General features: G+C 33.8%; 20 protein-coding genes across 28 annotated transcripts; 9 read left to right on the top strand and 11 right to left on the bottom strand.

The window, feature by feature from the left end:
- The first annotated feature begins 14,213 nt into the window (after positions 1 to 14,213).
- Positions 14,214 to 19,780, top strand: LOC18048280 (sodium channel and clathrin linker 1). Its single transcript, XM_006439498.2, has 9 exons — positions 14,214 to 14,463; positions 14,846 to 15,046; positions 15,136 to 15,258; positions 15,427 to 15,464; positions 15,573 to 15,681; positions 15,995 to 18,397; positions 18,521 to 18,676; positions 18,941 to 19,071; positions 19,218 to 19,780. The coding sequence occupies exons 1-9, from the start codon at positions 14,386 to 14,388 to the stop codon at positions 19,459 to 19,461; spliced, it is 3,483 nt and encodes a 1,160-aa protein (XP_006439561.1). The 5' UTR covers positions 14,214 to 14,385; the 3' UTR covers positions 19,462 to 19,780.
- A 1,959-nt stretch (positions 19,781 to 21,739) lies between these two features.
- Positions 21,740 to 22,365, bottom strand: LOC18048281 (protein LURP-one-related 4). Its single transcript, XM_006439499.2, has one exon. The coding sequence runs from the start codon at positions 22,334 to 22,336 to the stop codon at positions 21,740 to 21,742; it is 597 nt and encodes a 198-aa protein (XP_006439562.1). The 5' UTR covers positions 22,337 to 22,365.
- A 2,565-nt stretch (positions 22,366 to 24,930) lies between these two features.
- Positions 24,931 to 25,612, bottom strand: LOC18048282 (protein LURP-one-related 4). Its single transcript, XM_006439500.2, has one exon. It carries the CDS (start codon positions 25,574 to 25,576, stop codon positions 25,001 to 25,003), a length of 576 nt encoding a protein of 191 aa, XP_006439563.1. The 5' UTR covers positions 25,577 to 25,612; the 3' UTR covers positions 24,931 to 25,000.
- A 3,371-nt stretch (positions 25,613 to 28,983) lies between these two features.
- Positions 28,984 to 29,815, bottom strand: LOC18048283 (protein LURP-one-related 4). The gene is made up of 3 exons (XM_006439501.2): positions 29,627 to 29,815; positions 29,276 to 29,509; positions 28,984 to 29,149 (listed from the first exon to the last, which is right to left on the bottom strand). Exons 1-3 carry the CDS (start codon positions 29,810 to 29,812, stop codon positions 29,015 to 29,017), a joined length of 555 nt encoding a protein of 184 aa, XP_006439564.1. The 5' UTR covers positions 29,813 to 29,815; the 3' UTR covers positions 28,984 to 29,014.
- A 3,106-nt stretch (positions 29,816 to 32,921) lies between these two features.
- LOC18048284 (heavy metal-associated isoprenylated plant protein 39) lies at positions 32,922 to 33,275 on the top strand. Its single transcript, XM_024189985.1, has 2 exons — positions 32,922 to 33,006; positions 33,103 to 33,275. Exons 1-2 carry the CDS (start codon positions 32,943 to 32,945, stop codon positions 33,273 to 33,275), a joined length of 237 nt encoding a protein of 78 aa, XP_024045753.1. The 5' UTR covers positions 32,922 to 32,942.
- A 51-nt stretch (positions 33,276 to 33,326) lies between these two features.
- Positions 33,327 to 36,059, bottom strand: LOC18045907 (protein XRI1). Its single transcript, XM_006439504.2, has 9 exons — positions 35,870 to 36,059; positions 35,467 to 35,522; positions 35,240 to 35,362; positions 34,996 to 35,135; positions 34,769 to 34,832; positions 34,582 to 34,678; positions 34,461 to 34,501; positions 34,244 to 34,336; positions 33,327 to 34,014 (listed from the first exon to the last, which is right to left on the bottom strand). The coding sequence occupies exons 1-9, from the start codon at positions 35,959 to 35,961 to the stop codon at positions 33,743 to 33,745; spliced, it is 978 nt and encodes a 325-aa protein (XP_006439567.1). The 5' UTR covers positions 35,962 to 36,059; the 3' UTR covers positions 33,327 to 33,742.
- A 6,830-nt stretch (positions 36,060 to 42,889) lies between these two features.
- LOC18045908 (O-glucosyltransferase rumi) lies at positions 42,890 to 46,766 on the top strand. Of its 2 annotated transcripts, none has more exons than XM_024189543.1 (6): positions 42,890 to 43,542; positions 43,643 to 44,223; positions 45,377 to 45,569; positions 45,819 to 45,883; positions 45,972 to 46,182; positions 46,264 to 46,766. In XM_024189543.1, exons 1-6 carry the CDS (start codon positions 43,342 to 43,344, stop codon positions 46,624 to 46,626), a joined length of 1,614 nt encoding a protein of 537 aa, XP_024045311.1. In that variant the 5' UTR covers positions 42,890 to 43,341; the 3' UTR covers positions 46,627 to 46,766. The 2 variants fall into 2 exon arrangements, with proteins under 2 accessions (XP_024045311.1, XP_006439571.1); XM_006439508.2 differs by having other exon boundaries at positions 46,267 to 46,766.
- A 3,842-nt stretch (positions 46,767 to 50,608) lies between these two features.
- Positions 50,609 to 55,346, top strand: LOC18045909 (probable LRR receptor-like serine/threonine-protein kinase At1g63430). Its single transcript, XM_006439510.2, has 13 exons — positions 50,609 to 51,231; positions 51,399 to 51,537; positions 51,672 to 51,743; positions 51,840 to 51,983; positions 52,076 to 52,225; positions 52,699 to 52,815; positions 52,900 to 52,964; positions 53,189 to 53,434; positions 53,538 to 53,743; positions 53,863 to 53,995; positions 54,076 to 54,233; positions 54,429 to 54,644; positions 54,745 to 55,346. The coding sequence occupies exons 1-13, from the start codon at positions 51,147 to 51,149 to the stop codon at positions 54,988 to 54,990; spliced, it is 1,977 nt and encodes a 658-aa protein (XP_006439573.1). The 5' UTR covers positions 50,609 to 51,146; the 3' UTR covers positions 54,991 to 55,346.
- Positions 55,347 to 55,568: 222 nt separating this feature from the next.
- Positions 55,569 to 58,532, bottom strand: LOC18045910 (20S-pre-rRNA D-site endonuclease nob1). Its single transcript, XM_006439512.2, has 5 exons — positions 58,066 to 58,532; positions 56,738 to 57,875; positions 56,442 to 56,610; positions 56,084 to 56,203; positions 55,569 to 55,951 (listed from the first exon to the last, which is right to left on the bottom strand). The coding sequence occupies exons 1-5, from the start codon at positions 58,388 to 58,390 to the stop codon at positions 55,805 to 55,807; spliced, it is 1,899 nt and encodes a 632-aa protein (XP_006439575.1). The 5' UTR covers positions 58,391 to 58,532; the 3' UTR covers positions 55,569 to 55,804.
- A 719-nt stretch (positions 58,533 to 59,251) lies between these two features.
- Positions 59,252 to 60,527, bottom strand: LOC18045911 (actin-depolymerizing factor 1). Of its 2 annotated transcripts, XM_024189179.1 has the most exons (3): positions 60,481 to 60,527; positions 59,774 to 60,039; positions 59,252 to 59,699 (listed from the first exon to the last, which is right to left on the bottom strand). In XM_024189179.1, the coding sequence occupies exons 1-3, from the start codon at positions 60,481 to 60,483 to the stop codon at positions 59,549 to 59,551; spliced, it is 420 nt and encodes a 139-aa protein (XP_024044947.1). In that variant the 5' UTR covers positions 60,484 to 60,527; the 3' UTR covers positions 59,252 to 59,548. The 2 variants fall into 2 exon arrangements, with proteins under 2 accessions (XP_024044947.1, XP_006439576.1); XM_006439513.2 differs by lacking the exon at positions 60,481 to 60,527 and having other exon boundaries at positions 59,774 to 60,045.
- Positions 60,528 to 62,852: 2,325 nt separating this feature from the next.
- On the bottom strand, positions 62,853 to 65,142 carry LOC18045912 (serine racemase). 2 transcript variants are annotated; one of them, XM_006439516.2, is made up of 7 exons: positions 65,094 to 65,142; positions 64,598 to 64,782; positions 64,406 to 64,492; positions 64,091 to 64,321; positions 63,826 to 63,899; positions 63,522 to 63,708; positions 62,853 to 63,293 (listed from the first exon to the last, which is right to left on the bottom strand). In XM_006439516.2, exons 2-7 carry the CDS (start codon positions 64,759 to 64,761, stop codon positions 63,047 to 63,049), a joined length of 990 nt encoding a protein of 329 aa, XP_006439579.1. In that variant the 5' UTR covers positions 64,762 to 64,782; positions 65,094 to 65,142; the 3' UTR covers positions 62,853 to 63,046. The 2 variants fall into 2 exon arrangements, with proteins under 2 accessions (XP_006439579.1, XP_006439577.1); XM_006439514.2 differs by having other exon boundaries at positions 64,598 to 64,772; positions 65,094 to 65,134.
- Positions 65,143 to 74,451: 9,309 nt separating this feature from the next.
- On the top strand, positions 74,452 to 78,974 carry LOC18045913 (probable copper-transporting ATPase HMA5). Its single transcript, XM_024187821.1, has 6 exons — positions 74,452 to 75,003; positions 75,724 to 77,118; positions 77,243 to 77,497; positions 77,590 to 77,712; positions 77,819 to 78,298; positions 78,387 to 78,974. The coding sequence occupies exons 1-6, from the start codon at positions 74,704 to 74,706 to the stop codon at positions 78,801 to 78,803; spliced, it is 2,970 nt and encodes a 989-aa protein (XP_024043589.1). The 5' UTR covers positions 74,452 to 74,703; the 3' UTR covers positions 78,804 to 78,974.
- Positions 78,975 to 82,022: 3,048 nt separating this feature from the next.
- LOC18045914 (probable copper-transporting ATPase HMA5) lies at positions 82,023 to 86,233 on the top strand. Its single transcript, XM_024187822.1, has 6 exons — positions 82,023 to 82,298; positions 83,037 to 84,431; positions 84,542 to 84,796; positions 84,905 to 85,027; positions 85,152 to 85,631; positions 85,714 to 86,233. Exons 1-6 carry the CDS (start codon positions 82,023 to 82,025, stop codon positions 86,128 to 86,130), a joined length of 2,946 nt encoding a protein of 981 aa, XP_024043590.1. The 3' UTR covers positions 86,131 to 86,233.
- Positions 86,234 to 86,374: 141 nt separating this feature from the next.
- LOC18047402 (glutathione S-transferase T1) lies at positions 86,375 to 90,048 on the bottom strand. The gene is made up of 7 exons (XM_006439519.2): positions 89,345 to 90,048; positions 89,176 to 89,249; positions 88,557 to 88,617; positions 88,193 to 88,246; positions 87,636 to 87,715; positions 86,995 to 87,200; positions 86,375 to 86,854 (listed from the first exon to the last, which is right to left on the bottom strand). The coding sequence occupies exons 1-7, from the start codon at positions 89,407 to 89,409 to the stop codon at positions 86,651 to 86,653; spliced, it is 744 nt and encodes a 247-aa protein (XP_006439582.1). The 5' UTR covers positions 89,410 to 90,048; the 3' UTR covers positions 86,375 to 86,650.
- Positions 90,049 to 90,314: 266 nt separating this feature from the next.
- Positions 90,315 to 93,525, bottom strand: LOC18047403 (glutathione S-transferase T1). Its single transcript, XM_006439520.2, has 7 exons — positions 93,331 to 93,525; positions 93,178 to 93,251; positions 92,476 to 92,536; positions 92,129 to 92,182; positions 91,575 to 91,654; positions 90,824 to 91,029; positions 90,315 to 90,670 (listed from the first exon to the last, which is right to left on the bottom strand). Exons 1-7 carry the CDS (start codon positions 93,393 to 93,395, stop codon positions 90,452 to 90,454), a joined length of 759 nt encoding a protein of 252 aa, XP_006439583.1. The 5' UTR covers positions 93,396 to 93,525; the 3' UTR covers positions 90,315 to 90,451.
- A 3,284-nt stretch (positions 93,526 to 96,809) lies between these two features.
- Positions 96,810 to 102,244, top strand: LOC18047404 (FT-interacting protein 1). Of its 3 annotated transcripts, XM_006439521.2 has the most exons (4): positions 96,810 to 97,084; positions 97,227 to 97,299; positions 98,711 to 101,848; positions 102,074 to 102,244. In XM_006439521.2, the coding sequence occupies exon 3, from the start codon at positions 98,789 to 98,791 to the stop codon at positions 101,807 to 101,809; it is 3,021 nt and encodes a 1,006-aa protein (XP_006439584.2). In that variant the 5' UTR covers positions 96,810 to 97,084; positions 97,227 to 97,299; positions 98,711 to 98,788; the 3' UTR covers positions 101,810 to 101,848; positions 102,074 to 102,244. The 3 variants fall into 3 exon arrangements, with proteins under 3 accessions (XP_006439584.2, XP_024044734.1, XP_024044735.1); XM_024188966.1 differs by having other exon boundaries at positions 98,711 to 102,144; XM_024188967.1 differs by lacking the exon at positions 96,810 to 97,084 and having other exon boundaries at positions 97,091 to 97,299; positions 98,711 to 102,144.
- An 815-nt stretch (positions 102,245 to 103,059) lies between these two features.
- Positions 103,060 to 104,721, top strand: LOC112100335 (xyloglucan-specific galacturonosyltransferase 1). Its single transcript, XM_024189525.1, has one exon. It carries the CDS (start codon positions 103,063 to 103,065, stop codon positions 104,719 to 104,721), a length of 1,659 nt encoding a protein of 552 aa, XP_024045293.1. The 5' UTR covers positions 103,060 to 103,062.
- A 1,699-nt stretch (positions 104,722 to 106,420) lies between these two features.
- On the top strand, positions 106,421 to 108,644 carry LOC18047405 (probable phospholipid hydroperoxide glutathione peroxidase). Its single transcript, XM_006439523.2, has 6 exons — positions 106,421 to 106,648; positions 106,786 to 106,862; positions 107,120 to 107,181; positions 107,364 to 107,482; positions 108,092 to 108,259; positions 108,383 to 108,644. Exons 1-6 carry the CDS (start codon positions 106,436 to 106,438, stop codon positions 108,413 to 108,415), a joined length of 672 nt encoding a protein of 223 aa, XP_006439586.1. The 5' UTR covers positions 106,421 to 106,435; the 3' UTR covers positions 108,416 to 108,644.
- Positions 108,645 to 110,521: 1,877 nt separating this feature from the next.
- Positions 110,522 to 115,620, bottom strand: LOC18047406 (AT-hook motif nuclear-localized protein 5). The gene is made up of 5 exons (XM_006439525.2): positions 114,513 to 115,620; positions 113,827 to 113,894; positions 113,193 to 113,324; positions 111,308 to 111,466; positions 110,522 to 111,115 (listed from the first exon to the last, which is right to left on the bottom strand). Exons 1-5 carry the CDS (start codon positions 114,943 to 114,945, stop codon positions 110,888 to 110,890), a joined length of 1,020 nt encoding a protein of 339 aa, XP_006439588.1. The 5' UTR covers positions 114,946 to 115,620; the 3' UTR covers positions 110,522 to 110,887.
- A 3,222-nt stretch (positions 115,621 to 118,842) lies between these two features.
- On the bottom strand, positions 118,843 to 134,902 carry LOC18047407 (lysine-specific demethylase 5A). 4 transcript variants are annotated; one of them, XR_002906485.1, is made up of 34 exons: positions 133,095 to 134,902; positions 132,543 to 132,600; positions 132,077 to 132,199; positions 131,816 to 131,873; positions 131,560 to 131,699; positions 130,597 to 130,755; positions 130,418 to 130,504; positions 129,124 to 129,306; positions 127,959 to 128,111; positions 127,660 to 127,851; positions 127,313 to 127,378; positions 127,089 to 127,184; positions 126,779 to 126,865; positions 126,576 to 126,692; positions 126,265 to 126,472; positions 126,089 to 126,153; positions 125,794 to 125,852; positions 125,552 to 125,683; positions 125,266 to 125,425; positions 124,825 to 125,160; positions 124,319 to 124,501; positions 124,110 to 124,171; positions 123,659 to 123,737; positions 123,356 to 123,505; positions 123,125 to 123,258; positions 122,670 to 122,790; positions 122,513 to 122,586; positions 121,778 to 121,922; positions 121,402 to 121,551; positions 120,299 to 120,394; positions 120,049 to 120,144; positions 119,775 to 119,974; positions 119,300 to 119,596; positions 118,843 to 119,154 (listed from the first exon to the last, which is right to left on the bottom strand). XR_002906485.1 is itself a non-coding variant. In XM_024188672.1 (33 exons), the coding sequence occupies exons 1-33, from the start codon at positions 134,429 to 134,431 to the stop codon at positions 119,350 to 119,352; spliced, it is 5,550 nt and encodes a 1,849-aa protein (XP_024044440.1). In that variant the 5' UTR covers positions 134,432 to 134,902; the 3' UTR covers positions 118,843 to 119,349. The 4 variants fall into 4 exon arrangements, 3 of the variants coding, with proteins under 3 accessions (XP_024044440.1, XP_024044441.1, XP_024044439.1); XM_024188672.1 differs by having other exon boundaries at positions 118,843 to 119,596; positions 131,563 to 131,699; XM_024188673.1 differs by having other exon boundaries at positions 118,843 to 119,596; positions 127,959 to 128,048.
- Positions 134,903 to 139,267: the final 4,365 nt, after the last annotated feature.

Raw genomic sequence — 139,267 nt, forward strand, 5'->3', positions numbered from 1 at the left:
GAAGACTGGTGAATGTGAAAATTTGATTTGAATTGTCAAGAGAATTCTTCATTATGGTTTTTATTATTTCGACCATTAAGCTGGTGCAAATTGATCACAGGACCATTGGTTATCTCTAAAATAAAAATAGGTTTGTGGGTATATAATATTGATCCCATCTTACTGTTTGTTAGTTTGGAAAGTGTATGTTTGCGCAGGCTCAGGAAATTTCCCCTCAGGAAAAGATTTGCCTGAAGCCAACCCAAAAAGGCACCGCCTTAAAGTACCAGGAATTGGGTGCTTTTGTTGTCCAATTTTCCAGTTTAATTAGTGGACTAATTACCATCGAGTTCACATTTCTCCCTTACAGTATGGTTGGGAGCATGAATATGTTGTGGGATTAGATTAGACTCTGAGATAAAACAATTGATTTCATTTTCTGTTATATTTACCTGTCAAGATTAGTAAATTAGTCTAAAATTACTGCAATTATTAATCCTTATTTTCATGTGGGTTTAAGCAAGATTAAACTGATAAGATTAAATGAAATGTTTTTGTCCTCTTTATCACTCTTTTTTTTTCATTTAAGTTAATATTTACTTTCAATTAAATAAAAAAAATTAATTTCATGATTTATTTACTTGGAATTTTATATTATATTCAGTATCAAAATTTTATTCAATAATATATTTTAAATTGTATTTAATTTAAGATTAAAAATCAAAATTTAATAATAATTTAGTTAAACTAGTGTTGAATATTGGACATAAAAGTTATTCAATTATTCGCTTGCAATAAAATTGAATGTTAAATATAATTATTAATAAGAAGCATGACATTCATTATTTGAGTCTTATATAAAATACCAATTTAAATATTATTTAAAGATATTTAAATTTAATTTAATATAATCCAATCTAATATTATAACAAACATGCATAACTCTGCCTAACCCAAGAGAATTTCATCCATGCGCCTTGAATTTTTATAATTTTTAATTTAATAATAGAGTTTTATTTTATTTTTAAATATGTTCTCAAATTATATATATATTTTCAATTAAAGTTAGAGACTTATAAAATAAATAAATTATATATTTATTGAAAAATTGAAATCAATAGGGACTAAAATGTTAGTATTGTTTTCAATTTTTTATATAAATTGAAATAATTTGACACACTATATATTGATGTAAAATAAATCATTTTCAAATGTTTAAAAAAAGCTAATTAAAGCCCTAATCTTTACGTTAGGTTAAAATAATTTTTCACCACTTGAGAGGTGGATAACGCCCAACTGTCACCTCACCTGTACCATCACAATGTGACTTGTCCTTGTTTGTTCTTCAATTTTTCTTTATATTTTGAACTTTTAATTTTTTTCTGGATAATTCGTGAAAGGGGGTGGGCAGAGGTTAGGTGTGGTACGGAATGGAATAGAACCGATTGCTATTGGTTTTTTATGAAAAAATTAAAACCGAAAAAAATAGTAGGTTTGATTTGGTTCGATTATGTTAGTTTTTGGGCCCATTGTGCTTTTTGAATTTCGAAACCCATTTCAACTTCATTTAATTTCTTTTTTCCTAATTTTAAACTTGTCACAGTGTCACCTGCTGAATTAAGATCAGGAAAGCATAGCAAATACATCACAAATACAATAATTAACCCAAAAAAATTTCAAATTCATCACTACCTAGTAGCTACTACCGCTATAACATTATATGAAAAATTAGGGATATAAATCCGAAATTCCCATGTCTCATCTATCTAAATAAATATAATGATGTAAAGAAAATAAGAGTAACACCATAATGCATGAACAAACATCATCAACATTCAACATTTGGACTTTGCCATATGCTCCTCATTCAACTGCCATTTTGCTCCTCAGCTTCTCGTTTTTGTTGAGCTAGCATTAGGCCTCAAAAATTATACAAGTAATTAAAATAATCATATCAAAATCAATGTTGAAAGTGAGCTTACCAAAAATAACACAACAAATAACATTATTACATGCGTCAATTAATTTATAGAATTCAATTTCCTCCTGACTTGGTTGTATTATGTGCTCTCTTACTAGAGTTGAGTAAAGTCAATTTTGAGTGTAAATGAAGGACTCAATTGTTTTATGAGTTAAAGAATTATTAAAGGAATGAAGAATACACTCTTGTGCTAAATGCTGACTCGGAAGCCACGGCAGACATTAGAATCACCAAAACATTTTTGACAATTTGAGATAAAATAGATACATAAACTCATTCAACTTCTACCAAAAGAGAGGAAATTAGGACAAACATGTTTTTATGTACAATTTTTTTTTTAATAGTTCTAGGTTTTCCATTTCCTACACAACAATTAGGATTTTTAATGCCTACTTGTGTGACGGAGGCTATTGAAGATGGCTACTGAAGATAGCAGAGAAGATTGCAACCTTCTTCTACTTCATCAAAAATTCAAGGTATGTTTATACCCCCTATGCATATATATCATAACTAAGAAAAGTTCATGGCTTTCGTTGTATGAAAAATTATTCTTTTTTAGGTTTGATTTCTAACATATGATTCATTGAACTTATGGTGTGTTTACTTCTTTGAATAAGGAAAGAGAATAGAGGAATGAGAATTACAGGTATGTTTACTTAACAAAATTGAATTTGGGAATGTGAATAAATTATGTGGGACCCATATAATTTGGGAATAAAGAATGAGAATCTCATTCCCATGGGGGGTTGGGAATGAAAATGTGGGAATGAGAATGAAACATAATTTTACTTTTCTATCCTTCTAATTTTTTCATATTTCCTAAATTACCCTTGTTCAAACCACAAATAATTTTATTATTTTAAATGTCATTAATAATAATAATTATTATTATTATTAAATTTTATTAACTTTATTATTTTAGTTATTATTAATTATTTTTATTTTTATTAATATTATCATTATTAACAATAAAAATAATGACAAAAATAATTCATTTATCATTATTAACAATATTATCATTATTATTGTTGTTGTTATTATTATTATTATTATTATTATTATATTATTATTATTATTATTAATAAAAATAAAAATAACAATAATTAATAATAACTAAAATAATGAAGTTAATAAAATTTAATAATAATAATGTAATTTTCATTATCTACATACATGTATAAATATTATTATAAAAATGATATTAATTAAAATCATAATAATAATAAAGAAGGTTAATAATGATAATATTAATAGTAATTAATAATAACTAAAATAATAAAGTTAATAAATATTATTATAAAAATGATATTAATTAAAATAATAATAATAATAAATATAATAATGATAATATTATTAGTAATTAATAATAACTAAAATAATAAAGTTAATAAAATATAATACTAATAATAATAACTAAAATAATAAAGTTAATAAAATATAATACTAATAATAATAACTAAAATAATAAAGTTAATAAAATATAATACTAATAATAATAATAAATGTTAATAATGATAATAATAATAATAATAAATTTTAATAATGATAATATTAATAAAAATAATATTAACAATAATTCATAATAACTAAAATAATAAAGTTAATAAAATATAATAATAATAATAATAAAAATAATAATAACAATAGTAAATAAAATAATAAAATAATAAAATAAATAAAATTTAATAATAATAATAATAAATGTTAATAATGATAATATTAATAAAAATAATAATAACAATAATTAATAATAACTAAAATAATAAAGTTAATAAAAATCAATAATAATAATAATAAATGTTAATAATGATAATATTAATAAAAATAATAATAACAATAATTAATAATAACTAAAATAATAAATTTCAATAAAATTTAATAATATTATTATTATTAAATTTTATTAACTTTAATATTTTAGTTATTATTAATTATTGTTAATATTATTTTTATTAATAACAACAACAACAACAACAACAACAATAATGATAATATTGTTAATAATGATAAATTAATTATTAATACTATGGACATTTTGATAAATTGATTCTCATTCTCGTTTATTTTGTCGAGTAAATACATCAATGACATTCCAGCACATTCTCATTCCCATTTATTTTTGCTAAGTAAACATTGAAATCTCATTCCTATTCCTCATTCTCATTCCAGCCCATTCTCATTTCCAGCTCATTCTCATTCCAGCCCATTCTCATTTCCAGCTCATTCTCATTCCACCCCATTCCCATTCACATGAAGTAAACGCACCATTAGATAAACACTTTTTAAATATTTGTATACATCTTAGATTCAGTAATAAAATTTCGGATGAATTTATAACATTGCAACTTGTCTTTTTCATTGTTTTATAATGTTGTCAAATAGTTTATATTGTTGTAAAAGTTATTAACAATATTTTTCAACTTGTCCCAAATTTTAAGTTCAAATATAAATTTTTTTAACATACATACATACATACATACATACATACATACATATGTATGATACATATGTGTGTGTGTGTTATAAATAAATTATTGCTTAAAACCATGTTCCACCATGATGGGTTGGCATTGGCAAGCCAATGTTGCCATGATTTTTTTTTCTAACCCCAATATTGGAATGGCATTTTAACATTAATTAAAGTTTATTGCCTTAATCTGTAACTCTTTTTTTTTTTTTTAACTTTACAAGTCTCCTTTAATATACATACATACATACATACATATATATATATATTCACTTTACTAGTCTCTTTTAATCTTACATTAAATGTTTGAGTATATATATATATATATATATATATATATATATATATATATTCACTTTACTAGTCTCTTTTAATCTTACATTAAATGTTTGACAGTAATAACTTACTAACTCAATATCTTATCCAAAAGTCTAACAATCAAGTAGTATCAAAGTATCTCAAAAAAAAAAAGAAAAAAAAATGAAAGTAGTATCAAAGTAACCGACCATTCAATTTGAGTGTTTGCTTTTGATATCACTCGTTGAGGTCATTGTTCATCATGTGCTCTAATATTAAGGTTAGATTTTAACGTGTTATGTGTCATGCATAATTCATTGAGCTATTATTATGTTTTTAGAAGATTAGGTAAAAAAAAAAGAAGCAATGCTGCTGTGCTTAGTTTATTGAATATTTAATTTGTATTTAACTGATGTGTAATTAATAAAATTTTATCATTTGAATGAAAAATGGTAAGAGTACTCAATAATTAATCATCACGTGAGTCAATCAAGTAATTTCACATCATTTATTATATTGAGATATAAATCGAGACTTAAAAGAACACGCACGATTAGCTATAATTTACACTTGTCTTAATGAAGGCTCGTTTGTCTTTACAAACATGCGTAATCTCTCTCTTGATATCTACGAGAAATTCTATAATACCTCTGATGTATTACAATTAATTAATGTATATATGACATGTGTAGTTGAGTTTAATATAATCACCGCTTATATGATGATTTTTCAAAATAAATACACACATATCTTATTATGTGATAGCAGCTCAAATGTATACTAAAATTTCTCGACATCCACGTACGTTACACAAGAGGCAAAGAGTCAAAAACTTTCCGGAAACCAATTTGTCTCTTGGTATTGATAACCCCATATACCCACAAAACGATTACAGCTTCTTGTTTGAAATAAAACATGGGACCAGCGCCCCTGGTATCCCATTTCTACTTACTCCTGATCATATAAATATATGTGTCATCATTACTAGAACTAGATGCTCAGCAGGCAGCGCTCATATTTTAGGCCAAGAGTAATATTTCGCTTCACTTTTCCATTCACCAAATCTAGCGCTCGCTTAGGTTAGCTGAGATTAGCTTCTCAATTAATTATTGCCACATTTTCTCTTCTCCCCTTGTATATATACGGGCATAGAAACAGTAATGGATGTGTTCATCCCAGAAGAGTATGTTGCACGGCGGAGAACTGAAAAGAAGGCGGCTGCAATGGCCAGAAAAGGGTCAAATACGGTGTCGGAATCAGGTAAGAGATCAATGGAGAAGTCCGGTCCCCCGCCGTTCCGGCGCCTAGACAACAATGAGTTCTTGGTCTCCGGAGGTCTCAGCGAAAATGTTGTATTTAGTTGCTTCTCAGCCTGATCTAAAAGGCTTTGGTATACTAATTTCATCTTAATTAGTAATGTGTTACTACAGTTATAAAAGTTAATATACGTAGAACTTCTGTCTTGAATACATAGTGCCTTTTCCTCATTAGAGGTGTCTACTGAGCTTGTGCGGCGATAAATCCTTTAATTAATTAATTAGCTTCATTTTCCATGTACTAGTTCAATTATATACTCTTCATATTGCCAATTTCGATGAGAATATTATAAATTTGTTTATTTGGTTAAAGTCATGGAAGGCTTGTCACGAAGCCGACATGCAGATGAAGAATGAGAAAAAGAAGTGAGAATGTATACGTATATGCAACATACACCAGCTGCAGCCGCGGGCCGGCGACCAGAGCTATATCTTAGACGTCATTATGAGAAAGAAGAGCAACATTACTCTCATTCACACTAATTTGGACTTGGATCTAAAGTGCTCTTGTTGTAGAAGAGGCTAATAGGTAGGTCCATATCATCGTCGTTGTACGCATATATATGCATTTGGCCTTCTCACGCAACATACACAGGTCTATGTATCTTTACTTCTGTGAATCTTTAAACATGCAATTTATTAATTACATTATCTTATTTTATTTATGGTGAGGTGTTTTGCATTCTAATCGGCATAATTTTCTACTCAAGACACTCCTTCGATAGTTTTTGAAAATAAAAATTTTACTCAACACACCCTCAAAGCATATATCAAAACAATCCTCAATTCTATCTATTTTCCGTTATGGATTTTGATTTTCTTTTTACACCCATAACAATATTTTCTTATTGGACAAGTGATTAATGATTATTAACTTTGCTCATATCAATGAATGATAGATTTGTAAAGATTTGTTTTCCTCATACCTCATTCTGTTATCGGAAGTCATTTTAGCTAACAATTTTTTTTTCTCAAAGAATATTCTACAATCATGAACTTAATGGCTTGTACAGTTGTACCGATTTATATATGATAGTTTTTATTTTTATTTTTTGGAAGTGCATGTACATTTGAGAATTAGTAAGCAAAGAGCATCAATAAAAAAATCTTCACACTCTAATCAAGAAATCATGTTAGATTAATTTAACGTTTATTGAAACCAAGAAAGTGGAATGAGGGAAAAAAAATTATTAGAGCTTGGATGTATCTCTTAGTCAAAAATTAATTGTAATATAAAAATTTAAAATCTAAATTTATAGTATGGATTAATTTCATATCATGAGAGGATTCTAATCCTAGAGAAAAAGGAGTTCACAAAATAACTTTTGAAAGATTTATTTGGTTTATAAATAGGATGTACTCCTCTACTCAATAGAATAATCTTTTAGGTTAGATATCTGAAATTTTTAAGTCTATTCCAACAATAACTGTACATGTTGATAACAAAAATAAATAAATAATTAAATAAAAGGCTTGAAATTAATCTTTAATCCATTAGAGTTAGATGTGGTATGTATCAATATCTTCTCCTCTATCTTCAAATGAATATTACTATATGTTAATTTTGCAAATAAAAATTTGTTGGGATCATCTTGTTTGGGGTTCAAAAGTTCAATGTTCAAAGACTTACTTGATGTGCAATAATTATTAAGTTTTGGACTTGTATGAAATTTACCATTAAAATAGGTTTTGAAAAGCGCATAATATAAGGAATAAAAGGAAGTGGCGGTGACATGAAGAAATAGCAGAAAAAGACGAGAGAGGGAGAAAAAGACAGTGGCGTGAAATTGTTTGGGGGTAAGGTTTCAATTTTTTATTGGACAATCGAATGATAAATTTAAATTTATCTTCTTTTTTTTTAATTTAAAGGATAAGTTTTTCGACATCGCATTCTAAAATTCTACTTGTTTTGATTTTTATTTTATTCTCTCGTTGTTTATTATTTGAAATATCACTTCTCTCGTTGATTATTATTTGAGATATCACTTGTTAGAGAAACATATATTAAACTCTTACTATAAGCCAAAATTGTTAAGATTTTTAATGTTGCTAATCTTTAATTTTTCTTTGAGAAGAATTTATCATGTAATCTCATTATTAATATAGTGAAAGGTTATACCGAACTACAATTCTATGATTTTTTCAATTTGAATTTTTTACTTAAAAATATATGTCTCTTTTGGTTGATTTATTATTTGAATTGTGCTGATTTTTTTTCTACTTATTTATTTATAGTACACATCTTATTTTAATCACAAAAAAAAATTATTTCCGCTTAATTTATAATTACTTGCGTAGCTTCCTTTCCCAACAAAATTTTGTTGCGTCAAATACGAAGAACATTGAGAAACAACTAGATTAAATATTTTTCTTGATATTAAGGCCGTGAAATAGATAAAATTGAGAAGTAACCACGTTGTTTTGAACAGAGATATTTATAATAAAACCGGGAAATAATAGCTAAATGCTTACGGTACTTATAGCTAGCTTCTGTTGCAGACCAGTGTACGTATGTAAGTACATATAATTAAAGGAAGAGAGCTTTGATTCAATAAATTTCTCCTGATCGTGATCCCATTGTACTTTCCATATCATCTAGGGTTAACTTGTCCAGCATCAGCGTTAAAATTATTACCAGACTCAGAAACCAAAGTTAGAAGAAAGTCAAAGATATCAGTAGCGATAACAGCAGATGCGACATCGTCTTTGAGTAGGGTCCTTCTCTTGCCTTGCATGGTCATCGTCCATGACCTTTTCGTTAGCTCTTCGATAAAAAGCTCACATGCTTTTGAGAACACAATCGGTGCCTCCCCAGATATCATCTTCACGTCGTCCCCGGATTTCTTCATTATCTTCTTGATCCTTGCCAACGGCAACGAGTGAGTCCCCGCTCGGCCCGACATTTTAGAGAGCAACCCCGAATATGTCCCCGCTTGCCTCATTTCTCATCAATCCTTAATTCTTAGGGCTGGTAAGTGAATTGAAGTACTTAGGGATATATATAGGTTACAATTGTGAATTTTTTTTTTTTAAAGACATATAAAGAGTAGTGGCCGGCCAGCCTGCCTGCTAACGTTAGGCCGGCTTAAACCTATTTTTTTAATCATTGACTTATTGTTAAACAGTAATGCATTTGCAGAATTGCACTCTGTTTCGAAAAATTGATACTTACTAATTGATTTGTGTTATCATTACGTTTTTTATGTTTTACAATTACATTCGGTTATATTGAAACTATTCTAAGATAGAATACGTTTTCATAATCATATAATTAAAGTTATATATATTTTTTATTATTTATTATTTTACGTGTGTGGTTGTGTATCATTTTACGTGTGTAGTTGTGATTTGTTTTCTACTTTAGAACAACAATTACGTTTACAATTTTGCTTTGTTTTTATAAAGAAAAAGAGATCCCTCGTGATTGTTGGTCAACGTGCTTCATTTTCGTATCGTCATCTTCATTTTCGTACAACAGTGTCCAACAGTCTTTATTGTTCATTGGAAGATCCCCATTAAGAAATAACTTCTTTTTGGCATACGTATTCAAGTAAACAAATGCAAACTAACTTAAATTCTTGTTTAATGGGCTGGTTTTAAATTAAAGGGTTGTTTTCTTTAGCTTCTAATACAGAAATTTAAACGTTCGGTTGAGATTTGGTCCAACCCTACGGCAATATAAATTTTGGCTAGATCAATTACAAATTATATTTTAAAGTCCACACTTGTCGCACAAACACTAACGGTCAACATTTTATGCAATTGGTTAGAAATAATATTCCGTATATTTGATTGGATGCTTTTACAAGCAATCTGATGAGCCGTCTACATTGTTTGTTGCATCAATGAATCAAAGGGAAAACATTGTGGAATCCCCTAAAATTAGAGACAACTTGAGGTGAAAGAAAAATAGTACACTGACTATTTTATTTTAAATTTAGGGGGGAAAAAAAGCATTTGGGGACATATATAAATGCTTTATTTGTCACCTTAAATGAACAATTGAGGAATAGTCAGCAGGTGATTAATAGTTGATGATAATGAGTGATAGAAAAATAAATATTTGACTATCGATTAATAGACATTTCACATGTTGATTGCTTATCTTACTCGAAAGATTACTTAGATCAATTTTTTTTTCAAAATACTTATTTTTGGAAATTGAAGCAATAAAAGTGGAAAGTGATTTTTCAAAAAACAGCAATAACAATAAATGAATTAAAGTTAATTTCAAAAAGATATAAAAAAATGAATTAAAGTTGGAGAATGCGCTGGTTTGATTGGCCCAAAAGATTGTTGGCTTGAGCCCAAGAAATCGGTCTTCTACCCCTTTTTTTCTTTGATCACGTGAGAGCAGTAGGCTTTACGGCTGTCCATGCATGTGAAATCTTGTTTCTTGTCATTTGCAGATACGAACACATCTTTGCATCTAGTTCTATTCTTCTATTCGTGCCTCAACTTTAGTAAGCTAAAGATGATCATGAGCTGCCTGGAAGGAAGAAAACAAGCAAATAAATAAATAAATAAAACAATTGATGGAGGCAAAACAAATCGTGGGGAGTGAAATCATGTGTTTGTAACTTGTGATATCAATGGGGTCGACCGGCTTTCACGTGAGCACCTTCTGTTGTCTCTCGTCTCTCCACATTTCTTCATCATTAAATTCCCCCTATGCTTTCTTCTTTTTTTATTTTTTGCTTTCCTTTCCTTTCCTTTCCTTTATTGAATAATCTGTAAATGCATTTATTTGTACATATATGTATCTTCTCTTATCTTCCCTGCTTTAATCTTTGTGATTTTTCAGCTACTGCTTAATCACACTCTCAACTTTGTTTGTCATGCGGTGTAATCATGTTGAAAAAAAGGTAAAGTTTTGAAAGATACAAGCAACCTATCTTCACGTGAATAAAAGATATATACATATTAAAGGATCGATTGGTCAAGTCTAGCCACCTAAATATCTGCATCCTAACAATATTTGGTCGCTCTTAAAATTTAAATTTGATATTTGTTGTGGTTACCATTTTTTTTTTAAATTTCCATAAATATGTTTTATTGAGCTGAAAAGATATAATGGCTCTTACTTTCCAACGTATGATGACATAATTATAAGCTCTAAAAGGCATTCCACTGTGGTTTGAGTGACATAAACGTACACAAATAAGGAAGTGATCACCCAATAAGAAAAATTTTATGTAAATTTTTGTTTATGGCGTAAAGCTTCACGAGGAATGAAATGATGTGGAAGTGGATTAAGGGTCCCTCTCAAAAGTGAGTACAAGTTGGAAGATCGATGATGCCAGAGAGGACCAATTCTTTGATCATCACCAACTCCTTTAACCTGCACACACCACACACAGTATCCCAAGCATATCAACATCTTTACAGTTCACACTTTTGCTTCTGTGAAGGAGGCTTGTCTCCAACTCTTAATTTCCATGATCGACAAGAATTTTCATGCCAATTACATAGTACATAACCCAATTTTTCATTTCATCATCACATATTGGAGAAAAGAAATCATAGTTTTTGTGCTTTTGATCAACGAATGCCCATTATTTCAGGCTAGACTACGAGACTGTTGATCAATCAAATGCCATTAAAAAAAGAACATCGAAATTAAATATCCTATTATGTTATCTATAATAATAGTAACAGTGATAGGGAATGTGAATGAAGCTGGAAATGGCAGAGTTATGGCCCTCACCATTGAAGGCGTTTATTGGCCCCCCTAAAAACACTCATATTTGTGGGACTTATTATGAGACAGAAACAGACATACACATATATATTAGCTGGTAATTAATGTAGCCGGTTGGACACCAATAGAGGCCCTGAGCACTCACATGATTTTGCTAGTATTTTACAAGCATGCATGTGCCATGGACCATTGTTCAGTCTGCTGTACTAAGGGAAAAATACATGGAAGAGAACAACTGAAGAAGACACAACTCAAAAAGAGAGTGATGTGGGCACGTGGCCACATTTTGCAAAGGATATTTATAGTTAGGTTGGCACGGCAGTTGTGAATTTTATTGTGACTTTGCAAATATGTATTAATTGCTGTGATTTTGAATTTTTGATGGTCCTACTGGCTTTGGCTTGCCAATTAAATACGTACATGAGAATGGTAATACAAAACTTGGTGGAATTGGTGGTGTGGTATGGTGATTGGTGAGTGTGGTCGCTGTGACTTGACTGCAGAAGCACGCCTTGACTATTTTGGACTCTTTATTGAATTGTGGTTAAGGCTCACTCTCACCTCACGCCCAGCATATGACCAGCTTTAAAGCCAAGTAAAGATCGAAGAAATAAAACATAAACACAAAGCAACCCCAGCTCTCTCTCTCTCTTTACTCGTTATTTATTTTCAAACACAATGTAATATTGAGGCTCCATCTCTTGACATGTCCACGTACCGCCCTCTTACCATACCAGCAGTATGCTTCAATCTTTGCCTAAACTTACGGCACCACCCCGCTTTAGTTAAACATCCTCACCAAACCTACATTACCAAACGGTAACGGCAGCTATATTTTTTTGGATAACACAAGTACAGATAAACTATACATTATATAACACGAAATCAAAGGGCAGGAAGCTTCTCATTTTCCTATAATTTTTTGGGAAGTCATGAGTGGGTCCTTTGGATTTAGAAAAAGACATTAATTAGATTATTATCATTAATAATGCTTATACACTATTTGTATAGTATTCTTAATATTTATATAAATAAAGCAAACATATTTTGACAAAAAGTTAGAGGCTAATGCGGAATTTTTATGGGTAAAACGTCATTTTCCGAAGATTATGACGATCAAGAAATTATTAATTAGTCGTAGCTAACCGTTGGCGTTCCCTAATTTGCTTCATCCTTTTTCTTAAGTTGTCGGCGTGAATATACTAATAAATGGTTAATAATTTTGTACCTGGCTAATCTGACCCTTCGTTATATCATATTACATGCCAAACCTGAAACCTATATAATCTGTGCGCAAATTTTATGTCAACTCACCGGATAAATGAAAACAAATAAAAATAGTGCCGAAGGAGAAATTGAAATACTTAGTAAATGCATTAATTGTTTCACCTTATCTTGTTATCGTCTCATTCGACGTGCTTCGGTAATTCAATCTTTTGAATTTCTGTGTGACAATGTACACATCGATTGCAACATTCCTCTTTGCACGAATTTGTTGAGAAGATACTGAATTCTTGTCGTTCACTTATTTTCATTTTGGATCCAATAATGCCAACTCTGGGTGAATGAAAATGCTCACAAAAATACATGTGTTCATGGGTCAATTATTTTTGATAATGACAACACAATGCCATTCTCAAAGAGCCTATTTTCTCAATGTTAAAAAATTATTAATCGCCATTTTCAGCCTTTTTGCTTTCATTATGGATTAAGAAATATCAAATGTGAGTCTGAAAAAAGTGGCAGAATTGGTACATTAACCACCCAATGACAACAATGTAAGCTTATTGCTCACCCATCAACAGCAGCAAGCGTAAGCAAAAATGAAAAAAAAAACAAAACAAAATCGTCGTTTTCTTCATGTAAAAAGGATCTAAAAGATGTTATTACCAATGTGTTTCTTTGAATCTATCTTTTATTGATCGGATTGTCGATTTTTGTTTTAACCTTAGTAAATAGTAATTAGCCGTTTCTCGGTAATGCAGCTTCAACAAAATCTTCATCCAATTTTGCCCTTAAATTAGCGGGACTACATGTGAAATTTGCTCCATGCCTCCATATAGAAATTATTTTTAATACTAAATTTTTAGAGTATAGTTTTTTTCTTAACAAATTATTTTAACTGGAACATGCAAGGGCATGTTTGTAAAATCAAAAGCCTGCATTCACTGTTCCCTTGACCTGAAACACTTTGGTTTTCACCAAATACAATTTCTTTAATTAAATTAATTAATCAGAAAAGAAGCTTCTCTTACAATTTTATATCTTTTTTTTAAAAGTAAAATAAATTTAAAAAATAAAAATAAAAACGTCACCTCCCTCTAAAAGTCTGTGTTACAAAAGAGAAGAGAAACACAAGAGCTTCTCTCTTTAGATCTGCTCGTCCGTTATATTCGCAATACTTAGTACAATTCCTGTCCTAAACTCGGCCTCTCAACTCACTGTGTCAAAAACCAAAAAAAGAAAAAAGATCGATTTTTTTTTTTTTCTCTTTTTCCTAATACATTGTAATTTTGGTATTGTGTGTATACTTGTTGTGTGATTGGTGAGCATTGGATCGAGTGATTCTGTAATGCTGGTTTTCCGGCGGGCGTTGCCGGAGCTCCGGTGAGTGTTCGTGTTTCAAGGTGGAGCTCCGGCGAAGATGTTTAAGTCGGCGAGATGGAGGTCCGACAAGAACAAGATCAAAGCTGTGTTCAAGTTGCAGTTTCATGCAACTCAGGTAGCTTACTTCTGCATGTGTGCGTTTTGATTAATTCGGTCTTGATAAAGAAGTGAATGGTATGTGCTTTTGGTGTTGGTTTTGGAGTTTGCTGAGGATGGGACTTATTTATTATTACTTTTCATATGATAATTGAGATCAGTTGAATAGGCAATTGGTGGTTCTGTTTGGTTTCTGAGACAATGTAGCTAAAGAACAAAATTACGGTGCTTGAAGTTCAGGTTTTTTAATCATTTGGGCATTGAAAAATCATGAAACTTAGCTCAATTGAGGAACCATTTGTCCTTTCTGTTGTTTAATCATTGGTTATCCTGGCAATTTAACAGAATGGTAATGGAGAATGTGAATAAGTGATCAAAAAAATGTGTTTCTGAATTTTCAGGTTGCACAGTTAGGGGAAAATGCATTGATGATATCGGTGGTTCCCCTGGATGTGGGAAAGCCAACAGTGAGATTAGAGAAGACTGCAATTGAAGATGGATGCTGTCGGTGGTTGAATTCAGTCTACGAGACTGTGAAATTTGTTAGAGAGCCAAAATCTGGGAAGATCAGTGAGAGAATATACAATTTCATTGTCTCTACTGTAAGAAACATTGCCAAACTTTTATGTTCCATTTTTCTATTTATTTTCATGTGGTTGTTTATGAGATTTGTGTTTGTTTGTTGATGTAGGGATTGTCAAAGGCTGGTTTTGTTGGTGAAGCTTCGATTGATTTTGCTGACTATGCTGAGGCGTCTAAAACTTCTACTGTTTCTCTCCCCTTAAAGTACTCACGCTCCAAAGCAGTTTTGCATGTTAGTGTTTTCTTGCTCTCTCTTTCCTATTTATATTTGTTAGACGAGATACCTCTTGAAACCTTCAAAAGTTCTCATGAGACCTCTGCCTGCCATTATGATTGAAACTTAAAAACTGCGACATTGAGTGAAGTGAAAAACTGAAATCCAGCTTTTGCTTTATGACAGGTTTCAATACAAAGGGTGCAGGAAAATGTTGATCAGAGGTAAAATGAATGAATTTCACTGTTACATTGCTAACTCATTGTAAGTTTCTGGAGTACTTTTTATAGATTATGACGGCAAATGTTATTCTTGCTTGAGAGTATTTTCAGAGAGAAAGAAGAAATTGAAGATGCGATTATTACAGCTCAAGATAGGAGCCTAAGGACTCAGTTAAGCAACAGTGATGTGGAGGAAAGCTACAAGGGCAATGGTGCTGAAGTAAGGTTTCATTCTGTCTTGCCAAAAAACACGATTTTGATTTCTTCTCTTGTTAGTTATTTTTCCACCAAGATTTTTTATTTATTAATGGAGAATGTCTAGGGCATCAGGTAGCTGTTTTGTTGCTGGGAAATTTTGGTTTTATTCTTAATGTTTTAGTAATTGAGGAAATTGAAGAGCTCTTGGATTTGGAATTTTCAACCCATGGGTAGTTTTGAAAATAGGAATTTGACCCTTCTTTTCTTGTTTGGTACTTTGTTATGCATATGATTGATCAGAGTATGTTTCTTTTATCTTTTTCGTGGTTTTACAGGAGAAACAACCAAGTCCAACTGTCAATGCAGAATTGAATGGTAATTGCAGGGCATCTAGTGGATCTGATACTACATTGTCAAGTTCTGAGAGCAGCTCTGGGCTCAACACTCCGCGAGAGCAGGACCCTAATAGCTTTGTGTCATCCCTGAGCCACACCTCAGTGCCCCATAAAACAACAGAAAATACCCCAACAACAATATATGAAGAGCATCCGAAATCACAATGGGAGTGGTCAGCAGGTTCTGATCAGGGAATAAGTACCGATGACTCAACTAATGGCTTTCAGGACACCTTTACAAGAGAAAGGTCCCAGCAGGCTTCTGATATTGAGATTGAAAAACTCAAGTCTGAGCTTGTTGCTTTGGCTAGGCAGGCGGATTTGTCAGAGTTGGAATTACAGACTCTGAGAAAGCAAATTGTAAAAGAAAGCAAAAGGGCGCAAGATCTCTCGAGAGAAGTCATTAGCTTAAAAGAGGAGAAAGATTTACTTAAGTTAGATTGTGAGAAACTCAAGACCTTTCAGAAGCGCATGGATGAGGCTAAAGTCAGAAACAAGTTGCACTTTCAGGGTGGCGATCCATGGGTTCTTCTTGAGGAGATCAGACAAGAACTGAGTTATGAGAAGGACCTAAATGCCAATCTTCGATTGCAGCTGCAGAAGACCCAGGAATCAAACGCTGAGTTGATTCTTGCTGTGCAAGACCTAGATGAAATGTTGGAGCAGAAGAATAGGGAGATATCCAATCATTCCAACAAATCAGGATCCTATGTCAATGCCAAAGAGTTGAGAAGAAACATTTCAAAAAGCCAAACAGACGATGACGAAGATCAAAAGGCACTGGAAGAGCTGGTTAAGGAGCACAGAGATGTCAAGGAGACATACCTGCTGGAACAAAAGATTATGGATCTCTACAGTGAAATAGAGATCTATAGAAGAGATAAAGATGAGCTAGAGACGCAGATGGAGCAGCTTGCACTTGACTATGAGATATTGAAGCAGGAAAATCATGACATCTCTTATAAATTAGAGCAAAGTCAGCTGCAAGAGCAACTGAAGATGCAGTATGAGTGCTCATCTATTGGTAATGGAAGTGAACCCGAAACCCAGGTTGAGAGTCTGGAGAATGAACTGAAGATTAAGTCAAAGGATCTCTCTGATTCTCTGGCCACCATAAATGAACTTGAAACCCACATTGAGGGGCTGGCGAGTGAACTCAAGAAGCAGTCAAGGGAATTCTCCAATTTTCAGGCCACCATAAAAGAACTTGAATCCCAGATTGAGGTTTTGGGGAATGAACTGAAGGAGCAGTCAAAGGGATACTCTGATTCTTTGGCCACCATAAAGGAACTTGAAGCCTACAGCAAGAATCTGGAGGAAGAGTTGGAGAAGCAGGCCCAGGTATATGAAGCTGATCTGGAAGTTGTAACGCGTGCAAAAGTTGAGCAGGAGCAAAGAGCGATCCAAGCCGAGGAAACCTTGCGAAAGACAAGGTTGAAAAATGCTAATACTGCTGAGAGGCTACAGGAGGAATTTAGACGGCTCTCTGTGCAAATGGCCTCTTCTTTTGATGCAAATGAGAAGGTGGCTATGAAAGCCCTGGCGGAAGCAAGTGAACTGCGTATGCAGAAAAGACATCTAGAAGAGATGATCAACAAAGCTAGTGAAGAAGCCCTGTCGCTTAGAGATGATTATGAGACAAAATTGTGCCAGCTTTCCAATCAATTAAATGTGAAAACAGATCAGATAGAACAGATGCTGAAGGAAATCAACAATCTGTCCAACCAGCTTGAAGAGCAGAAGAAGCATGATGAAGAAGATAGTGGGGCTCTTTCCTTGGAGCTCCAGCAACTGAAAGCTGATACTGAAAAGCTGATGATGGATAATAAATCTCTCTCTGAAGAAGCAGAACAGAAAGAAAGTTTGAGAGTTGAATTGGCACAAATGAAGACTACTGTCAAGGAATATGAGCTGCTGATTCAAAGAGCAAACAGGGAAAGAGATGAACTGGAGAGTACAATTGCTTTAGTGAAGAAGGAAGCAGAGAGCTCAGTGGAGGAAGTACAGAGAATACAGCGTATTGAGGATGAAAAGGAAGCTGCAGTTGAACTGTTAAAATCAGAGCTGGAGCTGCTTAAAGTTCAGTGTCATAACTTGAAACAGGCTTTAGTTGAGGATGAGTCAGAGAAAGAAAAACTCAGAAAGCAGGCATTCCAGTTAAAGGGTGACCTTAAGAAGAAGGAAGATGCACTCAACAGTCTTGAAAAGAAGCTGAAGGATATCAATAGACGAGCATCGGTTTCTGACGGGACAAGAACTACACTTAGAAACAATAAATCTGCTCCAGTTTCTCAAGGTTCTAAAGAGATTGCAAACCTCAGAGAGAGAATAAAACTGCTTGAGGTAAATGTTGAACTCGTATGTAACATTGAATCTGATGTAACTTTGTCTATTCACTTTATGTTATGGTTGTGGTGGAGATAATGAGCAAGAATTCATGGCATTGATAATTTCTTTATTTTGCAGGGACAAATTAAATCAAAGGAAATTGCTTTGGAAGCCTCTACGAATTCATTTGTAGAGAAGGAAAAGGATCTTAAGAACAAAATTGAGGAGTTAGAGTGCAGAGTGGAAGAACTCAATCAGAATAGCACAAGTTTATGTGAATTGTCATTTCAAAAGGTTGGCATCATTATAAACATCGTCTAATACTTCAGAAGCATGCACATTTTGGAGAACAGTCATTTTAGGGGCAGCCTAATTTTTGACCAGTCCAGTTTTCTTTTCATGGTTAAGAGGGGCTTGGGGGATACTCTTATTACCCATGCATAGATCAATTTCCTTTCTGACTACTAATGGCATAAGTTAAATAGAATTCTATACTGACTTAAAGGTTGAACTTTCTTTTGTTTATTAATTCCCTAAACGGCTCATCTTGGTGTACAGGTAGCTACAGATACCATTCACCTTACTTCAAATGGATGTGTGCTTGAAGAGGTGAGAAGCCCAGCTGAGTTTCTGAGCAGTTCTTCATGTCTATCCAAAGAAAATGGAAATATCGCGCCACTAGTCAAGAGGTATGAACTGAAGAATAGAATTCCTATATATATATATATATATATATATATATTACTTCTGTTTTGTTTTACCTTTGCCCCCTGCGGAACAGCTGACTTCTGTGGTAAAAAATTACTGATTACTTGTGGTACTTTCTTCTCCTTAGCGATGATGATATTTCAATAGAGAAAGATGTGAAACCATCCACCACAAACAATGAAGAGTGCAGCATTAATGATATGCTGATAGAACTAGATTCTCTCAAGGAAAAAAACCAATGCATGGAAAGCGAGCTAAAGGATATGCAAGAGAGATATTCAGAGATAAGTCTCAAGTTTGCAGAGGTAGAAGGTGAAAGACAAAAGCTTGTGATGACTCTACGCAACCTCAAGAATGCCAAGAAGAGTTGAGTTGATGACGATTTCAAAAATATATATAATTCAAAACCTATATACAATGTAAATATAGTTGCAGCAGCTGGATGCGCCCTCTCTAAAAAATCGATGTGGCAGTTCTGTTGGCGTGAATAATTAGATTGTACAAAGTTCATAGAATTTTACCTTTTAGTTTTCGAGTGTAGGGTAAAAGGTTCTTCACCGTCTGATTCATGTTCTTTCAGTAATCCTTATTTTTTTGGTTTAAACCTTTTCATGATGTATGTGAAGTTTCTCATCAATGTATTCATTCATTTTTCTTGGTAAATATGTAATCTAAACTATCTGTACTGCATATGGGGTATTATTGATAAATCCAACAGCAAATATTTATATGGCGTATTATTGATAAATCCAACAGCTAATATTTATATGGAGTATTATTGACAAATCCAACAGCTAATATTTTACAATGCTAACTAAAGCCAACTTAGGTTCGCTTTTTTAATTTTTAATTCTATTTTATTTTATTGCCTTTGGGTTATGACTAGAGTTGGCAAAATATGTTGTCAGCTTGTGTTTGTGTTGTATCAAATTTAAGTTAATTCAAACATGACATATTTAACAATTATGTCAAAATATTGAGATTGTAACTTGACATGGAAAACAAACGATTTACTTAATTATGCACTTAATGTTTATATATTTAATAAAATTTACATTAAATATTTGCACTTCATTATATATATACAAAAAATAATAATTATAAAACAGACATATCTACCAAAAATATTATATACTTATACTATTGAAGTTCTAATAAATAACATTATATATCAATAATATAAAATATACATGTCTACCAATATTTACACATTTATATTATTTAAGTTATAAATCTATTTAAAATTTGATAAATGGAACATCATGTATATATTTATCCTTCCGCTTCCCGGTCCCCCAACCCAAGAAGAAGAAGAAGAAGAGAGATGTCTAATATTTGAGTTTTAATGATGAGAACTTACAAATGAATTTAAAATAAAAAATATAATCGTATTATTAATCAGATAAATAGGTCAATAACTTTAATTGTAACCCGATATAAAAAAAAATTGTATTAATCTAGATCCGACCCAATTGTGTACAATTTGACAACCTATAACTATTTATTTATATTTATATTAGATAATCGAATCGCGTCAAATTTTACCAACCCTACTTATAAGAACATATATTCACTGAAAATTTTGGGGGGGGGGGGGGGAAAGAAAAATTTCACTTTGGTCTGTTCTCTTGTATGTATTTGACTTTGGCCCAAGAAATCTTATCTTTCTTTCATTAGGGCCCTAGCTCGTAGATAAGGCTATGTTCCTCTCGGTTGTTTTCACTTTTCAGTTAGGCCAGTATTACCTAAATGTAGGAGTTGGAATTTGAAGATCAAAAGGAAGAAGATGAAGAAATGTCTTTCGTTTTATTATCACAAATCTCATTCAGAAATGAGCTCAGCTCAGTATTTATAGTAGAATCTAATACTTGCTAAGCACGCTAATTATAACTAAGCAATCTAACTACTAAATAACAAAGTCTAATGTAACTAATTTCAACACAATTGATAAGTGCTGATTTGTTAACTAATTGCTGCATAATCCAGCTGCATGGGAATCTCTTCATAACAGTTTTGCCATCTGGAACTTTCCAACTTCTCACGTGCACCTTTCACTTTTACTCCTAGACTAGCTACTGGATTTACAACTAGCTTGATTCCAGCTGGCACTCCAACGTGTGTTGCATCAGGTTTAGCTTCATCAGCTAATTCAATAGTAGGTGCATTCAAGAATTCGTTTCCTTGTTTGGTATTCCAAACCACCTAAAATGCAGGACACAACCATTTTTTTAACCCTAAAATTAACAGATAAAGATAATTTTGGAATTGCTTCTGATCAACAAGAGACGAAAATATTCAATTGATCATGAAACGAAACATAAAAAAAAGTCAAAAACAATCAGATAATTAATAAATTAGTAGTATTCTTTAATAAAGACATGTCACACGCTTTCTTTTTCGCCTCTACATGCCAAGTCCACCCTTTTCTCATGAAACTTCACTGTTAACAAATGCTAATTGATTTACTCATAACAAAAAAAAAAAGAAGTTGATTGATTACGAACAGTGTAACATCAATGTGAGATCTGGACATAATACAAAGTAAATCAACAGGTACAAATTAGTGGAATAAACTTCCACAAAGAACCAGAGATTTCGGTTTAATTTCTCTGGTTAATTACGTGATGGAGTCATTTGGAAGGCTGTTGTCTAGAGTAAGTGATTCATTAGTCCGTACACAGTCACAAGAGCCATAATGAAAGAGCGATCGACATGAGGCTGCACCGATAATGTTAACACATCGTCTCCTAATAATACTCCCGATCCCGAACGGGACTGCTTCCTCATTCCCTCGGCAACAACAACTCCTCTTCCACACTCTATTATCTTGAATAATGCTGCTGATTTAGTGCGACCCGTAGCCGAGGCTGCTTCTAACTTTAACTTATAGCAGCTGGCTTCATTGTTAGATAAAAGGGTAATTTCACCTTTCTTCGTTACTTCAAAACTTGGTTTCTCTTTATTCAAGTTTGAACCATTATTCTCGCCTTTGTATCCCCTCCATAATCTTCCGAAAACCCGTACTCTCCGAAGTATGGTGAACAAGACGTTGCCTCGGAGATCCATTAGGTAAACTTCATTGCCGCCTTTGTTGTCGTAATTTTCTATACGATAAACAATCTCACCATTTTCGTTGAAAACGGTGCATCCATTGCCTTGCATCACAAGGGATTTCATCCATACGGTGAATGATTCTCTTTTTGAAGCAGCTTCAACACTTATTGGGAGAGGACGAACCTTGGCCATTTGAGTGATCAATAGAGCCTTGAAGACCTGAATAATGAATTGAGTTAATTAATTACTTGTATGTGCAAGAGAGAGATCACCTTGCTGATGTTTAAATACTTCATGCCTTGTGTTACTTTCTGAAGGCCCCATAATTTAATTGGGAATAAAGGAACTTGAACTCTTTTATTGAAGTTTCTTGAGAACAGATTCCATCACGTTTATGGTATGCATTTAAAATATGGCTATATACATAGAATATGTATGTGCGAATTCAGAATAGTTTAGATATCATAAGTATTTATACATATTTAACATATTATTTTCTTTAATTTAAAATTTTTTGGAATACTGTACTTATCTTTCATTAATTAGATGATATTAATGACCAAGGGAATACAAACTTTCATTATTGTGTAGATTTGATTAAGTTACTTGATTATAATCCTTCAACCCGCCTATAAATTAATTATTATATATTATGGTAAAAAGGGTGAACTTCAATTTGTCCCAACTTAAACTTATAATCTTTAATTTATTATAAAAATATGAAAACGACCCCCATTTACTAATAAGAAAACAAAAAGAATTTCATCAACTTGTCCCCCATTTTTCCTTATCTTCTCAATGAAAATTGAGTTAATTAAAATTTTTAAATTTTGAAAAGTAAATTGAAGATTTTTATTGTATCTTGAAAATGAATTGAAATTTACCGTGTTGTAACTAAAATTATTACTTCAATTTCCACGCATTAAAATATTTTATTAATTTAATTATTTATAATTATTTTTTTGAATGATAATTTATAATAATGACTAGTGGCGAGAGTGATGATTTATCATAATGACTAGTGGCAAGTTCTGGATTGATCCAATTAAATTAACTTCTTGATCAATTGACAATATGAAAACTGAAGATATTTGCAGAGTCGTCCTCGTTCCTTTTGTAGGACTAGGATACTTGACTAATACTGATTTAGCTAATGTGTTGAATTGATTTGGCCACTGTGTTGACCAAACATTAAGATATGGGACTTTTATGCTTGTCTTAACTAAGGTGAGTTGTCTTGCCCAAGACGTGGAGACTTCGCAGTCGAATCTGACGCTCAACTTAATTTACCACTGACTATAAATATTATAATATAAATCAAAATTTTTATAATTTTATAATAAGGAAGTCCTTTATTTTAAATAAAATAAAGGATAAATTAAAAAAAAAACACACACATATATATATTATTATACAATGTCTTTTAATGTGTATTGACATGTGTGTATGTTTAGAGAGAGAGAGAGAGAGAGAGAGTTATTCTTTATTGAAAAAATCTTCACTTCATTATAGTAAGGATACTATTAAAATTTAAAAAAATACAGATTTAAATATGTTAGAAATTATATTTTAATTATTTACTAGTCTAATATTTTTTTTATTTTAATGGAATCGATCCACACAAAAATGCCCTTATTAGAAAAGTACTCAGTATATATATGTAAGTAATTGGCCTTTACTAGAATAACATTTGGCCCCTGGTTATTTATCCTTTTTTATTTTTTCAGTCCACGGTTAAGAAATGCTAATTGATTTAAAAAAAAAAAAAAAAAAGAACTTACAGATGTACTTGGTTGATCATGAACATTGTCAGATCAGTGTATGACAGTCACACTGGATTTGGATATAATACAAGTAAAAAATGAAATATAATTCCACGAAGTAAAGACCCCTAAGATTTTGGTTTAGTTTCCTAGTTAAATGGTGTTAAATGAAGGAAAAGAAAATCGCTTCTTGACCATGTTCATGGCCTTCATTTTGTGACAGAGTAGCTTATCGAAATTATAAATACGATCAACTATATTTCTTTGAATACAGTTCATGGTCCACTGCCTTGCGTCACAAGGGATTTCATTTCATCCATATGGGAGAGGATGAGCCTTCGCTAGTTTGAGTGAGTGATCAGGCGATGTTTGCTTTAAGAAGAAAGAGAGAGAGAGAGAGAGAGAGCTCTATTCGCCCTTGAAGACTTGTTTGAACCCAGATGTAAATATACTTGTTGCAACAGAGTTAGAGACCGTGGATATGTGTTTAAATTAGCTAATGATGCTTACTTAGTTTATATACATTGGGAACAACTTCTCAAGTACTCTTTGTGTATATTTTAAGTTATTTTTCAAAAATAAGATTCCATCGCGTTATTTATGGTATTCGTTCATTACATATAAAAGATTGCTTTCTAATTTTACATTTTCTTTTTCTTTTTCTTTCAATTCTGCAGGGTTTTGAAATCTTCTGGTCATCCTAAATCTGTGTTTGTACTGAAAAGTTAAGCTAGCTAACGAATTAAGAATTAACTTGAAATTACAATTACAAAAGCATTTGATATTTCATGAGCATTGTACTAATCGCATCGTTCTATGATTGCAATATATATCTATATATATAGATATATGTATTTAGATATAGATATATATAAGGAATATATGATCAGGTACAAATGGTTTCAGTCCCATAAAAAACCTCTGATTTTCGTATATATTCCTTTGTTAATTAGAAGGTGTTAGATTGGGGGGAAAAGGAAAAAAAAAAGAGAGAGAAAGAAAACAGATCATCATGCTTGAATATGTTCTTGGTCCTCACTTCAAGCTAGCGAGGCAGCTAGCCGAGCATCTATGGAGTCATTTCGAAGGCTGTTTACAATCTGTGACGCATCAACCCATACACAGTTACAAGAGCCATAATGAAAGAATGATCGACTTGGGGCTCTACCACTAAGGTTAACACATCATCTCCTAGTAATACTCCTGAATTAGATGATTGCTTTCTTCTTGCCTCTGCAACGACATCTCCCCTACTGCAGTCTACTATCTTGAATGCTGATTTGCCAGCTTCTAATTTATAGCAACTAGTTTCGGCATTACTAGACGAAGACAAAAGGGTAATCTGACCCTTCTTAGATACTTGAAATCTTGGCCTCTCTTTGTTCAATTTGTCGCCGTTATCCCCTCTATAACCCTTCCATCCTCCGAAAAGCCATACTTTGCGGAGAATTGTGAAGAGAACTTTGCCTCGAAGATCCATTAGATAAACTTCATTACTGCCTCTGTTATCATAATTATCTATTCGATAAGCAATCTCACCATTTTCATTGAAAACGGTGCATCCATTGCCTTGCATCACAAGGGATTTCATCCATATTGTGAATGATTCCCTTTTTGAAGTGACATATTCAGCAACTTCGACTATTGGGAGGGGATGAACCTTAGCCATTTGAATCGTTATAAGATGATTGCTTTGAGAGTAAAGAGAAAGCGACTATTAATATGAGAGTTGGTGGTGTAAGAGTGATCCCTGTTTAAATAGTTAATTTAATGACCATGTGTTTATACTTTAGTAAGGCCAGAAAACGGGAAGAAACTTCAAATCTTTGATACAACTTTGGTATTATAAAGATTCCACATCACGTTTTTCGTATGCGTATGTAGGGCTATGTACACGTATTTCTGCTTTACTTAGATAAGTATGCTGAGATCGATGCTTTTCTACATTTTTTTTTTGGGTTTCAATGAATCAAGTGCAAAATAAAACAAAGTATTGGGTAGTGAGGATATCGTTTGACGGCATCAATGACATATATAGCAACCTGCATTATTGTGTGGATTTGAATAATTGCTTAAATCATTAATCATGTATATTCTTCTACGCTTGAACTTCAACCAATACATTTTTAAATGGAACTTTACAAAACTTCGAGTTTCATGTTTTCAATAATTTAATCGAATGTTTATCGTTCATTTGAATGATACCCAATGGAAGGCCAATAACATAGCCGGTGGCCGTCCTTTGAATAGTGGGTTTGTTTATTAGTAATCTCTAGATATTGCATCACTTTGTGTAAGCTTCTTTTTTCTCCCTTAATTAATTTTGCAGAGTTAATTGGCTTATGTTGACCACAATCAAAAAGGTCAAAAGTGAAAACTCTTCAGCTGGTCGTGACCTAGACAACGTGGGGACTTTAATTTAAAATCTGACACCCAGCTTAGCTGCCATGGATTAAAGAATTATATCAAACTAGTCTTTGAAATATGAAAACGATCTCAATGTTATACACTTGCTTGTACTTGTCTCCTTTCTAATCGTAATATTTTTCTCGGTGAGATGCTCCAGGTGTGTATATATGCAATTTCGGTGCATTTAATCGGTTAAGGGATAATAATTTTAATCCGATCTCATTGATTAAGTAGAGAGCACCTCGTCACACTATTTTTAAGTTCTGATCTAACAATTCGTATTAATTCTTTAAAAGTATATTCAATGGTCAGGTTTTAAGATGAGAATTCTCACATGAGAGTGACAGACTTATAATTAAGAATACATATATGTAATGAAGATATAAAAATGAATAAATATTTTCTACTTTAATTATCAGACTAGCCATAAGGACTAAGGTTGTGGCTTGATTTTTTTTTTCCCATTTATCTGTAATAATCTTTTTTATGGAAAACCTCTTGCTAAAGCTGTACAAAATGCCAAATTGGCCCCAAACTCATGTACTGTATGTTGTGGCAATTTGGGCTGATGGAAGTCTGTTGTGTGGTGTACCATGGTTCTTGCTGCTAACGTGAATCTTGTCAATTAAGAGCTATAACACCCCAACCTTGAAACTACATTTTAATTTTGCAAATAAAAATGCAAACATTCTAACTTTTTTAATTCTTAAAAATTTATAAGTCAAAACATTAATTGTAGTTTCAGGATTGGTGTGGGATTTAAGGGGGATGTATATCATTATTCCACATACGATGCAATCTAGTTTTAAGTTTGTATCATGCATCCGAAACTTTGAATCAAATAAATCATATTCATTAGTAATTTTAAAGAGTAATTGAATACCAATACAAGATAATGGTAACAATGCTTTTGGATCGTTGATTAATTGAAAAAGTACTAAAGCAGGGATCTAGGTAACTAATATGGATAATTAGTCAAATAAAATGATATTTTTGTAAAATATTAGGGGCTTCTCCAAAGTTCCCCACAAGAAAGTAGGGGGAAAAAATCCACTAAGGAAAAAGGAAAATTTGACTGAAATTGGTTGGGTTTGTCAACATATTAATTATCACATGTATAATAAAAACATATGCAGGGTGCGGAAGAATATACATACATAAACTCATTAATTAACGAGTTGCTTAAGAGGTTCAAGTGTGTGAACCTGTGAACTATTCTTGTACTTTTTGACTTATTATCTATAATTTCTGATGTAAGATAAGTAGGTATATATGATCTTAGATGGGCATCATTTCCATTAGTTCAACACCGCTTAGTTTAATTTGTATTCCTTTAAATTAATAATGGTTTTTCTGTCAAGTAAGAAAGTAGCGTTGAATATATATATCTTATTCAAAACACCAAGATAATTTAATTTAATAATTAATTAATTTGAACTATTCTATTTTGTTAAGGTAATCAAGTGATCAATGATTCAAAACTATTTATACAAGCAAAATTTAGTTACCATCACTTATCTGAATAAAAATAAGACGAGTATAATTGTCTCATTATGTATTCTCGTAATAAACATTGATTATCTCCAGTCATATGCTTACGTAGGAAAATATTTTACACCATTTTTTAAGCAAAAAATTATTTTGGTTTCGCAATCAGAATTATGCAATATTTAGTTTTGGGAGGGGGAAGGATTAGTGAATCAAGGTGCACGTGGACCGACCAGGCTTGGTTTTTTCTTGTTTGGGAACCAACTAACATGTAAATGGGGAGGAACGATTTTCATGTGATGCACACATAATACATCTCCTGGAATATATGCTTCTATGGCGGACCAGATTTTGCACATCTCTAGAAGATAAAAGCAGCTTTTTTGGACTGACCATTCTTCATTCTTCAAGTTTGGTGAGCTTCCAGATTATCACACACACACATATATATTAGTAATTTTTTGGTATGAAATTTTAAAATCTGGAAAAATTCTAAAACTATGACAAATATCCCTTCCCATGCTTGTAGTTAGAGAATATGCTAACTTTTTTTTTTTGGAAAAAAATATTTTAGCATAAATCTTGCCTGTATTAAACTTAGCTTAAATTTCTGAGCCGGTACTGTTCTGGAACCCCCAAACTATGTTAAGCAGGTATTTATGCTGTTAATTATTAAGTAGATATTTTCCTATGAGCACTCAACTCTAATAATCAAGGGAAGAGTTTTCAGCGCCGGGCCAATGACCTAGGTTTAATGGCTACGTTTGTATAAAATACCATGAGAATATATGCCTGTGGTATATATTATATGAAGAATGCATGTGCAGAATTTGAGCATCTTCAGTTACTTTAATGAATCATCATCAACCTTCATTAGTTACTGCAAAAATTCATATTCTCAATATATACAAAATCACGAAAACATAAGTAGTAAGCTTAAGCACGCAAAAAATACCTGGTACGTTCTCTAAAGAATTATTCTGCTGCAGTTCAATTCAAGCTGTAGCCCGCAAAAAATGCGAAAGAATTGTAAGCACATGCTAGCGCGATTAATTCTTCTCAATTTATTTATTCTCTCTCTTTTTTTTTTTCTTTTTTTTTTATATACCTACTCTCCATTAGGGCTAAAAAAACTCACTGTAAGATACGAAGAGAAAATATTGCATATAATCAAAAGAAGCCCGAATCTTCCTAGAGAGAATATTATCATTTACAATCGACGGTTGATCAATCCGTAGACAGTCACAAGAGCTACGATGAACGAATGATCGACATGCGGTTCCACTCTCAAAGTCAATACATCTTCTCCGAAAGAAATTCCTGAAGATGATTGCTTTTGATTTACCTGCTTGAAGTTGTTCAAAATCATAAATGAATTAATTTCAATTAATATCAAATGAATTAATTACCCCAAAATGATAGAACATACAAGTTGTTAAACCCAAAGGCTTAATTATTAAATTAATATTACCTCTGCAATAATATCTCCATTGATATTGTTCATGACTATCCTGAATGCCGGTTTACGAGCTGATTTCTTCAGTATCCAATATCTATCACGCGCTACGGTGACTTGACAAGCTAAGTTTCCCATAAGAAACCTGCAACAGTATTTCTTTACTTGAAACCATGGCTTCTCCTTGTTTAAGCTACCAGTACTGCTCCATCTATACCCGTCCCACCTTCCAAATGCTAGTGCGCGTTTCTGCAACAATATTTAAAACAAAAAAAAAAATCAATAATAAATCATCACTGCACTAGATAGGGGAAAAAAAATGAAAGTATATACTGATGATGATCAATTTAATGAATTAATGATTACCCTTCTTCGTATGGTGAAGAGAACTTTGCCGCGGAGATCCATGAGATATACTTCTTTAGTGCACTTGTTGTCATAATTTTCGACGCGATAAACGATCTCACCATTCGAATTGAAGACAGTGCAACCATTTGAATGGCACACGAGAGATTTCATCCATACTGTGAATGTTTCTTGTTTTGAAGTCATATAACCAGGAGAACAGATGGGAACTTAATTTGTAATTAGGATAAATCTTATTCTTAGCCATTCAAAAGCTATGAACGAATTTAATGAATCTTAGTTTTGCGTATTGAATAGTCATCTGCGACAGCTGGTTTATGTTCCTACAGATATGGTGTACGACCAATTGAGTGATTAAAATATCATGCAATGTCAGCGTCATGCAGTCCAATATATATAAATAAACTAAATAAATTAATAAAGCTTCCGGAATATTAAGTTTGATTATAATAAAATCATCCGAATTTCACCTGGATGTTTATAATTGGGTTCATTTTGGGACCACCTTTATGTTGTGAGAAGACGCAGGGTCAACTGAAGAGGGAGTTTCATTAATATGTACACACACACACACACACACACATACAAGATTACATTATTTAAACGTGATTAAATTTTATTACATGTTAAGTGATAATAATGTGCAACTTTATTTTCAACCAAAAAAAAAAGAAAAGTGAATGTATTAATTAATAATTGGAGGGAGTTGATCATGTCATAAAGAGGGAAGGCTTTGCTAATTGTGTTGTCTACTTGTGTTTATCTGGTACTGCTTGTAATTTTACAGTAACAGTCATCGATATAATATATTTTTTCTAATTAATCTGATTATTGCATGCTTTATTACTCAGTTGCGTGCAGCCAAACTGATCTTAGCTAGCTAGGTTAAATTTAATTAATTAATTAAGTAAGAACGTAAGCAAATGTGTTAATTCGTAGGTTCCAAGTTTAGATATAAAGGCACAGAAACGTTAAACTTCAAAAATTATCGAAGCATGCATTTGTGATGTGAACTTTAATTTTTACTTTCATTTCATGCATTACGTGGCATATTATCTAGATTTTCCAAATTAATTTATTTCCATTCAAATGTTTTAAATATTTTTGATATTATTCAAAACTGAATATTAAAATAATTTCAAAGAAAATAAAGAGAATAAGAGGAGTCGTATAAAAACATTAAGACTCAGCCTGAATCTCCTGAACATCAATTTAATTTTGTTTATAAAATTAAAAATGTTCGTGTAGCTCGAAGAATTTGAATGGTATCGATACCTATTTACTTCAAACAATTGACTTCTTGGAAATAACTGTGAAGACCAATTGATAGAAATTATGATTAGAATAAAACAATTAGTCTGTGCATGATCTTGGTGCTTTAACCAAATATTGAGTAGAGATCACGTTTGATTAATATCCAAATTGAAACTAGCTAAGATAGTTATGGACCGTTTTGAGTCATTGGCTCGATATTTGGATTAATCAAGCAATTAGCTTGCTAAATTAATTAGTAGGTCAATCAAGAGGGTGTCAACATTGCCGTTCTACTCTATATATATATATAACTTTAAATCATCAAAATAAAACCATGCCATTCTGTTATATATATATAACATTAAATCATCAATCATGCGCTCATTGATGTGATGGCTAATATATTTAGCTCAAAAATTAGAGTATAAATTAGACTTTTATTAAATGCTCCCGTTAATAAAAATTCTTGTATTTTATTGAATCGTATTTGTCAGCAAAAATTTTATTTGAAACGACATTCTCCAGTAAAACTACATCCTGAACCTCTTTCACACAAGCATCTATTTGTCATTAAACACGACAATCAAACTGCTAAAAGCGCATTTGAAATTGAGTTTGGACAGCTATATATTAAAAGTTACAGTAGTAAAATATTTGGTAAATACTAACTATTGTAACTTGAAATGTATGTTGATATAATTTTTCACTTATATAATGGAAAATTTATTATATCTTAAATAATTTTATCAAAATTATTATTTAAAATTTATATTTACTATATATTACTAACTTTTGTTTCATAATTATATTTTTTTTCCCATAGCAGCTGTAGCTTAAAAGTTACAGCATCTCAATCCCAAACGCACCCTAAAAATCATCGAGATGAGAAAATCGAAGCCAAAAGTAATGAAATAATATTGCTTAATGGTCTTATGCTGAGGAGGAATCCTACTAATAACGTGGTGGTGCAAACATTACTTCAGCAGTATTCATATTAATTATACATGAACTTGATTTAATATTAATTCGCTACAAAATGACTTATGACTCATCTCCTTTTTCAATCACAAGGATAAGATAGATCAACATTGTCATCTCTTGCTCTTCTAATTTGCCCTAACTCTATATATTTTTAACTTGTTGGCAAACAGAAATTAAACCTAAACCTAATCTCGGTGTTTGCAACAGTAGGTTTCCTTCCACGAAATGACAAAGGTTGGCACTCCTTGTTGTTGGAAAATGATTATGAGTATTATTTATTCATCTTTTCTCCAATCCTAATGCAGGACTCCCTTAGTCTCTTTCAGAATCATTGGCTAAATTGTGGTCATTTAGATTAAAGTATGAATTTTTGTTACTCACACGCATTTAGATTAAAGATACAAATATATATTTGCAAAACTTGGAATATTAATTTTTCAGAGAGAATCATCTACAACCTCGTTAATTAGATGTGACAGGCTTATAAGTTTCCGGTTAGAAAATTTTAATTTTTTTAATTCCACTCAAAAGTGGTGAAGGCTTAGCTTCCAAATGGAGTTTTCAAAATGGTTTAAAGTGCTATTCGGTCCATGCATGCTGTCACATATCATCAAGGCACAACGCCCTCTTCCGAAAATGGGATGACAAGTAGTGATTTGCGTAATAATTAATGTGGCTTGCAACAGCAGATTTTGAAAGAATAAACCAGATGCATTATCGTGACCAAGTGCGATCCATGCATTCCTCCTCCAATCTTTAAACAAGCATGAAAGATGGTGCGGCCAGTAACGTTGACTATCACTGCTATAAATTGATCTCTGCTCACGAGCCAACAGGCAATAGGCAATGTATATACAGTAAACACTACTCTTCTTTAATCCCTTCGATCATTCATTTCCAGTTCCATATATCCTCAGTAAAATGGCTCGGGTAATAGAACGAAGTCCCTCACTCTCTCTCTCTCTCTTTCTCTTTTCCTTTCAACACACACACACACAATTCTTCTAAATATATTTCTTTTGTTGTCTTGTTTGATGATATGAATATTACACCGCTATTTTTGCAGGTGGTGGTGTTGAAGATGATGACAATGAATGATGAGAAGACAAAGCAGAAAGCCATTGAAGCTGCAGCTGACATTTATGGTACAACCGAACAGAGCCATTCATCGCGAGCTTCTTGTTACGCTATATTTTCTTATGATTTTGCTTTTACTAAATTCATTGCTTCTTGCGTAACAGGAGTAGATTCAATTACAGCTGATCTCAAAGAGCAGAAGCTGATTATTATAGGAGATATGGATGCGGTTGCTATTGCCAAAAAACTGAAGAAAATTGGAAAAATTGAAATAGTTTCGGTTGGCCCCGCAAAAGCAGATACGAAAGAAGAGGAAAAGAAAGATGATAAGAAATGATACAAGTGTTTCATTACAATATTGGACAAGCTTCATAATAACAAATGCTTTGTCAAGAAGCTGACTATTTCTTCAAAGTTTATGCCAAGCAAACAAGACCATCAGTGTTCAGCATTACTACTCTTCCACTTCATGTAAAATAATACGTAGACATCAATTAAATTTGTTCTCATGAATGATGCCTATCGAGAAAATAAGCCAGATTGAATAGACAAGATTGTTAACATTAATGTCTAAAATCAAGGTCACATCACATTATCCATGTCTATTTGACACCTAAAATTTCACTCAGATGCATGAACAATTTACTCAGACTTATAAGTCCCAAAAAGAGGGGAAGGAAAAAATCATTGCTATCTTCAATGTTAGATGGCCCTGGATAATAATACACATACCCCTCAACTAAGAACATTATGGGGCAAAGAAAAGGGGCCACAAAAAGGGAAGTTTGAAAGACACCTATCTCCTCAACCTTTGGTTCTCATAATTGTGATGCTGCCTTTTCCTCCTTCGGTGTGAATTTTAGTTTTACCAACAACAGGCTTCCCAGAAAAAGCTGAAGTAGGATAAGCTGAGGGATCATCAATATTTTGTTTTGTCTTTGAACCTGGAGAGTGGATCCGCTGGTTTATGTCATTCAAAGTAACATCTCCATGGATTCCACATGGCTTAATAAAGGCAAATGGATAGGCAACTGAAGAAGCTAATTTAGTCGGGGTTCTTAACAAAGACTTTCTACCTAAAGAGAACAGAAAAGTGAGTTAGACATAGTCTTTTGATGGTACTTTTTATTCAAAATCCATAGAAGAGAAACAGAGCAGATCAACAAAGAACAAAAAGAAGACAATCAGATCAACTACAGGAAGCTGCCATGTTAAAGCAATATAACAACTCTAAGGAGGAACGACGGCACGTATTTGTATTCAGAATATGACACACATCAAAGTGTAATTGGAATAGACAAATACCTTTAAAAACAACATTTCGAGGAGTTCTAGTAACCTGCTGTTGAACCACATTAGTATTACATGTGGGCAGTGAATTCGTTGAATTGCAGAACTCTACAATGTTGAACCACTTTTGTAAGCTTAACAATACAGAGAAGAGCGAGTGCATATGTTTGTTTGTGCACAAAATAACGAGAAATAGCACTAAATGTTCAAAGAGAAATACAATCTCTCATACCTGAAATATCAATTTGTATATCAGATGCCTCAGAGAAGTTCCTGTGCCTCACATGACCAAAGCAATCAGAATATAGTGGAATGGCAGTTAAACAAAAAAGCTATAGTCCAAAGAAGCATACATGTCATCAGGGGTGAAAGTCATCTCCGGATCATTAAGGCATTCAGCAATCCACCCTTCAAATGAATCTAGGCCATCGCAATTGGAGGCAGACAAGCCTATTAAAATATGTTGCATTATGATCAGAAAACACAAAGTAAGCATTCAAGATTATAACTGTACCATAATTGATCTTGCCAGATACGAACCTGATAACCCAGTAGTCCACTGTGACACTCCAGGAAAAACTTCTTCAACTGAGTCCTCCCTCTCCTAGAAAGAGAATGAAGAACAAAAATATTAGCAACATTGATGGTACAGGTAACGAGCTCCTTCCATACATGATCAGATAACTAAAGCCAATTCCATAAAATTAATGAACAGGGCATGATGCCAATGTAGAATATCAGAAAGGGAAGAGCAGTCCTTCATTTACATTTGATTTTTGGAATGCAGATGGCATCTCATCACAGCAGAGGGAAGAATCTAATACTTGAGGATCAAATTGCAACATCCGACGCCTCTTTGCTTGTGAATAAGTCTCCCTATGTTCTTTTGGGTCCTTGCTCATTTTACCTGAATCCAGTATACCATATCAATCAAACAATTTGCAACAACTCGGCCTTTCACCAAACCAAAAAACATGCGCAAAAACCAAAGAATGCTGGAAAAAAATCTACCGCTATGGGTGGCCTGGTATGCCAAATCCCCACATGACTTAACAGGAGTTGTTTCATCATCGAGCATATAGGAAAGATCTTCCTCATTCAGAATCACTTCATTGAATTGGGATCCCGACATATCTGCAAACCAAAACAAACAATTAAGTAAGAAGCCACATGCTCAGGCATGGACACTCTCTTTCTTATATTAATCATTCGAATCACCGAGAATGGGATGAACTCACCAAAATTGGAACCTTTCTGGAGACAAAATTCCTCTCCTTGCCAATTCCAAGACTTGCTATTACCAGTTCATGAAGTAAATTGATTAGAATTATTAATCACCAAACACATTACTAATGATAGATGATTAGTCTCTATGATTTTGCACTTTCTAAGATTTACCCGGCAAAGCTGCTATCAAAAGGCATTTAGGTTACAATTTAAAAGATGAATACAAGTTAAACTAAATGCAATAATAGATTCAAGTCATTCAGCAACGATAATTAGTTTGATACTGAAAAAAGACTCAGAGAAAAATTATTTCTCAAACCAGAATAAGAAAAAAAAAAAAATATATATATATATAATTAAAATTAGCGAAGAGCATAAAAAATAAAAATCAACACTTTAGGAGAATTTACATACCTGTCCCCCGGATTTGAGCTTAAAGTGCCGGAATAATCCATCGCCATATTGTCATCACCGTGACTATCAATTCTATTTGCAGACATTCTCATATATTTCTAACTTTTGTTTTCCGTTTCTCCCTCGTCTTCTCTTCCCACTCTAAAAGAAGCGCAAGCACTGACTGACCCACTTACCGACAACCAACGGCACTTTAAGCAGAAAAAAAATATAATTTTTTAGGGTTTTATCGTGCAACTTCCTTATTTTTTTACAGCTTCACAAAAACCCATATAGTTTCTTCATTTGTATTGAATATGTCCTTATTTATTCCCAACATTTTTGTTTTTTGGAATTTAAATTTTTAATCGCTAGGGATATACATTTGGTGGCAGGATAAATACGTGGGATTAGACTCTCTCTCTCTCTCTCTCTTTTTCCCCAATCTAATCTCATGTTCGGATCATTTTGAGATTGGGAATAAGAAAAGTATGTATCAAAATAAGCTAAAAATCTATCTCATAAGAGTCATAAGATAAGTAGTTTAGGGTAACTTAAACATTTTAATTATTAAAAAATTATAATAAGTGATGATATATAAATTCATACAAATTAATGCGACTTAAATTCATTAATTGGATGAAAATATAAAATATTAAAAATAAAATTATATTACATCAATCAATATGGCGATGGATTAAAAAATTGCATATTATAATTCATTAAAAAAATAATTAATAAAGTTTTTTAAATATAACAATTTCACAATTATAAAATAATTTTATTTTTTATTATTAACAATAAAATTGAATTTGTAATATAGTTCAATCCTATGTTACACAAAACAAAATATAATATAGTATTAAAAATTATATAATTCAATTTCATCTAAACTGTTGTTTTAGGCTTTCAATCACTTCCACAGGTCAAGGACCTATTAATTAGTGATAGAAAAAGTAGGTACTTATTTGAGAAATCGTGTAAGATTAGGAATCTGATACTAATTTCTCATTTTTCTTTTTCTTTTTTTTTTAAATTTTAAACATTTATCTAATCGTGTGCCTACTGTTGTTTTATTTACCCTGAGGTACGCGCATACTGCACTCGCGCCATTATAGTGTTCGGAAAACGCGGGGGTATGTTGGGTAATTTAGGGAGCAATATCCAATCTAAGGAGATATTTTTGCTGATGTGTCAGTTACAGTAGCGCGCGTTGTTGGCCCACCCTTACGCGCGAAACTGTAGGGTCAGTTTATAGGGGTCGAGGGAGTGGCGTTGACTGGGTTTTATAATGGATATGGTCTTTCGGGCGCTATATAAGGGAAAAATGTATATTTAGTGGGGTTTGATGGTTTGGTTTCATTTTCTATTTTTTTACGCGAAGGATCTGACGGCTAGCATTAAAGATGCAGAATCTAGAGTTTGCTCGTAACAGATTTGTTGTGTGCGGCAGATATCTGGCCCTTTATTATTTAGTCAATACTCAATAGGGTAAGCAGGGGCCCCGTGGAGCTCAGTTTGTTGGATCTAATTAAGATACAGTCGGCTATAGCTTACCTTTCCCATATGAAAAGTAACACAGCAGAAAGATCCACATAAGCTGCAACTTTACATTTTCTCAATTTGTTTGACAACAAATGATAAATATCCTCTCATCATTTGAGCTTTCGTGAGTTTTTAAAAATATTATATTATTTATTTTTAAATTATATTATATGAGTAATATTTAATTTTTTTATTTTTTTATTTATTAACTATCAATCATTCACTGATATTTTTACTCATGAAAAGATCAAATCATGAGAGAATCTTGATCCGATGACAAAACATATTTTTAAATATCAATAACAAGAGTTTTTCTTAGGCCCTTATTTATTAATTTATTTTTTAGGTAATCCCGATTTATCTTGTTAAGTCCTTTAAACTTATCTTGACTTTTCTTGAATCATGATTAATTTACAATACTTCCAACAGGGAAAATATTAGGATTAATCACAAAATATCAAATAAAATGAATTAGAAGCTTATCTCAATTTGACCTTATCAAGCCCGTGAAAGATTTCTTGGAACGTGGAGATTTGATTCATTTGAAGTTTGAATAACTTTTTTTTTCTTTTGTTTACCATATATTACTATTCATTAACGTTACAATCCTCGGAATCAAATTTTGCAGTTTTAAAATATACCATGATTTACTAAGTAGAGATTGAAAATTGACATTAAATAAAAATAAGATCTAATGCATATACGAGGCATGAATTCATTCCATCATGTCATGATGAAGAAAAAAATAAAATTTACCTAATGATTATAAGTGTTTATTTAATTATATAAATTCCTTTTAATTTTTTTTTAACGTTGTATAGTTATTTTTTGAGTGGAGCTTTTGAAGATTAAATAAATTATTTTAATTCTTATAACAAAAGTTCAAATTTTAGGATCTTGGAGTAGAGGTTGAAAATGTTTTTTTTTTAAATAGTAGAATGTTTAAAATATCTTTTATTTATTTGACAATATTATTTCATTAATTTTGTGACATAACTTTAAAAAATTTGTTTATTAAAGTAATTTTATAATTTTTAATAAAAGTTCTCATTAACAATTAAATAAATAATTTTTTATTTAAATAAAAACTCTATTTATGAAAACTCTACTATCAAAAAGTCTATTTAAATAATTTTAAAAAAAAACTTTACCAATCAGAACTAAGTGCCTAGAGAGATTAAAACTCAAATTATTTTCCAAACGCTAGCTTAAACCAGATGTAATAATTGAAAGTTGATGAAAAACCACAAACATGATCAAAATTAAGTTCTGTTTAAAGGAATTTACAAGAAATTTCAAGGCATTGAACTAATTGAAAGTTGTGAGCTTTTAGCTCAACTAACCAATTCTATGATTTATTTCATCTTTATTTGCTTTCCTCTTTCTCGTCATCTTTTCTATCCTCTTTCTTTTCTTTTTAAGCGCGCCACCAGACAAAATTTCACTTTTTCCTTTAATTTTTCAAATTTTTGCATCCATACTCCAATTGTTGGACAAAAAATAATGGGTCGAACTAAATCCCAAATAAATATAATTCTGACAAAGATTACGACAAGATTTGGCAAAAATTCTTAAGAGTTGTGATATTTTACTTCTTCATTTTATTTCACCAGCCTCTATTAATATTTTTTGTACTAATACTTATAAATTTACCCTTATATGAAATGATTAAAAGAATAAATAGCTTTTAAGTCCAACTACATGGTAATTTCTATTAATATCTGTTTTAACCAATCCAATTTCTTAAACCCTATTTTTTTTTTTAAATTATTATCTCTTCTCCAATATTGTATACTCTTCTTTTGTAATCATGTAAAATATTAATTTATATTACTCTATAAAGGATGGTGAAGAAGTATCAAATCTTTTTTTTTAAATAATTATGCCAACGATGGAACGTTTAAAAAGAAAGAGAGAGATTATAGTGATTTTAAGAAATTTTTTTAAAATAGATTTTAGAAGTTCTATACGGTGAGTGCTTGGAAAAAAATTAAAAATCATAATAAGGATAAATTTGAGATTAAGTGGAGTATGTTGAGAGATAAAGATTAGTTTAAATTTTTTAATGGGGCTAACTAAAAATTGGGGGTTGATGATATATAATAAATGGGTCAAATATCACCACTCAAATTCTTAGGAAAAACCTTCTAGGCTCCAAGGTTTCTAACCTCTTAAGGTTTTTAGGATAAATTATCAAGATTCCTAACCTCATGGGTTATGAGGTTTCCAACCTCTAAGGTTCTTAGGTTCCAAGGTAAAATCTCATAAATTCCAAAGTTTCTAACCTTCAAGGTTCTTAAGTTCCAAGATCTCTAGAATAAACCCTCTGAAAAAAGTTCTTATGTTTCAAGGTTTTTAGGACAAACCATTTCGGATAAATCCTCTTAGGTTCCGAGGTTCCTTACTCCAACGTTCTTAAGATAAACCTCTTAGGAAAAAGCTCCTAGTTCTAAGGTTCCTAAAACAAATCACTTAGGATAAAATGTCCTAAGTACTAAGGTTTTTAAAATCCTAAGCTCTAAGATTCCTAAGATCCTAGGATAAACCTCATAATATTTAAGATTCATATGATCCCAAGATCCTAGGACATATAACCTAAGATAAAATACTTCCTCCTTTAACCCTATAATAAGATTGCATGATATTGGTATTATACAATTATAGTCTGATCCAATAAAGAGGAAACTCAATCCTAAGAGTAAGAGGGCCATCTTTGGTTGAAATTACCACTTAAATAAGTTGAGATAAAATTTGTACCAATGCCAATAATAGTCAACTTCTACTTCTTTAGATCAGTTGCAATTGAATCATCTCCTATTACACAACAAGCCCCAAAATCAATTTACTAAAATAAATGACAAAGTGGCGAACACATATTATTCTTGCATGTAACTCATGAAGGAAAATAAATAATATAGGAATATCTTTTTTTATTTTGTTTTGGCTTTAAAAGAATAATTTCGCTTAATTAAAATGTGTAATACACAAAAACTATGATAGAAAATTAAAAAAATTATAAATGTCCTAGGACGAATATATAATTTATGGTTAAACCAATTTAATAAAACTTACTTCAATAGTTTTTAATGAAATTTTCTTGTTTTCATTTTATGAGTAATTTTTTATTTACTTAATTAAATTAAATGAATAAATTATTTTTTGTTTAATTAAAGTTTAATATTGATTTATAAGTTTTTTTTTTATTTTTACAAATATTTATTTTGTTTGTAATTTTAAAATATCAATTTATCACTCTTATATTAATCTACTTATTTGACCTTTCATTTACTAATGTTAAACATAATTTAGAAAATGTATGTTTGTCACAGTATTGATACTGTAATTTTAATTATGACATCACTAATTTTTTTTTAAAAATGATATAATTATTTTTGTAGGATCGTCATATTATTTCAATTCATGTGACACCAATTTAATTAATTGTTGACATTAATGAATGTTACTTTTGGGAATAACTTAACATCCATATAAAATAACTATTTCTAACCAGCGCACCACTATGTTGTCTTTGGTGTGGCTTTTACCTAACAAAAATTTTAATTTATACATTTGGTCACTCAAGTGTTCAGATAATTATACCAATTGGCCGAGTCTACCTAATCACGGGATGTTCAGCAACCTAAGAAATCCATATTGTATGTGGGTCAAATTTGAATATCTAATTTTGCATCATTGCAGATAACATTATCAAACTTAAAACTAATCAAACAAGGCATATATTAAATATGACAAAATATATGTTGTCACACACACACACACACACACAGAATACTCGTTGTACTTAGCGTATATTGTTGAATTAACAGGTTTCAATTTATTTTGCAGCATACCAAACTTGGTACGGAAATTTATATATCTAGTCATTTTCACAAAATCATTATCAAAATTAAATATATTACAAATATTATTTATCATACTAGCCACTTATACCTATTTTGAACTAGATTACCCTTTAAAAGAACTTGATTTGTTGTGGACGATGGCCGGTTGCAGTCAATGGAAGCCATCGCTCCTGTTGATTGCGAGCGACGACAGTCATTGCTTGTGTTGGTTCGTTTTCCATCACCTATGTTGGTTGCGACTGGCTGCCGACGATGGTGGCATTCCCCATGTTGGTTGCAGGTAGAGCTACCCCCCGTGTTGATTTCATGTTGGTTGCTTTAAAGGTCAATTAGTCCAAAATAGAGATATATAACTAATATGGTAAGAAATTTTGTAATATGGATAGTTTTGATAATAACTTTATGAAAATAACTAGATATGTAAGGGTGTGTTTGGTAACGTTTTTTGGATGAGTGTTTTTTGTTTTTCAAAAATGAAAACTACAAAACATGTTTGGTTAAACCATTTTGTAATAAATAGTAAAAAAAAATAGAGAACAAAATATTTTTGTTCCTCAAGTTTTGTAAAGAAAACTCAAGAACGTCAAATTGACGTTCCTGAGCTCGCTGGAGAACAAAATAAAAGAGGGGAGATAAAAAGTAATCCGGGTCCACAACTATGATTTATTATATTATTATTTATTTAAATTTATTTTTACTTTATCTCTCTTTTTAGAAAAGAGTGTCACTTTTATGATTTCCCTTATCTTTTTCTTCTTCTTAATTCATCAGAGCTTTCTTCTTTCCCCCTTTTTATGATTTACCTTATCTTCATCTTCTTCTTCTTCTTCTTTTTCTTTGACCATGAACAAAGCTTTCTTCTTCCTCCCCAATGTATAAGTGTAGTATGGTTTTTTATTTTGTTATGCTAATTATACAACATTTATTATTTTATTTTTTATTTTATTTTCTTAAAATTAATAAAATATAAGAGGGTTTCTAAAAATTATTATTGTTTTGTGAAATTTGATTTCACTTTGATTAAAATTATAATAATAAAAGATAAAATGAATAAATAAATTAAAGAAAATTTATTTTATAAGATATTCTATAAAAAAAATTATATTTTCAGACAAACAATCAAATACATTTTTACTGTTTTTCACATTTTCAAACAAACAACCAAACAAATTTTTATTGTTTTCATTTTCATATGCAGTTTTGAAAACACAATACCAAACAAATTTTCATTTTAAAAAACATCACATTAAAAACATCATTTTTTTTCTCTAAAATAAGAGTTGAAAACACTAGTTAAAAAACATTACCAAACGCACCCTAAATTTCCTAACTTTGATAATCAAAACCTAATTAAACTCAGTATGCTTCACCAATGGTGCGTAATTCTTATATATTACACAGAGATTTGGAATCCAAAATTGATATGTGTGGCTCTATTTAACTATTATTGGGGTTCTGTAACTTAAAAGTTATGCGTGGAAAAAAATATAATTAAAAAATAAAAATTAATAATGTGTAATAAAGATGGCTTTTAAATAATAATTTCAACCCAAATTATAAAGATATTAAGTTGTCCAGATCAAATCAATTTAACTTTTAAATCACATCACATAATATTCACTAAATGCTCTAGCGCTAAAAGCTACAGCTGCTCCGGCCGCGGTCCTCCAATGAAATGGCATTTTCATGCAACTCTTGTGCGGAATGACTTGTATAACAGGAATTGCCAGCGGTGGAGGGTTAAAGGCTTTTGTGGGAGAGTTTCTGGAACTTAGTTTTGTCGCATGCTTTGGTCCCCCCTCGTTCTACGGTTCTAGATTCCACTTCCATTATACAACAGCAAATAATATCAATTTAATTAAGAAAATTGACTTAAAGTCGTCACCCTGCATAACAGAAGGTGCATTGCAATTTCAACAATTTTGACATATATATATTATGACAGACAAAGACTAGACCCCAGCTATCAATTTCAAGGGCAGAAATAATGCCAAACAGCAGATTAATCATGCAGCAGTACTCATGCCTCCGGGACTTGTAAAAAAATGCTCATAATGCTTGCTAGCTGAGAGCTTGAGCTAGTTGATGAACCTTTTATCAAATCAATTAACCATGCAGCGATTTTGCAGTTCTGGACTTGTTAGACACTTTTCAGAGGTGCTAATTACATTATGGCGGTGGCGGCCCCGTGTCAAAAAGAATCTAGGAACCACCACAACACTGCTACTCTTTCTTCCACTCCTCATAGCTACTGCTTTCATTTCTTCCTTATGGAATTCTGATACTGTAAGCAATACCAACTTACAGCACTTGTTTTAATTTTTCCTGCACAGATATATTTCAATTGATTATGATCGAGTTATTTGCGTTTTCGATTATTTTGCAGTCTAATTTTTCTGTTCACAATATCTCAAGAAATAAAACGGTGATTATCGTATCCCGAAAGCCACAAAACCGGCCACCAAAAAGAATCACAACCCCACTCAATTGTGTCAAAAACCAAACCCAAACTTGCCCAACAAATTACCCCAAAACATCTCAAACACAAAAATCAATTTCAGATTACTCAATAACACCCACATCCACATGCCCAGATTACTTTCGGTGGATCCACGAAGATCTAAGCCCCTGGAAAGTCACAGGAATCACAAGGGACATGTTAGAAAGAGCCAATCAAACGGCTCATTTTCGTCTAGTACTCGTCAACAACAAAGTATATATCCATAAGTACAAACAATCAATACAAACTAGAGACGTTTTCACCATATGGGGCATCTTGCAACTCCTTAGAAAGTATCCCGGAAGATTACCGGACTTGGAGCTTATGTTTGACTGCGATGACCGCCCCGTCGTCCTATCACGCGACTACAGCGGGCCAAACAACAAGGGCCCACCTCCGTTGTTTCGGTACAGTGGTGATAGGTGGACGATGGATATAGTGTTTCCTGATTGGTCCTTCTGGGGATGGTAATGACTTCTTCTTCTTCTTCTTCATCTTGTTGTTGCTCTCTCTTTTGATTGCTGGTTGCGTGTTGCGTGTGTTTTTGTTTTCGTATGGAAATTGTAGAATGCATGCATGTGAGGGACTTAAATCGACTTGGACTCTAGCTACCATCGTAGGCCACGTAGGGTAGAAGCGCACTGTAATTAATTTTGTTTTCTGATAATCAAGGGGTCCTACGCTAATGACATGCGACCAAACACAGATTATTTCACCTGAATTTTAATGCTAATGCCCCGGGATGGCAAGACATAGTTTTTTAATTTTTAACTTTATTATAATAATAAATAAATATAAAATTTTTAATATAACATAATATTGATTTCTATTTTGTTTTATTTTTAATTATAATTGTTAATATAAATTAATGAACTAATAATTTATTATTCAATAATATTATATTATGTTTTTATTTCTTATTCTATTAAAAATATAGCAAAATAATGTATTATTTATATATTATAACAATTAATATATAAAAATTGATTATTATTTAATAAGTTCAATATTACTAATAATAAATACTTAAATAATATATAAAAATGACATAATATTATATTATTTAAATATATTACAGCAATTGATATATAAGAATTGATTATTATTTAACAGTTTAATATAACTAATAATAAATACTTAAATAATAATAAATTCGAATACTGTTAATTTTATACTATTAATTTAAAATTAATAGTAATATAAATAATGAAATAAAATATTCGTACATATAGTACATTTCGTAATATAATATAATATAATATAGTGTGCCAAATGCACCCAAGTTATAAATTATATTATATTTTTTACCTTGTGTTTTTTCCTTACTTTTACAATATATAATATCTTTACAATAATTTTGGAGAAATTAATGAAATGAATGAAAGAAAAACTAACCAATCTTTTATTTTATTTTATAACGAAACAAGTATATGATCGAAAGATTTGATTGTGGGTTCTCCTTCTCCACTGATGTTTGAAATTGTGCAAGTACGTACGTACATATGATTGTCAGTCGGCTAGGTTGACATTAATTTTCATCTAGCAATATAATTGTTTTGGGTTATTGGGTGTCAGATTTGAAATTTATGTTAGAATGCGCCTATGGAATTATTTTGGCAGGGCTGAGATAAATATAAATCCATGGGAAAGTTTGTTGAGGGAGCTAAAAGAAGGCAACAATAGGAGGAATTGGATAGACAGGGAACCCTATGCCTACTGGAAAGGAAACCCTTTTGTAGCTGAAACAAGAAGAGACCTCCTCACTTGTAATCTATCAGATAAACACGACTGGAATGCTCGACTCTATGTCCAAGTAATTTCTTTTATATATATTACTCATTTATGTTCTAAGATTCCTGGTTTTAATTTCTTTTTAATCTTTTTCAAAATGCTGGGCATGGACAGAAGTTAAATTAATTTTTAGCCCCTTAATTGCAGTCCCTAATATTTAAACTTGACTTGCTAGCCAAATAAAGCTGCTTAAAACCAATTAATTCGATCAAACCTTTGATTATATTTATTTATTGTGCATATATATATGTTTATTAATTAACTTCTGCAGGATTGGATCCTTGAATCTAAGCGAGGTTTTCAACAATCAAATCTGGCGAGCCAATGCGCCCACAGGTATAGCTAGTCTCAGACTTAACTGATGGGTACGTTCATGAAGTCAACTTTCAACATTGACTTTTCTTGTTCACTACTTATTCATTAGGTACAAAATCTACATCGAAGGATATGCATGGTCAGTTAGTGAGAAGTACATTCTAGCATGTGACTCTATGACACTCCTTGTAAAGCCCTATTTCCACGATTTCTTCATAAGATATTTACAACCTCTGCGACACTATTGGCCGATAAGAGATAAAGATAAGTGCAAATCTATTAAGTTTGCCGTAGACTGGGGTAACACCCACAAGCAAAAGGTAATTAGCTTTGTTGATTATATTATACCGATGTGATATTTTGTTAAGTAATGTGATACGCATGTCAATGGACTTTATTAGCAGGCACAGGAAATTGGGAGAGCGGCGAGCAACTTCATTCAAGAAGAACTGAAAATGGAATACGTGTATGATTACATGTTTCATTTGTTAAACGAGTATGCTAAGCTTTTGAAATTCAAGCCAGTGGCACCTGATGGAGCTGTGGAGGTATGCTCAGAGACTATGGCTTGTAACGCAAATGGGTCGCATAAAAAGTTCATGATGGAGTCATTAGTCAAAGGTCCTTCTATTACAAACCCGTGCACATTGCCTCCTCCGTATGAACCCAAAGTTCTTGGTGCTTTCTATCGGAGAAAACTTAATGCAATTCTACAAGTGCAGAAATGGGAGGATAGATACTGGGAAAGTTTGAAGAAGCAATAGTGCGAATAATATATGCATATTAATTTCTTAGGTTAGGCTTTTATTTATTCAATCATTTGATAAAGGGTCAAATCCTACGACTCAGCAAGCCCAATTTAATTAATTAAAGAAGGCATACAGCACTTATGTTTTGCACCAAACTGTACTTATAATTAAATCAATTGCTATGAGCCACGCATGCAGCATTTTGGACCACCGGAAAGTTGTGAATGACTCATCATCATCTCTTTGCCCACAAGTGTATTAATAACGAGCTTTATCACTGACGAATCACAGTATTTGTCTGAATTGGTCATGTGGATGAAAGGAATTGGTTTCTTTTGGGCGACAGAACAAATGAATGAAAATGATGATGATCAATCCAGTCTCCACCGTTGCTAATATTAATATGATTATGATTTCAGTGCCGCACACAGGAGCACCTTGCGACTACTGCTTAGTACTGTTACATGCATTCTTACAATCACGTGTGTCCATATAAATAAGTACTGAGAAAAAGCTCACAATATGATGATATTTTGCACGCAGCTGTTTTATTTTTATTTGTAGACCATCTGGTCTTCTAGTTATTAGGTTTCCTTTTCAAGTGGGGAGGAAACTTTGTCCGTGGCCATAGATTTATTGCAATCGTACGAATAAGTTTATATTTGTGTTTCCGTCCTTAAAGATTGAGACTGATAACACAGTAGGCCATACCCCTTAATTAACCTCACATTAATGCACACAGCAAATAACCTGTACAAGCCGTTTGGACGACTTGTCAGGACGACCCATTTTGGGATATACAATTGGAAATTAATTACTTGAACTAGCTATGGTGAAACTTATATATAAATGCCTAATTAAAGCCTGAACCATGAATGGTTTTGAGATAAAAAAATCTTTGTCAAGATACTTGGGCGATTAATTATGTGTTCATCTTAAATGTTGAACCAGCCTAACATGCACGAGACTCAACAGTCCACATAGAATGTTAGGTTGGCTTGGCTTCAACTCTTTGCTAGTTGTTGTGAAAAACCCAAAAAAAAGCAAAAAAGGGAAAAAAAATACAAATAAACTCTTTGTTAGTTGAGACGTTGAACGTTAAGTTCCTTTGCTAATACTCGCAATTATTGACGGTCGGTGGTGTAATCCACAAATTATGTTGATAAATATATGGATTTGCAAATACCTTGATTATATGTAATGCTTTTAAAAATTAATTAATCGTAGCTTAAATATATGACATCAATGGAGACGTAAGCAATACGGGGAGCTAAATTGTCGTGTTAGTTTCTGCCTCTAATAGGAAGCTTTGGCATTAAAGAATCAATTACATCAACGTTAAGTTAATTTATCAAATTATATTTGATGATTCTGGATTCATATTGATGGAACCTGCAACGGCAAGGCCACTTTAATTAGTAAGCCGGTTCCAATAAAATCATTCCAAATTTTGGAGGCATTTACTTTTGAGATGCTTCACCAAACATGAGATTTTTCTTGCTCTTGAATCCTCTTTGATGACGAATGTGACAGCTTATCCACTCCCCATATCGTTAATCATGAAATTAATGAAAAGTATAAAACCAAATGAACAGACATGATTAAGAATTTTAATAAGCCTGGTTATGCTCAATTTGGCTAAATTAAAGAAATGATTAAAAAAAAACCTATTTTCATCATTTTGTTTAGAAATCAAAGATAAATAAATAAATTGCAAATTAATGGCATAATAATAATAATAATAATGAGAAAGGTCAAAATAAAAAAAACATGAGAGTATCACTAAAAATACTCTTCTAATTTAACTATTTAAATATTTGTTTGTTTAATTATTTGACAAATAGAAAAGTTAAAAAAAATAGTCATATTTTAAAAAAAATAGTCAAAATTTTTTCTCCACAAAAATAATAACAATTACAACACATTTCTCCCTTTAAGAATGAGAAGATAAAAAATAATATAATAATAAGAGGCTCTCTAAATGAGATTTTTCATATGACTAAAGAAGAAAGAAGGATAACCTTATTTAAAAAATTTTATTTAAAAAGTTTTTTAGAATATTTTTCTCTTCAAATAATAAGTAAAGAAATTTTGAGTGACGTTCTAGGGAATTTTTTTTTTTTAAAAGGTTATGAGAATTTAATCAATTTATTGTTTAGTATTAACCAAAGACAAAGTGGGTCCAGATCAAAGTCGTCACGTGGAGAGTGTTCAAGGCCAATGTGAGGAAGACAGAGGGCGCTCTCTCACAAAAGGGACCGAAAACTGTCTCAGACGGCTCCACCAACTTCTCTTCTTTTGTTTGACTTTTCATTAGTCCAATTAGTTTGTGACACCTGTAAAGACTCATAGAAACCGAGCCTCTTCGAGTCACAGCAGAAAATAGAATTAGAAAATGACGTGGCTCACGCTCCGGCTCCCTTTAAAAATACTCAAAAAGTGTATTTGCTTGGAAGCATAGTCAGGAAGGAAGCTTCATGCTTAAACAATCTTTCATGTCTTGTGTCACCTCCCAAACCCAAATATACAAAAACATTACAAACCAAAAAGGCAACCTCATAATAATAATGATAATAATAATAATAATAATAATAACATCACAATACGTACATTAAATAACACTTGTGACATTCAACAAGTTGTCTCATTAATCATATGCATTTATATTAATATTATATTCCATACCTCACCTAAGCTTGAAAGACTATGCACATTTTTTTTTGTTAGATATTAATATCCAAAATGCACTCACTTTGATTATTAATTTAATGTTTAAAGATATGCATTTAGATGCATCACATGCTACTAACAAACTGATGTTCATGGGTAACAACTGTAAACATTGAACTTGAGAGGGAGAAAATTTGTTTACGAGCTTTATTCAAAAGAAGTGTGCTTTTGCTCTCAAAAGCCACTAAACGACATAGTAAAAGCATTCAAATTTCAAACGGTCGTGGCCTTGGCTTGCTCTTTGGTACAAAAGAAAATCAAGGGAACTAAAATTTGATGGGGACGGACAAATTGGCCAGCGACCCTTGATTTTAGCCACTTAATGACAGCTGTTAATCTAATTGCACTGGCTTAATAAAAGTAAAACGGGGGCAGATTATATCGCGATATTTTAACGATTCATAGAAATGATTGATTCAAATTAGGTTACGGCAATGTCACGTGATAACCGGCGCAAATACCGGAACGGCGATTGGCCCGCTCCCGGCTCCCTACTACGGCTGCTAACGTAAAATAAAATTGTTTCTCTTATTACGAGAGTTCTGAATTCATCTTTTTTACTATTACAAGAGTTTTTCATTGGCCAAATAATCTGACATTCTTAAATATAAATATAATTGTTGTTTATCATATCTACAATTACTTTTTCTTTTATTATAATAGACAATAATTTTAATATATCATTTTTGTGTTTTTTTTTATAAGTCACCCATTTAAAAAGAAAAAAAAGATACAAGATGTTGTTTAAAATCATTTCATATGGATATATTTTTATTTATAAATAATATAAAGCTTTTTTAAAAAATTAATCGTGTAAATTTAACATTAATGATTCATTGATAATGAACATAATTATAGAATGGTTCAAAATAATTTAATTACTTTTAAATATGCTGAACTCTTGTTTCATCATAATTTGAATTAAAATTTTTGTTATTTAATAATTAAAATGTATATATATTTGTTTCTTCGTTTAATTTGATGGATCATGGATCCACATTACTAATATGGGATAAAAATTCTCTCATAATATCAGTTCTTATAAGTTTTTATATTTTTACGAAATTAAATCACAAGAGAATCTTATTCTCCCGTTGGCACGGACTCTCACATTATCATAACACCCGAGATCTCGTTTTCTCGTCTCACGAGATTGACGCTATTGAAAAAAATAAAGCAACAGCCACCCTGTTTGTTAATGCAATCATTATTAGCAGAGAAAAAAAATCTAATAGAAGCATGTGTAGAGCTCCAAAAGCAAAAATAATCGTCCTACCATTTTAACTCAAACTTACAGAAAGCAGATCAACAAAACTCTTTGCATTTTCCATTTTGTACTTCAATTATCCATTATTTGATTTTTCTGTTCTACATTTTTTTTTTAATACCTGGAACAAGAAGATCTTTATCTTCTTTAGCTAGTAACTAAAACCTCTCTTTGAATCCAAGTTTCTCTCACATCTCCTTTTGTCCTTTAACTTGACATATCTGTCTTGTGTTTACTCTTTCAACGGATTTGCTTTCATGGGTAGTTGCAAAATCTTTGATTTAAACTCACAAAAACTGTACTAAAAACTTTATCTGGTTCTTGTTAACAAGGGCAGATTTGTAGTACATTATTGAACTTTAAGTCAGTTTCAGAGTTTTAGTGTACTGACATTTGTCTTCATAAACACTAGTATCCAAGTCATTTGATTTTTCTTTTTCTTTTTCCTCTTTTGAAGTTTCTTTAATGAGCTCTTGTTTTGAGTCTTGTGGTTTCTAGAAGACTATTGGGTGGTAAAAGTTAGAATCTTGAACTGAAAATGAGATCATACTCGTCACTTGAGCTTCTGTTTGTTCTCTCTGGAGTTCTTTTTGCAACCTGCAATGCCTTTGCTACAAATGAATGTAATGTTTCGTTTGTTTACTTTTTGTCTTGCCTCAGATCTCGAATCTTTTGATTGTGTTAATTGTTCTCTTTTTCCAACATTTTCTTAGTGATCAAATAGTCTATTAGCGCTGTTGAGGTCATGTGATCGTAATTTTACTAAATGGGAGTTGCGTATTTTCCTCAGTTTGGGCTCTTACAACATTCAAGGAAGCAATATATGAAGACCCCCATCTGTTTTTGTCCAACTGGAATGCCCTTGATGCAGATCCTTGTCATTGGACTGGCATTGCTTGTTCTGATGCTAGAGACCGTGTTCTAAAGATGTAAGAGATGATTTGTTACTCAGTTGTATTGTGGTACTTCTTTGACTGGACTTCAATAGATACGCATAGTTTGGTTAAATACATGTTTGGGAGAATCATGCCTTACCGATTTGTATGAGGATTTTGTTTTGTAGAAACATCTCTGGATCATCTTTAAAGGGATTTCTTGCGCCAGAGTTGGGTCTGCTGACGTACTTGCAAGAGCTGTAAGCTCTTATTTATTTTTGTCTTTTCCTACCGGCTGAAGTATTATACTTTTTTACGGTGATTGAGGTTTAATATCACACTTTCTTGTCTTGTAGAATTCTGCATGGGAACAATTTGATTGGGATAATACCTAAAGAATTGGGCTTGTTGAAACGTCTGAAGATCTTGGATTTGGGGACGAACCAATTAACAGGTCCAATTCCTCCAGAGATTGGGAACTTGACTGGTTTGGTGAAAATGTAAATGAAATTTATTGTTTGTTCCCAAAGAACTGGATTTTGTGCTTCGCACTCCTTGAATATTTTAACCGGTCAACGTACCTATGTTGCAGAAACCTTCAGTCTAATGGGTTGACTGGGAGACTGCCTGCCGAGCTCGGTAATTTGATTTCTCTTGAGGAACTTCATCTAGATAGAAATAGGCTTCAAGGCGCTGTTCCTGCTGGCAGCAATTCCGGCTACACAGCTAACATTCACGGAATGTAAGTAGATGATTCTTGCTTTCAAGGTAGTTAATTTGGTTCTGATAGACTGATCAAGGCAAAGCATGAGCATTATTGGCTTTTCAAACTCTTTAGATGTGCTTGTGTAGCATATTTGTGGGCAGAATCATGCCATATTTGACAATCTGAAATTAATTTCAAAAATGGGAAAGGTTGCCAAGTATATAATTCCGTGTTAATTATTTTCCTGGACTTAGTTAACTAGTCAGACGCTATTAGCTTCCTTTTCTTTTTTACTTCCTCAGTGTTACATATTTTGGCAGGATTCTAAGGATATTGATAATTTTTATTCATAAATGATAGCTTTACTTGTTGAATTAGTGGCAATGTACTGTACTAGTATGTGTAATACTTTTGTGGCTCATCCTTATTTGGAAAATTACGTCATTCTAAGCCTTATTGGATGGTTTTAGTTTCCTAATAAATTTTCTTGAAATTTATTTCTGGTGCAGGTATGCCTCAAGTGCAAACCTAACTGGCTTGTGTCACTTGTCTCAGTTAAAAGTTGCAGATTTCTCGTACAACTTCTTTGTTGGAAGCATACCTAAGTGCTTGGAGTATCTTCCAAGGTACCTGCACCTTTGTGATAGGGCTTTCTGTTTTTTTTTTTTTTTTTTCAGTTAGCTTATTTTTGCTCTACTTATATCTTGTAGTACAAGCTTTCAGGGGAACTGTCTACAGAACAAAGATCCCAAACAACGTGCAACTACTTTATGTGGTATGCTAGGCTTCATTTCACATTTGGGTTTAGTTGGGATGGAATTTAAGATGTCCTACTCTGCAGATAAAAATGCTGATTTCACTTCCGTAATGGAATATATTTTAAATTTTATGTATTTAATTTGAAATACAGTCACCTAGTTGTCTAGTTGAAGTCTCCAATACTTTTCTTTTCGATATGGCCTAACCATTCAATACCAATTAACAAAATTCCTCTTCTAGGTGGTGCTCCTCCTGCCAGAACCCGTGCTGGATTAAGCCCTAAGCACCAAGCAGCTGAAGATGTGTCCAAGCACCAGTCTGCATCAAGACCTGCCTGGCTTTTAACTCTTGAAATAGTGACTGGAACCATGGTGGGTGTTCTCTTTCTCGTTGCTGGTTTCACTGGACTTCAGAGATGCAAGAGCAAACCTTCCATAATAATCCCTTGGAAGAAATCGGCTAGTGAGAAGGATCACATATATATAGGTTAGGCACCTTACTTGGCAATTAATATGTCTGCTTCAGTGCTACTTCAGTAGTTTATTGCTCAAGCAAAAAAATTGGTTAAAATGGTGGGATTGTCGTACAGATTCTGAGATCTTGAAAGATGTGGTGAGATTCAGCAGACAAGAGCTGGAAGTAGCCTGTGAAGACTTCAGCAACATCATTGGCTCTTCACCAGACAGCTTGGTCTACAAGGGCACCATGAAGGGTGGGCCTGAGATTGCTGTAATATCCCTCTGCATTAAAGAAGAGCATTGGACAGGCTATCTTGAGCTCTATTTCCAGAGAGAGGTAATTACTCATCCTTAACTGCAGGAAATTTTACTGTAAAGCTTCCATGAGAGAGTACCAAACACCTAGCAAAAGTTATAACTTGGAACAATCAAGCTTTCGGTTGTATGGACTTTCAGGTGGCAGACTTGGCAAGAATAAATCATGAGAATACAGGAAAGCTGCTAGGCTATTGCAGAGAGAGCTCCCCATTTACAAGAATGTTGGTTTTCGATTATGCATCAAATGGAACTCTATATGAGCATCTCCATTGTAAGTCAAGTTCCTTGTACATAATTGGATTGTCTATGATGTTTCCTTAGATTAAACCTCAGCAACCAATGTGGATGCAGATGGTGAACGATGCCAAGTATCTTGGACACGGCGTATGAAAATTGTAATAGGTATTGCACGTGGACTCAAGTATCTCCATACAGAACTTGGCCCTCCTTTTACTATATCAGAGTTGAATTCTAGTGCTGTATATCTTACTGAAGACTTTTCTCCCAAGGTATCCCCTCTGTGTTTATCTTTTCTGTTAGTTTCAAGTATAATATGCTAGTATTTTCTACATAATTGAATGAATGTTTTAGCTGAAGTCACTTTTGGCTTGTTCATTACAAAAGAATCTACCAAATGCTAGAAACAACATTTCTTTAATTATATAAACATTGTTTTTAAGAACATCTTTTGACTTCTGCTGCAGTTGGTCGATTTTGATAGTTGGAAGACAATTCTTGCAAGATCGGAGAAGAACCCTGGCACTCTTGGCAGCCAAGGTGCTATCTGCATACTTCCAAGTTCTCTTGAGGCACGGCATTTGGATGTCCAAGGCAACATTTATGCATTTGGTGTGCTTCTGCTGGAAATAATCAGTGGGAGACCTCCATGCTGCAAGGACAAAGGGAACTTGGTAGATTGGGTATAATTCATGAAGCTTCTGAAATTGAATATTGTTTCTATTCATTCTCTAATTATTGCTTGAGTTGAAGCTAACACCAAAAACTTCTAATATTTGGCAGGCTAAGGATTATCTTGAATTGCCAGAAGTAATGTCATATGTGGTGGATCCTGAGTTGAAACATTTTAGTTATGATGACCTCAAAGTTATCTGCGAAGTGGTGAACTTGTGCGTCAATCCAGACATCACCAAGCGACCATCCATGCAGGAATTGTGCACAATGTTGGAGGGCAGAATTGACACTTCTATATCAGTTGAGCTTAAGGCATCATCTTTGGCATGGGCTGAGCTTGCACTTTCATCATGATTGAATTGATGCTAACACACCGTAGATTAGATATATACGATTGTATTACTCTCTATTCCTTTTTCTACCTGCGATTTCTCGTCGTCCTTGTAAATGTTGCTGAAAGAAACATAGAGCTTCGTGTGTGACAAAGTCTACTCACTGTATACCATTTGGATAATCAGTAAGAAAAGTTCTGAAATCACAATATAGTAAAAAATTAGGTCTTGCTCAAGGGCATTAACTTGGTCGCTCTGGTTATATATTTTCTCTAATCTTTTTATTTTGTACAGTTCACCGACTTGTGAATTCTCTCTAATGCAAGACAGCATTCACGATGATGGGTTGGTCAGAGTTTTCCTTCCACAACCCGGAATGGTGATTTGATTGTGCTTATGCTAAATTAACGAAAAATAAGCTTATTTTAGGATAAGGTAATCACGAATAATTATACCACTTTTTGTTAAAAAAGGCTGGGAGGACATTCTGCCTGATGGGACAAACATGTGATCCTCTGATACAATTTTAAGCCGAAAATTGGAGTTATGTAGATTGAGATTCCGGCCTTCAAATAACAATTGCTCTGATGATTCCTGGGCTAGCTACAATACAAGCACTTTCTTCCATTGGTTTGTTTTACCATCATAACAGTACTACCACATAGTAACCAAATCAAAATTGTACTATGCTGGCAGAAAATTTATATATATGGCTGACCTTTAGATCTCAGTTCAACAACTCTTGATGAATCAAGAAGTGCTAAGTACTGAAAATGTAACTATTAGATAACGCATTTTATCCCTGAAAATGAAAAACAAAACTGAAGTAGAAGAAACTAATGTTTAGGATGGGAGTAATGATTGTCATTTGGATTCCTCCTCCCACTGAAAACTGCCAATGCCTTTCTTATGGGAGGCTGCAGAGGAGCTCTTTTATCAGTATGATGTTTGAATATATCATCAGAAGTGAAGAAGTTGTCTCCCTGGATAATGAGTACAAATCAGCATCACACTAAATTTAACACAAACTAGCATTTACACAATTCAAAATTCAGGTACAACAAAACCAGAGGTGCTCAAACTGAAGGTAACTAGAACAAGGAAAAACCACTAACCTCCTTATTTACTTTCTTCTTGTTTCTAGGATAAAGGTACTTTTGTGGAAGTTGATCTTCACGTAAAATTAGATTCTTTGTAATGGCATCCCTTCCACCTTGGGGCATAGGTAGTGAAAACTGTAAACAGCCAAATGTCAAGCCACACAGTGGATAAAAGCTTGCAAAACTGCTCCAGTAAAAAGTATCAAACTGTACAATGGTTTCTAGGATTTTGATAACTAGGTCTCACAGGAACATTAAATTTGACAAACAATGTAAATGAAGCTTACGGACAATAAATCAATACACAACCAATTTACAGTTGAGAGTCTTGAGAAAAGAGTTTACTGCTTATCCCCTATAAAGATATACTTACTTTTGTTCCACGCAGCGTAATGCGAGGCCGACGAGATGCTAATACAATTCCATTTTCACCGACTGTAACAGCTACCTTGCGTAAAGTGCCACCATTTCCACACTTTGGGCAGAAAATCCTCCCAATTTCAGCAGTGATAGTGTAGCAGGCATGGCATTTCAGTATCCACCTGGATATACAGACATATCAAGATAAGCATAAACACCGGTGAGATACGTATTTCATGATTAGACTTTATACAAATCACCAAGGGGAATGGTGAAGAAAAAAGCTTTAAACATTTGTCAACTATATACCTATGTAGCTGGCGGATCTGCATTCCTCCGGGTGCCAGTAAGCGTAAACCCATCTGCAGAATAACATTTTGCATTGCGTAGTCACCAGTTATACAGGCAACAGTGGACTCAGACAAGGATCTCAACATCCAACTCTGTTCACTGCATTCATCATCCACGTATGATACATCAACAATTTCATTGTTCTTGCTTGAGATCTCCATTTGATCTACATTTTCATTGGTGGTATCAACTTCACCTCCTTCAACAGTTGAATTTCCATTGATATCAGAAGTTGCTTCCACCACGGGGGAAATATCAGAATCATGAGTAGTAGAACAAATGTCAACTTCATTGCCTTCCGGGAGAGCCTTCAATGAATCTTCTTCAAGCCTCATTTGCTTTAAAATTGAGGAAAGTTCTTCACTGCCGCTCGTCTCTGTTATCTCACTCTCCTCAGAAATCCCATTTGTATCACGAGCTTCTTCATCGCCCAGATGCAACTGCTGCTCTAGGTTACCAGATTCATCAACATTGTTGCTATCATCACCCATCTCCTTCTCTTGCTGACTATCTTTGTCAGTTAATGATTCATAATATTCACGCCTTGCTTTTCTTCTAACATACCTTCTATGAGTACTTCGGCTGACAGCAGGCATCCAATCACCAGCATCATCTTCAACTTGTCCTTGAGAAGCATCAATTCCAGCAGCCACCATCTTCTTCCCTTCGATATTCACCTCAATCTTCTTTGGCAAATATCTCCTAGGTCTCCTCAATCCATGTTCACCATCCTCTTGATTTTCAGAGTTACCCCCACCTTGAGACTCCACAGACCCATTTTCAGAATGGTAATCCCCAGCAATGACATTCAGATTCAGGTCTCTCAAGGGAAGGATTCTTGAATTGGTGTTTAACTTATCCGCATTGTCATTATCTAACGCTTCCCACTCTTCTAAATTGGCAACGTTAGACCCCCAACCAGGCAAATCCTTCTCCGGCAATCTCTTCACATTCACTGTATGAACAGGCGGAGGTGCATCCCTGAGGTGCTTAGTCCCATGCATCTGAGTCTCCAGTGTGCAAGTCAATGCAATAAGCTTAAGATCAACATCCGAAAGAGTCTGTAAATCACCCGTTGCCCTCGCAAACTTTATAACTGCAAGCCCCAACGAAGCGCTTTTTAATAAATTGAACAAAACAAATTAAAAAAATGAATTAATTACATTTTTTTTAAATTTCTCTAACTAAGCTCTAGTGGTGCAATCTCAGATTTTTTTTTTTAATATCTAACCAAATTGTTATGCAACAGTAAAATAAAAAATTAAAATAAATAAATGGATATTTGCCTTTATTGAGGGAATCAGGAGAAGGCTCCATGGAATCGATAGAGAACGGGATGAAGTTGAGGCGGTTGCGGGAAACGGGATCGCGAATTTCGGCTAAAACCTCCGGTACGGTAACGAACTTATCGGCGAAATTGGTGAGATTGTGAGCTCCTTGGATTATTGCATTGGCGTCGACCACAGCAACCGCTATTCCCTCTGTAGAGTTGCAGCTTTGAGCTAAGATTTCGGCGGCTGGCACCGTTTTGGTCTGGGTCGCGGCGCTTTGCGGCGGTTGTGTTTTGACTATGTTGCTCCAGCATGAGCTGGAGTTTGGGGTCGAATCCATACCTAGGGTTTCCGAGGGGGCGCGAGAGCGAAGAATGTAAGAGATGATGTTCTTAAAACCCTAGTTTGAATTTTTGAGGGAGTAGGGGAGGAGAAACAGGTGTTACGATGTCGTTTCTACTTCTTTTTAAGGAAGACAAATAAAACGACAAGTAAAATGGTGCTGTTTTAACTTGTATTATTGTCCGTCCTCATGTCGTTCTGTTATTTCCTCTTTGTAAGCTATGTCGTTCATTTTGGTTGGATGGCCCAATTTTCTTAAGGCCCATAATCAACAAAACCACGAACACAGTTATCAACGTACGTTGCAATATTCTATTATTATTGTTAGCGACTCGGTTCAGATAAGATCGCCAGGTTTTTTTTTTTTTTTTTAATTTATATTTATTCAGTTTTCATTTGTTAATTTCTCAAGGAATTGAATTCAAAAGATTGGAGGCGTTTGTGCTCATTTTGCAATAATTTTAAAATAATTAAGGAAAATCAGTGTACTAGAAAATGGAAGTCAATCAGTAATAACTGAAAATTGATTTTTGTTAGATGAATTTGTATTTTGTGAGCCTTCTTTCTTGAGAGTTCACAAGAATGTATTTCAAATAGCGTGCTTCCTTTATGTGGTCATTAAAATAATAAATTAAAAAAATGTACAAAATAATCACTCACACATGGCATTTTGTTTGGAATTTTTTTTTTTTTTTTTTTTTTTTGGGTTTATCACAGAATATGATTGATCATCTTTCACCGGCCGGAATGGACACCCTGCTGATGATTTTAAAGATTGAACTTACTATGTAACTGTTAATCATGAACCATATGTTACAAGAAAAAGAGAGCTGACAGCCCAAGTTAAAAGCAATGGCTAGCTACTTAAAGAAAGAGGATAAATAATCCCTACCGAGTACTGATCGAGTAGTGAACAATAATCAATCTTCTATTGAAATTGGAAACCGATCAGCGATGGATGGAGCCGTGCATAGCTCTTTTACACGAAGCAATTTTAAAAGCAATAAAGTTTCGAAGCTTTCAGAAGGAATGCATAACAAGATTAACGATGGCAACGTACAATTAAACAAATAAAATTGACAAAGAAAAGAGAAAGGCCCCCAAATTAGCTAGACACGAAATTAATGAAGAGAGAGAGATGTGTGGCAACTGGTTATTAGAGTGCTCGTGATTTAACAATGTCCAAGCTCATCTCGCTAGGATCAGTAGCTTGCAACTCGACTTGAACCCCATCCAATTCTCTTCTGAACCTATCTTTTGAACTAGCATACAACATTTTACTCCTGATCCTTGATGTATCTGGAGACCTGCAACAATCGGTATTACTTGATTAAATTAACCCGTATAATAAAATACTAAAATTGGTTTATTATAAACGTACCATGCAACGAAGAAAATCTTGCTCTTTTGGCAATTCTCATCAGTGGTGAAATCGAAATCATAGACGGCGTAGCGGCACTCATCAGCTGGCAAACTGGCAGTGAAATCCTCGTAGCTTTCATTAGGTTCTCCCAGTTTCTCGACGGTCACCTGTTGAATTTTTTCCTCTATTTTGAACACAATGAATCGGTAACTCCGCTTTGCTTTTAGTTCCAAGAACTTCAGCTTACACTCATCATGCACAGCCATCCCCGATGAGGAATTTGCCTGCATGTCCCCATAATATCCCGACCCACACGCACACACACATATATATAAAACAAAAAAATAATTAATTATATTTAATTTGTCAAGATATACATATAATGAAACCTAGCTAACCCATTTCATCAATATAGTTAATTAATTGTTTCTTTGAGAAATTTGGGAGTCGCATGTTACAAAGTCTGCGACATATGGGGTTGCTGCAACAACCAATACATATCTAACTTGGCAGATCAAATTGCCTGGCGTTAAATGCATGAAATCAAATTTGAAAAACAAAGAAGATATCGGCAACATGCACTGTGATTGAAATGTTCTTACAGAATCAGACAAATTCTTGATCATGCTACTGGCCATATTACTACCTAACCACATGCATGCGATTTTGTATCTACAGCAACAATTAATCAAGAAACCAAAAGATTGAAAAGATGAAACACATACCATTTTGCCACTAATGAGAGAAATCTGGATTTGAGAAATGTGAAAGGAAGAAGGAAATAGGGGCAAGAGAATCAAAGTGAAAATATGTTAGTAAAAAAGAGAAACGAGATCCTTCTTTTCTGGAGCTATGAGAGGTGCACATTTGAAGATGTCCGAAATAGATGGACGCAAGACAAATATTAAGGGAGGAATTGCTGTTTAGTTTTTCTGGGCAAATCATGTCCACAAATTCTATTTTACCTATTTTAATCCAAACTCATTTGGCCGAAGTGATTTATCCATCAAGCACATGAATGCCCCTGTGATATAAGGTCAATGGTAGCGGATATTTTACAACTTCAGCAAAACGTGCATGTAGAGGGGAGGAAAAAGTTTCATAAGATTAACTGCGATCTTGATTCTTGAAGGCGTCATCTCTTAGGGATATTAAGCAAAGAAAAAAAGTTAATTTATTAAATCACCCTTAAAAGTAAAATAAAAATTAAGAAATTTTGTATGTTATTATTTTATTTTTATGATTAATTTGATAAATTTTTTATAAAAAATTATTAATAAAATTATTATAAGGATATTAAACATTTCTTTAAGTTGGTTGATATTAATTTATCTATAAATAATTATTAGTAAGATTGTTGTCAGGTACAAAAAATACTAGTTCTATCATACTTATATCTATTAGTAATTTGCTAACAAATAATTATTTTTTAATTTACTAATTAATTTTTTTACATAAATTAATCAATATTAAGAAAATTTTTGCAGGAGTATTATTGTAAAAAAAACTAAACAGATAGTTAAATAAAAATAATATTAACTTGTGTTTAATCAAACCACCTCAATGTGTTTTACTCACATGAAAATTATATATCGGTGATACTTGCATCATCTTACATAAATTTTTTTATTGAAAAAGACAACTATCATGACCATTTAATCAAACAATATACACACAATTGCTAAACTCTCCCACAACTCGAAAAAAGTTGGAAGCTGGTCTTTAAGAATCCTATGATGGGTTCTTTTAAAATAATTATGAGAAGCAAAAACTGAAAGAAAAATGTTTCACGTATATGAAATAAGAGTAGGTGTTTTGAAATCCCTTAAATTTTCTCATTAAATCTATTTTTTTAATTGAAATTACCTTAGTAATTAAAGAATAAATTAATTTCTTATTTTGAATAGAAATTTAATTAAACACTTAAATAAATTATTCTTTTAATAAATTTGTTACATCCGTCTCATTTCATAGTTTATATTTTTGTATTTATAATTTATATTTTAATTAAAAATATGTTTTTTTTTAAAAAAATTGTAAGAGTTTTTTTTTTTTTTAATTTTGTACCCTTCTGATGTTGAATAGTGGATACAGTTTTTTGAGATTTTGGAGTAACTAATTGCAAAAGTCAGAGTTGTTCCCATAATTTTTTTTTGAAATTTTTTTTTTTTTGAGTTAGAGACCATTTTGATATGGATGATCAAATATGTTGACCCATCAATGTGATATCCAAATTTTTTAAGGTAAAAATAATAATAAGCTTTGTGAAGTTTCAGGAGCTTATTTTTTTGACTAGTGTCAACTGCTATCCATTCTGATAAGCTAAAATTATCGTTATGCCAAATTGAAGGATAGATGGTAGTCATCTTCTCATAAAATTATTACTTTTGTTTAATCAAACCATCCCAGTGCTTAGTCATGGGAATTTATTTATCTTTCGTTTTTGTTTTGTTCTTAATGATTATTGCATTTATTTAAAATGTTTGATAAACTTTACCATAACTAATTACTTGACAAGAAGTAAGCTTTCTTGCATGATCTTTAGGCACCTTATGAGGTGGATTTTACTGTGGCAAATGTAGATTTTAGTCATTACATTAATTTGTTAATTATTAAATAATTTGTTAATTATTACCTATTTGAGAAAATTAAAAATTACGTCTTATATACTATAAATATATTTTATAAATACAAAAATCAAAATAATTTTAGTATTATTTAATCAAAAATATTTTGTGATAACAAATTAATTATTTATGTTTTAGAAATAAAATTTTCATTTATAATCTGATCCAATAAACATCAAACACAAGACAATACTAATTATAATCTAATCCGAACCTATCCGAATGTATCAATTCGGCATTCTGAGAACACCTTAAAAGAACTCTACAATTAAAAAATAAATAAAAATCAGCCCAATCTGATTATTAGCTCAATTAAAAGGATGCCAGACACAGCTGCTCAAGCTCTCTTCATGAGGTGGCCAGAGTATATCTTTTCATGATAAAATGCTAAACTTCATTTTCACTACCATTTATATATAGGTGCCGGCAGTAATGGCAAATTTAGCCTAAAGTTGAGCTTTAAAAAGGTATGATAATCATTCATTCTTGAGTTTCTTATTTTTGTGAATACAGAAATGGAAACTAAGGAAACAAGAAGACATATTATGTTGGCTGTCAATTTACACAAGAATCTGGCATATGCTGTCAAACAGAAATTTGACTTCATAAAACTGTAAAAATCACTGTAAGGAAAAACATTTTCCATGTACGAGGCATGCAACGGTCACTTTCTAAATGAATCCCACAGCACACCTAAATCAACATTACCTCCTGAAAGTACAATTCCTATCTTTTTACTATCTTGCCAAGCAGGATTCTTTCTGAAACCGTCTGATAAAACAGCAGCGAGGCCTATGGCTCCACTAGGTTCTACTGCCACCTTCAGAATCTCATAACAGAGTTTCATGGCTTCTATTATCTCCTTATCCTCCACAGTAATTACGTCATCAACAAGATCTCGTACAATTGGCCTGCACCATAAGAGAGAAAGGCATATAATAGAAATTAATTCCATAAACTGGAATTGATTTATAGATGAAGGCAGGCTGGCGAAAGAGATGAAATAAAGTCATGAATTTCTTCACTCTCAAGACAAACGTAAGTATAAAAAGGACGAGCAGAATCAAACTTTACATTTCAGTGTGCAAGAGAAAATTTGTAACCTTCATGCATCAATTAATTATCAAGATTGTCTTTACCACGTAAGATCTCCAAGAAAAGCTCGGAGCCCATCAGCAACAGTGTTTGTTTCGAGCAATGTTATAATCCTGCCAGCTGCTTTAGATTGAGCTGCATCATTAGCTCCAATAGGTTCAGCAGCCAAAATTCGAATGGCAGGTTTGATGGACTTTGCAGCCAGTGCCACCCCTGATATTAAACCACCTCCTGCAATTGAAATTTTTTCAAACTATTATCATTTGGCTTCCAAAAAAACAATCACCGAAACCAAAAGTGACATGGGACCCCAAATATGAATTGAAACTAAAATGTTGTCGAACAAACCACTTATGGGAACTATTATTGTATCAAGTAGAGGGACTTGCTCCAGAAACTCCAGTGATATGGTACCCTGCCCACTGAGAAAACAATGCAACTCATCATAGCACATTCAAATCAATGCAAAAGTTCCAGGTTTTCCCCACACATGAATTTTGTGCAGACCATATGCATAAAGCTTGTGAATATCCACTAATACAGCATGGAGCTATATCATTTTATGAATAGAATTCAAATAAAAATGCAAATTACCATAACAGCAATATAGTACCTTATTATTCGCCCATCATTATATGGATGTACAAGAACTGCCCCAGTTTCCTCCAGCACCTTGGATGCGACACTCTCCCTTGAATGCATTGTGGCCTCACTCCAAATAACCTGACCACCGTAACGCACAACATTCTCAACTTTGCATTTTGGAGCATTCTTCGGTATAACTATATATGCTGGGATCCCCCGTAACTTTGCAGCCAAAGACAAAGCTGCAGCATGGTTACCACTAGTTTTGAAGTACAATATCAGGGGACACCTAAACACTCAAATTATCATTAACCACGGAAATGCTAGTAAGCTCAGTAAAAACCTGCTATGTGTTACAACCCCTTTAATTGCTTGATCTTCATCGAGCGAAAGAACTGCATTAGAGGCACCTCTGAATTTGAATGCTCCACTATCAGAGCAGAAAAGGAAAAGAACATCCTTAATTTTAATATTGGTGCAAGAGTAATTAATGAAATACTGTATCCACTATTTAGTGAAAAAAATTTGTTCTCACCCCTTCTGAAAACATTCACATTTGAAGAATAGGCTTCTTCCAGACATAGAATTTAGAGTTTCCGAGGACAAAACTGGAGTCTTATGAATGTACAGCGAGATGCGTTTTTGAGCTTCTTTTATGGATGAGAAATTAGCAGCATACTTCTCCCCGTTCGCTTCCATCTCCAACTTCACTGTTAAAAACTACTTGGGAGTTTTAATGCTTTTGTTATATGAAAATGGGCAACAAGTAAATTGTGACAAAATCGGATTTTTGTCATGCTGTCGCAAAAGAAACATCATCGAACAGCCATGAAATTGGACAATTTAATTGGCATTTCTAGTAGCAAAGTGAAGTGTGCTACAATCGTGCAAAATAGCTAAATTGAAGACCCGTCCGTTATTTCATTATCGCTATGCAATTGAGATTTTTTGGCAGATAACATTTGAAAAAATAACAACGTAAAAGAAATTCATAGTAGAAAAGGAGCTTAAAAAGACATAAAATAACTCACAGCAGCTTAGAAGTCTGAATCCCGAACACGACTTTGATGATTCTGCGCGCCCACCTTCACCTCTTCCATGTCTGTAATAATATATATAACGATGCCGTTTGGTTTGGAGGAAGGTATTTTTCACTGAAGTCCCTATTTTTTTATAAATTATAAAAAATTCCAAACTTTTTGACAACATCACATAAACGAATAGATCGTTTGATTAAGATGTTTTACAGATTACAACACCGGTGGGAATTACTTGGACATTTCTTAAACTGGAACGTTTGCATGTAATTGTTGATACGAACTCACGAAAAGCAGATTGAATTTCTGCGCTGAACGCAAAAGATTTCGGGAGGAGGACACAGAACAGAACAAGTGTTTGCATTGCAAAGAATCTGCCACTTCAACGCTTGCAGTTCAAATTTTCAACGCTGTGATATTCTCAGCAATTCAGGGAGTAAAAATAAGAGAACTTCACCGCATTGACAGTTTATTTTAGCTATAATTGGCTGTTGGCAATGGCAAACTGAGGTTCAAAACGAGCTACAAAAGAGAATGATGAATGCTCATTTACAGAATTCCTTCACCTATTGTTGCTCCTTCCCTCAGAATTACAGCGCATTGGACGTAAATGAAATGTAGAATAAAAACAAATTGCCAATTGGCACCGACCAAGCATAAGTTTCAATTGGGTTAGTCTTAAAAGAACTGTTGATCTCACCTCTTCACCATATTTAATTATTTATCGTCTGGATGTGACACAAGTACTGCATCGACTTCAGTAGGCGATATCTTCTCCCCAGCGAAAGGGAAATGATATTAAGCATATTCAAGACTCGAGAAATCACTCTTAATAATTCTCGTCACTGCTGAATTGATGATAATAACAAGTGTGCTTTTTGTAAAATATGAATGTTCAATATGGAACCCCCGCGAATACTAAGGTGATGTTTGGTTTGAAGAGACATGTGTTGTTATAGAATTATATACTAAAAAAAAAAGAAATATTTATTTTTTTATTTAGACAATTTTAGTCTTAAGTGAATAAATGTTAAACTTCCAATATTTATCATCAATACAATTCAAAAAATTAAACAGTGATTTTATTTTGTATACTTCTATAAATAACTAATAAAAATTATTTTAAATAACATATTATATTTATAATTAAATTTTATTTAAATTTTTTATTAGCATAATTTTATTTTATTATTAATTTAAGTAATTATAATTAACATCATTTGTTTCTAGATAGTTTCTAATATAATATAAATAATTTCTTAATCACTATATTATAATTTTAAATTTTCATTTAAGGAACCAAAAAAAGCAAAAGAAGCTGCCGTACTCGACTACCACAACACCATCTCGTACAAGCTGTTGAATGATATGAAAATTATCAAAAATTGATACTCTCTATAATGGATGAACTCATTTAATTTAAAATTTTGATATCATTTCAGATTTGTAGAAGTTAAAAAGTTTCTAAAAATTTTTTAATAGGGTTTCAACAACACACGTTGATTTTTTGACCTCAATGATAACATAATAATTTTGTTCGTCAAACGACAAGTTCAATGGGTACTAGCAGTGACACTTCACGTGCCTCTGGCGGCTATTTGACAACTATTAATTTATGTTTTTATATTTTCATATTAAATATATTTATTTATTTATTTTGATAAAAAATTTAAAAATCATTACTTGAATTTAATTAATAAAATATTTTTAAAAAAATATTAAATTGATAAAATAAAATTATAAATAATAACTATTTGATGATATTAAACAAGTTAAAAAGTTAAAGGGATAATTTTAAAAGCTTTGATTTCCAAAAGAAGATGAATTTGAATTCTTCAATTCTTGGTATAAAATTCAAATTCTACATTAGGATGAATAGTAAATTCTAATAAAATTTAAATTCTTATATATTTTTCCAACCAAACAATTAAAATAAAAGAAAAAAAATTTGAAATTACTTTCCTATTCTCTATCCTCACCTCCCAACCAAACACCATCTAAACTCCTTAATATGCCACCCACATATTCAAACACCTTTGAGAATCAAAGTATCCCAGATCTCCACTAAGGAACCACCCAAATTGAAAAGCAGTCTTATTAGCCTCAGGATTATTAATCCTTTGTACCATTGGGCCCTCTCTAATGCACATCTTCCCATTAACATTCGCCTTTTGGTCTACACCATTCTCGTCTGGAATCGCCATCTCCCGCCGGACCGGCTTCCCTACCGAACTAGCCTTATGCGGGCCGTTTTTAGGCAACAGTACGAACACGGTACATACAGATATGGCACTAGTCACAAAGCAACCAAACTCTAATCTCGGAGGCAGGTAAACTCGGCCCTTATAGAATAAGAATACATTGGTGTACGGCGTGATGGTTAGTTGGGCTGCTCCATGGATGGATAATGGGTTCATTGTCATTGAATGATGCAAGACTGGCCCAAAATCAAGAGTGATATAATAATTTTACATTATTTTTTTTTTGAATTACATACAACGTACATTATTTATGTATTTGGATAATAGTCATTATGAGATCTTTTAGATGAAAGTAATTGAAGTTCATAACTAACCAAGTCAAATTCATAATTTCGGTGAGCGCATGCGGCAGAAAATTATTATTACTCCTTGAACAGCTCCTGTAAAATATGGCTTAATATGGGCCATACTTGCCGACCAAGGCCTACTTGCTAAAATTATTAGCTTGGTTTTAATGACAGGATTATTTATTTAAGAGCGATGATACATTTATAAATTTTTGTACAAACTAATGTGTCATTAATTTATTGGTTGAATGAAAATATAAAATAATATAAATAAATCATGTGGGCCAAGAGATATTTAATTCAACCAATGAATTAACGCCACGTCAATTTATACAAAATAAATTTATACAAGAGTTTGTGGCTATATCATTATTATTTATTTAATCATACTAAAGGTTAATGTCGACATACAATATTTTGGAATTGTTATAACTTACAAGTGAGAATAAGTCAATTATAATTTACAAAGAAGCAAAAGGGATGTTTTATTTCGCGGGCCCATTTCGTAATTGATGGATTTTTCTAAAGGTAAAAAGCTAGGGACAAAGTCATTTTCGCACTATATTGATTATCACAAATATTTTAATGGTAATTGCCCGCTTGTTACGTGCAGGTTCAAACAAACGATGCTTCTGGACTTGGCGGGAATGTTGAAAAAAAATACTTGGGCCTTCGTTCTCAATCTAAGTAGAACTGATGTAAGGCCCAAACCGTTTTATTTTTAATAATTAGTAAATTATTAATTATTAAAAATTCTCATAAGTTAGAAAATAGAACCAAATTATTGATTATGAAATTATCAACATCAAACAGATTCAGCATGGGCATGGCATGTGACATGTATTTGGCTTGACGGTCGACGCTTACTTGCGCGCCAATATTAATTTGCAACTCTGTCTTTTCAGGTTCAGCAATATTTAACTCCGGTTTAATGCGATCCTTTTGTGGGAATTTTAATTCGTCATCGGTTAGTTTTCTTGATTCCTTTTTTTAATTAGCATCTTAGTTTGAACTTTGAACTGTTTCCAATCACAGACGAACAAGAAGAAGAATAATTAAAGGAAAGACTGTTTTTAACCAATTTTGATTGCATGGTATGTACTGATTTTCCGCTGAATAAAATTTAAAAAAAAAATTGTAATTAGTCATAATTGGATAAAATCATTTCAATTAATTATTTAAATGATAACCAGTTTTTTTTTCTTTTTCATAGGAATGATAGCCGGTTTTAAATATAGATTTAGGACAATATTTTGTTAACAATGTGAGGAAATTTTCCTGTGATTAGGGTTGGCAATCTGAGTCAGGATTCCTTTATTTGATTTGAATTGATTCAATGTGAATTAAATGAGTTTGAGTTTAAAAAAATTGATTGGTTTAATAAGTTGGTGAATTCGATTTGATTAGTTAATTAAATTAATCAAATCCCTGTTGAGGAATATTGATTCATTTATTCGTTTAGAATTCATTTAATATATGAGTTATAAACGAATTGAAAACGATTCATTTGTTTATTATTCTTTTCATTGAATTACTTATTTATCCTTAAATATATACGAAAATATTTTAAAGTTTGAAGGTCAATGTAGTAATTATAAATGATAATAAATTTTAAATTTGTGGTCTTTTTATATTTTATTTTACTTAATTTTTTTTATTATTAATTATATTTTTTGTAAATAAATTCATATTCAATTCGGTTCGTTACATCATAAATGAATAGGAAATAAATTCATATTTGATTCAATTCGTTTATTAATTCTACTAAACGAATTAAACAAATCGAATCATATATTCACTTAATAAACGAATCGAGTCGAAATCTTGAGATTTTAATTTGATTAATAAATGAATCGAATCCCAATTAGTAAAATTTTAACCCAATTTATTTGCGATTTGATTTGAATTCAACTCATTAATTCATTTTGCCACCCTACTCGTCATATGAGCCTAGACATGTGCGTCCTTTGAACGAACGTATATCCAGTCGAAAATATTGAGACTGACTTTGAAAGTCAGCAAACAAAGAACTTATTTTGAAAGAACGAACTTGGACGCAATTTTATTTTTCTTCCAAAAAGTTTCCATGAAAAACTAACACTGAATTTGGGAGCTTGCTATGTTACACTTTCTGCAAGTAACATAGCCAATGGGAGTCTTCCACAGGTGTTGGTGCTGATGCAACCTAGGCAAGGGAGCTGTTGATACAAGGTCAAAATGCCAAGGCTGTTATTTGTTGCAGCTTCTGCAACTTAGCCGTGTCCCTGAATTTGACTTTCTATGATGATCTGACTTTGTGCCCAACATAAGACAAGGATGTGCTTTATTAGTTGTTGTAGATAATAAGACATAAATATACAATATACACAATTTTTTTTTTAACTAGTTTAGCAAGGCACGCTGTAACTCAATTTCCCTCCAATGTGTGACTACAGCTCATATTAGCATAATCCATCGGAAAATGATAAACAAACTAAAAGAAGACTAAAGGACGATAGAAACGCAGTATGGGCTTGCCGTTTCACGTGCTTCCTTAGTCTTCCTTTAGTTTTACATAGGCCCACAATAAATAATAAAATAAAAAATTTAGAAATAGAAAGCATGTCAAATTTCAACTTTTTATCTTTTCCTTATACGTTATCTCCTCCCTCTCCAGTCACTCTTTTTTTTTTTTTGTTGCTAAAATCAAGCGGTTGGAAATGCAGAAATTACCTGTGTGATAAGCGAGATGCAGAGAGATAGAGAGGACAGGGAACTGATTTTTCATTATTAAATGCAGATGGCTCACGTTAAATGAGAGGTGAGAGATGGAGATAGAGAGGACAATAAGAAAAATTGATTGTAAAAAAGTGCTGTTATTGTTAAATGCTATATTCACTAACGTGCCATGTTTAATTTAATTTTTTAAAATGATTGTGGCCCCTGGTTTTAATTCAGTTTTCTTTTATTAATACAAATGCAGATCGAGTTGAGTTTATCTGGTTTGGCCTCTTCGTCGGGTTTGAGTGATAATGACGATTTTAATTTTTTGTCAACTTTTTTATTTTGTCATCTCCTTTTCGTTACTTTTGGTTTCCTTTTTATTATTTTAATCTTTTCTTTTGATTGTTTTATTTTTTAAATAAAAAAAACAACCGACAAAGGATAATGAAGTAACATACAAAGGGACACACGAAAACGACAATGGGCGCTGCCGTTTCTGTCATCCCTTTGTCGTCCGTTAGTTCAAATAGCAGGACTCTAATCCATATTCTTGGACAGAAACAATCAACTATTTGCAACTATTGAAGCTCTGACAGTCTGACTTACTGTGGAATTTTTTTTTTTGGAAATTTTCTTTTTTTGTGACATCACTTCTATAATTTGTCTTGATGGTTATTGCACAGGACCAACAAACCCAGATCCAGATTCTAAAAGATTCTAGAGTACCTAGGGTATATATAACTCTAGTGCCGTAGTTGTAATTAAAATATTCTGTATAAAAACAACAGGTGGAGTGATCAAACATACATCACAAGAAGAAGTACTTGTGCTTACTAATAATATATACTAGGTTTTTGCCAAATCAATTATTTTAATACAATAATATTTTAGTCCATACATTTGATGATGGCTCTGATGATCAAGCAAAGATAATAATTCTTTTTTTTAAAAAAAAACCCCACAAGCATAAGCAAAGCGACACTGTTTTGCATTAATTGTTTGACTATTCTAGGTGGTTCGAGTTTACTATAAATATGGGGTTTCTTTTGGGCATAAACTGCGTGTTACAAAAGAAAGATTTGATCTCTTTCTTTGACTATTTTTTTTTAATAGTTTAGCAAGGGGCGCTGCAACTCAATTTCCCTCCACCGTGTAACTACAACTCATATCAGCATAATCCATATTCTTGGACAGAAACAATCAACTATTTGCAACTATTGAAGCTCTGACTTACTGTGGAATTTTTTTTTTAATTTGGAAACTTTCTTTTCTGTGACATCACTTCTATAATTTGTCTTGATGGTTATTACACAGTGACCAACAAACCCAGATCCAGATTCTTAAAGATTCTAGAGTACCTAGGGTATATATAACTCTAGTGCCGTCATTATAATTAAAATATTCTGTATAAAAACAACAGGTGGAGTGATCAAACATACATCACAAGAAGGGACTCAGCTAAGTTGCAGATTCTGTAACTAACAGCTGAGTCAACATTGGCCTTGCATCAGCTGAGTTTGGGTTGCTTTTCCTCACTCCTGCAACCCGTGGAAGCGTCCCATTTGCTGTGTTACACACGGAGTCGGTACCGTAGCAAGCTCCCACAAGAGGAAGTACTTGTGCTTACTAATAATATACACTAGGCTTTTGCCAAGTCAATGATTTTAATACAATAATATTTTATTCCATACGTTTGATGATGGCTCTGATGATCAAGCAAAGATAATAATTCTTTAAGGAAAAAAAAAAAAAAACCCACAAGCAAGAGCGAAGCGACACTGTTTTGCATTAATTGTTTGATTATTTCAGGCGGTTTGAGTTTACTATAAATATGGGGTTTCTTTTGTGCATAAACTGCGTGTTACAAAAGAAAGGTTTGATCTCTTTCGAGCCAAGATTTGATCTCTTTCAAGCCAAGGCTCTCTCTTTATCTCTACCTATCGGCGATCGTAAGTTTCTTCTTCTTCTCTAATTTTGTTAATTATTATTTTATTGTCTAACTTTTGCAAAATTTCGTACTTGATCTCTTGAGTTGCATATGTTGAGAACATATGTCAATTTATGTCTCATTTTCATCATATTCTCAAGAAACTGCTATGAAAGATATGGTTAGCTAGCTTTTAGTCTTAAATTCAATTTCTACGGTAATGCATTCTTACGTCTACACATATCAAAATTGCTTATTGTTTACTCGTGTTTACAGTACTAGCAAGTAAGGGTGGACGAACTCAATCCGACCTCAGTGCAATCTAATTCAATCCAATCCAATCAAACTTAAATGAGTTGATTGAGTTAATTTTTTTCAATCTAATTAATGATTGAGTTAGATTAGATCCCTGTTAATGGACCCATGTAACCCAATCCAATCCGATAATAATAAAAACCATATAAAAATAATGTCAATTGTTAATTGTTTATCTCTAAACGGTTAAAAATAATTTTGAACTCTTTTTATGCTTTTATAAAGGAGACTCTTTTTTAATTTCTCTCTATTAAACCTGACATTAATTGAATTTTCTAAATACAAAATTCATAAATCAACTTTGAATTTCCACTAAAAGTAAGCTGATAAGTATTTAAACATAACAAAATATTGTCTATTGATAGATGTTGGGTGTAACAAACAATATTTAATGTTATAATGGAGAATTATTTTTTTTTACTATTTTAATTTGATTTTAAATATCGAATAACTTTTTTTTTAACTTCCACGTTTGAATTTTTAATTTTAATCAACCTGATCAACCCAACCCAATACAATGATTTAAAGGTTAAATTGAGTGCCCAGATTTTTAGGTTTCATAATGCTTTTATGGAGACTTAAATTTTTGTTATCATACATGGTGAATACAACTATACAAGGGCTCACCCACTAGACCAAATACCCATTGGTAAGGTGCATCTAGCTTTAAAAGGATAAATTAAATGGAGTGAGCTGCATCTAATTTTTCAAAGGATAAATTAATCCATAAAAGGGTTGAAACTTTGTAACGCCAATAATATCAAAATTTATGAAAAATTTTCAAATTAGATCACTTATCGTGGATATGGGAATTGCAATACTTATCCTTTTCCAAAGGATATGGTTATCTCATAACAAGCACTTCAAAATTAAAGCTTTCGCCTTCCTCATCATTTCAGACTGCAAAATCTTTCTTTCTTACGTTTTATTTGATATTACAAAATTACAATAGAGATTGAGCGCAAGATAGTACTTATATGTGTGTGTATATCACCTAATTCAATCTTCAACTATTTAAGGGGAGTTTGAACACCAAGCTTCTTCTTTTCAAAAAAGATATTTTTACCATCTTTACATATATAGATGCTATTAATGCTACCCAAAAAAAAAAGAAATTTAGAAAAAAATCGACTGTCAATTCTATTTTATTTTAAAAAAAATTAAATTTTTTTTGATATGATGAACTTAGTCGTAATTATATATTAAGATCTGTGTGTGTGTTTTTTTTTTAATATTTTAGTAACACTCTCACTTTATCAAAGTAAAAATGTCCTTATTAAAAGACAACTATATATAAACAACTGCTAAATTACATATAATGTAACTTATAGAAACACAAAAAAAATTACTCAAAACAAAAAATAATAACATGTAAAACAAATAGTAGGTCATAAGTAACTACTTTTAAGTTTGTTGCAAGTTCATATGATGTAACTTAACAACACCTCTATATATATATATATGTGTGTATGTATATATATAATTATCATCTAATAAAGACATTTTTGATTTAATAAAATAAGAATATTATGAAAATAAAAAAGAATATTGATTTTTATATTAAAATTTATATTTTTTAATCTATTAGTGTGTTAAAAGTAAGATGCCATTATTAGTGTATTAAAAGTAAGATGCCATCACTATAAAATGATATTATATACATTCATTTTATCTGGTCATACATAATTACTCTTCCATAACTTTTGACCGTAAGATTCTTCGACTTTCTTTATAGGAGCAATAAAATTATTATTATTATTATATTTACACGTGTCGCAATCTGTATAAGTTACGTTTATTTTGTTCTATATGTTATAGTGGCGGTGATCTTTTTTTTTTTGAACAGAGGCGCTGATCTTAAACGCACAGGTAGAGGGAGAAGTTGTTAACGCTGTTTAATACAAAAAGTGATCATTAGCCTTCTTTCTTTTGTGTGCGCGCGCGCGCATGTATATTTTGTATGTCAAATACCAAAATACATCCAATTAGTTCCACAGATGAAGCCACTCATTCACATTTTGCAACTTTAAAAGCAGAAACCAATTAAATTTAAACCCCATAGGATATATATTTTGCAGACGACGTTGGAAGGTGGTTGAAAATATATACTAATGGCGACCAAGTTGTTGGCACTAGCGTGCATAAGAAACGAGAGTTATGGGAACTTGTCGCCGAGGCCACACTACCCGTCGATGCCAAAGTACCCGAAAGGCGTGTCGGCTGAAGAGACAGCGAACGTGGAGAGCTCGATGTCAAAGGCAAAGGCTGTGTATGCTGTGATGGGTATGACCTGCTCCGCCTGCGCTGGATCCGTCGAGAAAGCCATCAAACGACTTCCCGGAATACACGACGCCGTCGTCGATGTCTTGAATAATAGAGCTCTTGTCTTGTTCTACCCGTCCTTTGTTAACGTAAGTTCTTACGTTACTCTTTTTATTTTTTATTAATATACAGCGTAGCAAGCGTTTAATATTTAATATATAATTCCAATTTTCTTTTGTTTATTTGTTATATAATTAATTACAAACTATATACATACAGTATAATGATTCAACGTCTTGTTAAACCCGGATAGGTATCAGAATTCTTTTATTTGATTACTAAGCTGGCAGTTGCTTCTTTTTTTGGGTTTGTATTCTTCTGCTTGTGCCATGAACAAATGTTTTAAACAACTTGTTTGGTGTAATTTGTTTCTGTAATACGGATTTTTCTTTTAATGAAAAAGATAGACTCATTGTAAATTCTATTTCTTATGAATTTTCCAGAACTGGTCCTGAATTCCTTTGCTTTTGAGTCACTGGTTAGCGATTTAGCACCAGCTTGCTTTTTCTTCCTTTTCGTCCAATTTGGTGCTTTACTTTGCCTTCGCAGTTAGTTGCGGACAATTGAGAGATACGATATGTCTGCCATCATCATTATCAGAATATCACCATCTGTGCCCTTGATCATGACATACATATAATATATTTTATACAATAGTCAATGGGTGGATTTGGGCTTGTAGATGTTAAATCATCATTGACTATGGGCCTCGGGCTATATATGCTTGCTACCCCCTGAATATTGAACTTGTAATTTGCCATTGACATCAATAACGTGTGGTTAGTTGCATCTTTACGTTCTCTTCACAGGAGGAGACAATTCGTGAGACCATTGAGGATGTTGGATTTCAAGCAACATTAATCCAAGATGAAACATCTGATAAATCAACTCAACTATGTCGTATTGGAATCAATGGAATGACATGCACTACTTGCTCCACAACTGTTGAGAAAGCTTTGCAAGCAATTCCTGGTGTCCAAAATGTCCGAGTGGCCTTAGCTACTGAAGCAGCAGAAGTACACTATGATCCGAAAATTCTAAACTACAATCAGATTTTGGCAGCTATTGAGGATACTGGATTTGAAGCCACACTAATCAGCACAGGAGAAGATATGAGTAAAATTCATCTTCAGGTTGATGGCATAAGGACTGATCATTCCATGAGAATGATTGAAAATTCACTCCAGGCACTTCCTGGAGTTCACGGCATTGGAGTGGATTCTGGAGTACATAAGATTGCCATTTCTTACAAGCCAGATATGACAGGACCCAGAAACTTTATGAAAGTCATAGAATCAACTGGTTCCGGCCGTTTTAAGGCCAGGATCTTTCCTGAAGGTGGAGGGGGAAGAGAAAATCTGAAACAGGAAGAAATTAAGCAATATTATAGATCCTTCCTTTGGAGTTTGGTTTTTACAATTCCTGTTTTTTTAACCTCCATGGTCTTCATGTATATCCCAGGAATCAAGCATGGCCTGGATACCAAAATAGTCAATATGCTTACCATTGGAGAGATTATAAGGTGGGTGCTATCAACTCCTGTGCAATTCATTATAGGCAGAAGATTCTACACCGGTTCTTACAAAGCATTGCGCCATGGTTCTGCGAATATGGATGTTTTGATTGCCCTGGGAACTAATACAGCTTACTTCTATTCAGTGTACTCTGTATTAAGAGCTGCTACTTCTCCGCACTTTGAAGGTACAGATTTTTTTGAGACTAGTTCAATGCTTATATCCTTTATTCTGCTTGGAAAATATCTGGAGGTTCTCGCCAAGGGAAAGACATCTGAGGCAATTGCGAAGCTCATGGACTTAGCACCTGAAACAGCAACTTTGCTGACTTTAGACGAGGAAGGCAATGTGATAAGCGAAGAAGAAATAGATAGTAGGTTGATACAGAGGAATGATGTAATTAAAATTATTCCTGGTGCAAAAGTAGCTTCAGATGGTTACGTTTTGTGGGGACAGAGCCATGTAAATGAGAGTATGATAACTGGAGAGGCAAGGCCAGTGGCTAAGAGGAAGGGTGATACAGTAATTGGTGGCACTGTGAATGAGAATGGGGTGCTACATATTAAGGCAACAAGGGTTGGATCAGAGAGTGCTCTTGCTCAAATTGTTCGACTAGTGGAATCAGCTCAGATGGCTAAGGCTCCAGTTCAGAAGTTCGCTGATCGTATTTCAAAATACTTTGTGCCTCTGGTAACTGTAGAATATGATTCATTATGTTCTGCATTTGTTCTATAGATACTTTTAAGTAGAGTCTTATGAAAATGTATGCTTTCTTGTTAATAAAACAGTTCTTTTTTTTCCCCTTTTCTTTTAGGTCATCATCCTGTCATTTTCGACATGGCTTGCTTGGTTTTTAGCTGGAAAGTTCCATGGCTACCCGGAATCCTGGATACCATCTTCGATGGATAGCTTTCAGCTTGCACTACAGTTTGGAATCTCCGTTATGGTCATAGCGTGTCCATGTGCGCTAGGCCTAGCGACTCCAACTGCCGTAATGGTTGGAACTGGAGTTGGGGCATCTCAAGGAGTACTGATTAAAGGGGGTCAGGCCTTGGAAAGTGCACATAAGGTTAGCATATGCTGTCATGTTGCTCTTTGCTACATGCTACACGTACAATGACTGGAATCGGTTTCTTATGGTTGTGTGCGACAATCTTGTAGGTGAATTGCATTGTGTTTGACAAAACTGGAACTCTGACAGTTGGAAAGCCGGTAGTTGTCAACACAAAGCTTTTGAAAAATATGGTGCTGAGAGACTTCTATGAACTTATTGCTGCAACTGAGGTATGCTTTATTTTCCGTGGAAATCTTACCCTTTAAGAGAGTCCGTCAAGGTTGTAGTTGCTTATAATATAACCAATGATAATATCTGTTGCTGTCTATCTACCAGGCTAACAGTGAGCACCCATTGGGGAAGGCTATTGTTGAATATGCTAAGAAGTTTAGAGAAGATGAAGACAATCCTCTCTGGCCAGAAGCACATGATTTTATCTCCATCACTGGCCATGGAGTTAAAGCCACGGTGCATAACAAGGAAATAATGGTGGGAAACAAGAGCTTGATGTTGGATAATAACATTGACATACCACCTGATGCTGAAGAAATGCTAGCAGAAACAGAGGGAATGGCTCAAACCGGGATCTTAGTATCTATTGATGGAGAATTGACTGGAGTTTTAGCCATATCCGATCCACTGAAACCGGGTGCTCATGAAGTCATTTCCATTCTAAAGTCGATGCAAGTGAGAAGCATCGTGGTGACAGGCGACAACTGGGGAACTGCCAAATCCATTGCCCATGAAGTTGGAATTGAAGATGTTATAGCTGAAGCCAAACCTGAACAGAAAGCAGAGAAAGTGAAGGAATTACAGGTACAATGCAAATTATCTGCATCTCATATATGCATGTTTCGCACTTGTACGTATCGATTACATACAAGATTCATTATCTTGTTGACAGGCTTCAGGATATACCGTGGCAATGGTGGGAGATGGCATCAATGACTCGCCAGCACTTGTAGCAGCAGATGTTGGAATGGCAATTGGTGCAGGCACGGACATTGCAATAGAGGCAGCTGATATTGTCCTGATGAAGAGTAATTTGGAGGATGTCATAACTGCTATAGACTTGTCGAGGAAAACTTTTTCGCGTATTCGTCTGAACTACATTTGGGCTCTGGGTTATAACCTTTTAGGCATACCAATTGCTGCGGGAGCCCTTTTCCCGACTACCGGATTCCGTTTACCTCCATGGATTGCTGGAGCTGCAATGGCAGCCTCTTCAGTAAGTGTTGTTTGCTGCTCTCTGTTGCTGAAATATTACAAGAGGCCTAAGAAGCTGAATAATCTTGAGATTCGTGGAATTATGATAGAGTGATTGATGATGATGGTTCTTGATTTAGTGCCCTGTAATGTACATATATGTTAAGGTGAGAAACACCCTTGAAATAAGTTAGCCATCTTGTTTGTAATGACGATCTTGGCTAGAGTGGCAGTTTATGTACAGTCATTCGGTTTGTTTGCGTAGGACTGTTTAATGCTAAATGAATTTGTGGTTGGTATACTCAAGTTGTAGTTTCTTTCGTAATCGTCTCTTTTGATCCTCTCTTTTGATTCTCTCTTTCTCATTGCAAGACTGTTGGCTGCTTCGGCCCAATTTCCGAAGACGAAACAGGCTTGATATGGTAGATTTCAATTTTAAGAAGGATAAGGATTCTTTTCAAAAAAAAAAAAAGAAGGATAAGGATTAAATATATAAAGTAAGTTGTGGGGCAAATTCAGTTGCAGTTAAAAGTTACAATAGCAATAAATTCTCTTCATTTTAATGCTTTTATTCCCCCACACTTGTAAAAAAAAAATATGGGGAATATTGCCAAAAAAAAGAGTAATTGATTAATTTTAAAGTTATGAAACCAATTTAATTTTTAAATTATAATAACAAATATTTATTAAATATTTTAATATTATAATTTTAAATTACAGCTGTCTAACTTTAACATCAAACCGAATCTACAGCATAGCATACTAGGAATATAACATTATTGTGGGGAAAAAAAAAAGATGAAAGAGAGAATGAGAGATAGTAAAAAAGGTTGAACTATCATGACGCATCAAAATTGGCGATCATGTTGGACTTTCAAATCAACACTCCGTCGTCGAATCATCATGAGCTTTCATTCCTTGTGCCCTACGCCAAATTCTAATTTACAAAGGAAAGAAAAGGGTATTCGTAAACCAATGATACGATGGACCCCGCTACCCAGCCCCATAAGATTAAAAATAATGACTTTTTTTTTTAAACGAACTACGACAATCAAGATTATAACTCATATTATATGATACTATTATTGATATTTATAATTAAACTATCACTTATATATGATACTATTATTGATATTTATAATTAAACTATCACTCATATTTACATGAGATTATTATTAGGATTGATTTTTATATATTCCTACAAAGCAGTGTCCATATTTTTTATCCTTTCTAATATTTGAGGAATGTCTACTCCACTCATATTAATAAGAAAAAAAATCGACTTTCAATCAATTATAAGTTATAATTGGTGAGGGCAGCAGCCCAGCCACTCGGCTAAAGGCTAAGTGACCCAATGGCTTTCTTGTTAAGCCTCAGTGCCTAACAAATTTTCATTTTCGAATTTATCCCATCATCAATTTATGAGTGGAGCTTGCAATGCCCTCAAGAAATTTTATTTTTTATTTTTATATTATTTTTTATCAAATAAAAAAATATAAGATTAAAATAAAATCTTAATTTAATTTTACTGTTATTTAGAATTTATTTAGAATGAATTTAATTAAATTATAAAAATATTTTTCTGAATAGAATTATTATTATTATTATTAAGTAATTTACTTCTTTATTATTTCAAAATTATTTTGATTTTATCTATAAATTAATTATATCATATATGAGGATTAAAAAATATTTAAGGGTTCATAATTTCTAAATATATCTCAGTTCAGTTAAATTCATATTTTTCCTTTTATGTAAAGTGTCATTTTTATTTTAAATAGATGCTATTTAGATAAAGTCGTAAACATTGGTAGAAAAGTGATAAAATCAATGCCAACCTAATCTTTATCGGTAAGGTGAGTTTTTTTATTTCTAAGGGTTGGCGTCACAAAGCAAAATGGCATGGTTGCATTTGGAGGATGATGGGTAGAGATGACAAAAATTCCCATGGAGATGGAGGCTTTGAGATATTTTTCTCATTTGAAGAGGGTATATGAACAATTTTATATTTAATTTCTTATTTAGAGAAAGGACGAAAATTATTTAATATCCAATATCTTATTTATGGAGGAAATTTATATTTCTATTATTTTATTTATATTTCTGCTAAAATTTTATAAATACATTTAAAATTTAATTTGTAACAGTGTAAATAACAACAATAATAATAACATCTAATATAAACACTTAAAGATTGTCGAAGATAACTTTGCTGATACTTTATACAGTGTGACTTTTATGGATTTGTTTAACATTGAAATTCTACTTTTGTTTAATTTCATAGATTGTATTGTAATTTTGATGGTATGAACTTAGTTTGATGGAAATAATTTTAATTTCTTTAATTTATTTTTATGCTTTTGTGTTGATAGTACGATTTTATACTTTTACAAAATAATATAATTAAATTAAGTTTATAAAATAAAATTTCAATTATTCGGAGATTGAGTATTCTCGATAATCCCCTCTTGTCCCCTCAAATAATTTTAAAGAGGACGGAAAGGTAAGAGGATATGAGTAGAGTATTATGAATGGGGTACGAGGAAGTGGATCCCTAATGATGTGTATTATATAGTGGAAAAGATAAGAGAATAATTAAGATATTAAATAGAGTAGTGCTAGAGAGAGATAAGCACGAGAGAAAGACGAGAAAATTTTTTTTTCTCTCTCTCTACCCACTCATTCTCTCTCTACTATTTTCTTTATTATTTCTCTCGTCTTTCCTTCATACTTCTCTACACCAAGTATTTTCGTATTATATATGTAAAATTCAATCATAAACTTAAAAGAAGGTCGTTTATATTTTTTAAAATGGAGCCATCATCACTCATGCATATTATAAATATATTTTGTCTCGGGTTTGGTGGAGATGATATAATAAAGTTTAGAAGCAATATGCTAGCTTTTTCTTTCAGCATAAACAGCGAGCGTTTAGTAAACTTAGTATATTAAAATTTAAAGTTTCAGTCTGTACCTTAATTACATTTATACTTAAAAGAAGAGTATGGTGGTGGATCGATCGAACCTAGAGAAGTTTATTAATTCCACAAAAATTAAAGTACAATCAGACTCTCCACGTACTGTTTGGCGAGATTGAGTTATTTATTTTAGTTTAAGAATTTGCTTGTGTTAGTGTGTTACAGCGCTACATGTCACAAAACACACAGTCTCTCCCAATATTAATAAACTTTTTATAATTTTAAAAGCAGACAGCAAACGATACGTCTTTGTTATATATGCAAGGAGAAGAAAAGAAAAGAAAGAAATTAAGCAAGTTACAAGTGATATATCATGTAATATTAATAGGTGCGGTTTGATCGATCGGTTCCGATTAATGGCGACCAGCAAGTTGCTGGCATTGGCTTGTATACGAAACGAGAGTAGTAGTTATAGGGACTTGTTGACATCGACACTCAAGTACCCGAAAGTTGTGTCGGGTCCGGTAAAGTCCTGCAGCAGAGCAATATTATTATCGGTGAAGGGAATGACTTGCTCGGCCTGTGCAGTGTCCATCGAGAAAGCCATCAAACGCCTTCCTGGAATACACGACGCCGTCGTTGATGTCTTGAATAACAGGGCTCAAGTCTTGTTCTACCCCTTTTTCGTTAACGTAAGTAATTTATAATTATAGTTAACATAACTAATGTTACTTTTAATGATCTTTTTCTTTTTTGCATTTGCATCTCTCTTTTACATGTAGCTTGTTTTGTTAGCTCTGCTGACAGCTGCTCCTGAATTTCTTAATCTTTGCTTCCGAATTACTCTTATTAGTTGAATACATATATATATATAGGACAAACTTCTTATTTTTTCAGGGCGTTTAGTTCCTCTCCAACTCCATCCCATCACTGTCGTATTTTCTGGCTTTGAGATTTGCGTTTTTGCTTTCATTTTGTCCATTTCTTGCTTCTAATTTAGGATTGCAGTTTGTGAGGTCATTTGGCAGCTGCTATACGTTTGCTATCGCATTCATCATATAATTACATACCGTATAATAATAATTCTAAACCATACTCAGTACTCACTTCAAGAGTGGTTCGTTCTTTATTATTATTATTATTATTATTTTTACTCCTTATCCGAGATAATAAGTGCAGCCACGGTTCGAATGAATTTGGCTGGGACTGCATAAGATTGAAGTAAGGACCTCAGGTTTATTCTTGATATGAGCCCTAAACCTCGGACGCTTTAGCCCTTGTTTGACTGAAAAAACTCACTCATTTTTACAATCCATACTGACTGATACTAACGTAATTTACTCCACAAATATACTTTTTCTAGCGAAACAAGAAAACGTTACCATATCATATTCAATTAATGTGTAAGTTTTTTTTTTAATATCGTCAAGGAGGAGACAATTCTTGAGGCAATTGAGGGTGTTGGATTTAAAGCAACGCTCGTCCCTGGGGAAACAATTGAGAAATCTACTCAAGTATGTCGAATACGCATTAAGAAACTAACATGCACTTCATGCTCCTCGACTGTTGAAAAAACTTTTCAAGCAATTCAGGGTGTACAGAATGCCCATGTCACCTTAGCTACTGAAGAAGCAGAAGTTCACTACGATCCGAGAATTCTGAGCTGCAATCAGCTTTTGAAAGCTATTGAAGATACTGGATTTGAAGCCATACCAATCAGCACAGGAGAAGACATCGTAAGCAAGATCCATCTTCACCTTGATGGCCTATATACTGATCATTCAGTGACAATGATTGAAAGTTCTCTTCAAGCGCTCCCCGGCGTTCTTGACATTGACTTGGATCCTAGCATACATAAAATTTCCATTTCTTACAAGCCAGCCATGACAGGACCCAGAAACTTTATAAAAATGATAGAATCAACTGCTTCTGGGCATTTTAAGGCCAGAATATTTCCTGAAGGTGAAGGAAGAGAAGCGCAGAAACAGGCAGAGATTAAGAAATACTACAGATCATTTCTATGGAGTTTGGCTTTTACAATTCCTGTTTTTTTAACCTCCATGGTCTTCATGTATATCCCAGGAATCAAGAATGTACTGGATACCAAAATAGTTAATATGCTTACCATTGGAGAGATTATAAGGTGGGTGCTATCAACTCCTGTGCAGTTCATTGTAGGCAGAAGATTCTACACCGGTTCTTACAAAGCTTTGCGCATTGGTTCTCCTAATATGGATGTTTTGATTGCCCTGGGAACTAATGCAGCTTACTTTTATTCGGTTTACTCAGTGTTGAGAGCAGCTCTTTCTCCATATTTTATAGGTAAAGATTTTTTCGAGACTAGTTCAATGCTTATATCCTTTATTCTGCTTGGAAAATACCTAGAAGTTCTGGCCAAGGGAAAGACATCTGAGGCTATTGCCAAGCTTTTGGACTTGGCACCCGAAGCAGCGACACTGCTGACTATGGATGAGGAAGGCAATGTGATAAGCGAAGAAGAAATTGATAGTCGATTGATACAAAGGAATGATGTAATTAAAATTATTCCTGGTGCAAAAGTAGCTTCAGATGGTTATGTTTTGTGGGGAAAAAGCTATGTGAATGAGAGTATGATAACCGGAGAAGCGTGGCCAGTGGCCAAGAGGGAGGGTGATACAGTGACCGGTGGCACTTTGAATGAGAATGGGGTGTTACATATTAAGGCAACAAGGGTTGGATCAGAGAGTGCTCTTGCTCAAATTGTTCGACTTGTCGAATCAGCTCAGATGGCTAAGGCTCCAGTTCAAAAGTTCGCTGATCGCGCTTCCAAATACTTTGTGCCTCTGGTAATTTTACAACATAATTGTTCTAGGTTCTGCAATTTTCTATGAATACTTTGAGGAATCTAAAGTAAATTTCCAGTTTTTTATTAATAAATATCTCTGTTCTTTCTGAGGTCATCATCTTGTCATTTTCAACATGGCTTGCTTGGTATTTGGCTGGAAATTTCCATAGCTACCCAGAATCCTGGATACCATCTTCAATGGATAGCTTTGAGCTTGCACTACAGTTTGGAATCTCTGTCATGGTCATAGCGTGTCCATGTGCTCTGGGCCTAGCAACTCCGACTGCTGTAATGGTTGGTACTGGAGTTGGTGCATCTCAGGGAGTACTGATTAAAGGGGGACAAGCACTTGAAAGTACCCATAAGGTTAGCAATGCCCTTAATGTTGCTGTTTAATACTAGTTTATTCTTATTTATTTATTTTTTCACAAAGACTTGAATTGATAACCAACTGCTCTGTTAAAAATAATGTAGGTGAATTGCATTGTGTTTGACAAAACCGGAACTATGACAATTGGAAAGCCGGTCGTTGTTAATACAAAACTTTTGAAAAATATGGTACTAAGAGACTTCTATGAACTTGTTGCCGCAACTGAGGTATTTTTTTTTTTCGGTTTTTTTGGTCTGTTGGAGATATTGTTCTTTTAAGAGAGCTGGTCATAGTCATTATTGCTTATAATGAATTGACTATTGATACCATTTGTTGCAATTCATCTTCTAGGCTCACAGTGAGCATCCATTAGCCAAGGCTATCATTGAATATGCTAATAAGTTTAGAGAAGATGAAGAGAATCCTATGTGGCCAGAAGCTCAAGATTTTGTCTCCATTACTGGCCATGGAGTGAAAGCCATCGTGCGAAACAAGGAGATAATGATCGGAAATAAGAGCTTGATGTTGGATAATAACATTGACATACCACATGATACTGAAGAAATGCTAACCGAAACTGAAGGAATGGCTCAAACTGAGATCCTAGTATCTGTAGACGGGGAATTGACTGGAGTTTTATCCATATCTGATCCATTGAAACCAGGTGCTCATGAGGTCATTTCCATTCTAAAGTCAATGCAAATAAGGAGCATCTTGGTGACAGGTGACAATTGGGGAACTGCCAAATCTATTGCAAGCGAAGTTGGAATTGAAACTGTTATAGCTGAAGCCAAACCTGAACAGAAAGCGGAGAAAGTGGAGGAGTTACAGGTATAATGCAAATTACTCCGTTTCATTTATGTACGTTTTATGTTTGTTCCATTACATTGAAGAATCATTATCCTGTTGACAGGCTTCAGGATATACCGTGGCAATGGTGGGAGATGGCATCAATGACTCACCAGCACTTGTAGCAGCAGATGTCGGAATGGCAATTGGTGCTGGCACAGACATTGCCATAGAGGCGGCTGATATTGTCCTAATGAAGAGTAACTTGGAGGACGTGATTACTGCCATTGACTTGTCGAGGAAAACCTTTTCGCGTATTCGCATCAACTACATTTGGGCTTTGGGTTATAACCTTCTTGGCATACCAATTGCTGCAGGAGCCTTTTTCCCGACTACTAGATTCCGCTTACCACCATGGATCGCTGGAGCTGCAATGGCAACCTCTTCAGTTAGTGTGGTTTGCAGTTCTCTATTGTTGAAGAATTACAAGAAGCCTAAAAGGCTGAACAACCTTGAGATCCATGAGATTTTGACCGAGTGATGATGGCTCTGGATTTAGTGTTCTGTACAGATACGTCCAGGAGAGAATTTATCCTAGAATAAGTAATCTTGAGAATAAAGACGATATTGGCTACACTGATTGTTGATGTGCATACAATCAGTTCTTTGATGATATGCAAATGTCGGATTGTTTTAGTGCTATGAAGATCCATTTAGGAGTTATGTATTCGTCAAAATAAACAAAGGAAGGGATTTCGTTCAATTAATTTTGTGGTATACATATATATACATACATACATTAACCTGTTCATCGATCGCTCTATTATTAGTGTCATAGTGCGGCTTTCCGGTCGTCAGAATCTACAATGTCTACCATTGAGATTTCATACCCCAAAACCCAAAAGAACACAATAAATATGGTACGTGTGCCAGGCTCAGTCTCATTCTTCAATCCAGTTTAGGCAGCCTCTACAAAACTAGCTTTAAACCAAGCTTCTTCAAAGAAAAGAAAGGGTTTGCAAATCATTCAACATTCTTCGCTGAAGAATTTCTCACATTTTTTAATGCAATGTTGTGTTAGAGCTAGATGAAGATCCGCTGCTAGCTCCCAATGATTGCTGCTTTTGCAGATTCTCTTTGACTTTGAAGAGGACTTCGTGCACCTCATCAAAGTGTGGTCTCGTTGCATTTTTTGTGCTCTCAATCCACTGTTGCACTTTCTTGTGTGGGCCCATTAATCCAATTCGATCTTCCTCATCCAAAAGCTAAATCCAAAAAAATACATTCCATTGCAAGATCTCATATAACCCATACCATATGTTAAAGACTTCAAGTAAATAGAATTTTGAAAATGTTTGTCTTTAAGCCGTGTTCATAACATAATAAGCATTCAGTCAATCCATACCTCCAGCTGCATTGTTTCACACACTAGGCTGAGATCTGCTATGGATGGTTGATTGCTACCCACCAAGAACCGTCCACTCCCCTTGAGCCAAAAAGACTCGATCTTTGAGAGAGAGGAGGACAAAATTTTCTTACCTTTGGCAGCTGCTTCTGGATTCAGTGGAAGGCCAACCACAGGTGCTAGTTTATGATTAAAAACATATTTGACTGAACAGAAAAACACATAATAAAAATCATTAGAAAATGGAAAACTTGAAAAAGTACACTCTTCAGGACATCATTGGTCATTAATGAAGACTGTGATAGCGGCATCCACTGTTGAATCAATCCCTATCAAGTATCTGAAATGCTCTTTGCATTTCATGCTTATCATATATCTACTGCCTATTTGATCCATGAACATATTTTCTTGTATTAAGAGCTTCCATGTTGGGCACCATCTTGATGTCATAGTTGTAAATGTTTGATGAACTTGAAATTTGGCAAGTTTAAATAGTGTAAGAAAGACAAAATCCAATGGTGGGTTTTTAAAAAATGCTTATTTTATAAAAAATATATTAAAGGATGTAGTTCATATAAAAGAAAAACATCATTGTAAGAAGAAATATATTTTTTGCATGATGGTTACAGCTTACAAGGTACCTGTACCCAAACGTAAATTAGAATGATGCCAATCCAGGACTGAATGAATCTTGGCTCTCTTCAAAAGATCATTGGGATACCTTAAAACATGAAACAATTGTTGGAAATAGGTGGTGGAACATATAAAATGGAACTGAAGATGGAATACAATAGATAATTTTGATATTATTAGTATTTTTCACAATGAGAACACAAAACGTAAAGTTAACAATGTAAGTTCATGCAGTATGCATCAAGTTAAAAGACATATATTTAGTGTGGTTATGCATCAAGTTAACAGCAAAGCAGGTAACAAACATGGGATGCTGTTGGTATTGCCCATCGCCATCATCTCTACCTTAAAGTTAAGCATCCATGCAGGAAGTCATGTCTTAATCTAACATTGAAATTATACCAGTAAAGTGGTCAGTAAAAGTATTGTTTATTCTTTGCCCGGACAAATTTCTAATACCTTACCATGACCAACTCCACATCATACCTCGTGTTTAAGAAACTCAAGCAAGGAATGAAACTGAGATATTTAGTTGTTTACCTCAAACTGGTGAGCAAGTACTTACCAATGATCTGCCACTCCAGGAAATGCACAGGAGAGATAAGTAAGAATGGCATGACTGCAAAGAAATAAATAGATACATCAGTCAGTGTAACATAAAATTTTGGTTATGACCTATTCCACCATCAAAAAAGGGGCACACAAGAGTCCTTTGAATAGACTAAAGTATTAACAAGATTTCTGAAAGACACCAAAAAAAAAAAAAAATCTCAAATTGCATAACATCATCTCTCACTCTCTCTTTTTTCTTTTTTTCTTTTTTGGGTTGGCTTTTGGCGAAGAAATGCATAACATAAGCTCTAATTTCTTAGAATTCATCAAAAGTAAGACCTTAACCTAGAGATTTGAAACGCTATTAAACATATTACCTCTCAAACAGCTTCAATCTGCCATCAACAATAGCTGGTACTTTCGCCATAGGGTTTATGTCTGTCAAAACAGCAACAAAGCAAAGGTTACAAACTGAATTTTTTTTTTTTCTTTCCAATGTGCTATTGCTATCTCTGTGAAAACACAGCACTGGCAATTCAGTTTTTATCACCCAAAAGTTAAAGTAATCCGAAACCCCCATCACTTCCAAAGGCCTAGAAACTTTGTAAGCTTTTATACCCTTGATTTTAGTCAATAAAATAAGCAATTCCAAAATCTTATAGATGTATCAGTCACCAGTGTTCCTACACTAGTTGAGTTGGTATATATCATGTTCTCAATTCAACAGCTAAACACACAATACAGTAACCGTCAGTATGCCCACAATTCTCATATTTTTCTAATACGATTGTCTCCTTCAGTACAAATTTACCATGGGTTTCAATTTTCATCAGCCAAAAAAAAAAAAAATTAATAATAATAATAATTCAAATTAACCCATTAAAATATTCAACAAATAATCATGATCTTGATCTGTATCAGAATTTAAATTGATATTTGATACAACAAGGCTGGTCAAATGAATGATCATTAAAAGACCAGACCAGAAAGTTTTACCTTTGAACTCGGGAGAGTGTTGCTCACGGTTGGCTAACTTGACTTCAATCTCTTCAAAATCTATTCCATTGACCCTGAATACAAATAAGTGAGATGATATTAGCATATCTTAAAAGAACAGTAAAAAAGAACTTAGAAGTTTATCAAATGGCAGTGAATATAGGACTACTTGCAGAAGATAATAACAGCCCGAGATGGCTGTGACAGTCGATCCGCGTATACTTTCAGCTTCATTTTGCTTTCTTTCGCTCGCTGACACTAACTACTGGCGATGTTATGAAATTGTGTTCTGTTGGTTTCAATCCTCGACTCATGCTTATCGGGGCAAACCGGGATGATTATTTTATAATTATCATATTATTTCTTCAACAGCGGAGCCACTGACACGGAGACGCGTGCAGTTACAATTTCACTGTCTGCGCTAGTACAAATATTTTGTATGATTTTCTTCCCTCCATTATACAAACATCGTCGTGCCATGTCGTTGGATTGGATTTGATTTGGAACGATTAATTGGACGTCCCTTGCAAAGCGACAACATTTGGACATGTCGCCTTTGCCCCGTCCGTCTTCTAGACTCTAATTTAACTGCAGTAGCCCTGTCCGCAATATTAAGGTGACCGCGACCGCGAGGAGGCTTCGCAGCTCACTTGTGGGTCCACACCATATGACTGTAAATCCGTCGCATTGCTTCTCTCAGTGAAATGATAAATAAAAATGGTGACCACTCTTAAGTCTCTTATCTCATCTCTCCGGAATCCGAATCCTCTCATAGCCCATAGGAAAGATGTAAGACGATAATTCAAACAAAAAAATAAATTCATTTTCAAAATGCGACCGTCACCAAACTTTCCCGTGAACGACAACGAGTTATCGTTAGGAGGTGGAAGTCTGAGCTGATGACCATGCTGCAATGTAAATATGTAATGTCAAATTTATTTCTTGATATATTTACCAACTTCAGAAACCAATATATAACTAATAATCGAAGGCCGCTTGTGAATTGTGATTTGTATTAGCGAATTGTTACTAGTAATTCCCTTTTGGTTTAGGTAGGATCCCATATTATTATTATTATTATTATTATTGCATTCCCTTTTAACAATTCGTTGGTACGAGAATCCCCGTACAATCTGAACTTTTTAAGAAGGCTCCATTATATTTAAACATATCTGTGCCAGCTTCAAGTATCATCATTATTCAATCTCTACAACTACAACGCTGTAGCCTTAAGCCAAGCTTCTTCGAAGAAAAGAAATGTTCTGCAAATATTTTCTCAGATTTTTGAATGCAGGCTAGTTTTATGGCTAGTCGCAGTTCCGCTGCTAGCCCCGGTTCCCAATAATTGCCGCTTTTGCAGATTCTCTTTGACTTTGAAGAGGACTTTATGCACTTCATCAAAGTGCGGCCTCGTTGCTCTTCTCGTGCTCTCAATCCACTCTTGCACTTTCTTGTGTGGGCCTAGCAATCGAGTTCGGTCTTCCTCGTCCAAAAGCTAAATCCAAAAAATACATTTTATTACAAGATCTCATTCGGTATAGACAGGACCCAAACCATATTAAGAGAAGAAGTAAACAGAATTCTAAACATATTTATAGTGTTCTTTAAGCTGTGATGACAACATAGTAAGCATTCAGTCAATCCATACCTCCAGCTCCATTATTTCACACACTAGGCTTATGTCTGCTATCGATGGTTGATTGCTACCCACCAAGAACCGTCCACTCCCCTTGAGCCAAAAGGACTCTATTTTTGAGAGAGATGAGGACAAAATTTTCTCAGCTTCAGCAGCTGCTTCTGGATTCAGCGGAAGGCCAAGTGCAGGTGCTAGTTTTTTATTTAAAACAAATTTGGCTGAACAGACAAAGATCATGTTGTACAACATCAGGACATGAAAACTTGAAAAAGGTCATTGATATAACTGGAACATATGCACAAACAAAATGGCATGTTCAGTCCTAATAGCAATGACTAAAGCTAAAGAAGACAAGTATGCTCAAAGATAAAATCTGACGGGTGCTACCCAAAAATCCACTCTGCATTGGGTGACTGTGTCATTTAATCAATCCAACTATAATAGCAGCAGTTGTTGAATCAAATGCATATCAAGTTATGCAAAGCAAATTTCATGCTCATCAGATATCTCTACCTATACGATCCATGAATATATTTTTCTTGTACACTAAATCTTCCATTTTGGGCACCATCATGATGTCTTAGTTCGAAATATTTGATGATCTTGAATCCGCAAGTGTAAATAGTGTGTGAAAGACAAAATCCCATAGTAAGTTTTCCGAAATGCTTATTTTATAAAAAATTATTAAAAGGGTATAATTCATATAAACTAAAACACTAATCTAAGTTGAAATATATATATTTGCAAGTTGGTTGCAAAGTACCTGCACCAAAGCGTAAATTAGAGTGATGCCAATCCAACACTGAGTGAATCCTGGCTCTCTTCGAAAGGTCATTGGGATACCTTAAAATATGAAGCAGTTGTTAGAAGTTAGAACTAGGAAGCTGAACATGTAAATTGGAACCAGGTAGCAGATCATTTTGATAACATTAAAATATGTTTTAAATGAAAATACGGAACATATAGGCAACATTGAAACCTATGCGTTAAGTTAAAAGAAACATGTTTAGTTTGGTCATGCACCATGTTAATAGATACATAAAAACAGAAAAACTGATAGCAAATATGGCTCTCGATTGATGTTTTCTAATTGTCTTCATTTCTGCCCTATAGTGAAGCATCCATGTACCAAGCCAATAGCCATTCCCCGGTCTAAAATTGAAAATATATCAGTAAAATGGCCAGAGAAATCTGTTTTGCTTTAGATTTTCAGATACTATGCAAGGACCAACTCCATATTCATACCCCTTGCTTATGGAGCTAATGTAAAATGGAATACAGGAGAAATATAACTAAAACTGAGAAGTAATTACTTACCAATGATCTGCTACTCCAGGAAATGCACAAGCAAGATAGATAAGAATTGCATGACTGCAAAGAAATATATAACTACATTAGCCAAGAAATCATAAAACTTTGATTACAACATATTCGATCTTTAAAGAAAGTGGTGGCAAAGAAAGAAGGGCGTGGGGTGTGTGGTGGGGGAGGGAGAGGAAGTGGGGTTGCCGACCAGAGAGCCCTTTTAAACAGGCTAAAGTATAAACCAGACCTTACAGAGGCGAAAAATATATTACCAAGCACTTCAAATTGCAAGACATCAGCTATAACTGCTTATAGTAAGAACTTAACCTAGAGATTCAAAACTCCATTAAACATATTACCTCTCAAACAGCTTCAATCTCCCATCAATAATAGCAGGCACTTTTGCCATAGGGTTTATTTCTGTCAAAACAGCATAAAAAATTATAAACTGAACTTCTCTCTTTGTATCCACCTAAAAGCAGACCAGCATAGTTCAATTTTTATTCCCCAAAATTTTCAGTAATCCAAAAACCCATGATTCTAATCACTTAAACTAAAATTGACCTAGTGATTTTCAAGCAAATTTATTTGGCTGGCCACCTAAGTTCGAATCTTGGGGAGATGGGGGTTAAAAAATTAATTCAAGCTTTATCCACCCTCTACCTTTAAAAAGAAGATATGAAAAAAAAATGATTCCAAACTTTTAGATTTATGACTCATCAAAGCTTTCATGCTTTCAGTTCAACAGCTAATAACATGACACAGTAGCCGTTAATCTACCCACAATTACAAATTTCTCATTTTATATAATACGATTATTTGTCTAGTTTAAATTCAACATGCATTCAGCTGACCTGACCAGCTCCATTTTGTTAACATCAAACGCAGAACTTCGATTTAACACATTAAAAATAACAAGATCCATGGGTACGAGTAATCTATCGATGGATAAAATTCAACGAATATAATCATGATCCATATCAGAATCTAAAATGAAATAACAGGCACCTGCACAGCACGTCTCAAAAGGCTATGATTATTCACAAAGCAGTAAATTGTACCTTTGAATTCAGGAGAGTATTGTTCACGCTTTGCTAACCTAACTTCAATCTCCTCAAAGTCTAATCCATTTACCCTGAACATAGGAGACATGATATTAAAATTTTCTCAAAAGAAAACTGAAATTCGTACAGCGTAGATGGATATGGGATTACTTGCAAAAGATTATGACAGCGCGAGATGGCTGTGACATCCGATCGGCATATACTTTCAGCTTCATTTTCCTTTCTTTAGCCCAACCACTCTCAGTGCCTGCTTCTGCTTGCTGGTGAGCGTTTGCGACACTCGGTTTCAATCGTCAGCTCAGAACTTATCCAGTTATACAAAAATACACAGCTTTTTTTTTTTTTTTTTTTTCCCTTCCTCATTATTCTTTTATTATTGATTGTTGACATGCCGTATTTGATTGGACGGACTAATTGGACTGTGGGCTCGTGGGCCTTTACGCCAATAATTCTGGAAGGGTAATTTTTAAAAAGCTCCCTGAGGTTCGAGGCTGTTGCAAGTAGATAGCTAAAATCGTTTTATTTGTAAAAGACTCCCTACGTTTTTGTTCCGTTTGGTTGCCGTTTGGCTAGTTAGGGGCGTTATTGACATTTTGCAATGTTATCAGAGACTTCTCGTTTTATTGCCTTTAACACAGTGACTTGTCATTTTGAATGGGTCAAGTTCCTTTTTGATCTCGTTTTATTTATTCTCTCTCCTAAGTTTAAGTTCTTTCCCTTTGTCTAGACCCCCAAACTCTCTCAATGGCTGGTGTTCTGAACTACACTAGTGAAAATAGTTGCTCCTGCTACCTCGACCAACTTCATGGGGATGAAGCCACAGTTGCTTGTGGAAGCATCGAAGGCTACTGGCTCTGTTCAGTTCTACGAGACAGCGTTTGGTGCTGTGGAGATCAGCCGCAACATGGAAACTAAACGAAAGGCTGAACAGGAGCTCAACTCGAGATTGCCGGCTCCACATTTCATGTCTCTGCCTTTTCCGATGATTTTGTTCTCACTGTTCAAATGAAAAATAATATGTTTGGCCGTGCTTACTCTGTCTATTGTTTCTGGTGCGGTGCTATTGGTATGGAAATGCAAGTCACTATGCTATAAGAATCCCAGCCTATAAGAATTTCAAAATGTTTATGAATCCCCATTGTTGTTTTAAAAAGTTGCCAAGATGTATGTGTCTGTTCACGCGTGGTATGTTGGTTCCCTGTATTTCGTTACAGAGAGGGAGAAATGCTTCGCAAAAGACTGTGCAAACTCATTTACTAGTTCATCTTTAATTCTTGAGGAAAGGATTCTGTAAAATGCCTGAAGACAAAAGAATCTCAGTGCCCGAGAGAATTCAAAATAACTGAGGTTGCTGAATCAACAAAACAGTTATAGAAAGAGAGATGGGTACATGATCTTTGTCCAACTGCTGCGCTCATCTGCAAGGTATTGAAAGTTGGGACTGATCTTGCAATGTAAAAGTAGATGAGAGATTCAGTATCATTAGTTTCAATACAATTTTTCTTTTTCTTTTTCTTGTTATGCAAACTTGAACAATTATCAGTTGCTAATTCGAAGTATGCTGCATGTTTCTTATGAATGTACAATGATTGGTAATTGATACGGTACAAGAGCTCGCATTTTTCTGCCTCGCCCTCAGGTTCAACATTGATGTTCCACATTCAGGAATCACTTATAGCCTGTTCATTTTTTATCACTTTCTATGCTAATGAGTGAGCAATAGGTGTTTGGTTACAAAGTCATTCCTGACCTCGCTAGTTATAACAAGTCACTGTGCTAAAGGCAATAAAAAAACAAGTCTCTGATAACATTACAAAATGTCAATAACGCCCTTAATTAGCCAAACGGCAACCAAACAGAACAAAAACGTAAGGGGTCTTTTATAAATAAAATGATTTTGGCCATCTACTTGCAACAGTCTTGAACCTCAGGGGAGTTTTTTAAAAATTACCCAATTCTGGAATAGGCATTTTGGATCTATTTAAATTCCTCATGAAATCTGTCTTTAAATGAAATTAGTTAAATAATAGAGATAAATTAATTAATTTTTTCAAAAATTCAATCTAATATTTAAATATTTTATTCTTTTAACAAAAGATTTATACCCAATCTACTAATCTATGCTTATGTCTTCATTTTTAATTGAAAAAAATATTTTTTGTTAAATTTATAAAATTTATAGAGCGGGTGCGTATTGGATTTGGGATTTACTACCCATTTTCTATGCTCGCATCGTCGCACATGCCGTGCCCTTGCAAAGCGACAACGTTTGGACTTTTTGTCGTGGCCCGTTTAAATTTTGGTCAGCTTCAGTCCTTCCAGAAGCTCTGACTGCAATATTAGATGCCTCGAAATCGATCCAGGAGGAATCGTCACAGTTCAGAACTGGGTCCCCGTGGCGTGACTTGAACCCTTGGTAAGGAGATGGACTTCTAACACCCTTCATTATCTTTTTAAAATCCTTTTTACAATTATACTCTTTTTGGTATGAAAAATACTCTTCCTCTCTGATTTAACTATTTTTTTTTATTATAATCATTAATTTTTAACAATTTTCTCACTTAAAAAATTCTTTTACAGTAGATGGCAAAAAAAAAAAAAAAAAAAAAACTCCTTTTACAATCTTCTTACATCACGTTTCACATAAATAATTTTAACCTCACCTTTCACATAAATAATTTTATAGGTGATAAACAATTTTGTTATCTCTATTCTTCTCTTCAGACTTTTTTTTTTGTCTATAAAACCAAAAAAATAAAAAAAAACACTAGCTTACCAAGAATAAATACAATTAACCTAAAAAATAAAGAAAAAGAGAAATGAGTTATTTAAAATTTTTGTAGACTAATTGTACAAATGAGAGTCATAAATTGAAAAAAAATTTAAAAAAAAAAATTGACGATAAATTTGAAAAGTTTGCAGGAAAAGAAAACATGCGTGTGCGAGTAAAAGAAAACAAAGTGAAAGAAAATATAAATGACGTTATCTTGTTTGTGCTGTCTTTTAATGTAATTTCATTTCAATGAAGGAGGAATTTTATTAAAATAGTGAAGTTCGAAGGGGTGTTAAAAGCACCACTCCTTCATAAAATCCCTTACTTTGTTTCAGTCAAAAATTTATCTGAAAAACGGTGACCACTCTCGTCTCTCCTTTCCAAAATCTAAATCTTCATAGCGATGATAATAATTTATGACAAAAGCAAACAATCAAAACAATTTATATATATATATATATATATTAGTTTCAGAACCAAACTTTCCCATGAATGACGATGGAGACTTGGCCCCCGCTTCCAACAAATTCATTGCGTGTTTTAGTTTTCATTGAGGGGTGAAGACCATGCTGCAACGTATTCTGTAATGTTTAAATGTGTCGCAATATGCATTTGTTATTTTGACAAACCAGTATATAATTTTTTTTTTTTTAAAAAAAATGAATGAATTCTATGACATGTCGCATGTCCCACCGAATTGCCCATGTAAGTTAATTATAGTTACAAAATTAATTAGGTTGCCATTTGAAGAAGCAAAGTAAATCCAAAAGCTGGCGGAAAATGGAAGAATGAGAAGAAGAAGAAAATCTATATACGTTAAGAAAAAAGGCTCAATCACATCCTATGTTTACTCTCTCATAAGAAAGCGAAAGCCAAAGTGAATCAGCGCTGAAAACGACGTGATTCTTTCTGGGTATCGTTATCCAGACAAGAGAAGAGTAGTAGTAGAATTAGAAACACCGAAGGTATTCTTGTCTTGTTATAGAACCAAAAAAAAAAAAAAAAAAAAAACAAACAAACAAACAAACGAAACCGTTTTCTGAAAGAAATCTCTCTGTATCTTCTATTATCTCGCTTGTCGCGAGCTAAACAAGAGCAACGCTGTTATTATAAGTGTTAAATTTGTGACAGGTGATTTTCTCTTCTCGTTCCTCGTGCCCAGTCTTAGCTTACCAGCCATTACTCATTCATTAGCCTCAATATTACTCATTATGCCATCTCTCTCTCTCTCTCTCCCCCTCTTCGTTAAATGCTCTACTTAATTTGTTTGCAGGTGCAGGTTCGGAAAGCTCTCTTCAATGGTCTCCTAGAAGGACTGCAATCCGAACATTGTTTGCTAGAGAAAGGTAAAAGTCTTGGTGCTGTTTTCCTGCTTGCTGCTTTCATTCTGTGTTGTTCATTTTATGGAAGTTTTTGCTTTTCAAATTTGTTAAAGCAGCTGCATTTCAGTCTACTGTGGCCACACCTCTGCTGAGAAAAAAATCAACGAGGATTAGCGTTTTCGTTACTATTTATTTTTTCTTGGCAGCCAAACAGATTCTGATAAGATTAATGCGGTGGATTTTTCTTTTTCTTTTTTCCGTATTTCTTGTTAAAATTTTTAATATAACCCATCCCAATGAAGACAAGTTTTGGATCTTCGTGTTCGTAGCTCGGTAGTAGCGTAAATTCTGTAGAATCATCTGTGTCTGTGAGAAGCTCACGTGCCTGAAGCGTGCTTTAAGGATCTTTCGCTTAAAGCGTGGAGCTTCCATATGCTTAATTATTATAATTTTGTACTTCGTATTTGTTGTTTTAGATCTTTTTACGAGGGACTCCGGCACATGGTTTTGATAAAAAAAAAGTGTCCACTCCTTTGCCTTCTCAAATGATTAATTTTTTTTTTTTAAAAAAAAAAAACCTGTTAAGGATCGCCTTTTGCCAGTTTTATGTTTAGTTCTCAACTGCCATTTGAAAAAAAAAAAAATCTTTGCAACAGATAAAGATGAAGAAAAGATAAGTGAAGATCTTCTGTAGCGTTATAATATTTTTGATAGGTGATTGTTTAAAAACTTCATTATCTGTCTTTTATGTGATGCATGGTATGAGCTAACATATCAGATTGCTCTGGCATCTTTGATTTATCTTCTTCAATACTGTAACTTATATTTTAAGTCTTACAACTGTGAGTATTTGGAGCATCAATTCACTAATACCGTAATGTTTGAGTAAGATGAGCTGATTTGTTTTCATATTGTTTATTTATTTTCTTTGGAACGGTTTTGATTCTTGTAAGATAAGGGCGTTGGTCTGATGTTTGAGGCTTTATTCATATTTCATGCATAGGAGATATCAGGGCGATGACTCCACTCAGTGCTTGAAAGATATTTCTCTGTAGCATTTGACTGTCATTCAAAGCATTTTCTTGATTTAAACAGTATTGCTTGTTTTGACATCTTGTGGGATAGCAATTGCATACTTTTGTGCTTTGCGTTGAATTTGCTAAATTCTTTTTAGCCAGAAACCAAAAATATAAATCGTGAAATTGAATTGGAACAATTTGCCATAACTTTCCAATTCATTTAAGTCTGTTCTTTAACTGGAGTTCGAGGTCTTATTGGATTGGGAATGCGTTAAATCCATTGATCAATTCTCTCTGTCATCAATTTATTTATTCTATCAAGTACTTTTTGCCAATTGCATGTAATATCCATTTCTCTCTCACAGGTTGTTACTGTTACGTGTAGTAGTAATATTGTTTCCATCCCTGCTTTTCAGGTACCTATAGCACTTTTCGTCTTTTCCATCTCTCCAGGATTTCACCAGTCCTTCAACAAGCTTACCTGCATAACATTTATGATGAGAAACCTTAAGCTTGGAGTACAAGTGGTCGGTGCTCACAATCTTTTACCTAAAGATGGGAAAGGTTCATCCAGTGCCTTTGTGGAGCTCTACTTCGACGGCCAGAGGTTTCGTACCACTATCAAAGAAAATGATCTGAACCCTGTTTGGAATGAGAGCTTTTACTTCAACATCTCTGATGCTTCCAAACTCCATTATCTCACTCTTGAAGCCTACATCTATAATAATATTGGAGATACCAACTCCAGATCATTTCTTGGGAAGGTTTGCCTCACTGGAAATTCCTTTGTTCCCCTTTCTGATTCTGTTGTTTTGCACTATCCTCTAGAAAAGCGTGGCATCTTCTCGCATGTAAGAGGAGAGCTTGGCCTGAAAGTCTATATCACTGATGACCCTTCCATAAAATCTTCTACTCCACTCCCAGCAGCTGAAACCTTCTCAACTAAGGATCCCAGCATTACTCATACACATGCCCAACCAGTAGCAAATCCAGTCACTGGTGACACAGTTGAGTCAAGACACACCTTTCACCATCTCCCAAACCCAAATCACCATCAACATCACCATCAACATCATCCTTCCACTACAGTAGTTAACCGTCATGTGCCAAAGTATGAGGCTGATGAGATGAAATCTGAACCACAGCCTCCAAAGCTAGTTCACATGTACTCAGCAGCATCATCACAATCTGCTGACTATGCACTTAAAGAGACGAGCCCTTACCTTGGCGGTGGAAAGGTTGTTGGGGGTCGTGTTATACATGCAGACAAGACTGCAAGCACTTACGATCTCGTTGAACGGATGTACTTTCTCTACGTAAGAGTTGTTAAGGCTCGTGAACTTCCTGCCATGGATCTTACTGGGAGTATTGATCCATTTGTGGAGGTGAAAATTGGAAACTACAAAGGAATCACAAAACATTATGAGAAAAACCAAAATCCGCAGTGGCACCAGGTTTTTGCCTTTTCCAGGGACCGAATGCAGGCTTCTGTCCTAGAAGTTGTAATTAAGGACAAGGATCTAGTAAAGGATGACTTTGTGGGCATTGTGAGATTTGACATCAATGAGGTGCCATTGCGAGTCCCACCAGATAGCCCTCTAGCTCCAGAGTGGTACCGACTTGAGGATAAGAAGGGAGAGAAGATAAAGGGTGAGCTAATGCTCGCAGTTTGGATTGGGACTCAAGCAGATGAGGCCTTTTCCGATGCGTGGCATTCTGATGCAGCAACTCCTGTTGACAGCACACCAGCTATCACTGCAGTGATACGTTCAAAAGTCTATCATTCACCAAGGTTGTGGTATGTGCGTGTTAATGTTGTCGAGGCACAAGATCTGGTCCCAACAGAGAAGAACCATTACCCAGATGTCTATGTTAAGGCTCAAATAGGAAACCAGGTTCAGAAAACAAAGATATGTCAGGCTCGGACACTGAGTGCTGTTTGGAATGAGGATCTACTGTTTGTTGCTGCTGAACCTTTTGAAGATCATTTAGTTCTAACAGTAGAGGATCGTGTGGGTCCTGGAAAGGATGAAATAATTGGAAGGGTCATCATACCATTGAGTGCAATAGAGAAGCGAGCTGATGAGCGAATAATCCATTCCCGTTGGTTCAACTTGGAAAAGCCAGTTGCTGTGGATGTGGATCAGTTGAAAAAGGAAAAGTTCTCTAGCAGGATCCATCTGAGAGTATGTCTAGATGGTGGTTATCATGTTCTGGATGAATCTACTCACTACAGCAGTGATCTCCGTCCGACTGCAAAACAGTTATGGAGGCCATCCATTGGGATATTAGAACTTGGCATTCTAAATGCGGTGGGGCTTCACCCCATGAAAACACGAGATGGGAGGGGCACATCAGATACATACTGTGTTGCAAAATATGGTCACAAATGGGTCAGGACACGCACCCTCGTTGACAACCTGAGTCCAAAATATAATGAGCAGTACACATGGGAGGTTTTTGATCCTGCTACAGTTCTCACTGTGGGTGTATTTGACAACAGCCAGCTTGGGGAGAAGTCGAATGGGAACAAGGACCTAAAGATTGGCAAGGTTCGGATTCGCATTTCCACACTTGAAACTGGCCGCATTTATACACACTCTTATCCTTTGCTGGTTCTTCATCCTACTGGAGTTAAAAAGATGGGAGAATTGCATTTGGCAATACGATTTTCATGCACATCCTTTGCAAACATGCTTTATTTGTACTCACGACCACTTTTGCCAAAAATGCATTACGTGAGGCCCTTTAGTATCATGCAGTTAGACATGTTACGCCATCAAGCTGTTAACATTGTGGCAGCAAGGTTAGGCCGAGCAGAACCTCCACTTCGGAAGGAGGTGGTGGAGTACATGTCTGATGTGGATTCACACCTCTGGAGTATGCGCCGAAGCAAGGCAAATTTCTTCAGGCTTATGACTGTGTTCTCGGGATTGTTTGCTGTTGGGAAATGGTTTGCAGATATTTGCATGTGGAAAAACCCTATAACGACAGTGCTGGTTCATGTGCTCTATCTTATGCTTGCCTGCTTTCCAGAGTTGATTCTGCCCACAGTGTTCCTTTACATGTTTTTAATAGGGATATGGAACTACCGATATCGACCAAGGTACCCTCCCCACATGAATATAAAAATCTCACAAGCTGAAGCAGTGCACCCTGATGAGCTTGATGAGGAATTTGACACATTTCCCACAAGCCGAAGCCCTGAGCTGGTGAGAATGAGGTATGATCGACTGAGGAGTGTGGCTGGTAGAATTCAAACCGTAGTTGGTGACGTGGCAACCCAGGGGGAGAGGCTTCAGGCACTGATAAGCTGGCGAGACCCACGTGCCACTGCCATCTTTATTACATTTTGCCTTGTAGCTGCATTGGTGTTGTTTCTGACACCATTTCAGGTGATAGCAGCTCTGGCGGGGTTCTGGGTGATGAGGCATCCAAGATTTCGCCGTAGGCTGCCGTCCGTGCCAATCAACTTCTTCCGCCGATTACCAGCAAGGACAGATAGTATGTTGTAAATCGAATAACTGATGGATGCCCTGGCTGGCGTAATACTCGTAAGTGCTCCTCAGCATTTCGTGCTTGATATGATGTCCCGATCATCACGGCTGTGACTAACATGGATTATTAATAATTTTAATCTTGGGCTATTTTGGCTGCAGACAATTACAATAAACAGCTGTTAAGCAATTACATTTTATAATTTATAGCTGATGGATGAATTAAACAAGATGTTTTGTTCCATAACAGATTCTGTATTTTGCCGATGTTTCATTTTGTAGGAGTTTTCAAGACGTCAAGATTTTCGCTCCCAGGGGAATAGTGAATAAACTTTTCAGAGTATATTGCTATATTTCATTGAAAGCTTTTGTCGATATTCTTTATTCCCTGCATGTGTATTACTTTTTGTGCACGTATTATTGTTGTTACTCAATAAAATCCTCATTTTTTTATTTGTTTTCCAAGACTAACCCTATAAAATTCTTTCGGTGACTCATAATTAGCCAAACAAATGTTGTTTTTTGGGATGAAAATACCCCCTCATTTCACTATCCAAATCGCCCTTAACAAACCGACTCCTCATTTCTTCATTATCAGGAAATGGAACACCTTCACTATTTTAGTGGTCTTTGACTGTCCTGAAAATTTCCAGAGGTTATTACGATAGCCCAAATTTCCTGTATACAAGGTTGAGTAATTGAAAGAATTAACAAAGCCATTGGAACTTGCATCATCATTGCCCAAATGAGTTTGCTGTCTGGTTTCCTTTTTAATTTAATTCATTTTCTAAAAATAAAAAAATAAAATGAAGAAATGCATAAACAATGAAATTTATAGCAACAAATATTTACAAAAAAAAAATTTATAGCAACAAATATTAAGAAAAGGGTGTTTTGGGGGGGGGGGGGGGGGGGGGGCAACATCAAATTAAACTAAATGTATAATTATTAATTTATTGACTTTTGAGTTTATAATAAAATAGGAAAAAAATTACAAAAGAAATGAATAATGACGTACCACGTATGTTTCCACAAATGTTGATGTCCGTCAACATTAGCCGTTAAGAATTTGGGCAAGTTAAAAGCCATTAATTGTAGCCATACATGCACTATGTATAGACGAACGTGCTCTCAAATTAGTGAGCAAGCATAACCATTAACGTGCAAGCATGTTCCAAAGCTTAACTAAAAGTAGAAAGCTGCAATCTCTTCCATTAGAAAAAGCTGAGGCCTAAGTATTGTGAATACATACAACAGCCACAAACAAGAAAATGACAATTTCTATTGCCAAAAAGAAATCAAAATCAACAAAGAAAGTAGAATCAAATCAATCCTGTGAATCTCTTTTCTTCAAAGTTTTTCACCGAATCCCTATTGTGATCTTCGTTTTGACTTTGCTTTTCATATGGTCTTCCTCGACCACCGTCATCACACGCAACGTTGTTCGTGTGTGCGTCTCCTCTCGAAAGCTCACCAATCTCTGTCTCTCCGCGGGCACTCATCCCAATATTGAATTTCCAGCTCCGGATGTCAATCCCAGTAGCCGAGACAGTGTCAGCGTTTCCAATGATGGAGACAATTCCAGTGCTAGTCCTATGGAAGGTTTTGTCGATGCTGTTCGAGAAGAACATCCGGGTGCAATCATTAGAGCAAATATTGGCAACGACAGGGTTGATGGAGAGATTGAGAATGCAAAGAAAGTTGTTGAAGAGTACGTACAAATGCAGCGATCCTGGACATCGGAGTACAGGGGTCAAGCAGCTTGCGACGGGAAGGGGATTTACGTTTATGATTTGCCATCTAAATTCAATAAGGATTTAGTCGGTCAATGTGGAGATATGATGCCGTGGTCCAACAATTTCTGTTCATATTTTGATAACGAGGCTTTGGGTGAAGCCATGCCGGAGGTTGGTAAAGGATGGTATCGTACTCATCAATATTCTCTGGAGATCATTTTTCATACAAGAGTTTTGAAGCATCCATGCAGAGTTTACAATGAAGATGAAGCCAAGCTCTTTTATGTTCCTTTTTACGGTGGCTTAGACATACTGAGATGGCATTTCAAAAATGTGTCTAATGATGTCAAAGATTCATTGTCAGTAGAGTTGATGAAATGGCTTGAGTCTAGGAAGCCATGGGTTAAAAACTCCGGCAAGGATCATGTGTTTGTCTTGGGAAAAATTTCATGGGATTTTAGGAGGGCAAATGGTTCGTGGGGAACAAGATTGTTGGACTTTGAGCAAATGCAAAACCCAATCAAGCTCTTGATTGAAAGGCAACCGTGGCACCTTAACGACATTGGAATCCCTCATCCCACATATTTTCACCCGCGTTCCGACGATGACCTTCTGAATTGGCAACTCAAGATGATCAGATCGCGTCGCAAGAGCCTAGTGAGTTTTGCCGGGGCAGCTCGTCCGGACCAACCCGAGAACATAAGGTCAATATTGATCAATCAGTGCAGCTCTCACTCAGATAGTGGAACGTGCACGTTTCAGAATTGTAGTTCAGGTGGGTGCGATCATCCCAAGTCAGTTATTGATTTGTTTTCGGAGTCTGAATTCTGCTTACAGCCTCCTGGAGACAGTCCAACAAGGAAATCGGTGTTCGATTCACTGGTTTCGGGTTGCATTCCGGTACTGTTTGATCCTTTCACGGCTTACTATCAATATCCCTGGCACTTACCTGAAGATCACACTAAATTTTCAGTGTTTATAGACCAAGACGAGGTGAGGCAAATGAAAGTGAATGTGATAGAAAAGTTGATGAATATTTCAAGAAAGGAAAGAGAGAATACGAGGAGGTACATTGTGTATGAATTACTGCCAGAGTTGGTATTCGCCGATCCAAATTCTCAGCTTGACAAGTTTCGGGATGCTTTTTCCGTAACCATCAACAATTTGTTCGAGAGGGTGAGCAAATTGGATTAAGTTGTAAGAGACCTTTTTTTTTTTTCCCTCCATACATTTTTCTTGACTTTGTTTTTGCACATACAAATTTTGGTTAAAAAAAGAAAAAGAAAAAGACGCCTCCGTTAGGGGAGGCAGTTTTACGATGATTGTACATTAATGTAACTTTCAAGTACATATAGCAGTCTTTCTCTTTCATGTCAGTTGCGAAAATTGGGAGTTTCTCATTGACTTATTTTGTCCTTCCGAGAGAGAATTCTGATGATCATCGTGTATGTAAATAAATTATTTTTTCAAGTTCTAATCCTAATTTAATATAGCAGACCTTCGTTGAATAAACTCTATGAGTAGACATAGCAATTCTTTGCTGTTATTTATTTATTTATTTTATTCTTCTTGTCTTCTTCTCTAAAAATTTTAGAATATCTCTAATGTGTTACAATCAATTGATATACGTATGATATATGTAATTAAATTTAATATAATCACTACTTGCATGATGATTTTTAAAAATAAATACAAACATATCATAAGATTATTTATTTATTATATGACTAACATAAGACCTCTAATGTATTCTAAAATTTCTCATTCTTCTCAAAAATTGTAATTACGAGCATTCACGTATATACGCTACTTATTGAAATGCTGAGTTTAGCATAAAATAGTCAAGTCAATTCCCAACTTACAAGAATTAAAACGCTTATAATCCCAGCATACACGCTGTCCATACCAAGATTAATTTTCAGTGACTCTGCTGTGGACTCAGAGTAAGATCACAATTCAGAAAATGGCTACCCCGACCAAATATGGGATCCATCTATGATTTAATTGTTAAGGTTAGTCTCGTGGCTTGGGTCAAGCTCAAAGTTGGAGCCTATTGGCATCAAATTCATATTGATGCACTGTGTTAAATCTAATTATGATTCTTTTCTTCTATTTTGGGATATTTCATGATTAATTTCATATAAGGGAAATGATGTCAATTAAGAGTCCTCTATAACCCATTCAAAATATAAAAATAACCCATTCTATTTATAAAAAAAAAAATGTGCCTAATCTCGTGGAAATATTAGTAACAGGACTAGTCATGCACCTTAGACAATAAAAAGAAACAACTCCAAATTAACTTGATCCCAGAGACAAATGGGTGAACCGTACCACAGCCTTTTTCTTCTATAGTGACTCACGAGTTAGTTCCTCTCTATCTCTTTTGCTATGGAACTTGTGTAAATGGCATCGATTTTTGCTATGATAATATAAAAAATTGAGTAATCCCAATAAAATTTCTCGTTGAAAAAATAAATTCCAAATATTTTAAAAGATGAAGAAAGGGGTTGATGTAAAATAGGTGATAATGTTTCTAGAAACAAAAATTGCTGCGAATTGTGAACGCTCAAATGCCTTGAAGCCGTAGAGTCATTTTCATTGTTCCATAGAGAAGATTCGAGAGAAAACAAAAACTGAAGAAAACGCGCACAAAAAACGGAATTGGAACGTCGACGGGACAAAAGTTTGTTCGCGGTTTCGCACAACAAAATCAACTAGAAAACGACAATTACGTATTCGCTGATGCAAATGAAACAAATCTCCACCGTCCATGTACAGGTCTAGATTTGACACATCTTAGTAGCTCTACTCCACGTGTAACTGAAGTTGCCATCCACGTGTAAGCCACAATCTATATCACACACGAGCGGGGCTCCGGACGCCAAACTCTATAAAATCCTGCTCAATGCTCCGCTGTTACCTCCTTAAACGAAATCTCGGAATCGCAACTTCCCATATTTTGACAAGACATTTCACTTCGAATTATAAGCAAACCCTTCTGAGACCTTCGAAAAGTAATCCAATTTCTTTGGTTTCAAGGCCTTGTTTTTTCGCTTCGAGATCGGATCATACAATGGCAAGCCAATCGAAAACTTCAGTTCACGATTTCACTGTTAAGGTCGGCTTTATTACTATTATTATTATTATTATTGGGTTCTTGCTGGTCATTTTCCTTCCCTCCTTTTGATTTTTAATTCAATTTGGGATTTGACAAATATATCTGTTTTATTTTTATGAAATTTATCATATGTGCAGGACGCCAAGGGACAGGATGTTGATCTTAGCATCTACAAGGGAAAGCTTCTTTTGATTGTCAATGTTGCATCACAGTGGTATGCCTCTTCTCCTTTCATTTTTTACTTTTTTTTGAAAAAACTAATGATTCATTGATTATCGTTGATGCTTCCATTTAATTAACGCTATTACTCAGAAGCATGCATGCTTTCAATACAAATAAGCATTTATAAGAGATGATTTCACCCAGAGACTCTTTAATTCTTGCGCAGTGCCGGCGGCAATTTATTTTTTATTTTTTATTTTTTATTTTTTCCTTTATCCGTTTTATTCATTTACCTGATTTTGAACGCAGTGGCTTGACCAATTCAAACTACACTGAGCTGAGTCAGTTGTACGACAAGTACAAGAATCAAGGTTTATTTCGTACCTCCTTTTCTTAGTATGTTGATGATTTTGCACATTAATAAGACTTATGTAGTTTCAAGTTCTCTATTCTTTCTTGCATAGTCAATGGAAGAAAATATTTCTTAACATCTTACTAATATATTTGTACCCTTGCTTTGCTGTTTTCTTTTTTCTTTTCTGTGTTAGTTCAGGCTTGGAGATTCTGGCCTTTCCTTGTAATCAGTTTGGAGCTCAAGAGCCAGGAGACAATGAACAGATTCAAGAATTTGCATGCACTCGCTTTAAGGCTGAGTTTCCCATATTTGATAAGGTACTCGCTCTGCAACTTTACAAATTTTATAAACAGAAAATACACTCTCATGGTTTTGCCTCTGCATGTAGCATTCCTACTCTAGCTTCTCACACACAGCGAGCTATATGCTTCTGGATAAGATATAGAATAGCTGGAGTTGGTCACCATTTCTTTATTTGATTACATATTTTATATAAATCATTCATTTGATATGCAGTAAATCATCTAGATATGATGCTCCATTAAAGTACCTCGATTTGATCATTTCTTAAAATTATTAATGCCTGAAGCATTTCACTGATTGCTTTGGGAATTAGGATGAAACGAGAGGAATCTGGACTTAAAACATTCTTTTTCTTCTAGAATTTAACTTTGGCTGCCCCAGGAACTTGAGTGTCTCTTTTATTAATATATTCTGATGATAATATTGCTCTTAGGTTTGTTTACATTATTGTGTGAACTTTTGGGTGAACCTTGATGAGTCCATTACCTTGATGTGAGAAGTCACTTGTTAGGAGTGCCTTTGAGATATTGCTGGAAGAACCAAATGTTTATATGTATTTCATGAGTTTCTAATCATATTTGGAGATATTTGGCAACAAACTTAATATTGTTTTTTTGATACAGGTTGATGTTAATGGTGATAATGCTGCTCCTTTATACAAGCATCTGAAATCCAGCAAAGGTGGACTTTTTGGAGACAGCATCAAGTGGAACTTTTCCAAGTTCTTGGTGGATAAGGAGGGGAATGTTGTTGAGCGTTATGCCCCCACCACTAGCCCTCTGAGCATTGAGGTAGTATTAGAGTGCTTGTGCTGTTAGTGGCTGTTGCGCTTCCAAATTTAATGATAATCTGGACAGTGGTGTCATTTTATTAACTAATAAACTTATTTGTTAATGTTTGTTACCCCCTTGCAGAAGGATATAAAGAAACTTCTGGAGACTGCTTAACCGCTGCTACAGCTTGCATGATCAGCTTCTTGCTAATAAAACTAGAGTATCATGCTGTATAAGCACTCTGGTGGAAATATATGTTTAGCTTTGTCTCAATATCTGTTTACATATAATGAAGTTTCCTAATGTCGAAGTAAATTCAGTTGATAAGTGCCTGGTTTGTATGTAATGAATGTCCCCAGTTTTTGTAATTCAAAATAAAAGGTGCTTGGTGAGACTCTACAGATGTCGTCGTGCCATTGCTATATCTTTTAAATTGCGTTTGGTATTAAGGTTGGTTAGCTATATCTTTTAAGTTGCTGCAGCATTAAGGTGTTTTAAGTTACAACATTAAAGTATTTAGTAAACATTGCTATAACTTAAAAGTTATGTTGATATAATATTTTACTTGTATAGTAGAAAATTTATTATATGTTTAATAATTTTATCAAAATTATTATTTAAAATTTATGTTTATTACATATTATTAATTTTTATTTTATTTATAATTATAATTTTTTTTCCGTAATAATTATAGTTTAAAAATTACAGTAACTCAATTCAAAACAAAATCTTATTCAACGAATGCAGCCACTTGGGAAATGTATAAATCTTTCTCTATAGATTTGCAGTAGTTTACTTTTGAATCCAGGACTTCATTGCGAGGCTACAACTGCAATGATTGAAAGATGTTACGGCCAAAGTAAAATTCATTGATGCTTATGTTATGTTTAGTTGCATTATTCGATAAAATTTTAAACTCCTACCAACACCCTCTAGAAAGTGCCTTTGGTAACCCGGATAACATTGTATGAAAAATACTGTTTTGTCCACTAGTCTAGCATTGACTGTATAGATCATGTTTACTCTCCAGACTGAAATTACTAACTTTTAACTATATATTTGTTTATAGTTTTAGCGCTTTAATATTCTCTGATCATAAGTTCTACTGTGTGTGATATTGCCTCATCGGTATTTATGTGGAAAATGATAAATTTGTAAAAATATGAATGAAAAATACCAGGGACACAGATCATTATAAATCTATGATAAGTTAATTAAAATAATTGATTTGTCTTTACACATTTTTTATTGCTCATTTTTTGGTCACGGCGAATGAGCTACCGAGTAATGGCTGAAAACTACTGGCTCCTCTCTTATGGCCGAGGTTATATTAAGTTCATAAATAATGCTTTGTGTCTTGACAAAATGAAACATACAAGTACAGTGTATCGATATAATAAATACTATATATAGCTTCTTTTTTTTGGTTATTTTTCGAATAATTCTTAATTAAATAACAAATAAGGAAAACAAATGTTCATATAATTTGATAGGATTTATTATTGTTATTATTATTATTATCCTTCGTTGGTAGTTGCAATACACAAGAAATTGAATATTTCCAATCACAGCAGGTTTCAGGCCAGTAATTTTTTTTTTTTTTTTTTGTATTTTGTAAATTCTTAATTTGAACAAATTTGTTGTAATGGTACTCTTTTTTTTTTTTTTTTTTTATCTAAAGAACTTTTGGTATCTTATTCTATAAAAATGTTATTTTTAAATAATCAGCTTTTGAAATGGGTTGGACCGAGCCCAAACATTTCAGTTATAGTTTTCCCTGCGACGGTCCGGGAATAAACGTTTTAACCCATTGAAGCTAGGTCGTTTGATTTGAGTTTGGGTTAGATCGTGGGTTGTGAGTTTTCTTACCCATCCCTGGTTACAGAGTCCTCATCCCCTACCACTCCAAATCTTGAAACCGTACGGAGACACGTTTTGTTTTGTTTTTCCTTTTGTGTAGAAAAAGTTTTTGAGTTCAATTAATTATTAGTCCTGATTTAGTTTGAATCATACATACTACTCTCTGATCAGTAAACTTGTAGGCATATATAGTATCGTTAACCGTTCTGTTCACTGCGAATACATAGAGGTCAAGAAAGTTTAGTTCTTCTTTCCATGGGTTAATTCTGGCTTTACCAACCATTTTTTGAATCCAATTGGACAACTTTCAAGCAAAAAGCTTGGCTGATCCGCTTCAAAATCCAAACAATCATTTTGGACTCAGTGCAGTGGATCCTTGTCCTTGACTCCTTGGACAACGGACGTCGGTAGCTGTAGTAGTAGTGTATTGCCAACAACTTAATTACTTAAATCAAATAAAAGGAAACAAGAAATGGGTTACAACATAATCTAGACACCTTAAAAATTAAAGCACTAAAGAAAATGCTAAAATTTAAGACAACAGACTGACTATTTTCTCCCAAAATCTTTTCAACTCCAACCTGCTAACCGAAAAAAAAAATGTTTGACTAATTCCCACATTTGTTTGAGAACCTCGAGATGACTCTGTTATAGACTAAGTTAGCACATACCCCGCGCCCCTAGTGGGCAAACAAGGTGGAATCTCAGATGTTTATGGTTTTCACAGACAGTACATTTACAACAACACATATGTACAAAACACCATGTGTTTGTCGCAGCAAATCATCATCCACGAGTCAGGTCAATATCTGGGTGGGGGTTTCTCAGATCAGCTGTTCGAAAACCGGACCAGGCATTCATTGCGGAGGGGGGAAAATTTTGGGAGGCAGGTGGATAAATTTGGGTAGCTGATTTATTACTCGGTGGCGGCGTAGAATTCTTGTCATTTTCAGGGGCAGCAACTTGCTTGCTCTTGATCTTAGAACCACCATATACAAAACTGCATACCACCACCTGCAGTAGGCAATGTTTATCATTTATTACTCTTCAGATCACAGACTAGAAATCACCTTTTAACTCCACATACATGCTCACAGACTAACTCATACCTAATTAACGCATGCCTTCAATACAAGCAACATTGAAGACAGTGAGTAGGGATACAAATAGATCAGGTGATGCAATTTGGAGCAATCAGTAGCGTACCTGAACTGGGCTTGCTGCGATAAGCACAGCAACTCCACCACCGAATACGTGACCATCAGGACTTGAAAGGGAAGCACTTACACCACCAGTTCGATCACGAGGACTGCCATCTTCAGCAAGTAAGAATGAACCAGACAGGCATAATATCTCGAAACGGCCCTACACAAGCTAAATAAATCAAATCAGTTCCTCCATTCCATTCAAAATGCTGTCACGGGGAACAAAAACACAAATGTAAAAGGGTAGAAAGAAATGTATGAAGACTGAAGAGTTTAGAGTTGTTTAAAATTCAACAATAAAATTAGTAACCAAATCATTGGGCCAACTATTCCTTTAAGAAAAGGGAATGACATTTGAGTGGCCAAATAATGGATTCTGCAGATACCTTAACTCAACCCTAATCCAAGGTTGCGTCCTAAAAAAAAACGTTTCTTTCTAGGATAAGATAGGTTCAAAGTATAAAATGTTGGCAATTCTTATAATACAGATTGTCAAGAATTAGAGAAGGCCAAACAATCCAATTTGTCACCATTTGTCCTATGTAATGCACTTTTCATTGAGAGATGGACAGGGTAGGACATTAAACGATTGACACCTCGTTCTCAAAACAAGTCTTATTTTTACAATAATGAGAGTGCAAGTGTCCCTAATTGGGAACAGGAACTAGAGAGTCTCTGATCCTGTATAGGGAAGTACTGAGAGAAGATTCAGGTCACCCTGCCTCATTCCTATCATTTATAGGCACTACCCTTATATACTAGGGCTTCTAGTTCTACAAACCATAAAGCAATGGATAAACTCAACCTAGACTTTATCTGGAAAAAGGTATCTGATAAACATGAAATTGGACAGCTTAGCTGCATAGGATTTTTCACATCAGCCAAAAGTATAATCCCAGAAAATTAAACAGCATTTAACCAATGAGAAAGATGAAGCCTCAATAGCATCGCATCTCTATCTTTAGGAATGTCATTTTGCTATTTTCCAGCATTGTATAGGTTAGGCTGATTTACCAATGCCCTGGAAACAAGCTACTAAATTAATCCAGATTACATCTAGAATGATAACATAAACCAATACATCTTGATTCAGCTGCTATCATCTATAATCAACCCACTCAAATTGCATCTGCTGTGGCAATGCCAACATAACCACATCTGTTACACATAACTCGACCTACAAGAATATACATAGGTTGATGCTTCTGGCTAGTATATATCTAAAAAAGACACCAGTAATTGACTGATAAGGTTCATGTCACCTCAATTGCATCTAAGCCATCACAACACTGGCTACTCTCAAACCAACTAGCAAACACCATCAGATCCTTACCACTGTTAATATTCTAGCACCACTAGTTAGTCAAGATCTTAGTGTCCTCAACATATCTTCGTCATCCAATCCTTGCCCAATAATTTACAGATGTTCTTAATTTTACTCCAGCATACACGCATATTCACAGAAAAAGCCTACTGCAGCCTTTTTCTCTGAAGCAGAAATCATAACATTACATTCACTGCTATCCTTTTATTTTTGATGGGCTCTACCCTTTTAGTTGGATACCCAGAAATCCCTTGGTTACAATTTATCAATGGTCACTTTCTCAATGCCCTTCTGTTAAATTCCACAATTAGATTCACTTAACAGAGCTAAAGAAATTTCCATCACATTAATAAGACATTACAATCCATAAGGGTAAACTATATTTGCTTGAAAAGTCACTGATCAAAAACAAAGCATGCAATGCCTTCATATTCCACATTATGAACCAAAACTATCATGGAACTAGCAAAAGGCAAAGAAATGGTAAAGTACAAAAATGAAAATTTTTTTGGTGAATTTTTTTTTTCCAAAAAAGAAAAAGATACAAACAGAGTGCTTCAACCTCATAGGTGACGGTGGGCACTGAAGTTGCAGGCTGACGGAGTGTTACTGAAGAAACTGTACCACGGCCTGACAAGATGCACACAACCCTTGGCCTCTGTTGTGAAAATGACAACATTTTAGCCACAATGTCCTACAAAGGATAAAACTGTCAGCTCCTAATGTGGTTTTTTTTTTTTTTTTGGGGGGGGGGGGGGGGGGAGAAGAGGTCAAGTTAACAAAACAATAAGCAAAAGTTCCAAAATACTGACATCATGAATTCACATATACACATGTGAAATGTAAATTACTCCAATTTATGTTTCATTGATGTTAAGTACCATTAATATAGCTAATAAAGCATAAACTAATAGTTGTATCCAGGAAGCTTTTACTTCCAAGAGAATTGGATGAGCCAATGGATACTAAATGAAATCTATATTAAATGACAGCCACCTATTAGATTTCTAGGAAGTAATCACCATACTGGTTGGCAAAGCAACTTTTCATTGCCATCTTTAAAAGCAACCACACCACATCATATAGGCATGTTTCTAAAATCATACGATTTAAACACGAATAGGAAGTCAATAAATGCAAAGTGCAATAACATCAAAAACATAAATAAAACAGAAACTGGAATGAGTGTAGCATACCTCTCCAACTCCAATGGAGATCACATGCGGTGCAAAAGCAATTCCAGCTGAACTATTCATCCATTCACCTACATAAAAGTAGTTAAACAGTTTGAGAAGCCCCAACATGAATTTTAGCATGCAAACAGAAATAAAGATATCAAAGTGCAAGGCATAATTAATCACACTATCATTAAAATTCATGACCTCTTTTCATATAAATATTTCACAGAAAACATGAATGCAAGGACTGTTTCAGAAATTAGAGGTCCAAACATAAAACACGTTCATCTGTAGAAATTCTGGCTTCTGTTTCCAAAAATAATCACCAAATTCTAATAGTGTTTTGCAGTCACTAGTATCTACAATTGCTAAAATTAGGTGGATCTCAAAAAGTAAAATAAGATGGTCTAAATAATGGATAATTGATTCAAAGATACAAGCAATACACTAAATTCAATTTAAAAAGATGAAAACAGATGACTATTATTGCATGTCTTTAATAACTGACCATAGAAGAAAATATACTCTAAAACGAGTTAAAAAAAAATGCTGTCTCCTTAATTAAACACAAAAAATGCTACAATATTATAAGGTACATTATGACTTATGATCACTATCTAGATAAAATGCATCACAAACTGAATAATCCTGTAAGCTACAATATAGTTGAGACATCAAAACCATATCAAAAGTAAAAGACTTGCCAAGAGTAGCCAACTGCTGCTTCCTGCCTGTCCCAGGAGGCCGCCCTCTACTCCGTTTCAAGGCCTGCGAATCAGATGCCGGAGAACGCTTTGGCCTGGCTGGCAATGGCGAAAGCCCCAAGGAAACCTGCCCATCAGGGGCATATTTGCGGGGTCTACCTCTCTTCTTCTTCACTGGATCACTTAGTGGCACCCCGGATGGCACACTCATGTTATGGCCAAAATTGACATGTTTGGGCTCAACTGCAAATGTCGATCCCACATTTGGTTGAGTTGGAATGTTAAGATTTGACGAGGATCTAAACCCAGGTGGGGTTTGCATTAAACCAGATTGTGTTGCTGAATGAGAACCACTGAATGCTCCTCTATGTTGTTGAATGTAATAGGGACCAGAGACACCCCCTGATGCAACCATAGCTTCTCTTCCGTCCATGCATTTACTAAGTAGAAAATGAATTTTTTTTCTTTTTGGGTAGCTAGAAAATGAGTCTATTAAGCCACTTAAGCTAAAATCTTAAACTAAATACACACAAGATCCTGATCTCCCTAACACCACATCAATTACGGACTCCAAAGGAGATTTTACAAATTACAGGGAAAATCTTATAACAAACACAGATTTGTATATGTCTAAAGAAAAGGTTTGGGAAAATGAATTAAAAAAAACTCCCCTTCACCCTAAATCATGAATTTGAGAGTGTAATCTCAAAACAAAACAAGGGTTTTACGGGGGTTTCTCTTAGAAATGAAGAAAATTTATAACCCAGACAAAAGAAAAAAGAAGAACATAAGACACCAATTAAGCTGCAAGATACAGTTAAAGTTTATACATTTCAGTCAAGCAAAGCCATTGAGGAACTAATCAGAGAAAAACGAAAATGTAGAAAATAAATCGCAGTTAAAAGTGCAACACAGAGAATCTCAACTAGAGATCAGCTGACGGACCACGCTTTTGAGTACATGAAAAAACAAACAAAACCCTAGATTTGAAATCTAGGGTTTTGAAAAGAAGTGCAGGAGGTGGAGAAAAGGAGAGGAAAAGAAAGAAAAGACAGAGAGAAAGAGAGAGAGAGGTTGAGACTTTGAGTGTGAGAGAGAGAGGGGAGGAATTAGGGGAAAAAAATAAAGATGAATTGAAAAATAAAGAGCTTTTGAATTAAAGTATGAAGTTGAATGAAGACCTCTTTTTTGTTTCTTTATTGTTAAGTTGTCACTACTCATAAGTAGTAGTAGTAGTAGACTAGTAGTAGTACTGGTCAGGTAAAGGGCTGGCTGGGGTGTGGCCCTGACTGAGAAATGCGTCAAATTAAATTTCTGACTAAAATATACATTTATTTGTTCATTGTTTCTCAATTCTCATACAGGTACATTGATTGATGCTCTTGTTTATCAAGTATAAATATTTAATATATTGGGTTTGGGGAGTAGTTGAAAAGTGGGATGGTAAAATTCTGATCCGAATTTGGATATAATTACATCTGAATTGATATTTTTGATGTTTGAATTTGTATTCGGATCTGCAAAAATGTATGTGGATTCGGATGCCAATAATACTTGTGGTTAATATTAGGCAAAATCCCTCATCTCAGTAAGTTCCAATTTAACTTACTTATAGTTGACTTGTTTGGAGACAAATGAATCTTATTCACCAGCCATACTTGAATTCTTAAAAATAAAAACTTGAGACGTACTCGAGAAGAATTGCCCATCTCAAAATCTCCTTTATTGTTGTATGCTTTAATTCATGCTATTTCACCACTCCATCAAGAATTTTTTATACTCTTTCAGCTTGATAAACAAATTGATCTCTATAAACCCTAGGAAAAGGGAAGTGAATCGTCATCTTCTTAAACCAAGGATTTAAGATATTCTTATAACCACCACTCCATGGATAACTTCCCAACATTTCTCGTACTTGACATCATATTTTTGGCCATTTGCCTAATCCCTGTATTGGGTAACTTCTCCCATGAATTTATTCACAGTATAATCTCACAAATTTTAGGAAAAAAATAAGTTAGAAATGGAATGTCAAGATCCAAAAGCAATTTTTGTAACATACAAAACTAATCTCAATGAGCACACAAGACCTTTGTCAAATCCCACTTCGACTCATTGGGCAAACATTTGTAATGTTTGTCAATTTGACTTAACTAACCAAATGCATATTTATACAACAAAGCAATAGCGAGCATTAGGTGAGTTGAATTCCATCGAGTTTTACAATCAATAACCAAATTGTTGATGTTTACAATACCTATTTTGCACACTATAGCCTCAAAATTTCAACTCTTCCATATCTAGTAGTCAAATAATTGACTTTATCTCTTATATTTTCAACACCTTTATCCATCACAGACATCTTATCCCTCACAATCAAATTCAAACACGAGTATAACAACAGATGAGAAAATTTTCCCACATAAACTCAATGAATTTGGTAAAGATTTATCCAATAATACATCAATCATTATATCATTAGCCACACATTATCCATAGTCACAGTTGACACATTCTTATCAATATTTTAATCCATCAAACAATCATACAGAACATTACATTTTACTTCACCTCTATGTGGGGCTAACACATATAAAACCTAATAATGCAAAAAAAAAAAATTGTAATAATGTAATTAAAATACATTAATATTGAAATAAGCAAAATATACATATTAAAAGCGTTACCTCAAAATGTGATACTATTAGGAGCATTTGCCTAATGTTCTCGAAATTCTTTCTTAAACAACTAATAAATGATTTTTTAAGTGCGTAGTCCCACTAGAATAATATGCTGATACTTCTCATCCGTGTCTATGTACCTCTTGATATTATTGCATATATATGAAGTTAGGCTACTGCCACTATATTTGTGCCCGACCCTTCATCAACATTGTCATTACCATGGCCATCGGTACATTCTACAAGTATTGAATCCAATTCAACTTGAACAACATTGTCATCTTTAGGTTTGCGGACATCTTCCAGTCTAACTTCCACATTATTATCACTATATTGCACAGAATGTAAAATAATCTACAATACGATCAATTTTATATGAAAAAGTATGCCAAATAATATTCTATTGAAGTTCAAAATTAAAAGGTAAATGATATATGAAGTTTAACAATGCTTTTTACTTTTATTTTTATTTATTTTTTTTTTTTGCAGCAACCAGTTGATGACGATTGAGCAATGAGGCAATGGTGTGCGCTTAGTGAGATAGATAGTGTTTGACATGGATACAAATTGGGGGTTAGGGAATTGAGGGTTTTGGATTTACAAGTAGGTTAGATTCTTTGGATTTATTTTTTAAATTTAAGTCATTTAACTTATATATTTTTAATTGAATTTTAGTTCAATAAATATTCAAATTAAAAAATAATATGGATTCGAATGTCTGATTTTTCAGATGCACTTTTTTATCTGCACTGATCTTTATTGTTAACATTTGAATTCGCGTTTTAAATATGTAAATCCTAATTTTTTTGGATTCAAATCTTTTAGATTTTTATAGATGCAAGACCTAAATTTTTATGTATCACTAATGAAAGGGTTTGACTATGTTAAAGCTGCTACAAATAAAATTTTCTTCATAACTAAATGATTAAAGTTATAACGTACTTTTTATTATTTATTATTTTACGTACATACATATAATTTATGCCAAGGTAACCGTGGCCCTAATGAAAACCCAACAATAGGCTACAGTGATATTAGAAATACCCTTTTTTGACTAATGAAAACCCAACAATATGCTACAGTGATATTAGTACTTTAGTAGTACCCTTTTTTGACGACCTTATCAGGATTGCTACTTCTTTCATCCATGGGCAGGCAGGCCACAGTTTTGTTTTCTATACAAGAAAAGAGCCAAACAGTGGAATCCGACGGGGCTGCAAGCCTGCAACTGACCCCACGATGGCATAGCGATTCAAGGTGTCGTAAGTAGCTGGAGTATTTTACAAATTAAAACCATTTACTTTTCACGCCCTTTAATTCCTTTAAAACACCCAAATTTTCTAACCGCAAATCACATAAAAAGAAAAACTATTATGACTTCTTTACAAATGATTAACCCCTACCATCTTTAAATCTTAATATATGATATAATTGATTTTTTTTTATATAAAATAAAATAGTTTTGAATCAATAAAGAAATAAGTCACTTACCAATAAGTATTTTTTTGGGGAAAAAGTACGTTCATAATTCAATTAATTTATTCTAAATGATAACCAAATTAACTGAAACTCTATTATAAATCTTTTCCTTTTTGATAATTTTCATTAAAGAAAGAACTAAAAAGATAAAAAATAAAATTTCATAGGAATGTTGGAACCTCATCTCTTAATTGACTTAAAATCTCCGTACCCAACATTTACAAGCATTTTGATAGTTTCTAAGTTACATTATCTGCACCTAATCAATTGCATTATCCGTACCTAATCAATCGGCTACTTGCTCTCTTTGGCCTATGCAGTACAATCAGTTGGCCAATCCTGCTCCCAGGTCATGACCTTTTTAGAGTATTGGCCAATCCTATCCTTTTCTTATTTGTTAGAACCTATTCCGCACAAAATTCTCCGTATGACATTTCTCTCCTCCAGTTGAAACCCGTCAGAAAGGAAAAAAATTTGCTTCTCTGGGGCCAGGAAGAGAGCAGAAAAAACAGGTCAAAATAAAGACTCTTAAATGAACCCTGGCACCCACCTCACGGTAGAGGCAAAGGGAAAATGGAAGAAGAAAAAAAAAAATGGAGAATTGGACTAAGAACACTGAGAGCTTACGCCAAAAGAATAAATTGAATGAATGATCACTATCTAAACTCTGATCTTCTTCACTGTTGTGTGTAAATAAATGGACAGAGACTATCCAGCACTGTGCGTTTTTTAGCTGCTCTTCTGAAAGGCTTCCTATTATGCCACCATAAGTTATCAATTCCACTAGAACAGTCAAATACACTGCTGTTATTTGCGATTGCTAGCATCTTCTGCGCTAGGCCTGGCTCAGCCTTCCTCAGTTTCTTTCTCGAGTTTGTGTGTTTAGGAGAAGGTGTTTTGGGCTCTAGAAATTCAGCGTTTGTTCTGTCAAAGTCATACAAGAAAAAACAGTCATTTAACTGTATTTTTTCACTAAATTACATCCCGTGGGCAGGGGCGTGGGGGGGACAAAAACAAGCACCACCTGAAAAACATTGAGGAAACACGAAGAACAGAACATGCTCACACAGTGACAATATCCATGGATGAGCATCATTCTTACCTCCCACCATCCACATTTTGTGGAGTAGAAGACTCTTCTGCTTGAGGCTTACATGCTGCACAGATGTAAATCTCTGGGGCAGAAAGTAATTTTACACAATCAATATGATACCACTCATCACACTGATAACAAGCGATCATTGCTTTCTCATCATAGGGCTTCCGACAGATGCAGTATAGCATACTTCGAGCTCTTAGTGACTGCATCAATCAAGAAAAATAAATAATTGATGAAAATGTGAAGCATTCGGCTTTACAGCAACCAAATAAGTTACCTTAAGTTCCTTCTCCAAGTAAACAGGCAAATTTTCTCCCTCTGCAATAAGTTCAAAGACTTTATCTAAGCTTAGAGCCCCAGAATCCAGTACTACCTGTAAAAGAAAACAAAAATTGTAATAATAATCATATAAATAATACCAAATCAACAAGAAAGAACATTTAAGTGGTACAGTTGAGGGAGATTTCACTTAACTGCAAACACAACCCCCAAAAAAAAAAAATAAATAAATAATAAAATTTAAGCACCTTTTTGGCAACATCTGCCCACTGCGAGCCAATGCGATTCAGTTCCATCAGCTTTTGCCTGTAGTGATCTTTGGGTGATATGTTCATTAACAGTCCCTACAAAGTATTTGTAACTGCAATTAGCACCTATAGAACATTCATATAAAAAGTTCCATTGCTAACATTTATATTGTAATGTGCATGTTGCCAAACAGAGCAAGAAAAGTCTGCACAGATTATCCATCTTAGGAGAAGTTATAAATAAAAAGCAAAAAATTCCCTGCAAAACAGAAAATTTGAAATAGAGAAAATAATAATGGTGGGTAATAAATACACAATTTCTTACAATGATATCTACATCCAATCAGATTAAATGCACAAACAGAAAAACACACTACAATTTTTTTAGCGGGAAAATATCATTGGGTTGTCACCATACTTAAAATGGCTAATAATCTTTTTTGATAAAAAATGATATACGTCTATTACTATCAAAAAGTAAGCTGGACTAGAGGTCCAGTGCAGACAGAGAGGCTAATAATCAAATTAGTAAAAGGAAAACCATAACGAATATAGACCATAAAACATGTCATCCATCTCCAAGGTACCAGATGCTATTTGACAACAATAATTCAACATTGGCTAGAGAAATATGCAAAAATCACAAATTCAGGCAGAAATTGAAACACAAATTCCAAATACAAACACCTCACCACCAGCAAAAACATGAAGGATGGTGAGGGTTTGACTTCTCACCGACCTAAAACCTCAAGGATCACCAACACAGTTCCATGCACAATTTCATATTCATTCATGCTAGTGTTCATGGCACAACCATATTTGCTCCCATTAAAATCTAAGAGATTAGATATTTGTGATTATAATACCATTTTCCTAGTGCTTTTCAAAATATAAAGTACTAAATTACCCTGAGTATATTTATTTACTATTGCTTTGGGTACACACACACACACACACATCACTACACTATCAGCTGATGTTTTCACACTGTCATCCCAATTTCACAATTAAAACACCAGTAACAAACCACAAGAAGATTATTCTAGGTCAACAAAATTTCATCATGATATGTACAATGTTCTGAGAAGCCAGGGGCAACATACCTCTTTCAAATAATTTTGTATCTGTCCAATTGTAGGCTTTGTTAAACCCTCTAATAACTTACTAACTCTAACTCTCCACAAGTTTCTCGCTAATGCAAAGTCAAGTGCGCTATTACTTTGACGATCGAAAACTCCAGCTGCTTCCCTGGCCTGTGCAGCAGAACCACCTCTAATCAGGATAATCAAGCCAGTCAGTAATTATGCTATTTTCATTTTTATGGTGGCTAGTGCCGTCTCTAATGACTGGAAGATGACCATCACAAATTGGGATAGAGAGAGAAATATGCTGAATCTATGACTAAACACAAAAAACCAAAAGAAAAAGAAAAACCCTCTGCGGAATACAGGGCAGAGATAGAAAGATTGAAATAAGTGCCTTCAAAGTGATAGTTAATTTATTGGAGATGACGTGGAGATCTTTATCCAAATAACAGGATTCAAACTTCACTATATCAGTCAAGCAGGTCTTGCATTCAAGAGCTACATCCACAACTTCTTGCAGTACATCTTTTGCTTCAATCCTGTAAAAAGCAACAGCACTTGTCCAAATAAATGTATGTTTTGAACTTTCAAGAAAGGATCACCAAAAACAAAAAAAAAAAATAATAATAAGATAAGCATTTTCAATCTTCAGATATCATAGGAACAGGGGGAGGGGGGGGGGGGACGCTCAAAGCAAAACTCATATCATTTTTACTTTCAAGTTAAGCAAACTGTTGTCATTCTCATATTATTCCCAATCTGGAGCTGAACAAACATGTTATCAACACTCCCAACTAGTTTGCAGAATGCAAAACATAATTAAGGTTTGAATTGACTTATAGAGGGACAAGAAAACTAAGAAGACTAGCATGCATCATATTTCATAAATGCTAATTGTAATTAAAGGTTTAAAAAGATGCTACAAAAAAAAAAAAAGAATTATATGGTTCCCTAATCCCCAAGTTTCTTAAAACTTTCATGTATTTTCCTTTTAAAAAATACTCCACAAACTTTTCATAGAAGAAGTAACAGGATGCGGCAAGTGAAAGATGAAAAAAATTCTTAAAGATCAACTATTGATTTGATACAGGATGCTTTTAACATGATAAGCATACACATAGCAGCTTACCCTCTGCAAAAAAATTCAGAATCTGAGAGAAGCTCAATCAACATTCTCAAATCAGAGCGCTTCCCTCCAAATCTCTGTTCACGAGAAGAAATAAAATCAGATTCTGCTATGAATTACTCCAAAAGATAATTGGCGTAACAGATGGAAATTGTCACACCAGAGGGCTGCCTCCGAACTGAGATACTGATTCACTCTCAAAATATTGGCAATAAGGACATATGTAGGCTTCTGCATGATTTCTATCAACTTCTGTTGGTCTTAAGCACTGCAAATGATAGCTGTTTCATATGGAAGAAATCAAAATCATGCATTTGCCAGATCAGATGAATTTAGAAGAACATGCAGCAACACAACCAGAAATCATGATAACTAGATATGCATGTCATAGAGAAACTGATGAGTGAATCACAAACCAATTACAACTACTTCAAAGATCACTAACAGATATCTCTTAAGGTCAGAGGAATTTACATTTTAGATATTGGGTTGCTGCTCAAAGTTTCCACAATATTCTTACATGAAAAGGAGCCTAAATAGTAGAACCCCTGACTATTAGCCTACCACAGAGACAAAAATCAAATATGAAATTGAACATAGCAACAAATACCTTACCAGTCTTTGCATGCAGAGCAAATTAAGAATTCAAGCTCCTTGGAATCACTCTCACAGCACATACACAGAGTCATCGATACTGAACCATGTGGCTTGTTATATATGTACAGTGATCTATGTACAGACTGTTTGATCTGCACAATATTAAAAAGGATTCTCAGTTTACATGATAAATATCTAAACGACCATCATCTAAGCTGTAGGAAATAAAAACAATCATCTGATAAAGACCTTCTGCAAAAGACCAAGCAAAGAATTCTTATCTCCTACAGAAGTCCCTACAATTTCCTTGCAGCGTTGCTTCCAGTTTTCAACCTTATCAACTTTGGATAGAACCTTCTCTAGCTCTGGACAATCAAAAGCAGCAGCTTCTCCTAGTTCCTGTTTATGATAAAATTTTCAAGCAAGCAACACTAATAAACATAGTGCTTGAGATTCTCAAAGAGGATTTATGCAAAAGGGGTAAGAAAAGGAATAAATAAGCATAACGCATTCATGTGTAATCACAGTTTATCAAGCACACAGACAGCATACCTTGAGCTGTAACATCAGAGACCAAGATTGTTGCGCACACTTGAGATTAAAGAATTGATGAACTTGTTCTTGCCACAACCTGTATTACAGTTAAAACCAACAGAGCAATAAACTATGCAAAAAGTTGCTAATAATCAATAGAGACAAACCATAATGGGAAGGTATATGTCTCCATATGCTTCATGTTAGTGAGTTTGTCCTCATAATAATCATTTATTTACAGTGCTCAACATTAGATCAAAATCCCAATGGACCTGTCTAAGAAAGATTCCCAAGTCTGACATATAACATCACCATGCATTACATGTAGTATAAACGACATGTATTGAATACATTTGTTAGAGCATCATTCAAAGAGACCCAATAACCACAATGCATCTACATGTCAAATTTTAGGTTAGAAAAAGAAATAATGAAAAGAAAAAACATATAGAATAATCATAAAACTCACTTGTGTTTCTGAATAGCACTCGTAAGTTCACCAATCACAACTGGAAAGGAGAAGTTAATTCCCTGCAAGCAGAAAAACCAAGTGTAAGTTCGGCATAGCACTGATTCCTTGACAAGACCAAATACAATATCTTCAGAATCAAAGTTGAAGCTGCATATTCTTGAGGACCCAAAGGCACTACAGAGAACTAACATGTATAATTCTAATACCTTACATCCAGCAAGAACTTCTTCAACATCACTCAGCTTACATCTTTTAAACTTACACGGAGCAAAAATGACTTCCAATGCTCTTTTAAGCCATTTAACCCCATGAATCAAAGAGTTCCACAACATACTTGAAAAACATCTGGTAGAAAGGCCTTCTGCAACAGCCATCAAGCTCTCCACATCCTACAGGTAAGACAGAGTAAACTTCATAATATGCCAATGTGTAAGAATAGGTATTGTTTAGAACAATCAATTTGTAAAGCTGTTCTGGTAAGTTTCAAGTATCAGATGAGAAAGGAAAAGCCACCTAAAAAGAAAGGAAGAAACAAGAAGAACGGATATAAATTATATGCACAAATTTAGGGCAATTTTATACAAATTCCCATAAAGAAGCATGGCTCTTCTACAGATTAGACTTTTAATAGAAGGAAAAAACCACAAGATCGTCTAACACAAAAATCAGGATAAAATAAGGTCATGCAAATAATTGAAAAACAAATGATCACCTCCAAAGAAGGAGAAACAGAGAGGAAAGAAAGAGCCTTCTTGCACCAATGCAGGGTAGAACATGCATTTTGAAGTTCTGAAATCTCATGGAAGTCAAAACCAAGAGACAAACCACAATTCGCAGCGGATTCCATTGATGTAATTAGCTGTTCAATTTTTGAAACAAGACTGTTGCTCAGACCATCACCAATGTCATCTTTATCAAGTAAGCATCTAGCATCTTGTAGAAGAGAAGAGGCATGATTTTGCCATCTCTCACAATTATTTATAACTTTTTCAAGCTCTGTTTGTTCTTTCAACGAAATCTTAAGAAACTTTGACTGAGAAACCAAGTCCTGCAACATTTAGATCGACTTGTCATACTTTGTGCTCCACCCAGTTTTTGAACACCATGCAGGAGACGACATGAAAAAAGAAGAGTCTATTAACATAAAAAGAACCTTCAAACTCTCAAGCCTCAGCAAAGAACAGGAGGCAGGTGCTACAGCAAACGCAGAAGCTAAAAATAGCTCAGAATTCTTTAACCATGATTTAGCTGTTGATACTTCATTTTGGACTTCATCTAGCGAAGGTAGAACCACAAATATGTCTTGTGAAGCTCTAAAAGATTTGAATTCAATCATAATAAGACAAATGGAAGTTAGCTAAGGAACTCAAACCGTAAAAAGAAATAAAGAAGCATTACAAAACAAAAAAATAAGAAAATAAGATAAGAAATGCCCAAACCTGATAATATCCTCAAATTCGCACATCTGAGCCTTGCGTATAAGAATATCTGCTGCTCTTTCCTCCCAACGCATAGCAGCGGCCAGTACTCCAGACAAATCAATGAATAATTTTTCTCTCTCAATCTGTAGTCTGGTAAACAGATATGCCTCGTAAAACTTACATAAGATATCATGTACAAAAAAGTGAAAAACCTTCCACACACTCAATTTTTGAGATTGTATTCAGGCAAGAGAGCATACATGACAGCCTCCGCCGTCACCTGCCGAATGAAGTCCAGAGGCATTTTAGTATCACATGCCTGTAAGGAAGTTCCAAACATTTTATTAAATCAAATAATAAGCATCCACTAAAAGCTTGAAGCCTAAACAAATTAGCATTGCATCAGACTCAATGAATGAAAACCAGTCACTTTTTGGGTCATCTGAGGCTTTCAAAACGAACAAAGACCAGAGAGAAAGGAGCACAAGAAGATCCATTGTTATAACATAAACACCAACAAACAGAAGTGTGAGAGGAAACAGAACAAGGAATTACCTTCAGAGCTTTCTCTCTGCAATGAGCCTTCTTCAGCTCAACCTCAACAAGAGGCAAGTCATCAACTGACCTCGAAGAAATAAAATAGAACCAGCATTAAGGAGACATAAAATGGAAACAAAAAATGGGCAAAGATGGGACTGTAACAAGGAAATTGCATATCAAAAGTAAGAAACCTTGAATTCTCAAAGATGCTCCTTCTTTCAAAATGCAATTTAATTCATCAATTACATTGTGCTGATCCTTCCTTCCATTAATGTTCACCAAAATATCATTTAAGCGGGCGATCCAAAAAATGGCATCACTGTGGTATTGCTTTAGAAGCTCCAATTCAGGCATATTAACAGTAAAATCGCCCAGTTCTTGAAGAAGCAGTTCAACAGTCTGAAAAGTCAAGATTTTGAAAACTTACAACTTAACCAAAGAAAAACTCGATGAATGCATAGAAGAGAAAGAGACAGAAACAAAAGAGATCAACTAGGCTAACCTTTAGACTCATAGAACCCCTCAATGCTTCACTGCATCGAGCCCTACATGATTCGGCTTGCCCTATCATTTTCAAAAGCATATCTGTCTGTGGAACTTCGATTTTCAGATCCAATGCCTGTTCAACATAACATGAAATATTAGAGCCAATACTTTAGAAAATGTCAAACCATACAGAAGCACAGACTAAGAAATTGAGGTTACCTCTGACTCTAACTTGTAAAGAACATCAATCTCGATTGCTGCAGGACATTTGTTCGAGATGCATTTTCTCACACTGTCTCTCCAGACCTAAAGAACATCAACAGTAAAATGACAGCAGCATTATTCACTATAGTCACACCACCGACCACAATCAAATTTAAAGCATGCATTAAATGAATGTTAAATAACCACAGCCCCCAAGAAAGAAACACACACAAAAGACAAAACAAAGGATTATCAAGAACAAAAAGAAAGAACTTGAATTAATGCACAAACACGAATAATAACTAAATTTGACAATTCAATATACCTTTGCAGAAGAAATTCTCTGAGATAGCTTCTCACTTTCTACTATATAAATTGGTAAGCCAGAAGCTCTGGAATACAATAGCTCCAACTCAGAAATCTGGAGAGACAATGACGAAAAATAAACAATAGTTAATAAAAACCAATCAATTCAGCCAGAGCACACTTTCTATCAACTTTAATACAATACTACTAATTGGAATCAGTCATAAGAGAGCAGACGCATACCTTTGAACAAGCTGAGAGGGCAGCATTAATTTCCTGAATCAGTGACCTAGCCTCTTCTGCATAATTCTGATTAGGAATAAAAATAAAAATAGTAGAGATTTCAATAGGCAGATCAAGTGGAAATTTCAATTGGCAGATTAAGTGGAGAAGATGCAAGAAAAAGCTACATAAAGAATTTTGAAATTCATAGCCATAAATAAGCTGCATAAACAATTTTGAAACAAGGTTCATAGCTATAAGTAAATGTCTTGATGATAGAAGAAATGATAACGTTTCCTTGCAAATTCCTGATCATACATCTGTGAGGCAACACTTATAAAGTACAGCTTTCTGTAAAGTATTACAACCTTCAGGATAAGATGTCCAGGCTCATTACACGGCAAAGGATCAAAACCAAGCAACTCATTAACACAATCCAGGTGCACTTTCTCTGAATCAGAGCCAGGAAGAGATGACCAGTTCTCTGCTTTATGAAGGCAATCTCTTATCCCTTCTGCCCATCTCCGAGCTTCAATCAATTTGTTCACCATGTCCCGGACCTATATACAAAACACATTTTTTTTCTTGGTGAGTAAATTATTGTTACAAGATGTAATAAATTTATTTATTCAACTGTTCGTGAAACAATTGAGGGCCCAAATCTCACCGCATCCATCTCAAAACCAGCCCAAAGAAATTGTTCAGCTTCCCTCAAAAGAGTGCCATAAGCATCACTAGAAAACAGGCCCTGAAGAACCTTAAGTGAACAAGAAAGCCATTGTTCAACAAGCTGAGACATGGTAACACGAACACCTTTGACCTGCATCCATTTGACATTCTTAATATAATATTCAATAATGCTATGCTTACTCAGTTGGGATGCTCAATTTGTATCCCAACTAATATGTCATCAATTATTTATTGCCATGTGTATGGCATTGGTTGATTTTATTTTTACAAACCCAATTAATTGATGCATATAAGATGCCACAGCAATTGGGATATAACTAAGTATCCTGAGTAAGTATAGCATTACTAAGGATACTTTTCAGAATTCCAAAGGAATGGCTCAGATAGTTCAATCTTAACATTTGGCAGAAATATTTGCTGATCAAAGACACAGCTTCACCACACAATTAATATCAAGATATCACATCTATTAGAAATAAAACTTTTGTAAGCTGATATCATGATTTATACAAACATGGATAATCTCCACAAATGCAAGCATCATACAAATAATAATATAATTGCTATATGTAGTCACCACAATAAATTTACTCTATACATACCAGGGGAATTAGAAAATATGAATTCAATTAGTTGCAAATAATTCTTCAAGTCTCAAAATAGAAAAAAAAAAAAATTCTTCAAAGTTCCCAAAAGACAGCCCATATCTGCTAAGAAAGGAGAATTAATTAACACTTAAATAACAAAAGGATGCACAAAGAAGACTCTCTTGTTGCATCTGCCTCTTAAAGACCAACTGGTCTCATAACTCCAATAATCCAACCAGGGAAAATAGACAATTCACCAAATCTCTATGTTCTCATCCAACTTGAATGACAAAATATCAAGAATGAAGCACAGATTTCCACTGTTTGAAAGCGGTCTTAATAGTGAGATGCAATGAAATATTTGAAAGGAAACCCCCAGCATGATCAAGGACAAATGCATAGCCAGGTAGTAAGTACTCAATTTGTCACACTAAGAACTCTTCAGTCACAATAATTTAAAACCCATAAAATAAGATAACCTATCAACCAAAAGCATTATGTAAGAAAGTTGCTCATACTCTGAAACAGAAAAGAACAAAGAAGTTATAACAAAACCTTTTTGGTCAAAGTAGTTGGCCGGTTGGAAGATGAGATCTGTCTTCTTAAATTATTACTTTCTGATGTCTCCTCAGAACTATTTCTATCAACGGTAAGAAACAAATCATACAATTCTGCCAAGGTATGACGATAAAGAAGATGAAGTTTTCTGGTTTTACATTCGCAGAGGTGCTCCCAGTGCTGCATAAAAGCCACATAGAATCAGTAATTGCCAAGGAGAAATTGCAACAGCAGATTTGAAATTTTAAAAAGCAGAAAAATTTTAGTGAGGCCCAAATTGATTTGAATCATCTTATTTATCAGATTATTCACGAAAAGAGTAAGAATATAAAATGCAATAATAAAAACTTGAACAAAAATGTTGAACATAGAAGATTCATCAGTTTGAGAAGCTTATCAATGGCATTCCAACTTCAGATAAGAAAATGAATAAACATACAACAACGCGCCTTTTGCATCTACAAGATTTCCAATCTACTTGATTTCAATAACCTAAAAATAAGAAAAAGGAAGGACCACGCCCTCATGGTTTAACAAAATGGTCATGAAGGCCACTTATTTTCAGAAATGGTCACAGAACCCCTTTTGTGTTCAGAAATGATACGACCCCAAAGGTTTGGCTATAAAGGGGGTTTATGTGCCCCAAAAGGAATCTATGTGACGATTTCTGAAAACAAGGAATTGCCCACGACCTTTTCGCCAAAACAACAGGGGTGTCACTGTTCTTTTCTCCTAAAACTCTGATCCTGATCAATAAATAAGGAAATCCACCAATAAGCCAATAAGTTAGGATATCCCAACAGCACCAATAAAAAGTACAAATAAGAGTTATGGCATTCAATTTCATATTGCAAGAAATCCAACAATTTCTGGGGATGCCCAAACTGAGAAGTGTTGCACCCCCTTTGAATGAGTGCATATTCTAATGTGCACCGAACTAGTTAAGAAAGAAAAGACTTTTTTAATAGATTAAGATTCAAAGAAGGAAAAAAAAAGTCTCGATAAAGAACAAAATTAAATTCAATTTATGGTTGTATAAAAAGGGCCAAAAGGCTGAAGCTAATAGAATTAAAGTCTTTACTTGTAAGCTAACTCAGGAAAACATACAAATTGTAAAGTCTACCCCACTACCCCCACCCATGGTATAACCAGGTGGACTACCTGGGTATTTCCTTCTCATTAATAAAGTTTCTCAAAGTCTACACTGAAAGGAATACCACAGATGGAACATGCAGATAATTTAAATAACCATAAAATTACTGTAGCATCTTAACAACAAAACTCTGCTCACCTCCAAACACACAAAAGCAGCTGGCCTACAACGGCAAGCAACAGCACTGAGATACAAATATTGCCGACATATAATACATGTTGGATCCTAGAAAATCCATCAAAAGAATTTATCACAATCAATATAACCATATTGTATCAAGCCAAGAACCAAATATAAAAATGAAAATATGGAATTACCTCTTCAGTACCCACATACTCTGGGCATTTCCGAGGGCCCATAGGAGTTGACTTGATGATGCCTTTTCTCCAAAGCCTCTCTCTCCACATTCTTTCTTTGGTATATACTCTCAGCAATTCTCTCTTCAAATAAGGTGACACTTTGCTATCAAGATCACTCTGCTCAAAACAAAATAATGATCAATTAGGTAGGAAAAGAACAGCAAAAGACAGACGAAAACATAATTCAACTAGCAGAAATCAAATGAAAGTGCAAAATGCTTTTTTTTCTTTTTTCTTTTTTGTAGTAACTAGCTAGAATTATCTACGATGACTAAAGGTAGACAAGAAGCAAACCAGATGCCCTAATAATAAGCAGAAGTAGCTTATAAGCACGGCCAATTTATAGACTAAGTTCCACACACATACACATTCCAGTTCGCGCATAAAGAAATTACTTATAGGAAGGAAAAAGGGAAAAACAACCTCAGAGATTTTGAACTCTCCATCTCAACTGCAGAAGTATGAATAACAAGAGCATAGCATTACAGGAAAGATCTCGTGGAACTTAAGATAAGCTAACTCTCCTCAATTATACGCCACTAGCCCCTCCTAGATTAAACTCTACTTATTCCTAGTTCAAACATAAATATACCTATGTAAGGGACCCTTTGCAACAGCATTTTCATCTCTTCAACAGTTCAGTACAAAGTTTTCACATCACATTGTTAGTTTAAAAGTTCGGTGCCCTGAGGTCAACCTTTCACAGAAAGACTCTGGGAAGCAGTGTATACTCAATTATGAGTTATAACCTATTACTGCAGTTTGGACAGTGACTTCATATTATGCCATGTGTTCTCTATATATTCTTGAGGGCCTAAGTCTCATTTCTACTTCATCTGTTTTTACATCCATGAAAATATGAATGTCCTCCTCTTCAATCTTAGTTCAACTAAAGCACGTAAGACAGGTCAGAAAACTTACAACCTTGGCTACAACACAAAGGAGCTCCTCATGAGATAAAACGGCAGCTTTGTGATACTGCTGATACAGATCAGCTCCAAAACCACCATGAGGTAGCCAGTCAGCAGGAGCAAAATTGACAGCCTCTGCACAGTTTAAACCTGAAAAGACCAGAGAGCAAAAAATTTCATCAAGTGCAAGTAACTCATTAAAGGAGACAAAAGCATCCTTCTAAACCAATCATCATTAATAGAGAACATTATGGCAGTCAGCAGACCAAAATTAAATCCTGCGTGGTAAGATCTGGGGAATGTGATGACAAAGTTTCCAGGCTCCTGCCAAAAAATACACACAAAAGAGCCACATAAAATGCATCCAACTAAATACATTAAAAAAATGGCATTGACTACCACAAAAAAATAACACATTTTCTAAAGGCCTAGTCATTTCATAAGTTGACTAGAAAAGAAACTGTACAACGAGTATAGACAAAAATGTACCATATAAGAAGCAAAACGGTGATATTAAAAATACAAACCTGTAGTACACTGTAGACTGGAACACCATTTTCTACCAACACTGATGGATTCAACATAGTGACAAGTTGAAAGAGCAAATCAGGTTGTGCATCAAATAGATCAGGAAGGCTACTCCGCATAACCTGAAAAAAGAAGGTTGACGTCAGTCATGATCATTTTGTTTGGAAGAAGAAACTGTCAATCAACACCGTGGAATACAACAGTGCACAATCAAACTTTCACAATGACTTGCTCTCTTGTGCATGATAGGATGTAGCCAAAAGTCAACATGAAATCATCATCGAAAAGAACAATCAAAATTTGCTGGGTATATAAGCTCAGCCAACACATAGCATACCCCTCTTCTCTCAAATTAGGGAGGAATAAAGAACCTGAATAACAATTTAAAAAAGAAAAAGCAATTGCAGGCTTTTTTTTTCTTTTAAATAAAAAGCTGAAAAGATGAATTCCAATATGAAGAAGTACCTTCTCAAAAGCACCAGCTTCACTTCCAGGGACACTGTACCAACATTTTGGATCTCCCCTATGACATAAGAGCAGTGAATCAACTTTCTAACTAAATCAATTTAAAAGTTTAGCTAGCAGTACCTTGCAAAGCATAAAAGAAGTATCCACCACACTGAACCACCAGAAGTACAAGAAAATGAGAAATTGAAATTCCATTCTACCTACTTAGCACCAGACCAAGTTTTGGATATTTAACTGAAATTTTAAAAAATAAAATAAAAAATCATGATAATTAATAAGCAATTGAAGCGCCTTTGTAAGGGCAAGTAAAACTCCCAATGCCAATAATTATTAAAAAGACAACTCACCTACACTCTACCAAGTATCAACTTTCTTTACAACTCAATGGTGGTAGATGCTAAAGTAACCACTTCAATGCATTAATTCGTTTAAAAAATAAATGAAGAGTTCCTAAGATGAAAAACTGGAAGGGAAAATAACGCGACCAATAATGTGTTTGCTCCAAGACAACACTACCAAAAAAGGGGGTAAATCAGCATGGCTACATACCAGTGATGATAATTCATTGAGTAAAAACAGTGATCTTCAAAATGCCAGCAAAAAGCTGAGAACAACATGCCAAGATAAAGCCAAGGCACCATCACCCCAGTAATGTTATGATGAACCATCCGGAGTATTGACCCTTTCAACTTTGGCAGGTTATTTAGATTCCACGGGCTATTACAATATTCATTCCATACATTGGCATCCACGGATTCTGGTCTATGGTCACATACACGAGGAAAACCACTTCCATAAATGGAAGTGTCCAAGTCACTGCCATACATAACTTCAACATTACCAGCTGCTCCCTCCACAATTTCCCAGAACTTTTTCTCCATTTGAACACGCGAAGCAGATCCTGACCTAAACCTTTTCTTTTTGGCCCGATCAGCTACTCGTCTGAAAGATTCCACTGTATACCGCTTACCTGGCACGAAACCAAAACTGTCCTTATCAGAATTCAAGCACTCTAGGCAATACCAATTCCCTCGAGGAACATGCTTCAATGGGGGTGACAAACAATAAACGTGCCACCCCTTGTTACACCTATCGCACAAAAGCATAACTTCCCCATGCAACCCACTTTTGCATTGCTCACAAATCTGATCAAGCTCATCCTCCTTATCAACCTTATGACAAACCTTAACTCTCTCCTGATCACCGTTATTCCTCCGCCTCCTTTTCGAGCTCGAACGCTCAACCTTGTCTTCACTCTTTACATCCCCATCTAACCCCCTCTTGCAACCTTTTGTCGCCTCTTTATTCAACTTATTGTAATATTTTTCGTAATCATACAAATGTTTATAGTACAATTGACACAAAACGTGCCTAGCACAGTCAGAAATCTTCCCATTTGACCTAACAAACCTAAAAACCTCCCCCCACTTCTTCTCCTTCACAACTTTATCATACCCTCCAAACCTCTTCGCTGCATTAAACAATTTACACAAGTCCAACTCCTCGCCTTCAAAGAACACCTTCTTATTCAACTTCGTCCCAATATGTTCCTTCAAAAACCTACTGTATTCCAACTCAAAAGTCTTAGAATCACAAGCGGCCGACCTTGCTTGCAACTGGTGAATTGCCTGTGTTTTTGTGGGGAATGTAAAAGAACCTAAATCCAAAGCAAATGGTGGTTTCCAACTTTTAGGTGGAACAATCTTGCAAATCCCATAACGCTCAGCCTCTGCCCTAATTTTACAAATATACTCTAATGGGTCCTTAAATTCATCTTCAGTAGGATAATACACCGGCCCAGATGGTACACTCAATGATGCTGATTTTGATGTTGATGCCACACTTAATTTTTGCCCTAACACAGCACTAGTTCTTCCCTTCCCCATTAACACCACCACCAATTACACTTCTTAAGCATATGTATTTATCGACGTTTTCTTGATTTGTCAAGATGATTTATAATATGTAGAGTATATATATATATATATATATATATATATTTGCAGTCTAGGGTTTTAGGCGTACCTTGTTCTTAGTGTGTAAGTTTGTTTCGTGGGAGAGTTTGTTATGGTAAAGGAAACGTCAATGTGAAAGTTGATCGTGGGGATTTTATAGAATAAATATATCCGGTGGGTTAGTACTTAGTAGCATAGATATTTGATTTTGAGTCCCGAAAAAGGAAGATATTTACGAAAATGGTTACAGCTCTTTCTTTCTTTCAGGTTTAATAGGAGGGAGAACCGGACCGGAATGGGGGGCAACGGATCTTTCGATGTATTTCCCGATTTAGTTAATAGTTATTACCTGCGATAATAACATCGGCGTACCTTAACTCCTAAGACTTTTCAAATTAAGATATAATTTGTCAATCATATCTATCTCAGCATTCTTTTTATGTTTCTCTTGATAAATTATCCACCTCTTTTCTGAAATGACTTGAATGCCCCTTAGTTTGAACTTTAAACTTTTATGTTGTTGATGGTCAGTATCCAATACCATACGGCTGTGTTCGGTTGAGAGGAGAGTCGGAGGGAGAGGAGAGCAATTCGAAGTCCTCTCAGATTTCCACCGTTCGGTTTGCAATAATGAAAAGGAAAACAAATTCTATGGGATTCGCAATTGCTGTAAATTATGGAATTCCGTTTCCTCTATGACGAGTGAGGAAATCGAATTTTATCTCAGCAGGAGAGTAAATTTACCTAGTTGTCCCTTAAAAACTCATTTAATTGTTGGAAACATATTAAAATGCATGTGGCTATTTTTTTCGGCATTACCAGTGCAAGAGAGATATAATCATAAAATATAAACTTCGGATTTTTATTTAATTAATTAATCATTTTTCATGAAAAAATAATGATAAAAGCAATTGAGGAAGAAAAGTAGAATTTCGTTATGTTAATGTTGAGAAATGAACAAAGATTATCTTCTATATGATATATATATTTCTTTATACTTTTATTTGCAAACTATAAATGCAGAAAATTAAAAAACATCAAATCAATTCATAATAAATTTTCTTTCAATTTTACTTGTTTTAGTTTTCTATTTTTTAGATTAAATTAATTTATAATTTAATATCTTTCCACAAAAATTTCAAATTCTAAATAAAATAATTGAGTTGTAATTTAGTCTTTTTCCTTATTATGATTTTTTAAATTTATTTTTATTTTACTTAATAAAAAATATTAAAATATTAACACAAAGGGTAAAATTGTTCAAGGAAAAAGTAATCTATTCCTTTTCATTTTGAATTCCTTGCCAAACCAAACAATAAAAATTGAAATTCACTCTCCCCTCGTCTCCACTCCTCTTCTCTCTAATCATTTCTTCAAAATGAACACCATACGAATATTTTAAATATTTCATCCAGGTCACTTAGCCAAAAGTTTGTTACTTATTAATATAAATGGAGTATGAGAAGTGTAGACAGACAAAGATAATATCCTCATATATATATATATATATATATATATATATATATATATTAGAAATGAGAATCCAAATGATGTTACCCCGTTTTAGTCATTCAATTGAGTTGACCAAAGAGTGGTATATGTTTTAAATACACACCACGAGCACCTAAAACACTCCAATCATTTTGCCAAAAAAATGTGTGTGGAAGCCCAAGCTTGTAGAGCTATATCTTGGAAGTGGAGCTTCCAACACTCTTTTAAGACTCCGTTTAGTAAAATGTTTTAAATAAAGCTCGCTTTTATAAGTAAAGCTTTCACAAAAAAATTATTTAGTTGTCGAACGAGAGTTTTCATTAAAAATTATAAAATTATTTTAATAGATAATTTTTTTTAAAATTATGTTATAAAAAGAATGAAATAAAATTATCAAATAAATAAAACATGTTTTAGGTATTTTAACATTTTAAAAAAGCATTTTAACCTCTACTTCCAAAAAAATTAAATTTTGACCTTTTTATTAGTAAAGAAAAAATAATTTAGGGATGACAAAAAAACCTAGGTCCGACCTAGATCCACAAAAATCCGAAAGATTTGGATCTAGATTACATTAAAAAATACAAATCTGGATGTTAAAAATTAAGATCTGTGTGGATCCAAATGTAAGTGCTTCTGAAAGACTGGATATCCATATCCACGTTATTTTTTAATTAAATTTATTTATTAAAAAAAATATTAGTTAAATAAAAAATCAAAACTAAGTGGATTTATAGTGGTGTTTTATTTGTGGTGGTTTTAAATGGAATCTATGTAGATTAGTAGTGTTTGTATTCATGGATTTGCGGTGGTAAATTTCAATTTATGTTTCGATATTATTTATTATAGTGTTGTTGTATGTTATTCTAGGGTGAATTGTTGATTGTTGAATTATGATTGAATTTTATTTGATTTTATTATGTAAATTTGTTGAATTTTAAATTGTATTTGAAATTAGCATTATGCGGATCTGAAAATACAGAATATCTGCCGCAATCCACATGCATATTACCCACATCTAGATTTAAAAATATCAATGTGGATTCGGATCCAAATGCACTTACATTCAGATCCGAATCCAGATTTTACCATCCCTTAAATAGCTTATTTGGTCTTCAAAAGCTCTACTAAAAAGATAATAAAAAAATTTAAAAAGAACTTATAAAATTAAATAAGCACTGATAACAATTAGATAAACCATATCAAATAAGTAGAAATGCTCTATTTGATATAGTTTTTCAAGTAGAGTTTCTGTTAATAGAACTTTCATAAATAAAGCTTTTATGTAAAAATTTTAGTTGTTTCGTTGCCAGTGTGAGCTTTTATTAAAAATTATAAAATTACTTTAATAGACAAATTTTTTAAAATTATGCTATGAAAAGAGTAAAATAAAATCATTAAATAAGTATATGATTTTTTAGATATCATGGCATTTAAAAATGGTTGATGACCTCTACTTCCAAAAGTCTAAAATTTGAGTTTTTACTAATAGGGACAAAATATCTTATTTAATCTTCAAAAACTTTATTAAAAAAATAACTAAACAACAACAAAAATTTTTATAAGAACTTATGGGATTAAATAAACACTTATGACCATTATATAGCTCCTTCTTTATATGAAATTATTAAAAAAAGTACAGCTAAATTTACCACCATTTAGAATAAATTAATTAGATTATAAACATATTTTTCATAATAAAATTATGATCATTAGGCAATTACTTCTTTGTTGTTTCAAAATTGCTTTGATTTTTATCAACAAAATTAAGTATATCATCTATTAATGTTAAAATTTAATTAACGGCTCATTATTTTTAAGACATTTTAATTTAATTTAATTCATATTTATTCAATAGACTTTGAGTCTATGATTACAAAAATAAAGGTTGTCTATTATTATTACAAAATATGGTGTTAAAAGATATTAAAGGTGTGTAAAATGCATTACTCATAATTTCGTAGTATACACAGGTCTCGTTTGAGATTAAGGTTGAAACTAAATAAACTATTTATTTTATAATATGTGATAAAAATAATATTTTTTAAATTTTGTAAAAACTGCTTATTTCATAATTTTCTTTATTTTGATGGCAACTTTTAAAAGTAGGTACATGGTTGTTTTTTACAAGCAACTTATTAAATAAGTTGTCATATCTTTTTCAAATTTTTGTTATAACCTTAATATTTAAAAATAATAATTATTATTATGTCTTATTTTCCCATACGCCATAGTATTAAGCCATTAAATATCATACTACCACTACAATCAAATTACCGCCACAACTACTGTATATTCTCTCTAGTATCAAAATTTTGATTTAATAAGTTCATTTTTTTATATTTTACTTTTATTTTCTATTAGAGGATAAAAATAGGTTTGCATATAATTATGTAAATGTTTTTAACTTTGAACAATTTCACATGAAAATTAACTATAACTTTTAAAATTAAATTCATAACCATGTTTTTTAATATTCTATCTATTTTTTTCTATAGTTATGGTGTTTATTACATCAAGTTTAATATGAATGTAATGCATATTATTATTTTTTATCTGAAGTATGTATTAGTATGAATTTTTATCACATTATATATAACAAATTTATCGAGTTCTTTTTTCACTTTATGTAATTTTACATGTTTAAAAAAGAAAAAATGCATGTTTAAACATCATTAAATATACTAAAAAATAAAAGATAATTTAAACTTATGTTTATTTTGGTCATTATATAATATAACAATACATTTGTCATAAAATTTACTAAACGCATGTACACTGCTTTTCAAACTCACAGCAACCACAACAACACAGTTTATCAAACACCAAACTACTTTTCCAATCAGTTGCTTTTTGCATCCGCACCACATAAACAAATTATTTAATAATTAGCAACTGTAATCCCAAACTGGCCCACAATATAATTGGGCCTAGTCCTCCAACTTAAGAATTGTTCCACCTTGGTCGATTGAGGGTTGTGCAATAAAAGGAAGGATTTAGCAAGCTGCCCTTCTGTTTTTAATTGGTGCTCCCACTTAAGAGCTATTAGTATAAATCATAATTAAAATTACGGAAATTATCATTGTACCACCTTTGTCTTGCCTTATGTTCATCCAACCACTAGAAAATTTTAACATGTTCTCTACACCACCTTTCTTTTTAAATTTGTATCAATTAGCCACTTTTGCACTAACACCATTAAATAATTTAAAAGAAATGATAATTTTACCCCTAAATAAATTAAAGGACCATTTTATTTTATAAAAACTTTGAAAA

This window comes from Citrus clementina, unplaced genomic scaffold (assembly GCF_000493195.1).
Source record: "Citrus clementina cultivar Clemenules unplaced genomic scaffold, Citrus_clementina_v1.0 scaffold_3, whole genome shotgun sequence".
Lineage (NCBI taxonomy): Eukaryota > Viridiplantae > Streptophyta > Magnoliopsida > Sapindales > Rutaceae > Citrus > Citrus x clementina.

Bases quoted from the DNA above. Each gene is read 5' to 3' on its own strand.
- LOC18045913 (XM_024187821.1), top strand. From the start codon at position 74,704: ATGGCGACCAAGTTGTTGGCACTAGCGTGCATAAGAAACGAGAGTTAT. The intron at 77,119-77,242 runs GTAACTGTAGAA...CTTTTCTTTTAG, and splicing joins CAAAATACTTTGTGCCTCTG to GTCATCATCCTGTCATTTTC. The intron at 77,713-77,818 runs GTATGCTTTATT...TCTATCTACCAG, and splicing joins AACTTATTGCTGCAACTGAG to GCTAACAGTGAGCACCCATT.
- LOC18047402 (XM_006439519.2), bottom strand. From the start codon at position 89,409: ATGAAGCTGAAAGTATACGCGGATCGACTGTCACAGCCATCTCGGGCT. The intron at 88,247-88,556 runs GTAATATGTTTA...ATTTCTTTGCAG, and splicing joins AGATTGAAGCTGTTTGAGAG to TCATGCCATTCTTACTTATC. The intron at 86,855-86,994 runs GTATGGATTGAC...TTTTGGATTTAG, and splicing joins GTGAAACAATGCAGCTGGAG to CTTTTGGATGAGGAAGATCG.
- LOC18048284 (XM_024189985.1), top strand. From the start codon at position 32,943: ATGATGACAATGAATGATGAGAAGACAAAGCAGAAAGCCATTGAAGCT. The intron at 33,007-33,102 runs GTACAACCGAAC...CTTGCGTAACAG, and splicing joins AGCTGCAGCTGACATTTATG to GAGTAGATTCAATTACAGCT.
- LOC18047406 (XM_006439525.2), bottom strand. From the start codon at position 114,945: ATGGACGGAAGAGAAGCTATGGTTGCATCAGGGGGTGTCTCTGGTCCC. The intron at 113,895-114,512 runs GCAAGTCTTTTA...ACTTTTATGTAG, and splicing joins GCAGCAGTTGGCTACTCTTG to GTGAATGGATGAATAGTTCA. The intron at 111,467-113,192 runs GTTGAAGCACTC...TAGCTTGTGTAG, and splicing joins TGCCCACCGTCACCTATGAG to GGCCGTTTCGAGATATTATG.
- LOC18047405 (XM_006439523.2), top strand. From the start codon at position 106,436: ATGCTCCGCTGTTACCTCCTTAAACGAAATCTCGGAATCGCAACTTCC. The intron at 106,649-106,785 runs GTCGGCTTTATT...TCATATGTGCAG, and splicing joins TTCACGATTTCACTGTTAAG to GACGCCAAGGGACAGGATGT. The intron at 108,260-108,382 runs GTAGTATTAGAG...ACCCCCTTGCAG, and splicing joins CTAGCCCTCTGAGCATTGAG to AAGGATATAAAGAAACTTCT.
- LOC112100335 (XM_024189525.1), top strand. From the start codon at position 103,063: ATGACAATTTCTATTGCCAAAAAGAAATCAAAATCAACAAAGAAAGTA.
- LOC18047404 (XM_006439521.2), top strand. From the start codon at position 98,789: ATGATGAGAAACCTTAAGCTTGGAGTACAAGTGGTCGGTGCTCACAAT.
- LOC18048283 (XM_006439501.2), bottom strand. From the start codon at position 29,812: ATGACTTCAAAACAAGAAACATTCACAGTATGGATGAAATCTCTCGTG. The intron at 29,510-29,626 runs GTAATCATTAAT...ATATTGTTGCAG, and splicing joins TCTTCACCATACGAAGAAGG to AAACGCGCACTAGCATTTGG. The intron at 29,150-29,275 runs GTAATATTAATT...AACTTCAAGCAG, and splicing joins ATGGAGATATTATTGCAGAG to GTAAATCAAAAGCAATCATC.
- LOC18045911 (XM_006439513.2), bottom strand. From the start codon at position 60,045: ATGCAGGCAAATTCCTCATCGGGGATGGCTGTGCATGATGAGTGTAAG. The intron at 59,700-59,773 runs GTACGTTTATAA...CGATTGTTGCAG, and splicing joins AAGATTTTCTTCGTTGCATG to GTCTCCAGATACATCAAGGA.
- LOC18048281 (XM_006439499.2), bottom strand. From the start codon at position 22,336: ATGGCCAAGGTTCGTCCTCTCCCAATAAGTGTTGAAGCTGCTTCAAAA.
- LOC18047407 (XM_024188671.1), bottom strand. From the start codon at position 134,431: ATGGGGAAGGGAAGAACTAGTGCTGTGTTAGGGCAAAAATTAAGTGTG. The intron at 132,200-132,542 runs GTACTTCTTCAT...TTCTTTTTTCAG, and splicing joins AAGCTGGTGCTTTTGAGAAG to GTTATGCGGAGTAGCCTTCC. The intron at 131,874-132,076 runs GTTTGTATTTTT...ATTTTTTGGCAG, and splicing joins CAGTCTACAGTGTACTACAG to GAGCCTGGAAACTTTGTCAT.
- LOC18048280 (XM_006439498.2), top strand. From the start codon at position 14,386: ATGTTTAAGTCGGCGAGATGGAGGTCCGACAAGAACAAGATCAAAGCT. The intron at 14,464-14,845 runs GTAGCTTACTTC...CTGAATTTTCAG, and splicing joins TGCAGTTTCATGCAACTCAG to GTTGCACAGTTAGGGGAAAA. The intron at 18,677-18,940 runs GTTGGCATCATT...CTTGGTGTACAG, and splicing joins GTGAATTGTCATTTCAAAAG to GTAGCTACAGATACCATTCA.
- LOC18045912 (XM_006439516.2), bottom strand. From the start codon at position 64,761: ATGGAAGCGAACGGGGAGAAGTATGCTGCTAATTTCTCATCCATAAAA. The intron at 64,493-64,597 runs GTGAGAACAAAT...CTGCTCTGATAG, and splicing joins TGTGAATGTTTTCAGAAGGG to TGGAGCATTCAAATTCAGAG. The intron at 63,900-64,090 runs GTACTATATTGC...TTGTTTTCTCAG, and splicing joins AATGATGGGCGAATAATAAG to TGGGCAGGGTACCATATCAC.
- LOC18047403 (XM_006439520.2), bottom strand. From the start codon at position 93,395: ATGAAGCTGAAAGTATATGCCGATCGGATGTCACAGCCATCTCGCGCT. The intron at 93,252-93,330 runs GTAATCCCATAT...TCCTATGTTCAG, and splicing joins GCTGTCATAATCTTTTGCAA to GGTAAATGGATTAGACTTTG. The intron at 92,537-93,177 runs GTACAATTTACT...CTGTTTTGACAG, and splicing joins ATACTCTCCTGAATTCAAAG to AAATAAACCCTATGGCAAAA.
- LOC18045907 (XM_006439504.2), bottom strand. From the start codon at position 35,961: ATGAGAATGTCTGCAAATAGAATTGATAGTCACGGTGATGACAATATG. The intron at 35,523-35,869 runs GTATGTAAATTC...AACTGGTAATAG, and splicing joins AGCTCAAATCCGGGGGACAG to CAAGTCTTGGAATTGGCAAG. The intron at 34,337-34,460 runs GTATGAGAGATT...TCAACATTGTAG, and splicing joins TATACAAATTGATATTTCAG to AGTTCTGCAATTCAACGAAT.
- LOC18045908 (XM_024189543.1), top strand. From the start codon at position 43,342: ATGAACCTTTTATCAAATCAATTAACCATGCAGCGATTTTGCAGTTCT. The intron at 44,224-45,376 runs GTAATGACTTCT...TTATTTTGGCAG, and splicing joins GATTGGTCCTTCTGGGGATG to GGCTGAGATAAATATAAATC. The intron at 46,183-46,263 runs GTAATTAGCTTT...GGACTTTATTAG, and splicing joins GTAACACCCACAAGCAAAAG to CAGGCACAGGAAATTGGGAG.
- LOC18045914 (XM_024187822.1), top strand. From the start codon at position 82,023: ATGGCGACCAGCAAGTTGCTGGCATTGGCTTGTATACGAAACGAGAGT. The intron at 82,299-83,036 runs GTAAGTAATTTA...AATATCGTCAAG, and splicing joins TCTACCCCTTTTTCGTTAAC to GAGGAGACAATTCTTGAGGC. The intron at 84,797-84,904 runs GTTAGCAATGCC...AAAATAATGTAG, and splicing joins CACTTGAAAGTACCCATAAG to GTGAATTGCATTGTGTTTGA.
- LOC18045910 (XM_006439512.2), bottom strand. From the start codon at position 58,390: ATGGATTCGACCCCAAACTCCAGCTCATGCTGGAGCAACATAGTCAAA. The intron at 56,611-56,737 runs GTATATAGTTGA...CTGTATATCCAG, and splicing joins CAGATCCGCCAGCTACATAG to GTGGATACTGAAATGCCATG. The intron at 55,952-56,083 runs GTTAGTGGTTTT...CTCATTATCCAG, and splicing joins AGAAGAAAGTAAATAAGGAG to GGAGACAACTTCTTCACTTC.
- LOC18045909 (XM_006439510.2), top strand. From the start codon at position 51,147: ATGAGATCATACTCGTCACTTGAGCTTCTGTTTGTTCTCTCTGGAGTT. The intron at 51,744-51,839 runs GTAAGCTCTTAT...CTTGTCTTGTAG, and splicing joins CTGACGTACTTGCAAGAGCT to AATTCTGCATGGGAACAATT. The intron at 53,996-54,075 runs GTAAGTCAAGTT...ATGTGGATGCAG, and splicing joins TCTATATGAGCATCTCCATT to ATGGTGAACGATGCCAAGTA.
- LOC18048282 (XM_006439500.2), bottom strand. From the start codon at position 25,576: ATGGCTAAGGTTCATCCCCTCCCAATAGTCGAAGTTGCTGAATATGTC.